We start from the raw sequence: 138,383 nt of genomic DNA, 5'->3' as shown, positions 1-138,383 counted from the left end.
TTAAATGAGTAGTTTTTTAAATCTATTATTAATCTTGATATATTTCCTTAATTTAAATTGTATATATGAGACTAATTTTTTATTTTATTTTTGATTCATGTAAAATCAGATATTGCATTTTAATTAGTCTAGTAGATATTAAAAGTAGGTTTGTTATAATAATGGTACCATGAAGTCATGAACTATTGTACTTGGTTGTATATAAATTTTATCTTGACGTTTCAAAACAATATATTCGTAATTTTTTTTTTTGTACAATTTAATATTCATAAATCGCATTTCAAAAATAGTTTTGTACACATTTGAGTTCAGTATTCATAAGCTAATGTCCAATTTTTACCTATCTTGATAGAAAGCATTTTTATGATATTATGTTTAACAAAATTCTAAACTCTTTAGATTTTCCTAATTTAATAGAGACATATTTGAAATGATAAAAATCAAAACCGTGAAATTTGTCCAACCTAACAAATTTAAACAAAAATTACCTATCTATTATATAATTTCTACATCAATTTAATTAATTTTAGTTAATTTAGAAATAGCTAAATTTTTTACTCCACTTGACAAAAATACTTCAAGTGGAAAAAGAAATGAAAAGAAAGCATAAATTTACTTTAACCGTACCATCTTTGCTTTACAGTTTACACAATTACACTTTAAGATTTGACACGAAAATTATCCAAATTAGATTAATTTACTTAATGTTCAAGGGAAATTTACTATTATTAATTTATAATTTCTAAATAAACTCTTGTCTTGACTTAAATGGCAAGTTGCTCTTATGCATCATATAGCTTTTGAGGTAACTTTATGCTTTATTCATGTAACTAATGTCGTTAGGTAGCTGTTGATGAAACCTTTTTAAGGGGGAACCTAATTTATTAGGACCATGAATCAATCCTCATTGATCTGAAAATCTGAAATGCATATGATACTTGTACATATGGTCCCAATAGGTCACAAGTTGTAATCCACAATAGAATCATGGAAATTAAGCTATCAACATCAACCTTTGTGATCATCATGTGTTTATATTAATGTTAGATCTCCATCATCCAACTACGATAAAGATTACAATATTTCTTCCGTCAACTTAACTTTTATAATGTCTACACTCGATATAGTCATGTGTCATCTTTTCAAATTTGTTTTAAAGTTTACTTTCATAATAATACATATAAGCCTTTGTTGATGGTTACAGAAATAGAGTAGGGTAGAAGTGGTAAAGTAAAAGAGGTTTTGATAAAAAAAAAAAAGAATAGAGTAAAAGTGAGTCAAACTTGTCGAAACGATTTAGAATAAAAAGCAAGTTGAAGAACTATCGGAATTAGAGGGAGTATATAGCTAGATATGAGGTAAATTTTCTACAATTAAAATGATATAGCTAATTTTCTCTCTTTTATTCTATCCTTAAGTATACAAAGGAAAAGAATACTTGTACAAGAAAAGCCACTCTTACTAAAACTTGTAAGACAAGCTTCGAACCAAAGAAAGGGAGGAAAGCACTAGGAAAGCCACAAAAATAATTTATTGTAAGGTGAATCGCGAATGAGATAAAAAAAAATTATCATAGCAATTGGTCCAACCCAATATCATGCAAAGTAATCCACATTGATGCCTTCATGCCTTAATATAAGCTGTTAAAACTTCTGTCGTTTCTTAATGGTCGTAATAGTTAATTTTATACTATTTATATTCTAACTTTAACTACTTCGTATATCATACAAATATTATGTATATACTTTACTACTTCATAATATATGTAAATTAATATTACTACCTTCAATTTTTTTTAGTTGCATTATACGAAGTAGTGAAGTACTTGTCAAACTTGTGCATTTACGACTACTTCTAATTTAAAAGTTTATATGAAGTACTCAGCAGTATTTTTGTAATGCAACATTCACTTTTTTTTTTTTTTTTTTTTTTTTTTTGTTTTTTTGTTTAAGGAAAAAGGTGCCCAAAAGTGGACCAATAATGATGCACTAGAAGTTGTGTCCGTGGAGCATTTCCCAACTGAAAGTTCCCCTGATTACACCAATGATGAAAGTGGTGGAACATCTCCGACAAGGGATGATCGCACCCATGCTATAGCTGTTGCAGCAGCCACAGCAGCAGCAGCCGAGGCAGCCGTTGCAGCAGCTCAAGCAGCTGCTAAGGTTGTCCATTTAGCAGGCTATGGCCGTCAATCTAAAGAAGAAACGGCTGCCACTTTAATTCAATCACATTATCGAGGATACTTGGTAAACAACACGTCTCATTGCAAAATTCATCATTTTATTTTATATGATCTATATTGTTTTTATTATGGAGGTAATTATTCTGTCACGAACACAAATTCTTTTCCCTCCTTATAATAACTTTACATAGTACGGAGTAGTATATTACTCTGTATTTAATTTACAAACTACGAGTACTATATAATTAATTTTAATGTGTACCTACTCTAAATTTCACGTGACATATATATGAACAATACATTATTTTATTGGTATGACATTATTTTATAGATTAGATGTTTGATTTGATTGTGTGAAAGAAATTATAGTAATCATTTGATCGTTAATTTGTTTTTGAAGGCTCGAAGGGCTTTGCGTGCATTAAAAGGGTTGGTGAGATTACAAGCATTAGTAAGGGGACATAATGTACGGAAGCAGGCTCAAATGACGATGAGGTGCATGCAAGCTCTAGTACGAGTCCAGGCTCGAGTTCGAGCCCGGAGGCTTCACTTCACCCAAAACCATCATCGCGCTAATCATGGTGCTAATCATGGTGCTAATGATAATTACGGTAAAAGAGACAATTATAACAGGACGAACACGTTGCAAGATCAACTAATCACGTCAATTAAGAGTCCAACTAAGATTAATTATGGTAGTAATGCTGATGAATGGGATGGAAGACAACATAGTTTTGAGCGTATCAAGGAGAGTTCTCTAAGGAAACAAGATGCTGCTTTAAGGAGAGAGCGCGCTCTTGCTTATGCTTATGATTATCAGGTTGGTTGATTCAATCCTCACTTTATTTTTTGAAAAACATTTGTGTAAGGTTGCCTTATCATCGTAAGACCACTTTTATGAGTCACTTATAAATTTTATATTTATACGTTGTGATAAGTCATAAAGAACATTGGCGTAGATATGTTTATATTCCTAGTCTTGGATAACGTACGAGTAGTCGTGTAACATTTACAAAGAATGTGTATTTTAAATGCATGATTGGAATGGCAGCAACAACACCATCCAAGTTATCTAAGGCAATCAGATAATCCTCCAATGAATGAAACAATGTTCTCAACTTATGCCAATTCAATGGACAAACCGCCGTGGGGATGGAATTGGCTAGAGCGATGGATGGCCACCCAACAACAACAACAACAACAACAACCAATTCAAGTCTCAAATAAAATGAAATCGGCACCAAATGAGAGTACATACGTAACAGCGGTCACCACTAGCACCGATGATGTCTCCGAGAGAACAGTAGAGATGGACATGGTTGATCCACCTTATCAAAGGTGCGTAACTCTTTTATCACATTTTAATAAAACATAAAACTCTCGAACTCAACTCAGTCAAAACTCAACTCGAACATTACAGGTCAGGTAGGGAGTCTAGGCAGTCCAGTTTTGATGGAGTTCCAAGCTACATGGCCCCAACCCAATCAGCCAAAGCCAAGGTTCGAGGCCTAGGCCCATCTAAACAACGGGCCCAATCTCCTTCTCCTTGGAACCATCCTTCTCCATCAGCCAAAAGGTCACCACTTGGGCCCAATTGTGCGGACTCCTCTAGTTCTGGTGGTGGGTCGGTCCACTATCAATATGCTCACACTCCAAGCCCAAGCCCAAATAGTATTGGGGCTCGAGCCCAAGCTCGAAAGATTGCAGGGTACAGCCCAGATTCTACTGGTAGTAGTGATCGAATGTTCAGTAATGGTTGGAGATCGAATGTGATGTGACCTGTGGACTTTTTGTTATACTAATAAGCAATAAACAGAAATAACTTATCTCTTGATGCGTGAACCAAACTGACAATAGCCGCGTCGTGGAGAACCACTGACCTAAAAGACGATTCCGCGCTACCTCCCGGTGCAGTAGACAATTGCGGTCGCCCTCCAGGATAAGCACGGCGCCGGAGTTTATGTGCACTCACAAACCCGACTGGAACTCAGAATACTTGCCCAGAAAACAGAACAGGAAGAACATGTGTTTAAATAATTTTAGAGAAGAGAGAAGACTGATTGTGTGTTTTTTTTTTGGCTGAGAAAACCACTGAATATTTATAGGGTGAAGAGGAAAAACGGGAAGCATAAAAGGTGGGAAGAACCTGGCCAAGAAGATGACCAGATTAATCTAGTCAGTCAACAAACGAGGCAAGAAACAAGGGAGTGAATTAATCAGCTAAAATCAAGGGATTAATGGCTGATTAATTCCCACAACAGTCAGAAAATCCCAACAGTCAAAAACGGATACTTGGAATATTCTGTTAACAAGAAAAAGGAAATAAAATTTCTCCAAAAAGATAACAAGGACCCACGCCCGCGCATCGCATTCCCCAAGACCCCAAGTCCCGAGGCCCGAGCCCGACCCGACCCGACCCGACCCGGCTCGGCTCGGCGCGCGCGCGCGCGTGTGTGTGTGTGGAGTAACACACACCTCCAACTTACTCAACTAAGTAGTGCTAAAGCACTACATTATAAAAACAAGGAAAAACCTTCCTCCCCAATCAATGTGGGACTTTTCCCCTTCCATTGTTTTTCTCTCTCTCTCTCTCTTATTTTTTCCTAACACTCTAGCATTATATCAAGAACTTCCAACAATCCCCCACAGGTTCGAAGATATGAAAAGAATGAAAGAAAAAAAAATGAATTCTGGGCAAAACAAAACAATTGCATAAGTGTCAATGTCTCGCGACTTGAATTAACACATAGTGGACATCAAGCTATGATCCCTCACCTACCAAGTGACCTTCGTCTTGAACTCAATAGGGAGTTAGGGACCCGTCACTTTGAGCCACACAATTGAACATGTATAATATTCTGAAATTCCGCGAATAAAGGTGACGCATTATACTGGCCATACGTCCAGCCTGGATGCTCATAGGTGCTCTAGAGTATAAGCCCACGAAATACTCATAGGAAGCGGCCACACTTCCACACCTAAGTAGGTGAACTCCATCAAGTGTGAGCTACAACACACCTCCAAAAATATGGATATGGGTTCATTAAGAGCCGTATGCTCATCCTCTTTCTCATATGTAGCTAAGCACAAAACAAACATCTAGAGATGGACAAATAATATAAGAATGTGCTTCCGAATTATTACATAACGTTCCCCTTTGAACTCATAGTGAGTAGGAGTTCATTATTTCACAATTCATACAACGGGCTTTAGCCCCATCTCTTCCGATGTTTCCAAAACTAGTTTTTTACATAGGCCTTTAGTTAACGGATCCGCAATGTTCTTTTCGGACTTTACATAGTCCAGTGATATCACCCCTTCAGACAACAAATTTCTGACGGCTTTATGCCTCAGACGGATGTGTCTCTTCTTCCCATTATAGGCATGGTTGTGTGCAACAGCAATAGCAGCTTGCGAATCACAATGAAGTGCAACTGAAGGAGCTGGCTTCCCCCACAGTGGAATATCTGCAAGCATGTTCCTCAACCATTCTGCCTCATGACCTGCCAATTCAAGAGCAATAAACTCAGATTCCATAGTAGACATAGCAGTACAAGATTGCTTACAAGATTTCCAGGATACGGCTCCACCCCCAAGGGTGAAGACATAGCCACTAGTGGAGTTAACTTCATCATTATCGGATACCCAGTTGGCATCACAAAAACCCTCCAAAACTCCAGGAAATTTGGAGTAGTGCAAACCCCAATCCATAGTACCCTTAAGGTACCTAAGCAACCTCCTTAGAGCAATCCAATGATCACTGCTTGGATTATGAGTGTACCTGCTCAACCTACTAACAGAATAAGCAATGTCAGGTCTAGTGTAGTTCATAAGAAACATAACACTACCAATAATTCTAGCATATTCAGACTGATTAACTGGATTACCATTATTTTTCTTTAAGTGGAAACTTGGGTCATAGGGAGTCTTAACTGGATCGACATTAAATGAGTCAAACTTTTTAAGAATTTTTTCAACATAGTGTGACTGATTAAGACAGATGCCATTTGGAGTCCTTTTGATTTTTACTCCCAAAATCACATCTGCCTCACCCATGTCTTTCATTTCAAAGTTCGAACTCAAAAACTGTTTTGTCTCATTTACACGATCCAAGTCAGTCCCAAAAATCAACATATCATCCACATAAAGACAAATAATTACACAACCATGACTATCATGCTTAAAATAAACACAAGAGTCACCTTCATTAACATGAAAACCATTACCAGTCATAGTCTTATCGAATTTGTCATGCCATTGCTTTGGAGCTTGTTTAAGCCCATACAATGCCTTGACTAACTTACAAACCTTCTCCTCTTGTCCTGGAACAACGAACCCTTCAGGTTGGACCATGTAAATCTCCTCATCCAAGTCACCATTCAAAAAAGCAGTTTTGACATCCATTTGATGAACAACAAGACCAAAAATGCAAGCAAGAGCAATTAAAGTCCTAATGGTTGCAATTTTAGTAACAGGGGAGTAAGTATCAAAATAATCAATGCCAAACTTTTGAGTAAAACCCCTTACCACTATCCTTGCCTTATACTTGTCTATGGATCCATCGGCCTTTAATTTTTTCCGAAAGATCCATTTACAAGTAATGGGCTTACAACCTCTAGGAAGTTCAACCAATTCCCAAGTGTTATTATTGAGAATTGATTGTAATTCACTATCAATTGCTTCTTTCCAAAAAACAGCATCAACTGACCTCATTGCCTCATCATAGGTTCTTGGATCATCTTCCAAAACAAAAATATGCACAAAATCATCATCAATTAAGGAAGATTCAGATAAATAAGAAGTAATAAAATCAGGACCAAAACTATTTTCCTTTCTTGCCCTTTTGCTTCTCCTTGGCTCCAAAACAGAATCATCGTTAGTAATAGGAGCATTAGCAATAGGTAAACTAACAGAACTACTAGCATGCAATTCACTATCATTAGAAGGAGACATTTTCAAAGGAAAAATGTTCTCAAAGAACTCAGCATCTCTTGCTTCAATGATATGACCACCTGCATAAGAGTTGTTAGCACCTTTAACAAAGAAACGATAAGCTGCACTTTGATAAGCATAGCCAATAAAAATAGCATCAACAGTTTTGGGACCAATTTTATCCCTCTTGAAACTAGGTATGCCTACTTTTGCTAGGCACCCCCACACTTTCAAGTATTTCAGGTTTGGCGCTCGACCTTTCCATATTTCGTATGGAGTCTTGTCAAGCTTCTTGTGAGGAACCCTGTTCAAAACATGACAAGCAGAAAGAATAGCCTCCCCCCACATGTTATTAGGAAGCCCAGAACTAATAAGCATAGAATTCATCATATTCTTTAAAGTTCTATTTTTCCTTTCAGCTATACCGTTTTGTTCGGGTGAATAGGGAGCCGTCGTCTCATGAACAATGCCAAGTTGCTCACAAAATGCCTTAAGAGTGTCAGGGCTGTACTCACCACCCCTGTCACTCCTAACTCTCTTGATCTTTTTGTCTAACTGGTTTTCTACCTCAGCTTTATATTTGAGGAACATTTCCTCAGCTTCGTCCTTAGACCTGAGAAGATAAACCATGCAAAAGCGTGAACAATCATCAACAAAAGTAATATAATACTTTTTACCCCCTCTACTTTCGTGATTATTAAAATCACCTAAGTCACTATGAACAAGTTCCAGTACTTCAGTCTGTCTATCTACTGATTTAAATGGCTTTTTAGTAAATTTGGCTTCAACACAAACTTGACATTTCGAAAAATCAGTTTTAGAAAAACTTGGAATCAAATTTAAGTGTTTAAGCCTTTTAACAGAATCAAAATTAACGTGGCCTAATCTAGCATGCCATAAATCAATAGACTCAGCAATATAAGCAGAAGAAGTACTAGCATTCTTATTCATAGTGTCAATTTTAACATCAAGAGTAAAAAGCCCCCCATTACAAAAGCCCTTCCCCACAAATTCCCCATTGCGAGTAAGAACTAATCTATCAGAATCAAAGGAGAGCTTCAGTCCAGCTTTCATGAGCAAACTGCCAGAAATTAAATTCCTGCGCATTTCTGGAACATGCAAAACATTAGTGAGAGTAAGCAATTTTCCAGAAGTGAGAGTGAGAACGATCTTCCCTTTGCCTTGGATAGATGCAGAGGCTGAGTTGCCCATGAAGACATTTTCACCTTCAACCTTGTCATAGGTAGTGAACATGTCCTTGTTGGCGCAGATGTGTCTGGTAGCTCCAGTGTCAACAATCCACTCAGCAGCATTCCCTGTAAAGTTAGCTTCTAAAACAACAGCAACAATAACGTCAGAATCTTCAATAAGGTTTGCTTGACTTTGCCCATTCTTCTTCTTGACCCTGCAATCTCTAGCCCTGTGACCAGTCATACCACACTCATAACAGATCCCCTTAAACTTGTACTTCTGAATTTTCCCATTAGGCTTAAGGTTACTGTTTTTGGCTTTGGACTGGTTGTTTGATTTGGGTTCAACAAGGTTGGCTTTGGCAGAAGAAGAGGAAGGGAAAACAGAAGGGGCTTTGTCTTTGATACGGTTTTCCTCCTCAATTTTGAGGTGGGCAGCAAGTTCCTCTAAGGTTAGGTCTTTCTTTTTGTGCATGAGTTGGTTACGAAAATCCTTCCAAGAGGGAGGGAGTTTCTCAATCAGAACAATAGCAAGGGTAGTATCACAAATAGACAGACCTTCAGCAGCCATATTAATACAAACAATCTCATAGGCATGAATCTGATCAATAATAGGCTTATCATCAACAACTTGAAAACTTAACCACTTACTAACACAATAACGTTTAGTACCAGCATCATCAGTTCCATATTTTTTCTCTAAAGCATCCCAAATATCCTTAGCATGATGAAAACCCATATAAATATCCAACAGACTATTCGACATATAATGCAACAACATGCCCTTACAAGTTCTATCATCCTTAAAAAACTTAATCTCATATTCAGACAAATCATCTTTATCAACAGGTTCAACAATATCATCAAGAACATATGCAACATCAATCTGCTCCAAATAAAAACACATCCTAACAGCCCAACGTTTATAATTCTTTCCATCAAGAGGTTCTAGTTTAGACATATCAGGAACAAGGAATTTGGAAGCCATGATCGTCTTTTAGATTGTTATACTAATAAGCAATAAACAGAAATAACTTATCTCTTGATGCGTGAACCAAACTGACAATAGCCGCGTCGTGGAGAACCACTGACCTAAAAGACGATTCCGCGCTACCTCCCGGTGCAGTAGACAATTGCGGTCGCCCTCCAGGATAAGCACGGCGCCGGAGTTTATGTGCACTCACAAACCCGACTGGAACTCAGAATACTTGCCCAGAAAACAGAACAGGAAGAACATGTGTTTAAATAATTTTAGAGAAGAGAGAAGACTGATTGTGTGTTTTTTTTTTGGCTGAGAAAACCACTGAATATTTATAGGGTGAAGAGGAAAAACGGGAAGCATAAAAGGTGGGAAGAACCTGGCCAAGAAGATGACCAGATTAATCTAGTCAGTCAACAAACGAGGCAAGAAACAAGGGAGTGAATTAATCAGCTAAAATCAAGGGATTAATGGCTGATTAATTCCCACAACAGTCAGAAAATCCCAACAGTCAAAAACGGATACTTGGAATATTCTGTTAACAAGAAAAAGGAAATAAAATTTCTCCAAAAAGATAACAAGGACCCACGCCCGCGCATCGCATTCCCCAAGACCCCAAGTCCCGAGGCCCGAGCCCGACCCGACCCGACCCGACCCGACCCGGCTCGGCTCGGCGCGCGCGCGCGCGTGTGTGTGTGTGGAGTAACACACACCTCCAACTTACTCAACTAAGTAGTGCTAAAGCACTACATTATAAAAACAAGGAAAAACCTTCCTCCCCAATCAATGTGGGACTTTTCCCCTTCCATTGTTTTTCTCTCTCTCTCTCTCTTATTTTTTCCTAACACTCTAGCATTATATCAAGAACTTCCAACACTTTTCTTGAACTTGATTGCTATTGTTGTTACATAATAATGTGAAAATTAATTTTGTACTTATTTATCATAATTATAACACAAATATCTATCTATTGTTTTGGGATATTGTGATTATCAGCTTGTGATGTAGATTTGTAAATTTTTTAAAAGTGAGTATATGTTTTGTACTGCATAATGGTAATTATATACAACTGGACAAATGTGTTTTCTTTAATGGTATAAACTTGGTAGTTATGACAAATTCATGTATCTATGTTATTGATGGTTAACAATATTTAATCTTTTTCATTTATTTTTCCTAATCTTTCCTTTTGAGTCTTTTATTTTTGTAACTCTAGTCACATAAGGGTGTGTATAGTTTATACCATATCAGGTGGTGACGATGTAATGTTTTTTTGTTTTTGTTTTTTTTTTTTTTTTATTTATTATTTTATACAAATCTTAGTCCCATGAATTATGATGGCGTACAATAACTTATTATATCTCCGTTTTTTTTTAGTTGTAACTTTGACATATTATTTGAGAGTTATAAAATATTTTAAAGTTGCAACTAAAAAAAACGGAGGTAGTATAATATTGGCGATTTGTTTCAATATTAGTGTTACAAATAATCTACATAATACAATATTGCTGATTTGAATATTGTCTATCTTAAAGCAAACCATATAAGATGAATGTATAGTTGATCAATCCAATAAGTTTAATTTAGATAGTTCAGATGAAGAGAATCAGCTAAACAAAGTATTCCTAACAAAAACATATACGTAGTATAAGTAATTAAGAGACGGAGGGAGTACGAGGGTACATGAGAAATGACGAAAATGATGTGATAAATTTAGAAAGCAGTGCCATTCACCATCCCAAGTCGGCAAGTGTACTGTACCAGTGGGCAGTGACACATACGGTCATGGTTTATTGTCAATTTTTAATTTTTACTCAATTTTTAATTTTTGGTTCACAATAATTTATACCTCACATACGGTCATTATGCTTTCACAAGATCCGTCCTTGAATATCTGACCTTTTTTCACAAAACCAACAAAAATACTCTAGAAATAGAATCAAATATTCATCATCAACACATAGTTTTATTCTTTTTCTCTTTTTTCTTTTGATCATTTGATATTTTCATGCCATTTTCCATTTTTCCAAATCACCCATCTTTCTCTTCTTATAATGGAGTCTCTTTCACTCCAATCTTTTCACATAAATGGCTTAAATTATCGCTCTAAATTGAATTTTCCAAGCAACCCATCAGAATTTAGAGCAATTAATCAACTGGGTTTTGATTATTTTTGGAGACAAAGGTGTAAAAGATTGTCTTTTTCAGTTAAATGTCAATCATATTCTGGGAAAAATGAAGGCGGGGTTTCAAGTTCTAAAGATGGTTCTTATTCTGCAATTGAAGAACAACAAGAAGGAGATGAAGGGCATTTAGGTCATTTGATTGGTCCTGTGAAAGATGCTTCTGGTGCCATTGTTAGTTTTAACTTGTATTCTCAATCTGGTTTGTACACTCCTCTTCTTGTTTCTATAATTTATATTGCATGTTGATTTTTAGTGAGTGAAAATATTGATTGAATTTTATAAAATTATATGAATGGATATTGTGAAAATGTCTGTTTTTTTAGATCTTAATGAATTGTTGGGAATGCTATATGATTTGTGTGGTATAATGTCATTGCAAATTTCAAATATTTGAAATTTGCTATAATTGGCAATATTGTGTTCATGTCACAAGTGACAGATAAATGATGTAACTTGAAGTCAGTAGCTAGTAGGTTTGATAAACAATTTTAGTTGATTAGTTATGTTAATTAGCTGTTTGTTGATAATATGTAGTGGACTAGTGGTTGGAGTGTTGACTGTGGAGAAGGAATGTTGCCAACTTGATGGCTGATTAATAATTGAAATTGAAATGGTATATATTTCAAGAATAAGAAATTTGACAATTACTTAGAGTGTAGGATCAGTATGAGGCTATTATGATGTGATAGGATCATGTGTCTCGGCTACAATAATCTGCATTGAATTTTTATTTTCGAGTTATTTACGCTCAAGTGATCGCGAGTGATAATGTTTATCATGTGTACTTGCTTTATAAATTATGGTTGTGGGCTAATGCAGGTCTTGTTATCTTGATTGATAATTTATTTTGGGGGTAATGAATGTAAAGTCAGTTGACTATGTAGTTGCTTAATTTAACTTTGATAGCAATTTCCAACTAGGATGAGGGTTTAGTACTTAAGTGTATAGTTCTTATTTTTAAAGTCTTGTTTCTTCCGGGTGTTGTTGATAAATTGTATTAATGACCACATTATGAAATTTAAAGTTTGCTTTTCATAATTGAACAGCGAACACGGACACTAGTAACTCAAACGTTAATGCAGTCCTGGACCTGGATAAACAGGATGAAGAGCAGGGAGATTACGGTATTAAAGAAGATTTGTGGAAAGTTAGGGAAGCAACTGACAGTGAAGGAGAGGAGAAAATTTCTTCTGGATTACCATCTAGCTTTGTTTTTGAACAAGGAGTAAGAAAGGAAATTTTGGCTGAAGACTTACTGGAAGAAACTGTTGTTGAGGGAGAGGAGAAAACTTCAGTCAAAGTAAAGTTAAGTATTGTCTTTGTTACTGCAGAAGCCGCACCATATTCCAAGACAGGGGGTTTAGGTGATGTTTGTGGTTCTTTGCCTATAGCTCTAGCTGAGCGTGGGCATCGTGTAATGGTAATTGCTCCCCGTTACATACATGGTACTGCTGCAGATAAGGTTTATGCTGGCGCATTTGATGCTGACTGCCGCATCAAGGTCAATTGTTTTGGAGGGGAACAAGAAGTCGCCTTTTTCCACCAGTATAGGGATGGTGTTGATTGGGTAAGAAAAATGCATACTGCTATTACTAAAGTAAAGTTCTGGTGGCTTGCCTTTTTTCTGTTTCTTTTCTATTCTCTTTCTTTTTTTTTTTTTTTTTTTTTTTTTTACTTTTTTTTTTTTTTACCTCCAGTTTTTACATTCTATTGATATAGTGCCTTGTGTGGATCTTGTATGAGATTTTAGAATATATAATATATTTATGTCTCAATATATAGTGACCTTTTCGTTCCATGTTATAGGTCTTTGTCGATCATCCTTCATATCATCGACCTGGAAACCCATACGGTGACAGCTTTGGTGCTTTTGGTGATAATCAGGTATGTGCCATTTCATGGATATAGAATCTCTTTCTCCTCCCATGTGAGTAGGAGCAATTGTGGAAGTATGTTACAATTGAGTCAGTTTGACTTGTTTTAGTTGACAAGATACAAGAGTAACAATTTTAATCTCTGGTTGGACAGTTTCGGTTCACCTTACTTTGTCATGCAGCATGTGAAGCTCCTCTTGTCCTTCCACTAGGAGGGTACACCTATGGGGAAAAATGCTTGTTCCTTGTTAATGATTGGCATGCAGGTCTTGTACCAGTGTACGTGCTCTCTTATTTTTGACTCTCTAATGATTATGTATTTTTTCAAGTTATTGAGTGATGAGTGCCAAGTTATATTGTCAGTAGCAATTGGGATCATATTTTAGACTCATTGATTTGCTTTGATTTACTTTTCTCAATCTCATTGCTGGAGGGGGTTGAACCATTAAGGAACACTTAGAATTAAAGTTTTAAGCAGCAATGGATGAGTAGACTAGTATAGTTCAAAAATGGACCATTACAAGCCATGTAATTATTATAATGTGGAGCTCTTCAAATAAACTAGTGACAGTTCCATGTCTGACCACTTTAAGCCAACTTCTAGAAAATATCTTTGATGTACTGTAATTTATTGTAATAATGCCACTTGCAACTAAGCTTGTGTAGTACAAGTAATTGTTAACTAATGAGGTAAGGGTGCTCTTTCTTATGATGAAAAGAATAATTTTTGTTAAGATCTGAAGTTGTTTATCCTGTATAATTTTATTGTTGTCCAGTAGCTGTTTGATGAAGTACTCTATCGTTAAAAGAAACCTTATTCTTGATAGAATGTTAATAAATCTTAATGCTATGACACAATGGTGTTTATTGAATGAATAGTTTTAGTCCATCATCTAATTATTATCTATCATGGGCATTTCATATTTTATTGTTTGTGAATTTCTGATAACTTATCTATGATGAACAGCAAACAGATTTGTAATGTCGGTTGTTTTTGTAGACTTCTCGCAGCTAAATACCGTCCTTATGGAGTTTACAAGGATGCACGGAGCATACTTGTTATACACAACCTTTCTCATCAAGTACGTGTCTCTTGTATGGTTGATTTTGGTCATGTTCTTTGAGTATATGTGATTATGTGAGTGACCACATAATATTATAAGGTAGCCACTTGGCAAATATGATACCTTGGAAGATAATAAAGTAATTCAAAATCTCAACTTCATGCAATGCCCACATGTAATGAAGATGCAAAAGTACATTTCTAACAAACGGCTAATTATACTCATTTTGGAGATCTGTCCATTTTCTGAGCTCCCTCTTTTTTCTATCCTATGCTTAAAACTATAAATTTAGGACATTACATACCCTTCATGCAAGTGATGCAACACAGTCTGTATCCTGACTGTAGATTTTTTTCTTTCTAAATTTTTTCTGTAACTACATATTGGCTGCTTTTTATTGATTGAACACATGTCAAATTAGAATGAACGCTATCCTATTGGAGAACCACTGATAATCTATATTTATATCCTGATTTTGCTAGGGTGTGGAGCCTGCAGTAACATACGATAATTTAGGAATTCCTCCACAGTGGTATGGAGCACTAGAATGGGTGTTCCCCGAGTGGGCAAGAGCACATGAACTTGACAAAGGTGAAGCAGTCAATATTTTAAAGGGAGCCATTGTGACAGCTGATAGAATACTTACTGTTAGCCAGGTAATATTCCCTCAATTATGTATCTAGAATGTTAATTTGTTTCGTTCAGTATGCAGTATTTATTTTGGCATGCAAGTAGAATGAGGGAATAGTTTAGATACCAAACTAGTGTTTGGCCCGGGCGATGCACTGGGTGTTTTTTTAATCTTAAAGAGCTTGAAAGACTTATTTTGTTGTTTTTTATTTGTCAGTAAATCATAATACCATAACAATAAATTATTTTGGATTATTTTCACTTTTATGATACAATCTAATATGCATGTATTTATTCATTTCTGTAGATTTATGGAACATGAATTATTTGTAGCTAAGATGGTAATAATTTTATCAATTTGTCATGCTCTATGAATGGTTTCAGGGATATTCGTGGGAAATAACAACTGTGGAGGGTGGCTATGGTTTGCATGAATTACTTACCAGCAGGAAATTCGTATTAAATGGTACTTGTATATCTTTAATTTCTTATTCAATGCTCAACTTTTCTGTTCATTGATGCATTAGGTATTTCGTGCTCTGTACTTTTGTGTTGATTTTTCTTATTTTTTTTTTAAATTTTATATAGGGATTATAAACGGGATCAATACTTCTGAGTGGGACCCATCTAATGATGCACATATTGCAGCACCCTACTCAATTGATGATCTCTCTGGAAAGGTATTAGGAATTTAGGATATTCATTTATTTGAAAAAACAAACCTTGAAGCAAAGATTCTAAATATATTACAGTGTATATCTCATCATCCTTATCGTTTACTTGGTGTGAATTTCAGGCTCAATGCAAGGCTGCCTTACAGAAGGAGCTTGGTCTTCCTCTCAAACCTGATTGCCCATTGGTGCGACAAAGAATCCACTTCTACATCAGACTATTTAATTTACTCCTTTCTTAACTAAAACTAACTTGGGTTTTTATAGATTGGTTTTATTGGAAGGCTAGACTACCAGAAAGGTATCGATATAATTCAGGCAGCAATTCCAGAGCTTATGGGAGATGACGTGCAATTTGTAAGTAGAGTTATATGACTATATCCTTAATTTCAAAATGTGGAAAAGGGGGGTTCCTGCCCAAGTTGAATCTAAAGAGGGGGTAAATGCGAACTAAGTTTTCCCGGCAGAAGCCCAGAGCCTGTTTTGTTGATCTTAATTAATCATGTACTCCCTGTCTGTGATTAGCTGCCACATTATTACAACCTCTCACAACATGACTACGCCAAATTACCCTTTAAATAGCTGTCTCCTTTCCATTCTTGCTCCGTCACTCTTCTTATAATTTAAGCTTGGAGAGTTAATCGTATAATCAATTCCAATTTTAGGATAGATCACAACCTTTTCCAGACATTCCAAATACTATGCGTGAATGAAATTGTTATTTCCTAATGGAGAGACTAAATAAATTTGATTTACTTAAATTGGCTGCTGTAATTGAAGTTCTTATAGAGGAATTTAGAAGCAACTCTCCACCCTCCATGCAGGGTTCTTTGTCTTCTTGGCTTTTAATCTGTATAAAATTTTAGTGATGTGCTGGTTACGCTACTGTGAATCGATGATGGATGCTATAACTATACTATCTGCACCAGGTTATGTTAGGGACAGGTAATTCCAAGTACGAAACTTGGATGAGAGCAACAGAGGTGACTTACAAAGATAAGTTTCGTGGCTGGGTTGGATTCAGTGTCCCAATTTCTCATCGAATAACTGCAGGGTAAAGTATATAAATTCTCAGACTTACGAGACGTAAAAAATACTATGTATTACTTTCGCTAACAAGAGTTCTGTGAAACAGTTGTGACATCCTTTTGATGCCATCAAGATTTGAACCATGTGGACTAAATCAGCTTTATGCAATGAGATATGGAACTATACCAGTAGTTCACTCCACGGGAGGGCTTCGAGTGAGTTTTGCTCAAGCTTTTTAAGGTTTATGCTCTTTAGAATGCGATTACTTATGATGTGTTTTGCATGTAATGCAGGATACTGTTGAAACTTACAATCCTTTCGCTGTTGGGACCGATGATAGTGGTACTGGTACCGGGTATGTTTTTCTCGAGAAATGTCTTCTGTATAGTTTTCCTTTTGATTTTCTCTTATTTGTGCTTTCTTTTTTGTTATAAAAATAACCTTTCTTTGCATTCTGTTTTGCTACATGTAATTGACAGGTGGGGATTTGCTCCATTGGAAAAGGATAGTATGTTGTTGGTGAGTTCTATTCTTTTGATCTCAATCTTTTTTTCTTTTGAGATTGAATTCTGACCATTCTTTTGATGTATAGATATCTGTATTTCCTAGGATCTAGTTCATGTTCCTGTATCAGTCAGAATATAAAGAATGGAAAATAAAATTTGCTCTTGGACTAATACAGGTCTTTTTAATTGATAATGAGATTATTCTTGACAACGCTAATTTTCTTGTCCCACTTAAAGTATGCACCTGGCTTTGTGAAGTATAAGCCTTAAAATTTGATCTTGGGGATCAATTAAGTAGTTCAATTCTATTTTTGTTGTGGTACGTTGATGCATGTTGTACAATTTAGAGATGGGATAGTAAATTCTATTCCTTCCTCGCCTTTCCTCCCCCCATTTTTAACTCTTAACTTTGTTTTGGGCTGTGTGCACTGGCAGGCCCTGAGGAACGCTCTGAAAACATACAGGGAATACAAGGGTTCATGGTTAGGGTTGATGAAGAGAGGCATGCAACAGGACTTCACATGGGAAAGTGCTGCTGCCCATTACGAGCAGGTGTTTGAATGGGCACTCACTGATCCTCCATACTGTTGAGATAAGAGAGAAAGCCGAGCATATAAAATAGTTTAAGCAAGAATGGAGCATGGAAGCTTGCTGCCAATGGTACCAATAAACAAACTTAAGAATCTCTAGTTGGTTTGCTGATGAATTGAAGCAATCCCATCTACTACCAATCGAGTCTGCAGCACAGAATCGGCTTTCTTTCTTCTTTTCAACTCCGTATCATTTTTGTAGGTTGGTTATAAGCAAGTCCCCTCATCTTCCGATCTTGTAATTAGTAAGCAGCCACACTCTATGCTCTTTGTACGTAGCGAGAATTTCTCTTGTAAAGTAGTACTAATAGATTAATTAATTTTCCAAGATAAAGAGAATAATAATGAAGTGGAGAAAATCTATAATTAAATTAAAAAGAACTTATACAGTTTCCATTAATTGGTCCCAAATTAAAAAGAAATGAAAGTGATGTTCAGTACTTTAATAGATAAAAAGTTTTCGTGTTTTGAATATACTCTATTCCATTTATTCTATTATACTCCGTATTGATGCAAAATATAACTTTCTTTAGCTTACTTTAACGTCACATTATGACTAACATATTCTACAACTGTCATTTGTATATGAATTACTTTCATAATAATGTTACTTCTTTAATCTTATTACGACGTAGCAATCTATTTTATGTAGAATTTATATAGCTAGAGACCTTAGAGCTCAACCTTAGAAAAGAGAAAATGACAATTATTTAGAAACCGAGGGAGTATAAACCATCTAGAGTTAAAATTCCGAATACTTTATAGCGTACGTACTACGGAGTATTACATTAACCTTGATTCCTCATGGGTCACTAGAGATGATGAGTCATGAACCTCAAGTACAGCTAGCCTAATGTTTATGTTTATGTTAATGTATGTTTTAGATGAATAATACTATTGTATAGAAATAGTGACAAGCTGGTAACACCTAAAATGGTGACAACCTAGTTATACCTTTGCTGACATGTGTCAGATCTTAAATAGATGTATCATTTTTTAAGCTTATTAATAATCTAGTTTTTTAATGTTCGGTTGATTGTATACATAAATTTCTCTTTCTAAAGTGATTAGGCATACTACTTGTTGAAGTACATCGACAAAAACGAATCCTTGATATAAAAAATTTCTTGTAAGGGATTGATTTTCTTAAACAACAAATTCAAAAGATTCAAAGTTTATGTACTATGTATTTGTTTTGTGATTTGGTGTAAACTTCTTCAATTCTCTTTTAATTGTAAAAAACTTTATTATTTTTTAGAAGTATCTTTAGAAACTATAAATAATTCATGTTGCAATTAGAAGAAAACAATAAAAATTTATATTGATTAGATAGTGCAAGTACTTAAGTCTAACTTTTTGCTTGACATTAATCACTAAAATGTTCAACAATTAACTTAAATTATTTTTTATCTTACTATATAATTAATATTCCCATCATTTTTTTAAAAAAAATTTGTACCATTTGAAAAGTTGCGAAGCTTTAATCATAATTAATCATTGACACAATTAACTAAAGAAAAACAAGACAAACATTAAGTGACAGAGGGAGTAAAATATCATTATTACTTTCAAAAAATAGTTTGAAGACAACAAACTTTGACCGAACAAACACTTTAACATGCTAATACGAAATACATTCAGTCATGTCCTCAAAAAAAAAAAAAAAAAAAGTACATTAAGTCATTCAACGTTATCTTAGGGATAATATCGTTCATCAAAAGACATGATTTAACATGTAGATGTAGAAGCAAACTGATAGTGAAAGGCTTTGAAAAGAAAAGGCCAACCAACTCTTGAAGAATTCTGACCAACCAAGTTACCTTTGCTTGATTCATGGCTCTAACTCAATCTCAGTATATGATTTGGCACTAATAGAGTGATACTAGAGAACAAATTAGTAGTCCATATTAATATGATTGCCCTTCTAAAATAGAACATGAAGCTCGATCAAAATCGAAGAAACACACGGATGAGGGCAACTAAAATGCTAGTGCATCTAAAGCTAAGGTGCTATGTACATTGGCTCAAAGTTTACACCTTAAATTTAAGTTAGAACAATCAACTTGATTTTTGTGAGTTATTGCTTCTGTTCGGATTAGTTATCGCCTACTTGGATTAAACTTTGTGTACATTATAACATTATTATTTTCGGATAATAGGAGCATTGATCAAGGGCATCATCTATTTCATAAAGCTGTAAGACCATAACATTATTATTGTTCAAATGAGGAAAAATGTTCTAATTTTTAATAAGGTATAGATAGACGGATCTCTCTTACATAAAAACTAGATTATTAGCCTTTAGACACATATATCGAATTATTCACCTTAGATATCACTATGTGACACTGTGTGTAATAATATAAGGTACTACCACATGACCACATCATCATAATTATCTAAAATCAGATTATATCATATCATTGAACGCTAGACATAGTATTAACAAAGGATACGTACAATTATCAAATCAAAAATCGAACTCCTCTTTTCAATCAGAAATCAATAATCTCGTTGATGATGTACTCAAAATTCAAATCAGTAACATGATAGATCGATAGCTAAATCCGAACTTGAGCAAAATAACTCACAAGATTCAAACTTAAGAGTAAATTTGGAATCTTCCAAGATGAATAGGGAAGCTTTTAGGACCCCATATATGACATGTCCCATGTTTCATTAATGATTATGAATGAATGTATTTGTAATCTCCCGCTATTAAGGCCAAAATTGTCAAAATAGCAAAATTATCCATCCCACTTCCACCTCCACCTCCACCTCCCTCCACCTTTGATGGATCCTCCTCTGCTTTCGCTGTAAAAATTAATAATTCAATTTCTTTTCTTTGATTCCAAACCCTAGATTTCTGTCTCCTTCCTAACACCCCCTTTGTCTTAACTTTCTCTCTCCTCTCTTCTTCATCCCCAATCTCAAATTCATCACTCTCAAAAACAAGAAAAAAAAAAAAGGAGGTAATTACAGCAAAACTTATTCAAATCAATCCCAAATGTTACCAAATATTCATCAATTTATCACCTTGATTGATTTCCCATCCAATTTTTTGATTTAATTTTGTGGGTTTTTTTATAATTTTATCGATTTCCCACGTAAATTAAGCCAATTTTTTTGTTGGGTTTTGATTTGATTTGATTAATTGATTGATTACCCACTAAAATTCCCCTGATTTTCTTGGTGGGTTTTCAATTTTTTGTTCAATTAATCACAAATTTGATCTGGGGTTTTTGATTTTTGAGGAAAATTCCAATGATTTCAGACCCAGATCTCGTACGCTACGCTTGCGTAGCTCATCATCGTTCTTTAGATTCATCAACGATTTTGGGTGAATTTAACTCAGCTGACTCGGCGCTTCAACAACTCGCTCATCAATGTCTTCACTCTGTTCCACCACATCACAGCATTTTTTCTCACTCATATCGAAATCAAGCTTACACCTTTTTGCTCAATGATGGGTTTGTTTATTTTGGGATATTTGATTCAAAATTGAGAAAATCTGATCAAATTCAATTCTTGGGTTGTTTGAAGGACACTTTTCATCATATAATCAATGGAAAATCAGATATCAAGTTTTCAAATTTTTGTCTTCAAGGTGAGCTTCACCCAATTTTTCATAAATTGTTGTCAAAAAGTTGTGATTTTGATGCATTGCAATTAATCCCTAATGGTGTTCATAACAACAATAACTCGAAACCGGTTTCGAGTAAGAACAAGAAGATTTTGTCTGTGTCATTGTTGTCTGCCTCCAAGATATGTAAAGGAGTGAAGAAGAATAAGTTGTTTGATGAAAGAACAAATAGTGGTGAACCTTTGGTTGATGATAAAGTTGATTTGTTAAATGAGGGTAGTTTTGATGTTGGTGAGGTTAAAAATAGGGAAATTAATACCCCAAATGGTAATTTTTTAATGGGTGGTGGTGTTGGTGTTGGAAGGAATAAAGCTAAGAAAATATGGAGAAGACATGTTTGGGTTGTGTTAGTATTGGATTTGGCTGTTTGTTTGATTTTATTTGGGATTTGGTTGTTTGTTTGCCAAGGGTTTCAATGCATTGAAGGGTAGTAAAATCTATCAGAATTTTCGGTATTCGATTTCAACAAGCTTGTTCATCATCTTGGATGTGTTCTTTTTTTTGAAATTCAAGGTCATTTGGTTGATCTTGGATTTTGTGGATTTAGTGTTGAAGACTATCATCATGAAGTGCTTTACATTTGATCTTGTTGTACCATCAAGTTAATTCAGTTCTATGTCCAAAGAGTAAGAATTACTTTGGTGTGCGATTCAAAAAGTGGGGGATGATTTCATGTTTTTGAGCTTATTTGGTCTAGCTAATATGGTAATTTGGGGTTAATATTTTTTAGTAACCCCTTAATAGTTTGTATTAGTTGAGGATCAATTAGCTTTTGTTATACATCCCCTTGATAAATCTGTTTTTATGTAATTCTTCGAAACTGTGTATAGGAGGAAACCATCAGTATGTTACTTGTGCAGGCTGTTTCAAATTTTAATGGATATGATTATAACCTTTCATTTTTGTTTCAAGTATGTTCTTCTACTTCTGATTCATTGAATCATGGCTAATTTTTTGGTTTGTGTTTGATGTATCCTTTGGTTGAGCAATCATTTTCTTTCCATGGTCCCTAGTCTTTCACCAACTTGTTTTTAAACATTTGTATGCCCTTTCTCTAATCGTAATCTTAAAAAATTATATCATTTGAGATTTTCATTGTTGCTATGTTAGGTAGCACGAACATTTCTAAAAGAGATGATGATAGATTCTTGATATGTGATACGGAGTACTTGTTAACTTGTACCAAAAGTCACATTTCATGCTGGTTCGGATCCGTTTTTGCAATATTGCAATATTTCGGCCTTTTGATATACTCCGTAGTAAATTTTTGCCACTCATGCTGTATATTAAGCTGTTGCAATACATTGAAGCTCAAAGCATCAATATTACTCAAAAATATGGTGGGGATAATTCATATCTCATTACTTTTGTTTTCCACTAAACAAAACAACATTATCATTAGGATACCAATGAACAATGATTCATTGTTGCTTACTTTAAAAATTCTAAAGCAACAGCTACTAATTCCTTAACATGTGTTTTTTCTATGCTAAATGCTTTTTGGAAAGATGACAAAGCTAAGGGAAATTCAACCTTAATCATGATTAAGAACACGTTAAATTAATCATTTAACTTGCTAATCTAGGTAATTAGTTACAGATTAATCCTGCTGGAAACCTCGTAATTGTAGCTCATAATAGTAATAAATAAAGAAAGCAAACATTATCTTGTGTCTCATATAATGCCCATAACATTGATCAACCACCAGAATAAGAGGGTAATACTTAAACAAATCTACATAGCATGTTCTCTACAGATCCAATCTGAATTTTTAAAGGCGCAATTTTCAAGAAAAAATCAAAGTACAGCTATCAAAGATAGCCTCCCCGTCTAAAAATCCTTGCAAGTTTACACAGTTAGCATTAAACATTTGTATATTTATGCGACAAAATTCTGAAAATCAGATTAGTAACTCAAATGCTCGGGTATGTAACACATACAAACGTGTACAAAAGTTAAATATTGTGATCTACAAATACAGCCACACAATTATACTACATCAGGTGTTGTTAACAACAAACAACCTCATTTTGTGAAAAAAAAAAAAAAAAGAAAAAAAATTTGACCTGCGACCTCCTAACATTGTGTATTTGGGTTCTCAGTAAATAGCAAGTGATATGTTTAACCACAGGGAGTGAGCTTGCTGTTTCCTGCACCGCGAGGATTATCATCTTTCCAGTCGTCAAATGCTCTCGCTCTCTCCACTGCGGCATCATCATCTTCATCTTCCTCGGGTGGGCCTGGTTTAATAGGATCATTGTACCATGAGGAATTCGCTTCCTCTATGTACTCCTTGGTTCTCTCCTGCCATTTATTCATGATGTCCATTTCCGTCTCACCAGCTTCTTCTATACTCATGGTTGGTAACCTAAGAAGCAAAAGATTAATGCATGTAAAATCTTCATTGCAACAAGCTATGGTGTAATGAGCTGAGCTAACATGATAAGCTGAGGGCTTGTTTGGCATCATTTTTGATTTTCAGTTTCCTGTTTTTTTGAAAACCAAAAACCAAAAACAGGAAACAAGAAAAAGGTGTTTTCACTTTTCTGTTGTCAGTTTTCAAAATTATCACGATTTTAATAAGTTTATATAATTTTTGATTCATGATGGGACATATATCATATACTTTTAAAAAACAAAAAACCAAAAAACAGAAAACCACAACAATGCCAAACGAACCCTGAGGAGCTTGTTTCCTTTTTAAATTGTCAAAAACATATTCTAGATTCTAAGCGCAGTGATGTGAACTGATGTCAATAACCGTGCATCCAAGTTTTATGTTCAAATCAGCTATGCCTATAATAATAAAGAAGAATCCCTAAAATTGAATTGATCAATCATCCCCCCACCCAACCAAAACCCCCTCAATCTGGAAGACAAAGCCGAGCTGAACTCCAAGCCAGGGTTTAATAGCAGCCTGAGGTCAGACTCAAGGACTGGTGAATCTTAAAGCTCAATAAAAGACTGAAATCAAGCTCAGCAGCCTAACCCTGGCAAGTCCAGGCTCAACTTTTGAACATACCTCACCAAATAGACAGTTCCTCAATTCTCACTGAGACACTGATTACTCTCCCTTCCAAGATGTAGGAAGTGACGAGTAAATTTGCATGAATTAATTGCTTCTCTATAGTGCCTATCCAGCTATCCTTCTAGATTTGACACTACTGTTTTAGATTTTCTTTAGGCATTACATTCTTAAAAATCATGACATTCATTACTGAACAGGAGCCTGCCTCTCCTCTCATAATGATACACATTACACAGTCCCCACACCAAGCCCAGTTAGAAGAGAAAATAATACCCAGAAAAAGCAACAGACCCAACAGTATCAGAACAACCAAAAATTTTCTGCAAATTGAAATGCTTTTCATATTCAAGGAGTCTTGATGTACCTGTGGCCAGGTTGGAAAACCTGTGCTGCTATTCTTTCTCTCTCGGTTGTAAGATTTCTGCCGGTGAGACTAGCTGGTCCAAATATGACGGGTTGATGTTTGTGTTCATGTGTCTGTGAAACACTTGCTCTCCCTTCGAGAACATCTTGTGCAAAGGTAGCACATGTTAGCGGTGGTGCTGGTTTTGTGTACTGAGCTCGGGTGGCAGAATCACGATGCCACCCCTCTACCTTACTTTTCCGTTCATCTAATAGAGACTCAGTGAATTCCTTACCCAAGTCCTGCAAAGATAAGCAGGAGCTCAACAATAGATGCATATATATCCCCACAACTACAGAGGCTGGTGTCACCGCAAAGGTATCAAAATATCAAATAAAAACCTGCATCTGTCTCTCCACAGCAGAAAGCATCTCTTCCTCTTTCTTCAGCATCTCTAGCAAATCCAAAGCCTACATAGAAGTAAAGCAACAAGTGACCAAGGCCACAAATAAAAGAGAAAACAATAAATGTGATTTTGCAATTATGGTATTTCAAATTTTGCTAAGATACCTTGCAAATTGCCAAAGAGATAGTGGTAAGCCAAGCCTGCAATGACAAACACATACATTAAAAAAGGATATCATAGATAAAGGATCTTTTGGGATGTGAAACTTGCAATACTCTATATTTTCCTTAAACGTTAACCTAAATTTGCAAATAAGACATCCAGATTAAATTATGATACATCTACATTGTTACAAATACGGAGTACAAATGGGTCTCTGGTGATCATGGTGGTGATGGGTCTGCTGGTGTTGCAGAGAACAAAATAAAGAAGTAAATTGTGTATAAGAAGCTTAAAAAGAAAAACTAACCTCCCTCTCTTCCTCCCCATCATCATCCAACACATCTTCCTCTCCTGCTTCAACAGGTGTAGATAAAGCTGAAGCTCTTGTTGAACGTCCACGTCGTTCCCTACGCTCTTTAATCTCTAGTAGCTTAGACTCAGCAGCCTTTTGTCGTTTAAAACGAGCAATCTAGATTGATTCCATACAGGAAAACATCAATGCCAAAGTTTAAAAGAAATCTATATTGATAATCAGCATAAATCAACATGTCAAGGTAAACTAAAAATAATGATCAAAGAAAATATTCTATATGGTATCACTTTGACCAACCTTTTTGGCCCTTTTATCAGCAAAAGTATTAGAACTGCCTTGCTTGGAAGATTCCAACTCTTCTTCAGGTAAGAGCTCCATGGCTTCACAAAATGTAACAAATTCCTAAAAAGAGAACAATCATATTAAGACACTCCAAACTATAAGATTATGGTGAATGAACCACAACTTTGAACAGATGACTATAATAAAATGAACCAACTCTATTCATGTACTAATTACGACAGCAAAACATTTTCTAGAGTATTAAACTTAACAATTTTCTAGAGTATAAAATTAATCAACTGTATTAAATTGTGACTTGATACCTTTTTGGTTAGTTATAAACTTAAAGTATTTACAGGAAACATAAAAACAAAATATAGGCACATTTTTGATAGACAACCTTATTCAAAAGGAAACCAATTTGAATGCAGTATCTAATTCAATTTGAATAACGTAATTTTATTCTGTACCATTGCTAATTTGCTAGTACAATTACTAAATAGTTGTCTTCTTAGTATTATATAATAATTTAAGCTCACTACTTCTTGGATTTAGATAAAGTACCTTCAGCTTTGCTTGTGAAGCCTTAAGAATTTGTACCCTATCTTCCCGTGAAACTTTTTCTGTCAGCTCACCTGAGTAGAATGGAACCTGTAAAGTCAAATGAATAAGAAATGCCAATCACTCTAGTGTCAACTGATCATCATTACAAGAGCAAGCATTACTTAAGATATTTATCTAGCCGAAAACAAATGCCTCCAAGCAATTCAGTGGACCAGTAGCAACATCATCTAATGAAAAATGAACAAGAAAAACAACCAGTAAAGCTGAACACAAATTTCAATTGTTTAAAAAAATACATCCAGATCTGCTGTCATTCATCAATTTAATTAATATTGATAATTTGTTGTCTTCTACTGTCTGCTTATTGTTGCACAAAGTTCATACTATTACAGAGTAACATATTTGACCCAAACGAACTTACTAGGCCCAAAACTCGACAGTAACCAAACATACCGGGCCTAATATGATATTCATTGACACATCATAATAAGCTAGTTGGAGATAGACCAGAAGATAACTCAGGCCAACCTTATCATCACTTAAATCAATCCAAGTCCAAATGAACAAAATTTACTTCTAAGGCTCTAGCTACAAGATCTTTCTTTCTACCAGATACAGGTGACACATATACATAAATCATACTTGAAACATGCTACAGAGAAATATGTAGACAGACTAGATTCAATGGAATGAACACACGGGAATTGACTATAGGACCTTTAGAGTAACAATTTACCCCCTCTACCTTCTGATGACCACTTTAATGGAAAATTCTGCCTACAAACAGATACACACATAGTAGCACTCTCTCAACTCCACATCGTCTGCCACCAACTCAAAATCACAAGAACTCAATGAACATACCACGATCGAAGAATGGCATGGGATAGTGTAGAGTAAATGTACAGACTTATTATACTAAAACGTGGCAGCAAATGTAAATTAGCTGAAAACAACAACCGGTGAAATCTACATGAAGCCGGAGATGGAATATGACCGCTAAAAAAATTTCTTCCAAAAATCTAAGTCAATAGGAGTGTTTCACTGCTACTAGCCTACTACATAAAGATTTAAGAAAGGACCAAAAAAAAAATGTCACTTTAACTAACTAGCATCTACAAGCTTTTCAACTCCTACAATTAAAAGATAACCGACCAATGCCCCATAAGTCTATAAAATCTTGTAGTGATGCAATTTGATAATACTTGATTGACTTACCTAGTGAGCCACATCTTACAAGGAAGTTAATGGATCATAGGTCAGATGCACAAAATTACCACCTTTACGGTTTACTCATTTGACGTTCGTTACTGATTTTTCTACCACCACAATTTCCTTGTGGTTTCATTTCATGCCATTTTGGTTTTTAAATTACATCACATGAATCTCTTTTTTTGTTTTTTTTTTTTTCCAAAATTTGCTATTTGGGCCAATCCCCATTTTAAGTGTGAGGATTCACTCTATACTTTTTTGTAACACTGTCTTTAAAATATACTGATTATGATAATAAAAACGAGTATTACACAAATGAGCTAGCTAAATCTCCAAAATCAATCAGATGAACACCAAACTAATTAATTAAATAAAAAAGAATTACCAGAATATACTTGAGATTAGCAGTGCTAATATCATCTTTAGTTTCATTAGTCGAAAACAATCCCAATCTACTAATCATATCCTCGCATTTCTCCAACATTTCACATCCCTTTCGTATACTCTCCTGAAAATCAACCCTAACATCAATTAAATTCCACATTAACAACAAAAAAAAAAGTAAACAAATTAGGGTTAATCAAAAACAAAATAGCAGAAAACATTAAATCAAACAAAAAAAAATTACCTGATCAACGGTTGAATCAGAAGCCAACTGATGAATCTTACGAGCTTGATCGAATAGAGACGGTAACGTCATCTCAGAAATATTGAATTCCCCCATTTCTGAATTGAGGAGAGAGAAAGCGCGCGAAAATCAGGTCGAGATTTAAGAAATTAGGGTTTTTTCCAGGTGAATTAGGGAGGTAATTGGGGAAGAAGTTCTGGAGAGTAAAAGAAGTGGAATTATTTTGGAGGAAAGAGAAAATTGGTGGAAAGGGCTAGAATCCTGTGCATCACGTCGTATGATAGAAGTAACTGCTCTCGGATTATGGGCCTCATGATCGGGTTTTGCTTAATGGACTATGTTTGGGCCTCATATTTTGTGTTAGTGTGGATAGAACCCACCACGAGAGTAATGAGATAAGGTTTGTTCTCTTCGGCTTATTTTCAATTCAGCTCAAAAGGTTTTACAGTATTTTATTGTACCACGAGTGATTATATATTTCTCATTTTTTTTTCTTATGTGGTCAAAAAATAATTATACGAATAGTGTAAAATTCTTTTTATGATACTCGTATATATAGTTAAAAAAAATGAAGGAAGTATACAACATATAGTAGTATGTAGGGGTGTCCATAATTCGGATAAAAACCGAAATCCAATCCAATTCAAACCGAATTATCAATTCATATTGGATCCGAACTTTAAATCGGATTGGATCGGATTGAGATTTTTTAGAAATTCGGATTTTCGGATTGGATCGGATTTACCCTAATTGGATCCAATCCAAACCGAAAACCGAATTGTAAAATTAAGCTTGTATAAATATGGATTTCTTTATTTTTTGAAGTTTAGCTCAAATACTTATTACTACAAAAAATAAATTAGGGAGACTTTGTATTAATTAATTAATGACTTGACGTTGAATTATTTATTTTACTCATTATTTTAAAGACTTTTATTTTTATTAAAGCTTTATTTTTATAATTTTATTAGGAGCTAAAAATTAATGTATTATACTTCGGATTTTCGGATCGGATCCAAATAACCGAATTTTAATTCGGATTGAATCAAGAGAGAAATTCGGATCGGATCGGATTGAAAAATTGAAAACCGAATTATATTTCGGATTGGATCGGATTTGGATTAAATCCAAACCGAAAACCGAACGGACACCCCTAGTAGTATGTTTTACTTGTTGATAACATTAGACACACTTCCATCTGAAACCTTAAAGTAGTGCCAATTATATTGTCAGACAATTAAAAAAAAAAAAAAGAAGAGGTTGATGAAACATTAAATTGTATTTATACATATGTAATCCATAACCATTATTATTATATAAAAATGCAAAAGTTGCTACTATTCCTTATGAATAGTATTTTTTGGTGTTATTACATAGTTGCCCTTAATTTTAAAGAACTGCCAAAATTGCCCTTTCTTACCCAATTGCATTATGTATCACAGCTGTAATTGCCCTTGCTTCTCACCGACTTCCCTCTCTGTTTTCATCTCAGAAGGAAAGGTCGGAGCATTTCTTAGGTGAAACAAGGAGAGAGAAACCTAGAGAGAGAAAATGCAACTCAAGACCACCGATGATGGTGCTTCGAACTCTTCGAGTTTGAGGTTCTGGAAGACACTTTTCAGATCGTCATATTCATCAGGTTCGATCTCGTTTCTCTTTCTCGATTTAGTTTCAAATTTTTGGGCTTTATTGTTCGATTGTCGTGGTTTTTTTGCATGTCTGTTCCTATTGATTTCGATATGTTTTCGAATTTTTTGGGTTGAATCTTTGTGGGTGTATTTGAGCGAAATCGTTTCGTTTTTAATGGGGTTGAATCCTTTTTGTGCTATGTTTTTTTTTTGGTAATTCTTCTTAATTCATAATCTGAATTTCGATTGAAATGTTTTTTTTGGGTGATTCTTCTTAATTAATAATCTGAATTTCGATTGAAAAATCAAAGGTAATTCTTCTTAATTAATTTTCTGAATTTCAATTGAAAAATCGAACTATTCTCGATGAAGGAGTGGTGATTTCGCCCTTTTGATTTTGACCTGAGAAAGAAAAAAAGAGGAGAAAACTGCTGCTGAAGATACTTTGAATGCTTACAAAGCTGCTCAGGTTTGAGTGTTTTCTTTAATTTTTGTTTTTGTTTTTTTTTTTTTGGTTTTTGTTTTTGTGTTTTTGTTTTTTCTTTTGGGGGTTTAGATGTTCTATTTTGCGGAGATCGGTCTAAATTAAAGATTTCATTCAATTTGTATTTGTTATTTTGAATTTATTCTCTGATTTTTGTTGCTCTATATACTGAGATATGGAAGAATAACAGAGATTCGAGCTAACAATCGCTAAACAAGTGCTTAATGATGTTTGTTAAGTTACTGAACATAATATATTGGTCGAATGACTAAGATTTGATACTTGAATATGCATATATTTGATGTATTTTGTATAATTAAGAAAATTCCTGGAGTTTTATAGGAGTAGTTTTATGTACACTAAGATTCTGGCTTTTTAATAGGGGTAATAGCTTAGTCACATTTGTGGTTTATTGACCCCTTCCTGATTTTCTGATGTTGCTTACGTTCCCCCCTCCCTCTCGAGGGACGAGGGGTGATAAGACAAACTTTATAATCAACTCCCTCTTGTCAAGATACTAATTAAATGTTTCTACCTTAATTATTACTCCGTACTTTGTATTTGCTTTGATGGTTTCCTGTTTAATTTGATTACTATGACAACTGGTCTATTGTTTTATTTGACCCCTGAAATTCTATGCATTTTCAAACTTCACTACAACCGCGAATATGCCTTGGTCCTTTTATGTCCTTAGCTTACCAGGCTTGCTCCAATCTTACTGTTGGTACCTGTTTACAGCCTGATGCTTAGGATCAATACTCAATACAATCAGCTATAATTCATCAATGTAGCTCTAAAAGTCTAACATAAGTGCTTGCTAACACTCATTTCGGATAATTCGTATAACGAAGGAATTCCAGCTTGCATTTTACACAAAAGGTGTCATGAAAAGTTTCTGTTTAGCATAAATACATACCATTTGATTTACTTTAGGTCAAGGGATTTCCTTGGATGTCATCAATTTCGAACGCTTTCTTGTTTAAATTATATACCATCTTTTGGCATCTTCACAGGTTCTCTACTCATCATAAATATACTCTTTCATGATTTGCAGCTGTAAATTCCTCTTTTGAGTTGTTTATGGGCCTTATGGCTAAGAATGTGCAAAGCAATTTTTTTTTTATTTTTTTTAGAATGATTCATTTTATTGAAAGGAAAGCTAAAAAAGTAATGGTTATGGATTTCTGCAGTTTTAATAGGAATATTTGGATTTATTGTACGTAGGTCTTGGTGATGCACACATCACGGCTCAATATGTAGGTCTTTTAGCATACTATCTCTATTTTTAATTTTTCAAAATCTTTTTTTGAGAAAACTTTTTTAGCATACAACTATCCAAATATAATGAAAGTCATATCATCCGTCTTTTGTCACCTGCAAGTTGTTGTATGCTCACTGATAACATCTAGACCTCTTTGCTGCCTATGAATTTACTTTGGGACCTTGGTACAACCAACTGATCAGTTTGTCTCTTTGATACTAATGTGTTGTTGATGCTAAATCGTTTTGCTTCAACCTTAAGCCCCTTATAATTTGTGTTTCTCTTGTTCATTGTAATTGCAGGCCATAAATAGAGCTGGTGGAAAAGCGGGTAATAAAGGTGCCGAGTCAGCACTAACAGCTGTAAGTTTTTCACCTTAGCCTACATAATTGCTGACCATTAATTTTGACATTATTTTTACATTTTCTAATCTGATGTAGAATTTGGAACATGGTCTTTATTTTCTCTAGAATAAGGGGGGAGGGGAAACCATATGAGAGTAGCCTATAATAATATATCCAGTATCAGAGGGTTTGGAAGTTTGGTTCAATGGGATTCTATGTCTAGGTGTAAGGAGTGCATATGTTGTATATATGGATCCGCAAAATATAAGCTCTTATCAATGACCATTTGACTTATTTTGGCAGATTGAAATGGCTTCGCTCTTCGAACATCATCTGAAGGCCTAAATTCAATATGGTTGATGTAAAAGGTATTTCCCCTGTTCATTGAGCCACTTCAAGGTTACCTAATTTCCTGAGCTGCTATAAACAAATGAGCACGGGGAAGGAGGGGATTCAGAAACTGAGAGTCTTACAGTACATTGGACATTAGATGAAACTTATCACCCCTCCTGAGCAAAGATAAAATCTTGGGCCTTTTCTTTGTTTTTTCATTTTTTTTAGTCATTTATTTGGGGTTTTGATAGTTTTTGTTGGAATGAATTCTTGTTATGGACAAGGAGTGTTGTTGCCTGAGAATAGTTCAAACTTATGTCTCTTAAATTTCATCTTGCAACTGATTTGCTTGTCATTTGTCAATGTCAACCAAGACATCGTTCCAAATGTAACCTTTGTTTTCTTTTTCGAGTCGTTTGTATTGACATTTTTGAAAGTAAGATATCAATGAACAGACGAACAAATGTTATCCTTCTTTTATACCCTTTAAAAATTCTTATATGGGTAATTCTGTGTAGTTTCTGTGGCTACTTATGCAATACAATCTCCAAGATTTTGGATAGTATGCTCAATATGTAGGTCTTGGTGCGGTTGCTCTGGATGAACTTGGGCAGCTGCTGTGGGCTGTTGTTTGAACGGTGGTTGCGTAATCAGAGGTGGAGGCAGCTGAAGCGGTGCGTTTTGAAATGAAAATTGCACATAGGTTGGGCATCTTGAACATCTGGATTGCTAAGGTATTTCAATAGATTGATAACAACTTCATAGGCTACTCTCCAATTTGCCTAATTTATGATGATAGTAGGAGTATGTCAAGTATGTTTGATGTTATTATTTCGTCACATGTGAGAAGGGTAGGCAACTCGGTAGCCCATCTTGTAGCTCGGTGGGATACTCTTAATGTTTCGGAACTTGTTTGTATGATTCTGTTTCCCCAAAGCATTATCTCTTTGGCGGAATTTGATTTATAATAATATATGCCTAACCTTTCAAGTCAAGCTTATAAAAGAGAAACACATGTAGCTAAAGCTTCATTATCTTTTAATAATAGCAATTAACAAACTGTAATTTTTCATTTATATTCTACACTTTTTATCTTCATTTTCCTCTTATTCTTACTTCTTTTACTACAATGTCTTCGAATTTCCTCAATTTTCTTGCAGAACAAACTTGTTCTTCATCATATTCTTCTGGGTTTTAGCTTTTTCCGAAGAATTTCTCACTGGAAAGGTATAATTCAATTTTATATTCAATTTTGATCTTTGCCTGCTTCATTATAATGGTAATTTGTTGGTTGTGTGGATAATCCAGAACCTGTGAATGAAAATAGAGGGATGAGGATGGTGATAGGAGTCACAGGATAATAATAAGATGATTTTAAGTTTGGGTTTAGGATTGACTCCTCTAGATTGCTTTGATGTGTCATTTATAATCAAAGAGAGAATGACAGAGGTACATCAAAGATTTACCTAAACACAATTGGAGTTGAGAGGCAACAATCATCAAAGAGCCAAAGATGAGCCCCATTCAAAGGTCACAACCATGCTACTCAGCTCTGAATCACATGTACGAGTTCAAGTTTTCATCACTTTCTGCTCACAAACTTAGAACTCTCTGTTTCATTGTTTTACTGGTAATTTTTTTTGTCATTTTGATTTCTTTGGGTTTTCATCTCCTAGGTACTCTTATTTTTTTTTTATTTTTTTTTTTAAAATTTTTTTTTCACACAATTTTGTTCATTACGTTACTTGTATCATTGTATGTACAAATATCAATATATCATGAGATTTTTAGTTTCCAACAATTTGTCTATACTTGGCGCATATATGTACTCTTGCATTATTAGAATACATGTCCAACATTTTGATAGTTATTATTTTGCATATTGTTAAATGAATTAGGTGTTATTACAATTTCTATTGTTAATTAAACCGTGGTTGCTGTAAGATCAACAATATTTACATACAGAGGTTAAAAGAATATTAAAAGGGGAGATTCTAGACAAAGACGAAGGAAACCATCCTTATAACAGGAAGTTATACAAGAAATCATCTTTAATGTAAAGGTGGAATATATAAAGAAAACTTTCTAAATTTTGAAAGGTCTAATATTGTACAATTATTCTACATATGGAGAAGAGGATTTGACATTAAAAAGCTGGTGTTGACTAAAATTTGTAAAACCACCAAAGTATTTTGCAAGGATAATTTTTTTTAAACGTAGATATTCTCAAATTTGCAAAACTTAAATTAAAATTTGTAGTATTTCCGAGAGAGAGAGAGAGAGAGAGAGAGAGAGAGCTTATAGCAATGAATCCACTAAAAAAGAGCAAGGAGAAGGAGAGTTTTGGGAAATAAAGAAAAGGGCTAGGAGTGAGATAGAGAAGGGATCGGAGGGAGAACAAGATATAGATAGAGAAGGCAATGTCGAGAGGAAATGTTAGCTAATTTGTAGCACTTTCAGATTACAATGTATATAGAAAGACAAGTAGAAAAATGTTAACTAATTTGTAGGACATTTAGAATAAAATGTTCAACCTTAACCATAGTATAGAATAAAATAATATATAAAACATTAGTATAATTTTTTAAAAAAAAAATAAAAAAAAATAATAATAAATTTTAGATAAATTCACTTATAACAATTGTTTTTCCATAGATTTATCCCCATAGAAACTTTATCACTACTCCTAGCTTGTTAATACTTACAAATTCATGTGCATCATTGCTATTAAAAAACTCGAACACAAGCACGAATATCACAATAACCGAAAACAATCACAAATATCACAATAACCGAACACAACCACGAAGTTCACTTATCTTGCCGTCGGGAGAGCACGCGCATCACGCGTGCTCCAACGACTAGTAAAACTTAAGTATGGATTTAATTGATTGAAAAAGATAACAAATATTAGACGACAGTCCGATAATGATATAATCGACAATGAACGAACGGTCTAACGAATCCTAACAAGAGCAAAGCCAAGCTGATCCCTTTGATTATTGTGATTAACATACCTAAAAGACCACAATTGATACATTTGACCAACCTCAATATTATTCCTCGTCACCACACTTCTCCAATCCTTAGTGAGAACATAAAACGTTTTCCAATATTTGAATTTCATATTGTTAACAGTATGCTTATTCTCTCCCGTGTCACCACATCTCACTAGTGTCGGCTCAATCAACACCACATCCATATCCCATCTTATAGGTTGATTCGACTTATTGTAACCCCTGATTTTCTTCAAGTAATCATCCTCATATTTGTGGAGAAAATCCTCGGATTCAATTGAATTGAATGGAATACTTAGCCTTAACTGACTTGGTTTTGTATCACTAACATATATATTTTTTTTAGCTAACACTAGCTTCAACTCTGATCCTCCTAGTTTACTTATTTCTCTCATGAACGACAACGGTGGTAACTTATTGTCACGTTGCAATTGCAAATTTAAACTTGACAACGACAACGACGATGAAGCCAATGATGAGGATGATCCAATTTCTTCACAAACCTTTGATTTGTCATCATTATCGTTATTATGTTGCAACTTTCCCTCAAAAGAAAGCTTTGCCAATTGATGGAATATGGTATCTTGCAACATTGAGTGTTTTTTTGTACCTAATGAATTATTGTTGGTATGATTAGATCCCAATAATAACTTGTTTTTAGAACTTTGCTTAATTTTCTTCTTCTTGAAGATGTCTTCTTTGATGATAGCTAAGAGCTCAGCTCGTGATTTCTTTTTCGAGAGCTTTTTTAATTTATCGGCATATAAATCCCATTCATGCATTACATTTAGGGCCGAATCTCTTGTTGCAAGTGTTAGATAATCTGCTTTATGATCTACAAAAAAGGAATTAAAAAAAAATACAAATAAATTATAAGACTTAGGTTAAACAAATTTTATTATTAAAAAAATAAAATAAAATAAGCATTGCATCAAATCAAGGTCGACAACTAGTAACACTCAAAAGTCTCATACCCTTGCCAAAAACTGAAAAATTGGGCGATATCTATTCATGTTATTTTTTCAGATTTTACTTTTACACTTTACTCCACAATATTGAATTTCAGAAACAAAAAAAAAAAAAAAAAAAAAAAAAAAAAAAAAAAAAAAAAAAAAAAAAGAAAATATCAGCAAATCAGTTTTCTAATGTCGAGAAGATTAAAAATCATAAAATTACCAATTTTTTTTTATTTATTTAAATTTTATCATCAGATACTTTGGAAACCTATCTCTAAATAAACGTTACTCCGTAAATTATTCTACTATTCAAATGATAAAAAAAAAATAAAAAAAATAAAAAAAAATAAAAACACTTTAAATTTTGGAATTAAAATCTTCAAAAACTCATTTGGTCTTATAAATTGTAACAAAACCTTTTGCATGCACCCGGTTTACAATAATTTTATTGTACATCGAACATTTTGCAAAAAGTGACCTTTTTTCTTATAAAAGTTACCCTTTTTTTTTTTTACAAAAGTGACCCATATTTTTATAAAAGTGACCCTTTTTTTTCACAAAAGTGACCCTTTTTTTCACAAAAGTGACCCTTTTTTTTTTTACAAAGGTGACCTATATTTTCACAAAAGTTACCTTTTTTTTTCCACAAAAGTGACCTTTTTTTCAAGATAAAAGGCAACGAAGAAACAAGATAAACAACTAATTTTAAAACAGTAGCAAAACAGAATAGTGCTAAAAACCTTGAAGAAAGTGAATGACTCGATTAGAGAGCTAGAGAATGATCATCATCTTCTGTTCTATGGCAGTCACATGCATCTTTTATACAATCATCTTCCTCAGATTCATCATCTTCAATCTCATAATCATCCTCATCGTCAATCAACTCACATTCATCTCCACTAAATCAAATTCAAACTTTTCATTCTTCCAAATTTTCAGCAAAAATCAATCAAATTCAATAAATTTCACAAATATCTTCAAATTCAGCAAATAATTTATCATTTAAAAAAAACAAATGAAAATTGCTATACCTAGAAGATGGAGCAGAATCGGAATCGTCGCCATTATCGTCGTAAGAAGATGAAGAAAGATTAATCAAGACGTTCTTTCCTTTGTTGGTTGACATTGCAAATATTATAGCATTATAGAGAGAGAAAGGGAGGAGAATTGAGCGGCACGCGGAGTCCAAACAAGCCGATTTACAATATCATTATTGTAAACCGGATGTTAATAAATTTTTGTGAAATTGTAAATGACTACAAATTATAAATCTTTTAACAAATTCTTGATTAAGACAAGACTAATATTAATGTATTGTAAAACAAATTAAAGTTACTCTAAAAGTATTTTAAGTTGTTTCGAAAAAATAAATAAATTGTATTTTAGGTTACTACTACTATGTTATATTCTATGAAAGTTGAAGTAAGTTTACCTTCATCTATTGTAGATTCCTCCATAGTATTAGTACTCGGAATCCTTTTGGTTTCGGCAATCATACTTGTATTGATTGCCATGTCTATTTTCCTCTCTTTTTGTTTAATTGTTAAAACAACCATTGTTTCTTCAATTGTGTATATTGAATGATTGAGCAAATATTTATAAACGAGATGAGTGATGTCGATAAAGAAATTCCCTAAAATATGATAATTGTTTTCCTAAAATATGATTAGATATCAGGAATATTGTCTAAGCTAAGACTCCAAGAGTTCTTCTTAGACTCAAACTATGTTTCCTTATATTGATCTTTGTTGAAAAAATAAGATGATATTTTTTGGACACTTTATTTTTGTTAAATACAGTTGTTTACTTGGAGACTTGACTTGACTTTCCTTGTAAAGTACAAAGTACTAATCTGAATATTAGTAGAATTTTGTCATACGTATTTTTGCAAGATATAATTAGAGAGAAAAAAAAAAAAAGAATTTGAGAATTTAAATTTTCTTCTGGTGTACATAAAAAATAGTCTTTTCAAAAAATCAGAGGATAGCAAATCAAAATTTGACTAAACATACACGTGGCACTTATCCATTATAAGAACACGTGGATTTTCATCAGAAAGTTCCAAATTAGGGTACACCGTCCCACACCTAATAAAAACAACCCTTTCCTTTTCCTACGTGGAGTTGTGTTTATAAATATATCATCTATTTCCAGCTTTTTCTTCGCCAATTTATTTCTGGAAAACAAAATTTCATCTTTATTTTATTTTTGAAAGAAATTTCATCTTTATTTAATCCACAAAAAAATTAAAAAAAAAAAAAAAAAAATCCTCACACAAAAAAGAATTTTATCTACAACACCAAAACGATGCCGTATTGCAATGTTTCTGGTGAACAACCCGCCGGTAAAAATGGGGCCCGAATATTTTATCGAACTTACGGGAGTGGACCTGTAAAAGTTCTTCTTATAATTGGTAATTTAATTTGATAATAATAAAAAAAAAATTTTGATGAATTTGAGATGGGTATTTGTTTAATTTTTATGGGTATTTGTTGAATTTTGATGATTTTGGATGATCAGGTTTAGCTGGGACACATGATTCATGGGGTCCTCAAATCAAAGCGTTGGCAGGGACTGATGTACCCAATGATGAGAAATCAACGGTGGATGATGAGGGTGTAGGAAATGGGAGTATGGAGGTTTGCGCATTTGATAATCGGGGAATGGGTCGGAGCTTTGCTCCTATCAAAAGATCCGAGTATACGTAAGTTTTATACTACGAGTAGTATTCATATTCATAATTTATTCATATGCATTGTTTTAATTTTCGTGAAATTTGTGTAATTTGAATAATGTTTCTATTTTTATTTGAATTGTGTTAATTTATGAGATGATCACAAATCGTGAAATTGTGCTTTATTTTGACTTTTCTTTGTCGGATTCTCTTAATTAAAAGAGCATGAATCATGTGAACTTTTATTCTTTACTTGTTTGTACATTTTTTTTTTTTTTTTTGGGAGGGTTTACTTGTTTGTACTTAATGGATGTTAATGAATTGTTTGTTATTATTGGTGATTTGCTTATTTAATTTAACTAAACTAGGAGGCGCGAAGTGTGATTAATGTAGACGGGATTCAATCTTAGGATAATATAAACACTTCACTCAGCTCTCAAGATAGTCAAGAAGTAAGTTGTGTAAAACTTGTTGAACAATTGAACTATTGATAGCACTCCAGCGTTAATGGTTGATTGGTATGCATCAATTAGGCAAATTTGCATGTGATTACAAATGTGTGGCATTGAAAAATTCAAATAAAAAAATTATTTTTTTTGTCTCTCTTATTAATTCTTCTTGGATGTTTTGGTATGTTTGAAAGTATGAAAATATCTACCCGATTCCCGCTTTCCTTTTTGGTATGGAGTATTTATATAGCATGTGATTTTTGAATTGGTAAATTTTGTGTTGACCTTTACTTGCAACATGGGAGTTGAAACTCATACTTTTGACATCGGTGTGTGTTGAACTAGTCAGGAAGGAATGCTATGTTGATGAATTAAGCTTATGCAAGTTGTCAAAACTTGAATGAGTTTGTTGATTGTATCTACCCTGATAAGTTGATTGTTGGGGTTTTGAAGTTTTTAATATCTTTTCATGAACTTTTCTGTGTTGTTGATGTTTGACATGATTTATTCTTTGACAAAATATTGTTCTTTATGAACTTTTTGGTCTTATTGATGTTGGACATTGTATTATTTTTATTTGGAACAGAACAACGATTATGGCAAAGGATGCAATAGCTGTAATGGATCATTTGGGTTGGAAGAAAGCACATGTTTTTGGGCATTCAATGGGTGAGTTCATGACTTCCCGAGGAATGTTTGTTGCCATTGAATCATAATTTTGCGCCGCTTTGACACCTTTGTTTTGCTACAGGTGGTATGATAGCTTGCAAGTTGTCAGCTTTAGTACCCAATAGAGTTTCATCCTTGGCTTTACTTAATGTTACTGGAGGAGGATTTCAATGTTTGCCAAAGGTATGGGCTGGCGCAGTTTTCACCTTGCAAATATTTGGTTGTCTTTATCCTCGTGATATGCAATGCTTATTTAATTGTTATTCTGAACATAGTTATCTCTAACAGATCATTATTCTGTAGTATGATTTGTGTTTATAGCTTTCAGTCCTGCACAATTTTTGAATGATTTCCTTCAAATTGTTTGGTACATTTAATCAGTGTGATGTAAACTGGTGTCAATTAGTTGAGTATTATGGTCAACTTTATACGATTACATTATTTGTAAAAGTGAAAAATGATACGGAGTAGCTTCTAGGAAGTTATGAAGTATGGCTCTCCTAGTCGGCTAGTCCATGATTTCACATTGATAGCTACCTTTTGAAAGGATGAGTCTAAATATATAAAGTCCAGTGGGCCTCCTGTTTATTACAATTCTTCCAAGAAAACCGTTGTTTGTTTGCTTTATTCAAGGTTAGCATTTTAGAATCGCAACATTTGTTCCCTAATTTGCTTGGCCCTGAACTATGAACAGGCTTTTCTAAGGATGGACGATACTTCTTGGAAGGTTTATCAGCTGTGTTTAATGCGTATATTGTGTACTTCTGTTTAACTTTTATGTGTGGAAAGGCTTGAAGTTGTCTAAATTAACTATTGTAGAAAACACGTGTCTGATGTATGGTGCTTGATGATGGAGCCAGTGTATCTGAGCTTTATTTTAGAACATCTTTTCTGAAATATATTTATTCTCTGGAATGCGGCTAGAACCAGAGACGACTGCATAATATAATAGACCTCCTTGTTAACCTCTGAACTGAGTGGACTCTGATACTGGGGGTAATGTGCGGAAGATTCTATAATTCTGCAAGACAACCTTGTTTCTCATCTTGTACTGTGAACAGACAACAACAATAAGATGTTTTACAATTTTTGTAATTCTTATAAGTGATACATAGGGACTAGATGGACTGGTACAAGAAGTCATTAATGTTTCTATAGAAATCTAAACAATATATGAAATTTGTATACGTATTCTAATGACCCTGTTGCTTCTCAATTTCAGCTTGACCGGTTAACTGTATCAGTTGCAGTGCGGTTCTTGATGGCCAAGACACCAGAAGAAAGGGCTGCTGTGGACTTGGACACACATTACAGCCAGGTAAAAATATACTCCGTATCTCTTGTTTTATTATGCTGCAAATTTAGATCAATGTTGTCAGCAAGACACCAAGTAAATGCTTCAGCTTCCTATTCCTGTTGCATACCTGCCAATCCACCAATTGTCCATAATTATGTGTAAAAGTGATGACAAATTCTCATTAGCTAATGAATTATGGATTACAGGACTATCTCAAAGAGTGTGTTGGAGAGAGTACAAGACGAGCAATTTTATACAAGGTTAGCATTTCATAAACTATTACATCTTACTGTATGTATGTATTGATGGACTTGTTTGAATGTAATGTTGTGGAAGTGCTTCAGAGATTATTCACTAAAGTTTCTGTTATCATGCTTTTATGTTTAGAATCGGATGTTTACGATATAAGTTGTTGTTTGCTTTTCACTGAATGCAGGAATATGTCAAAGGTATATCAAAAACTGGAATGCAGGCCAATCATGGTTTTGAAGGTCAGATCAATGCTTGTTGGACACATAAGTTGACCAGAGCAGAAATTGAACAAATTCGTTCTGCTGGTTTCCTCATCTCTGTCATTCACGGAAGACATGACATCATAGCTCAAATTAGTCACGCAAAACGACTTGCGGAGAAGTTTCATCCTTTTGCCAGAATGGTGGATCTACACGGAGGGCATCTAGTGAGCCATGAGAGGACAAACGAGGTAGGGATGTTTTTTACGACATTTTAAAGCGTGGGTTTTGTTTATGTCGATGACTTATAACAAATGGATATGGATGCCAAATGCACATCCAATTTTTTTTTTGCAAGTTTTCTGACATACTTATTTCTGTCTTAGGTTAACGAAGCACTTCTTGATTTAATTAGAGCATCAGAATGCAAGACAAGCCCACATGATTGGACAAATTTGCCTGATAAGACACGCTCAGGTATGCTCTCACCAACACTTCAAGCTCCCGATATCGGTTTTGCTCCCTTCTCTTGTATCTTGAGGTGCTACAAGCTTTAACATTATACTTTGTGCCCCTCTATAGGAAAGGAGCTGCTATATTCATGTTTTTCCTTCCTTTTCAGATTGGATACCATTGATGATGCTGAGCACTACAAAATCAGCCACAAGGAGCAGCCTATCATCCATGTATAGAGAATTGGAAAGATTGAACGGCTACTTGATATATCTCTTCGGTGTCTTTGTGCTTTTATACGAGTATGTACGAAGAGCAGTGGGAAGATTCAAGCCTGTAAGGATCGGGGCTACTCTCACATGACCCAATTCATAAGATCGTTGCTTGTCTCTGTAGAGTCATCGGGATTGAGCCTTTAAGAATACCAACAAACGGGTGCACGATTTTGATTCTGTGCAACGAAATTTTACTAGCAACGATTGCAAATGTATAGTATATTAAAAAAAAAAAAGACGGATGAGAGGAAGTGTTTTTGTCCCCTTTCCTTGCTATTGTGAGGCCTTGTATTACCAGCAGCCCTAGCATAAAATGAGGGGAGATCCCAGTTGATAATTGTAACATATATAATTTGATCATAATTGTGCATTGAATAATTATATTGAACTATACTTTTATTCTTCTATTTATCTAGATGGCTATGGTATTAATCAAAAACTCGAATTTAGTAACGAGTGATTGCTACTAAGCCTAACGAGACCAAAGAACAGAGGAGGGGCTAGTTATGCTTGCGAAAGAGCCGAAAGGCTCATCATCCCACATTTGTGATACGGGGATTCCTTACTTTCACTCTTTCCTCTTCCTTTTCTATCATGAATGCCTTTCCTACAAAGTAAGGAATTAATACAGGGGACTCTTCATAACTGCAATTTATGTCTTACACAACTGCAGTTTATGTCTTACACTCCGGTGTACGGTGTACCTACAAATAGCTCGTGTACATGCCATGTTACCTATATGGCTATGTGCCTATGTGTACGGTTACTTGAGATTTTAATGGACTCATTGTCAGCTATTACATACTACAGTACATATTTTGGGAACTGCCAAGCTTGTCTTGGTAATTCAAATTGTACTTGGATTTGTACCAGACTTTGAAATCCATATTAGTTATAAGTAAATTAAATTACTCCGTACTAGTTAATTCTACAATAGACATCTTTTAGGAAAATGAATCAAATACGTGCAACATACTCTTTAACATCTTTTACTAGTGTGAAGTACTTGTATTAAATTAATTTAAAAATGACTGATTTGAGGTTAATTTCTAGATCAACAATTAGCAATATAATACTTAGCATTATCCAAGTCAGTAAGTTATCTCTACATTTCATCAATATAATAAATTAATAATCCTTCCATTATCTAATTTTCTACCCTTCATGACTGTAACTTTCCAGACAAAAAAAAAAAAAAAAAAATCAAAAATAGTAAGCTAATACATTAGACTGTCATCAAACAAAAATTTATTGTTATAAAATATATTCAAAATATAAACCATTATAATCAATACTTGTATAAGCCTTTATAAATAAAAAAGATATGAATGAAGTACACTATACGTCTATACTAACAATTTCAGGTAAAATAGTTATATAATTTCGTCGCAAAAGCCAAAAAAAAAACAACTCAAGAAGATGTACGAGTATCAGAGTATATGCATATTCATAAAAATGAATCAAAATATGCAGAGGATGATTATATAATAAGCAACATATATAATAAATCATGCATGTCAAAAAAAAAAAAAAAAAGTTACCTCAAATTTGTTTATACGTTGATTCTGAGGAAGAACTAAGTACAACCTACCAATAGAGTTATTATTATGAAAGTTATTGAAGATGAGAAATAGAGAAAAATTTCATGCTTTAGTGATTAGAATGAAGGGGAGATAGAAAGAGAGAAAACAAAACAGGGGATTTGAAGGTGTCAAGTCTGTTAACATAATTTTAGGCCAAGGTATCATGGTTATTATTTTAGATGCTATGAGAATATACGGATATGCTATTTTATATGCCTTCTTTTTATTCTCAAGAAATTTCAAGTATTTTTATGGTGCTACGTTTGTGTTGCTCTTATATATGAGGGGACCTTAAGTTTATCTTCTCGTCAAAAAAAAAAAAAAGTTTATCTTGTATGTAAACGATTCCTATATATAATTATAGGTCATAAGAATTTAGAACATATGCTAATCTTTAAAAAATGAAAATTAAACTTTTGAACCATTTTTCTTGGAATTATATTAGATTTACGATGATTGTTTAGTGTTAGCGAGATAGGTGATATTCTGGACTAATTATTGTTCTATTGATAATGTAGTCACTATTAATTTTATTAAGAAGAAACACACAATAGATGCTTAGTGTGAATTGGTCATGATGATGAAAATATGACTTATGTATTCTAAGTTTCTAACGCAACTCTCTAACACCATCATACCAACTTCTAAATAAGACATTTGTTCTTTTTTTTTTTTTTAATTTTTTTGTTTTTAACATAATCTTTCTAATGAAGTCAGACTAGACTCATTAGTCAACACTACTCCTAACAATCACTCTTATAATAAACATTACCACCAACTCACCAAGCATCAAATTCAAGTATACCTCTAACACCTTTGCCAGTTTACCACCATGTCATCACCACAGACCCTTATAAACGAACCCACCCATCATTCAACTCGCTATGAGATACACAAGTGATTGATTGTAAGCACACCAAAACTAACTAGTCACGAACACCTAGTTTATACACACATACAGTTCTAGAACCATATAGTCCTATTCCTAGTGCTTTGGTCATGGTCCCTGGAATAGTGAGGGAGCATGGACTGTAAGGTCCATTATGTCAGTCCGATCAGCAGTCATGAAACCTTAACAAAGAGACGGCTCCTCGGATTGACATAACTTAAGGGGTATGGCCCCGTATGGGGGATCTTCTGATTGTTTGCTAAAACTATGCGCCTATTAACATGTTTTGGACAAGAAATTATACATTTTATCAGTATGAAACCTTCATCTCTAGGGTCTAAGTGGTATGAGTATGCAGACTTGCCTCAAATCAGCATAAACAGGTAGACAGACTGCTCCAATACTTGTACATGACAATGCTTCCACAATATAGACACTGGTCACATACTTGTAAAGAAAGAGAGTTTTCTGTAATCAAATACTTTTACATGATAATGCTTCCACAATATAGACACTGGTCAAAGGAGCTTCGTTCTCTAGATCAGAATGAATATAGCATGATACAGCAAAGTGCAAAACCTTGGATTAACTTAGCATGATTCTATATTATCCAAAGCATCAACCACAACAGAACTACATAGTATATGAATCAACTACAAGTACAGAAAGTTAGATACCCCATTCCTACTTTGCAGGTGAAAAATAAACAGAACAAAAGGCCAAAAGCTCATACGACGAAGACTGTTTGCAAGTGATGGCATAAACTGGTGATCTAGAATCCTTAACATCTCAAACAATAAATACTATTTAAGCATTCGAAGAGAGCCAAGTTATACGATGTTGAACTACTTTATGATCTTATCCACAATAATAGTTAAGAAAAGACACATGATATTCATTGCAGCTCAAGATAGCAGAAAATCAGATATACTGTATATGTACAAATTTGTTAAAATGCTCACAAAACAAAGAAAAGAAAGCAAATATATGAAAGAATAAAACAAGATAGCCAGGGGTAGACTAACTTGTCACGAAAAGCTGTTCACACTGTCTTAGCTTATAATTATGATAGACTGCAGGAAGCTAATTCTCATCTCTGAAGAGAGTTTCAAGCAGGATTAACAACAGAAATATACGTGCATTTATAGCAACTAGTCTCCACAAGGTACACATCCATCTTTGTACAATCATCTATTCTCTTGGATTTGCGAATAAGGCAATAGGTGATTCAAGGCTTTGAACATAATTTGCTGCCTGAAATTTATCAACAAGATCAAGCTTCACATATTTTGGTGGATCACAGCTGAAGTCAGCAAACACTAGGCCATCCATATTGGTGAAAATCAAAAGCTTTCCAGACTCCGTTAGTCCAAACAAATCGCGAGTGCACAAATCCAAATCCTGATCCAGATTAAATCGGAACAAATAGGTCCACGAGTCCCTCACTCCATATTCTTTCAACATCCACAGTTCAACACTAGCATCATCATATCTTCCCCAAGCACACAAGCAATCATTCATATTGCACAAGCTAATCCTTGAACCAATCTTTTCACCATCCCCCAACTCGGGATATGGCAATGGCATCATTTTAAACTCGTCTTTAACTAAATCGAATGCAGCAATACATTTCCTGTCTCGGCCTACTGGCCCTACTGTAATACCCCAATGCAAAGTATCATTCACCATTGCTCCAATTAACCTCCACCAGACTTGTAGAAAACGCAATGGGAGCCTATGTTGCTTAAACTTTCGCGGTGTTCTCCATTGATTATCCCTTAACGAGTAAACACACACAACAATGTTTGGACGTCTAGGGTTACTTGGCAAACCAATGGCAACAATGCGATAATCATCAAAAGAATTCACATAAGCAAACCCAAAACTAAAGTTGTATTTGACAAAATCATTATCAATAACAAAATGATTACGAAATTGATCCTTGATTTTAATAAAAGCAACAAGACCAAGACATGGGTTATAAATGATGTAGTAAAAGTTGTAAGGAATATCTTCAACATCATTTACCCCGTCAATATCATCAGCAAAAATCAAGAAAACTAAGCCATTAGAAGAACCAATCAAGTGACTGTAATCGGAAAAAGCATACCCAAATCCATCAAAGATATTATTAGATTGAATACCCATTTTATCAAGAACTCCATAATCAACAGACTCCAAACGAGGTTCTGCAAAATCAATGGTAATAACAGACCTTGAAGAACGATAAGAAGGGCGCTGAAAGTGGGTTTTTGTGAAGTGGGTAGTTGAGATGAAGGCGTTCCAACGTCGAGAGACGCATTTGAATCGGAGAAGGGTTTTGGCGGGAAGCCATGGGAGGATTTCGTTGAGGATGATGTCTTCTGGGATTTCTGCCATCTGGGTTTTTCTGGGTTTAAGGTGGTTTTTCTGGGTTTGAGGTGGTTTTTCTGGAGGAAGACGGTAAAGATGGCGGCAATTGGATGAGTTGGGTGGCAAGAAGCAGAGGGAAATTGGGGGAATGGAAGAAGAGAGTGTTATGATTTTAAATGATCGGGTTAAGGCTAGTTCACAATGCTGCTGAGTGCTGATCATTATCGGGTTCTTTTAAAATCTACCCATCCGTGAAAAATTAATGAGGGAAATTTCTAATGCGTCAAATACATGAGTAGGGGAATAATTGGATCAATTTGTCAGATGATTATTAATAAACCTTTTATTGAATTGATATCTATGGGATTGTCGCTTTTAATATGTATGTTATTTTTTTCTTGCCTCGATAAACCATGACAAGAATATCTTTATATCTTGATTAATTGCAAAAAGGTTAAAAATATGCATGATTTGACAATTGTTGATGTCTTGAATGAAGATTCATGTTGTTATTGAATTGGAGGATGATATTCAAGTTGGGTTGAAAGTGTGCATGCTTTAAAAAGGTAATATACTCGTGTTTAACATACTTTACGTGTCATTAACTAATCTTGCATTTCGGTAATTTTGTATTGCAATTGAAACTCGTGTACTTGTAAAACATTTGTGCCGAAATGAAACTTAATTATCAAAGTAGACTCGGGTAATGGGGTTAGGTTATTCAATTCGAAGTACAAACTACAAAGTATGTTTGTAGCTCAAAATCACTACCTAAAAATTTTCTTTGTCGTACCTCATTCATTTTTCCTCCTATTTCACATTTATCACGCAAGTATCTGAGTATTCTACTACCTCCGTTTTTTTATTATTTGCAACGATTTGACATAAAGTAGAGAGAAAAGATATCTAATCGTTGCAATTAATATGAAACGGAGGTAGTATATACATATTCGGTATTCATTTCATACCCGCTCTTGTGCAACATACTCCGTATCTTTTACATGTAATTGACTAAAATAAATTACTACTGTAATTTTCATTCTTTAATCTGAGCCCTTCATTGACCAGCCTCCACACTTCCAATTTCACACTGCTTTTCTCCCTTCAAAATCCCCCACCCATCTTTACATCTTCTTTCTTCAATCTTTAATTTCAATTTAATTGATTTCTTCCTTTCATACTCAATTAGCTGCTTCAATTAATTCTCAAACGACCCTTCACTCAACTTTTAATTTACAGTTTGATCTTGGGTTTTGCGTGCTCGTCTTCAACCCCAACAAATTTATCAATGGAAGCACAAACCCTTTCTTCTCCATGGCAGTTCACCTGGTCAGTCTTCCTTCCTTTCTTTCTTTATTAAATTGATTTTATTTTTTCTTGCTATCATGAGTAAAATCGTGATATTCAATTTATTTAACTATTATATCTTGTAATTTTTGATAGTGTGTGTAACAATTTATTGTGTTTTTTTAAATTTGTGAAATTTGTGGGAAGAATTTGAGCTATTATGAAAGTTGCGCCCCAAATTACATGAAGTTGAAATGGGGTTTTGTAATTACGTTTCTAGATTGCATAAAGATTGAAGCTTTGAATAATTAAAAGGGGGAAAATAGAATAAGGAAATGCTGTCGTTTTAAAATGGGGGTTAATTGTGCTTCTTGTATGAGATGGGTTTGAGGAACACCAATTTTGTAAGTGTTCAATAGAAACTGGAGCTAGGTCTAGGTTATTGGAGCAGGATGCTCCCTAAACTGCTTTGTAGCTAGGGTGTTGAGTGATTGTAGCCTAATAAGATCGAAATTAAGGAGCTACATTTGTAGATTGAACTTCAAAGATATAACAATTATGTTTAAATTCGTGTTATTGGACGACTGTAGCATGTTTTGAGCTGGGGCTCGTAGGAGTACGAATTCTCCATCCCCTGACTATGCCTGCTATAAGTATATGTTTATGCATTGTATACTAGTATAGTAATTTGACTCTTTGTAAGAGTAGGAGTCTTTGTATATAGGTGCACCGATTTAGTAGTTTATGAAAGATTTGTACAGTAAAGTCCATGATTTTGGCTTGATTTTTCTCTAAAGTGCATTTTGGATGTAAGTTGCTTTTGAAATAAGAATGAACCTGGTCTAGCCATCTTTGGCCACTAAATGATCTTAGTGGGCATGTGGAAGTATGCGTAATTGAATCCTAGAAGAAAAATCAAATTGTTAATAGCATTAATTTGATGAATGTATGCGCTGGTGTATCAAGGCTGTTAAACCATAAAGCATTTGTGTTTGTGGTGTAGTCTACAAAATCAGTGCTGGAAAGCCTTTATGGCGTTGTTTAGGAAAATGATTTAGGCATCATTAAAAAGATTCTTATGAAAAGTAATGAAAATTTTGTGACAGCTTGACAAATTCTTGCTATTAGTTGCTGTTGAAATACTTGTGCAACAAGGTCTGTGCTTTAGGCAATGGCTTGAGTAATCAGTCCAATCTGAACTTTGAAGGGGTTTTAATGAGGCTTATATAGCTTCTGTGTTTTCAAATGTTACTGAAGTTGTTTTGTGTTGTTTAAGTCATTGCTTCAGGTTTCCTCTTCGGTATGCTGAAATTCATGAAATGCCATCTTCCTCTTAGTTTTATAACAAGACATCAATTTGTCGACCTTTTGTGCAGTGACTTAGAAGTAAATTTTGAATCAGACGAGAAGGCTTGCATTGTGTGTGCAGCTCTAAATGTTGATAAAGAGGTGAGTCTTTTTGGTGCTTAAACCATCATAAAAATAATTCTCAAATGTTTCCTTAAATTTTTATGTTAATTCGGGCATATCTTTCAGTTGCAACCAGATAAAGTAAAGAGGGTGATGTCAGTTTCCAATGGAAAGCTTGTAGCGTGAGTTTCTTTTCCGAGTAAAAAAATGTGTTTTCCCTTCATCTTTTGTGTTGCTTTGAGAAACCTAAAAAAGGGATATTTTCTTCTGGTTTTGATTTGATGATTGGTGATTTAAACATATTTTACCCTATGTTGCTTGTTTAATTGTGAATCTCAGTCTTTCATCACTCTTACCAGCATAACATTATCAATCATTGACTGAGGTCACTGAAGAGCATGTGCAACTTAATTTTCAATTCTTTTTTCTTTTCGTCTTTGTTCTAATGACTTGTCTGCACTTTCTCATCATTTCTTTTTCCTATCATTTTACAGGCATTTCGAAGCAGTAGAAGCTAGACTTCTTCGTGCATCATTCAGTGCTTTTGTGGATGTTCTGACTCTTGCAATGAGAACTATCGAGGAATTCAGTCCAGAAAAGGGATTTTGAGACCTAAACTTTAGGTTAGAAAATATGATCTTATTTATCCAGACTCATATTGCTCGAAATTGTTTTCAATCATTGATGGAATGCCCTTATACAATGAGTTGCTTTACCAGAAGTGGGCTGTCTTGAGAAGATGCTGTACTCAGCTACTTAGTGTAATTGATTCTGTATACAAGCATGCTCTCATGATATAGCTTGTAGTTCATTCTATTTTTTTTTTTTTTTAAATAAACAGTTTGTAATTCTTCAGAGCCCCTTAGCTAGTACTAAATCTAATTTGAAGAAAAAAAAACAGGGTGTTAACTTGAAGGTTATTTTATCTCCTGTATGCATGTACTCGATTTTTTCTTCATCAACCTCGCTGTTGCTGTGTTAATTATTGTTTTATTGAAGATGAGATTCATTTTGTTCATGGTTATGAAAATTATGATCTTGCAGGTGAGATATGAAATGATCATTTTGATTAGTCTTGAATATTCTCCGTAATATATTACAGCTGCTGAAAGATTTTTCTTGGTTTTTTTTTTTTTTTTTTTTTTTTTTTTTTTTTTTTTTTTTTTTTTTGACGAAGAGATCTATAAATGAAATATTGCTTTCATTTATAGATTTTTCTTTACTTAGTTTAGGTTGTAATGTTGCTTTTCATTTATAGATTTTTCTTGGTTAGGAGTACTACTCAAGACATATGTAAAATGTAATCAGTGATTGAAGAACCTTCAAAACAACTTCTTGAAAGTCTACGTTGAATTGGAATGTTGAACAACAAGAATCGTATTACTGCTTCAATTTCATCATAGTTATCTACACTTTGTGGCTTTATGCTAGCAACTGACTCCTTTTTAGTAAGCATTTTTCTGATATATTGTCTAACGTCTGGCAACTTAGTAGTCGAGAACTCATGAATAATTAGTTTGTGAACGTTCAGAGCAAATGAATATCACCATGGCAGTTTCATCATATGTTCATCGAAGACTGGTGGATTAGCTTAATTGAATGAACAAAAATATACTTCGTATGAGCCAGGAAAGAATATACAGTATGCTGTAGAAAGATGTCTTTATTGTAGATGTGAATGTACATGACTACATAGTTTTGCCTGTTAGGGAATCCTTAACTCCAAAGAATTTAATTTGACAAGCGGTAATTATCTCTTTTTCTTGATTTGATTATATCGTAAATTACATTAGTTATTGAATTGAGACTTTAACAAAGGGTGAAGGACCTTGTATTAGTACCAATAAAATTCATTAATACGAAGTACTGTAATACATATGATACATAGCAGCTGAATGATGGCTTTAGCACATCTCACATCTTATGTGGAACAAATTACAATTACTTTCCGATGTAAATATTAGAATAAATAATAACTGCAAAATACTGCCCATGAACCGTATTCCGGGGCTTCTTTGTGGGCAAATCTCATAGTTTATCAGTATTCATCCAAATAAGTAAATAATGTTTCATCTTTCTTTGACTTCCGTCTGCTGAGCAATGCCTTGAGCAGACGCTTACTTTTGCTGGGGTGTCGCTCAATTTCCTTTGGCTTCTCCTTCTCATCATGAACTCGCATAGAGACTGATTTCCATGACTCTGAAAGATACTGTTCATACCATACAAAGTTCCACAGATTCAGATAACAAGCATGGTTGAAGTTAAAATGGATTTAAGATGCTGGAATTTCCACAATACCATACACATTTTGAATGCTTACCCGATGTCTTTCAACAGCAGAATTTGGAGTTGTGGGCCTACTGGATTTTGGTGTTGTTGGTCTTGAAGCAAGAGACCCAGAACGCAAAAGAGGAAACCGATGTGGTGAAACTGATCTTTTGTCTGATTATTGACAAAATTACCGTAATGAGTAGAAAACAATATGAAAAACTGAAAACCCATGTTACGAGTATAAAAAAAAAAAAAAAAAGGACGAAAAAGTAACAAAATATCTAAAGTAAAGACCTTGTTCTTTTTTGGGTGTGGAGCTGGTAAAAGAGAATGATCCAGGTAACCGGGATGGTCTAGGAGCAGGCGAAGTAGAGCGCCCTCTTCTGCTTAACATGGTACTCAAAAATTTAGTCAAATGATTAAAAAAAATATATTAAAAAAATAGAAAAAAAAAAATGAAGAAAAAGCAGTACTAAGACAAGTCCAATGAACAAAAAAAAAAATCTTGGAAGAAAGATTTACCTGATAAAGGAGGATGTGTCTCTGATAGAGGATGGTGTCTCTCTAATAGAGGATGGTGTCTCTCTTAATGAGGATGGCGTCTCTCTTAACGAGGATGGAGTCTCTCTAATTGTGGATGGTGACTCTTTTATTGTGGCTCTAATAGCTGGAATGAACAATTAAAGAGCAATAGGATGATTAACATTAGTAATAAAAAGGCAGCAACAGTTTGAACAAGAGTGAAACCTACCACTCCGGAATTGAAACCAGTCATCTTCATCTATGCCGCAACTTCTGTATTTCAAATTTGCAAGATTGCTGCTGTTCATGGTCTGACCAGCTGTTATAAATATAGCAAAGCAATATTAACATTAGAAAAACTATGTCATTGTAAGTATTGCACGAGGCAAATGTAAGGGAAGTTATTCTGAAGTTCACAATCACAGACAAAGAGGATCGTATTCTTGCCTGGTAATACATATCTTTTATGGTATTTTGGCGTATCTGTAGTTGATGATTGCTGGGCCATGCCCTCCCGATCAATATACTCTTGGCATGTGCGTAATCTCTAAGACAAAGGACCATAAAAATGGAAGGGTTAGAGGCATGTTAAACTACCCCAACTACAGCAGAGAGGTTGTTCTGGTGAAAAACAGAAAAGACATTCAAATCGCAAGAGTTTTTATTGCCTTCACCATATCCGAAGCCACAAAGATAAGTATTATTATTTATGGGCCTTCTGCAAGTGTTCATTGACACAAAACAGGCGAACTGCTCCAAGTTTTAGATGGTCACTTATCTCTTTTAATCATCAATTAATTCAACATGTTTCAGGAAGTAAACAAATACAATACTATGCAAACATTAGGGTTATATAATTTTATACAAGTATATGATTTCCTGCTCATCACAAGCTTTACAGTGATAAAATTAAGGAGCCAGCAACATACATGTGTATGATGGGAAAACAAAATTTTACCTGTTCAATGCATGACACATGAAATTCTGTCTCGGAGGCTTCTTCAACTTTTTCTTCCAAAAGATCATTTACCTTATAAGTTACTGAACCTAAATGGTCTACCGTGTTCACCAAAGCTTTAATGGCATAATCCTTTAATGTCTCAATAACTCTGCATGATAGGGCACAAAATAGCAAAAATTAGTGAAAAACTGTCAAAAATTAGACAAAGGTTTCCTCCAAATAATCAAACTGCTAGCGCCTTACAATTGCTTTTGATCGTCATTTGTGTAAGATAGTTCAAAGTACTCAGCCGCTGAATACAGCTGAGTTCGCAAATTCTTCAAATCCTAATTACCAATAAAAAGAAAACACTAAAATGATTACAGTTATCCTACTGAACCTGGCAACGTATCTTTGAAAAAACAAAATACTTAAATCTGCAATTTCAATCTATAGTCCATAATTTCAAACCAACTAGAGAAATAAATAAAAACCACGAAATAGCATTGATAAGCACAAGTGTCTGGTAGCACACAAAGCAAGTTCCATTGCACAAAAGTAAGCAAGTACGAGGATTGAGGAGAATACCTTAAGACTGTCAGCAAAGAGTAGACTTTGATGCATAGACGTCTCATCGTAGTTGGAAGTCCGATGATGTATAGGCAGAGTAGCGGCAGAACTTAGAGTCTCCATGGAGGAGAGCAATGAACTTCAGAATTCTTTATCCTACAACAACCACCACCAATTGTTCAATCAATTGCCCAAACTAGATTACTAGTGAAGTTGAAGAATGAGAAGGAAATTCCAAATATATAGCTCCCTTAACTCCTGTGGTCCTCCCTCCACCCCCATGATATAGGAAAAAGAAAAAGAGAACATAAAATCGCTCTTGAAAACACCTTTCGCATTTTATCCTATAGTTTATGTTCATTCAACTTCTGCAAAAGGGAAAAAAACTACGAGTAGAGAAAAGTCGAAAACCCATTTGTGACCTAAAATTGACAGTTGTGCAAAACATTCCGTTTGAATATCCAGTAGATGCAACAGCAAGAAGCCAAGAACAAAATAAAGAATTAAAGGAATAAGGAGATGGACATTAGGAAATGACTTTTTTATAGGGTACGCCCACCCGGTAATCTACAATCTACTAAACTCTGACTAATCCGAATTCCATCCTGACCATGTCCCAAATGAGGGAATCACTTTGTGTACAGAATAACTTCAGAGTATCATAACAGGAGTGTTTAGAGTAAAATGATATCTAATCACTGATTTTCAGCAGGACATGTTGAAAAAGTAGTATTATACTAATAATTATCCATATTTCTGTACTACCCACAAAGCAAAATCATAACTAAACTGCCATTTTACAGATTAAAAATAAATTAAACAGCACAATTTGTCTCTTCACTTTGTCTGAATCTTCAGCAATACTCACTTGTTAAAAGAGAAACAAAATGCCAAAAGTGTTTCCCTAAATCCTTAAAAACACCAAAAATTAAGATTTTTCAGACATTAAAGAAGAAGAGTAGGAAAGAATATCCAACCTTCACCAAAAAAAAATTAGAGGTACAAAATAATAATAAGCATTAAAATCAGAAAGACCCCACCTTTAAAAACTTTGCAATTAGCAATAACATTTCATAAAATCAATTTGTCACAGTCCATTTATGCAGTTCTCAGACTTCAACTGTCATCTTCTTGATCTTATTACACAATAAAAACAATTTATTTCCTTTATTTAATAATAAAGTTTTCAACAGCAAAAACCATCAAATTAAATCATAATCCAGCATACCCAACTCAATAAATTCAAATTCTAAACACTAATTCATCAAATTAAACCACAACTAAACACATTCAACTCAATCAAACCACATTCCACCATACCCAGCTCAAGAAATTTCATACAATTAATTCCACAATTTAAACAATCACAGTAAATAAATAAAAAACTTCAAAATTTTAACAGTAAGAACAAGTCATTATAGAGAGGAGATCAAACCTTGATTATAGGATCCTGCGACCAAACTACACCCAAAGTTTCAACCTTTTTTGCACCAAAATTTGGCAGCTGACTTGAAAATAGAAGCAAAGAAAACTCCCAAAAATCTAGGAAAAACCAAGTGAAAAATCAAATAAAGGGTATATAATCAACAGAAAAAGACAGGTGAAATTAAAAGCAAGGTCTTTGTTTGGGTTTGGTATGGAAAAAATTAGGAAAACCCACTAAAGAAAATGACAAATTGAGAATGAAAAAATTGAAGAAGTGGAGTTGGAGTAGGAGGGTATTAGAGGGGAGCACGTCGGAAGCAGAAGAGCAGGAATTGGGTTGCTTTCTAGCATGGAATGCGGAGTGACTGGGGTTTTGAAATTGTACTAATTCTTTAATTTTGATTTTAATTTTATGAAATTAAAATTATAAACTAGAGATTTGGGGGAGTTTAAGTGAGTATGAAAGTATCAATCATGATTATGGTTAAGGTGGGTCACTTTATTGTTTTTTTTTTTATTATTTTGATTGTTGTTCAACGATTCTTTTTCTTGTAAGTAGGTCAGCTCTAATTCTGTTCATGGGTTGGTGTGGAAATTAGAATAATGGGGTTGTTTCTTGTTTGGCTATGTGAGAATGTTGCAATTATCCCATCAAACAAATAAAATACTTCATCTTGTTTACGTTGCCAGTTTCTAGAGAGTAGATCGGATAAAATTGGCTCGTGGATAATGATTCAAATTAAATTTAGATTGTACCTATAAAAAAAATTTATTTACGTTGTTTTGCAATATGACCCCAAACCAAAATCGATTCGAACAACTTGAGATAAAGTAAATATCTTATATGATATCATGAATTTGAGTAATATAGTCCACAATAAATCAGGTTACTCGATTTACGTTAGGTATATGTCGGGTTGAAATCATGTTGGTCTGGTAATAGGTCGGCTCCAAACATATTAGATTAAATTGTCGACGTCGGGTCAAATTGGTATTAGGTTGCGATTAGGTCACAAATTCATATTTGGGTTAGTTTCTTGCTTCTAGTCGGTTATGTGTTTTTGGTTCTTGGAATTTGCGAGTCAAATCAGGCATTATAATCTAATACGGTGGAATAAGTAGGGGCTTTTTTTTTTTTTTTTTTTTTTTTGAATAAATCATTTTTTAACACCCTACCCCAAACAAATATTCAAAAGATCAATAGCATTGAATTATTTAGATTTCATAAGTTCCACTCCATCATATTTTTTTTTTACAAGTTCACTCTATCATATTAATCACCCCTTTTTACTTTCAAACGCTCCAAAAGTAGACATTCTTACACAAAAGAAAGGATAAACAATATCATAAGGCCACTTTATTTTTAGGCACAACTTTAATAATTGTACAAAAGCCAACCTCACAAAACTTAACCCTTTTAAAGTATAGTATGATTAAAACACTTTTCCTAGTTGAATCTTTTTAACCCTATTGTATAAAACACCTCGCCTCATGTGAAACTATATATGGTCTTTGACTCTTTGTAAATAATTGTAATTGTAGAAAGGGTAAAACTTTTGAGTATAGATTATAGAACTAGAGGGTGGCAAGCAAATCTAATTTTAAGTCATAAATCACTTTTGGTTGGTTTAGTGCTTATGTACAAAACAAGTAGGGACAAAAATCATGACTTGAACACTAGGTTTAGGCGCTGTTTAGTTCGTCTTATATTTACTTATCTGGTCTGGTCTGGTCTAATCTGGTCTGGTCTGGTCTGATCTGATATGATCTGATCTGAATGTCAGATTTGACCAAACTTTGACCTTACATATATGATAATCTATACGGAAAAAATATATCAAGTGAGCTCTTGTTAGATTCGTAATAATGCATATTTTATTAATATGTGATTTTCAGAATTTTTTTCATTACGAAATTAAAGATATTTAGCGATAAAAACTGCACATAAAGCGATGATCAATAAGTAAAAATAAGGTGAACTAAACAAAGCCTTATTTTAGTACTATCTCAAAATTCATTATTTACATTTGACTTCTTTTTTGAATTTTGATTCTTCCATCTTTCTCATGTGTTAATTTGCACGTGTTAATTTGCACTCTATATAAATTGTGTGGACAAACATCTATGCCCCATAGATAACCTCTGGTCTGCGAAAATTGCGGAGATGAGCATACTTGTACAAATTTATTCTTCCATATAAGTTCCATACTTTAGTTTTCGGATGACAATTGACTTAATTGATTGGATTCATCACTATCACTTTATAGGATACGAGTATTGTTTAGGTGTACGAGTACTAATAATAAGGCCCTCTTTCAAAAATAAGGCCATCTTTGAGCAAGTATTTTATTTGGGTGATGTTAGTATATAAAAAAAGTTTAGAAAAATTTAAGCTCGCTGATTGGGCAATGATTTTAGCATAACACTTCGTAAAATTGAATTGAAATCTTGTCTTTAAAACCAATCTATTTTTAAAATTGTCTTGTTTGTATTCAAAAATAAATAAATTAAACGATTGGGCTAAGTTGAACCATTTCATATCAACTATAGATTAGAACAAATTATTCGCTTGTCATGGACCTTTGAACTTTTTTAACCACACCATTAAGGGCCTATTCTGATTTACTAAAATGAGCTGAACTGAACTGATTGGAGTTGAGGTGAACTGAACTGAATTGTTTATGAGAGAAGGAAATCGGGAACTGAACTGAACTGATTGGAGCTGAACTAAACTAAACTGAACTGAAATTAAGCTGAAGAGAACATGCCTTAAACTGATTGGAGCTGAACTGAATTGAAATTAAGCTGAAAAGAAAAGGCCCTAAGGTTCATCTAAAATGGCAAATGGGACATACATTTGGGGAAGGGTGGAGTATGTTGTCATTTATATAAACATTAAATACATTTCTTAAAATAGGAGTATGAACGTAGATTAATGTAATTAACGTTTATAGCTATTTTTATTATATATACTCCGTAGTACTCCGTATTTTCTAATTTTAAGATTCTTATATGCAACCCTTGCTGTTTTTGGCTTTCTTGATGCAAGGCTATGTTTATAACTCTAAAGGTTAGTATATACAGAGTATTATCTAATATCACTAATTCACCACGGAGTATCCTTTTTTTTAAAAAAAAAAAATACAATACCTCATAATATATGTAGTAAATTTTTTTTAAAGGATTACTTTATGAGGATTGGTATATGTAGCCCTCAATGTTAAAAATAAGCATGTTATATCTTTTTTAATATAGTATTCGTATTAATTTATAAATACTCGTATTTAATGTTATATACTCATATTTTTATTTGTATTTTTTTTTTCATTTTTAACTTTTATGTGTAGTTTTAAGCTAGGATTATGTATTACATTTTCCTTTCTTAATTTATTTATTTTTTTAAAAAAAAAAATTAGAAAAAATGAAAAGATTCAAAGAATTCCTATAGAAAACATGATAAAAATTAAAGAGCCGCCAACAAAAACCTAGAAAAAAGTAAGATAGGCATCGTGTACAGTACAAGGAAGGATAAAATAAGGATGATGATTAGATTTTATCAACAGCAGTAAACTTATTACACTGGCTGCTCATGCGCAGTGCCTACTTTAACCATTCATGATTACAATTTATTTAAGCGTTAACCTCTTTATTTTTACTGTTTTTTAACCCCTAATATATCATATCCAATTAAATTCACATAACTTACTCTTTAAACATGCAATTAATTAGTAACCTGTCGCAACATACACCCGTGTAACTGAAATCTCCCCACTAACTAATAGGAGTACTTAAATTATTCGAGTTATTCCCTCCCCCCCCAAAAAAAAAAAAAAAAAAAAAAACGAGTTATTCCTTATTATAATTATTTGCATTAACAATTACTCCGTATTATTATTTTTATTAAATGAGTACGAAGTTAGAATATACTTCGTACTAGTTTATCCACAATTTTTAATAAAGCTTATGTCTAAACGTAAGAGATTAAAATGGTTACCCTTAATTTATTTGATCTTACACGTCTCGTATGTACTAGTGGCCATATTACTCCCCATCTCATATGTTGATTTTGAAAATGAAATTTTAGGATTTGAAAGTTACTCATCGATTCAACAAATTAAAACGCATATTAACTAACACTATGAAAATTTTGATTACTCCGCATATTTTTATACTACATAATCCAAACTATTTTTATGAAAAAAAAAAAACAATGATAATTGATAAATATTGATCATAAAAACAAAATTGAATATGAAATGTGAGGAATTTAATCAATTATCCAATTATGCTCCGTCCATTTCCCATAAGCATAAATTTACCACAAAATTACTAAATTAAAATACTTACATAAGTGTACAAATTAGCAAATTTAGGCCAAATCCATTTCTATATAAGTAAGTGAAAATATATTTACACAATAAAAATAATAATGTACATGCATGCATGTATCATATGTATGAGTTTATGAATAAATAAATAAAACTCCAAAAGGTACGATTATCTGAAAATGAAAAGTGAAAAACAATTTAATTACTCGCATCAAAAAACATATTAATGCATCCCCCCTTTTTTAGCTATTGGTAAATTGTCTTCCCAATAAATTAGTTATTTATATAGTAACAATTTACAATAAACAGTATCACAAGAATATAAATTAGTATCACAATAAACTCTCAATTTAATCATCAAATATTACCCTTCCTACTTCTATTTATCTTTGCAAAAAATATACATTTTCCTACTTCTCTCATCACTCTCTTTATACTCGATCATTTTCTCCAATCAACATGGAAATTGCTACTAATAATTTTCCTAATACGGAGATTCAATGCTACGATGACCTTCAAGACTGGCTCTTTTCGGAAGATAGTTTTGTACAGCAAAGGTACGTAACATAACATAACATAGCATAAAATGAGTATCCTACATACTATGTACTCTGTACCATTTTTAGTCTATTGTACGTGTTACTAGCTATATATTGTTGTAAGAATATAATATATTCGTAAGACCTTAATATAATTTTGTTACTAACCTAAATGAACTAATTTAATTTAATTTAATTTGTAGGTCATTGCTTGAAGAATCTTTACTTCTACCACTTGATTCAGATTTTCATAATTATCTTGTTGATTATCCTTCAACCAACCAATCCATAAACAAGTTAGGTGATGATTTTGAATTATGGGATATATGCCCTCCCTTATGTGAAGAAGATGCATGGACGAAGGCTCTTAGACAACTTCCACCTCCATTACCTTCATCTCTTCCTTCCTACGATGATCAATTTTCACTTTCCGATAATATATTGAACGATCAATCCTTAGACACGGTCGTGGCAGAAGGTCTTACTATGCAAAAACAAGGTAACAAAATAGTGAAAGTTTGTGATGATGAAAATGAGGAAATAATTAAGGCGACGACAAAGATCAAATCGATTAGCTATGAAGAAATAAGGAAGTATTTCGAATTGCCGATTAGTAAGGCAGCTAAAGAGTTGAATGTAGGGCTAACAGTATTGAAGAAGAGGTGTAGAGAGTTAAACATTAAAAGGTGGCCTCATAGGAAAATCAAAAGCTTGGAAGCTCTCATCAATAGTGTCAAGGTACGTCGTATTCGTATAATTCTTGTTATACATGATACACTTAAGTATAATTCAATATTATTTACTTTTAGGCTCGATAAAAAACTTGATTATGATTTATGAATGAAAAAAGAAATTATAAGAACACCTTCTTTAATTTGTGATTGTTAATATTATGCCAATTAGTATGAATGCATGAGTCATTGATGATTCATTCAAATTTAATTTGCATAAACACAAAAATTGCATCTAAATACTGTAAATCCCAAAAAGAAAAAAAAAGAAAAAAAAACAGGTTAAAAATTAATAATGTATTTTACAATAATCTACTGGTGTACATTATATATTAATGAAAAATGTTAAATATAGATTGATTTACATACAATTACACTTTAAAGTATACGTAACGTTATTGGTTGTCACTTGTCCCTATAATTTAATGCTTCATGAACATGAAAACTTAGATGTAGATTTTTTTTTTTCTTTGCTGCGTGTGATTGAGTATAGGTGTATAGCTGTGCTTTTGGGGAAGTGTATTTATATTTTTGCCTAGCATCAATATCTACTATAGTAGATTTGATCAATCATTATTTCGTTATTTATATTTAATAAATTGCAGAAATTATATATAGTTGATAGCTAGATTCTAATTTTACCATAAAAAAATTGAATTTGCTAAGTTTGTGAATTGTTAGTTTGTTTATAAAGTATAAAGCTATAGTCTATATAGATCAATAATATGGAATATCGACTAAGGTAATTGGTATAATTTCAATGTACTGTATTCAAAACTAGAAATTTACTAGTCTCCATCGATATGTTTTTTTTGTGGCTATATGTGCTTGATATTTATCCCTTTTCCGATCTTAAAAACAGCGTGGTCTTATTTTGAATCTAATAATGATATTATATATGATGTATACGTGTAGGAGCAAGGCATGGTGAAGATGGTAGAGCGTTTAAAGGAGGACAAGAGGAAACTTCATTTTATGGCCGAATTTGAATTAACGGAGGAAACAAAGAGGCTAAGGCAACAATGTTTCAAGGCCAATTACAAGAAAAGGAGGGCCTTAGCTTTAAACTATGTTTGACACATATGATTAACTCCAGTGACATGATATTTTGATGTGATTTAATTAACTGACGTAATCTAGTGTGTAGACTAGATTAGGAGGAAGTATATTTTGGTGTTAGAATTAGATTTAGTATTAGTATTAGATTTAGAATTTTGGCAGTATGTAACCTTGTAGCTTGTAACATAGTAGTAATTCTAACAGTTTACTATCTTTGGTAAACTACTTAGCTTAAACATTTGGATTTCCTTTTTACCTTCTCTTCTTATGATATTATGATGTAAAGAATTCTAAATTATAAGTTAAAAGACCTATCTAGTATTAACAATTCGATCTCATCTCATAAAAAAATACTCCAAATGAGCCCAATTAGAAGTTAAACATCATAGTTTTGTATTGGACTAGAGTTTAAAGTTAAAATACTTAACAGTTAACTCAAAATATCGGACTTAAAAAACAATGAAAGTTGAGGTTTGGTTAGCTTTAAGTATTACACTAGTATAATCTTTGACCTTTGTTTTCCTACGCGTAGGTATGTTCTTAACATAACATACTAATGATATAATAGATGCAATAAATCTACAATTATATTTTATATATCATTTTATACGACTTAACACAAAGAATACATTATAAGAAAGCTATGCATAATCTAAAATTTATGATGCTTCAGATCTTTGCTTCTCCTCTTTGCGCCGACGTACCACTATTTGCTTAAGGTATTCAAGGATGTTTTCCTACAATTTTTTAAAAACAGAATCATACTCCATATTAGACTATTAGATGCAATTAATACGTATGTAAAATATTAACACTTGTATATAATAAGAAGGAATTGAAATGTTTAGCGGTAAGGTAAGAATTTGAACTTACAAATACACGAGAGCTTGTATTTGATAATTTGTGTAGACTTCTTTTTGATCGCCTTCTAAATCTTGTTACTTTCACCTCGATATCCATCTCATTCATAAAATCACTCCCACCAATACTGTCATTCCAAGGTGAAATGCCAGTATTGCCCTTGGTAAACTTTTGATTCCACTTTGTAACATTACCACTGGCCCACCTCCTCCAAGGCCCAATTAGTCTTTTCACATCATTCTTCTTACTCTTCCCTTGATCCATTACCATATTTTCTTTTATATTTAAGCCCAATACAGGACCAGCATTTGGAATTGGGCCCTCAAAGCAGAACCTTTGAGACAGGGATCGGCCCAAACTAGGCCCATCTAAAACAGTAGTTGGGGAGGAAGGCATATGGGCCACTTTAGCCTCAAGGCCCTCAGCCAACATCCTAGGAGGAAGTTCTAAGCATCTAACACTCTTGGGCTTCTTACATGGGCTTGAACTGTTGGTGAATCTGGGCTTTCCGGGTGCTTCCTCCCACTTGAAGGGAATGGATGCCATGGGGTGCAACGGTGGTGTCAAAGTCCATGGTGACTCCGGCGCGATTCCCTTCAAACTTGGGAGGTTTGTGAGAGATAGCTTTGGTGGTGTGGAAGCTAGTTGATCACCTAATTTAGGCCCCATACTTCATAGAAAGATCCAAAAGGACGAGTATACAATTCATGCACAACAATGAATGTAATTATGTGCAAGGCAGACTCGTTCCATTCAATCCTTATTTAAAATAAATGAGAATTGAACTTGTTACCTTACATTACGTACCAATAATACATGATGTTCAAGATTGTTTGGTAAAAGCCGGGTTTTGATTAAAAAAAAAAAGGAGGGCGAGGGTAGTAACGGAGAAAGATGTATGAGAAGTATGGTAGTTAAAGGTTTTAAGTTAGGTATATATAGAAATGCATGATAATACATTCATAGATGAGAGGAATGTGAAAAGGGAAAGAGTTAGGAATTAGAAAACGCTCCTAGCGCTATATAACTCACGAGGAATATGAAGTATTAGCAAATTTTATGCAATAAATAAGGCATTTGGACCATATAGTACGGCTAATATTTAATAACGTTTAAATATTTATATTTAATGTTTTATATGGTCATAAAAGGGGTGTTTCAAATTTTAGAGGGAATGCTATCAACGGTCACATTTTAGGCGTTGAAGTTGTTAGTGAATTCTAAATTGTTATTGGTGGATTGTATGGATAATTAGATGAAAATGGAGTTAGTTGTTCCTTTTTTCTCTTACTTTAACATCATGATTAGAAACATTATGCTTCATTTAGAAACCTGATTGTAAGGAAAAGGCTTGAAAAAATAGGTAAAATATTTTAAGGTTCACAAGTTTAAACTTGTCATATCACATGAAATGACAAATCCACTGCATTACTACTATTTACAAAATAAACACGTTAATGTAGTTTTAACATATAATGTGAAAACCATATTCAAAGGGAAAAGAACTAAAGAAGATGTATCAGAAATGTGATAAAAGTAGTACTTAATAGAGTCGTGTATGGGAAATTGATTATGACACTCCTCTTTATGAATAGAGCATAAAAATGTGTTCTTATAACAATAGTGTCAGAATCAATTTTTAGAGTGTCAAAATTATTTTTTAAATCTGGGTTTGACCTAGGCTTATTTCCACAAATATAACACACTAAAAATAACTCGACTTTTAGAGAATCATTTTACTTGTCAAATTAAAATTAAATTAGATTTACTAAATTTATGAGTTTCAGTTCATATCTTTGAAGGGCCGACCATGTGAAAATATTTTAATAAAGAAAAATCAGAAAATTCAAGGTTTTGTACGAATAAACCTCTTTATATGAAGATACTCAAGATAGGTCCAGATGTTTTTTTTGAAGCTGTAACTTCAATGTCATATCAACGGTCATAAAAGATATTGCCTGAAAAATTTAAACAAATCTACCAACATTTTTTAGAGAAATCAATTCAGCTACAAAAGCTGGTTGTGCAATAGCAGAGAAACATATCCTCTAAATTTTCTTACTTCTAATGACATTTTATCTATGCTTTATAATTGTTGATTACAAATTATTATAATCTTAGCATTTTTTGTCAATTGGGTCGTGTTTTACAGCATTGATTTACGACTACTACAAATATCAGTGTGTTTTTTTTTTTTTTTGTTGCAATTAGCACGTTGATATTTTAAGTGACGGATATATGAAATGAAAAAAGTTAGTTAAGTGAACTTATTTTAGAATAGCGACGATGCCTTTTTCTAAAATGACATTAACTCGTTAAAGAATGATACGAGTGACATTAGGATCTCAGGAAAACCAGATGGTCCTTTCAACTGAAATTACTTTCACACATCTTGATAATTTTAATCCACTAAAACAGGATCATACTTGCATATTGGTGTTCTGTTTCCGACCACGAATTGATATCATAATGAGATGTAGACACCTGAGTTATCATCTGCACTACACTATGACTGATACAGCTGACAAATCCAAAATAAGTTCTGCAAAGAATGTTCTGAAAACTACCAAAATACAGCTAAATAACTAGATTCTCCAAATATCTGATCTGCAGCAGTATAAAACAAACACAGAAGTATATTTTTATTGAGTATACTGTATTATTTTGGATAGCTGTTTATGTACAAAGTCACATAAGAACATAAGGCTTCTTTTCTTGTTGCATCAATTGACTGAAAGAATATACATTCAATGTTTTTCATACTACCTCCGTTACATATTATTTGCAACGATTGGACGTTTTTCCTCTCTACTTTATGTCAAATCGTTGCAAATAATATGTAACGGAGGTAGTATTAAGCTAACAACCCTGAGTTTTTCTGTCAGATTCTGAAGTCATTACTTCAGAAAATGAATTCCCTCATAAGCTAATGTGCCTTCAAGATCACCAATAAGCCGAGACATCCTGACCTCAAGACCCCTTTGAGCATCCTTAAAGAGACACTGCATTGTATCACCAAATCGCTTCATATCAAAATTATCAGGCCCGTCAAGCTCACTCGTGATCCCAGAAACAAATCCAGCAGCAATTTTGGACTGTACTTCCATCAGTTTTTGCCCTGTCGCGACTATAAATCTCTGTAACTGAAATGTTTCCTCGAGGAAGTGCTCAAGCTTCTTTGTTTCCTCCTTTGTTCTTTTGGAACTTGATACTCTTTGTTTTAAGTTTAAATCCTTATCTTCCTGAAAATAACAATAGGAATATGGTTTAGCAAATACAGTATAGTACTTGAAATGCTGACAGTCTGCATTATGCGCGAGATATGTATGAAGCTTACCATTCGCTTGCTAAGGTCATCGGTCTTCTCTTGAAGGGATTGATATCTACTCACTTGTTTTTTAAGCAAAGAAAGCAGCGTATTAAAACTCTTAAATTCATTGCTTTCTTGATTTCCTGTTAATCTTTCAAGCATAAGCAGCTGCTGGTTTAGCCGCTTGATCTTGTAAGTAACTCCCAAGGCATGAAGATCTACTTTCCAAGGAGATGCATTAACCTTGTTCAAGCACACTTTTGCTTCTAGAATGTGTTTCTCTTCAATGTCTTCAGTGGAGGAGAAAGAGGTTGAAGAGGTATGTTTCGATGAAGAGTCTCGTTCCACTGGTTTCTTAGTCTCTTCTTCCACCACACTCTTCTTTGGTTCTTGGTCCTTCTCATCTGGTTTTTTCTTTGTGAATTTAAACTTAGACCAGCCATTATCATCATCTATCGAAAGATTCCTCCTAGATGAATGTTTTCTTGCCTTTTGAACACTCAATTTGCTCAATTGCACTGAAACCTGATCCTTCAAAGTTTTAAGCTCTACTTCTCGGTCTGCCAACAAGGACTCCAATCTCAAGTTATCATCTCGGAGTTGGGACAATTCTTGATTGTAGTCTTCTGTTTTCGACTGCAACCTCTTTGACTCTACTTCTGCACTCAGTAGCTTCCATCGGCAGGCTTCTAGTTTATCTTCCTTCATCCGTATTTGCTCTTCCAAAGCATCTAACTCTAGCTGATGCCTCTGCTCAACTGCATTATGATACTTTTCTGCCTCAGCATGAACCCATTCATCCAACCGCGTTGCTTCATCTGACAGTCCAACAGCAACAACATAACTCAAGATCAATAACAAACATGAAAATTTACAAACTTTGTACTCTACAGCTCAAAAAATTGAGGAAAATTAGTTCAGATGGATAAGCAAATTACAGATGAAAAGAAAGATGTTAAACTGTCATCATGAGAAGATTAGAGTGTAAAACTTACGAAACTCAGTATGTTCTTCAGGAAATCGTTTTTCACTCTGTGCAGAATAAGTATCCTCAATTTCTTTTCTAACTTCAGCATCCAATTCATCAAAAACAGCCTTGCGTAGCTCTGATTTGGTGCTCCCTTCTCTATTCCCATCAGTCGGAAAAGCCTCTAACAGTTTTGAACTGACTTGCCTTGACAGCAAATTTCTCAATGTGTGTCTTTCACTTCTTGAACCAGGAAAACTTCCCAACCTTTCTGTTTTTCTTTCACCAATTTTCCTTTTGGGTTTGAATAGCTTGACCTCTTTCAGAATCTCAGGTGAGTCCACCTTTATTCTCCTCATCAGTGCTGATAAAATCTTATCTTTTTGCTCTGATTCTTTGCGCGTTTTCTGAAGCTCCACTGCTAACTCTTCTACCATCAACACCGCCTCTTCCTTTTCATCGAACAGACATTCAAGTTGCTGCTTAGCACCTTCCACTTGCCTAAGCGTCCTACTCAACTCAGCTTCTAGCTGCCTTTGGTTAGACACAAGCTCAATGAAAGCCGTCTTATGCTTCAACAGCTCAGACGAATGATCTTGAGCTTTATTCTTATTAGTCTCTCTCAATTCCTCCATAACAGCCTCAGTAGACTTCAATTTCTCTTCCAACTCGTTCCTCTTCTTCTCGTCTTCCTCCAACACCTTCTCCTTAGACTTAACCAAAACTTCCATTTCCCCAAGCTTCCTATCCAAATCAGGAATAGCTTCATTCTTTCGTTTATCAAGAATTCGTAAATCATTCAAAAGACTCTCAACCTGATGCCTAAGCCGCCTCCTTTCAGCAAACCAGCCTTGCTCTTGTGCAGCATATATACTAGCAACTTTATCATTAGCTTTAGCATCCTCACTTCTTGCTCTTTTCAACTCCATGATCTCCCTCTCAGCAGCCTCTAGCTTACGACGAAGCTCATGTTTTTCGATCCTCTTCAATTCCTCACCCTCCTGCACTCTCCTCCACACCAACAATCCCAACAGATTAACACTCCCTTGCAGCATCTTTTCCCTTGTTTCCAAACACATTTCATCATTCATTTTTTCACTTGATAACTTCTTAAGAGCATAAAAGGCACAAGATATACCAAAGTACATTGCACATAAACTATCATCTCTAACTTCGGACACAAAATCACATGATTTTGACACACCCTTCTCTTCCATTACCAAGGATTTGCTTCACTGCCTTAGAAATTCTACAAAACAACATCAATATTTTTCTTAAGATCATAAATTTGACAACAAATTAACAACCTAAAAATTGAAAAAACGCATTAGAAATGTAAAAAGAAAACTTACAAGGAACCAAGGAATAATTGCTTCAACTGTGATGCAGGGTATCTCAGTACTTAAACAGTATCATCTGACATTAAATTACCAAAAATTAGTTACAGAAAACTTAAACAGAAATGACAGATTATGAGTGGAAAAGAACATGATAGTTTTTGTCCTGGAATTCAGTGAAAGTTTAAGACTTTTTAAACCCAATTTGCTGCTTTATTTTTCCTTACATTTTGAGTACCTTTTAATTCTTTGATCCCCACATTAATTTTCATTCTCTTACAGCTCTAAAAACCTGGGCTTTTCAGGAGTTAAAAGGCACTAGATTCCTGGGTTTTTGTCACCATTATTTGTTATAGAAGAAAATTGAGTGTGAAAGGAGAGAGAAAAAAAGAGAAAAAATAAAAAGGGTACACACTAGCAAATTGTTGTACAATTTCCAGAGTGTCATGAGTCTTTAATTAAATAGACAATACATGGCCACAAAATCAAGGGATCTTTTTGTTTATTAATATCTTATCTCTACTTATTATAAGACTTGTAACAACCTACATTTGGACTTCTTTATAGTAATTGTATTTCTTAGCTTAATTGAATTAGGATCATCTCCATTTATTTTAGTTCAGTGTTATATGAGACCACCTTAGCTAGGATTAACGGTAAATAAGATGATATATTTCTCCATCATGCATATCCGACCGTCTTATTAAAAACTACGACTAGAGCGGATATGGCTCCAGGTTGCCTCCACCTATATCATGTCTGCGCTTGATTTTACACAAAGTAATTAACCTGACACTATATTAATATAACTCCAAACCAATTAAGGCATAATCACAAGAATTTGCCATCTTTGGTAGCTCATTTCCCTTCTTTTTTCTTCCCAAAATATCCTCTTTTTTCCTAGACATTTTGAACTGCCATTATATCCAACTTTAAAGTAAGAAACACCTTTAAAGTTGGGGGTGATATGTGTAAAAATTTCCAATACTAAGTAAAAAAAGTTGATTATAACATTCACCCACCATTCACCAACATCTAAAACCCCAAACATCCAACTTCAATGCACTACTTGTAATCCAATTGAAACCACACAAATTTGCTAAAAACTAGTCAAAATAGATGGACCACAAAGTTCAGTAAAAATTCACCAAAACCCTTTAAACTCCATAATCACATTAAAAAAATACACATAAATAAACACTCCTTACCTAAAATGTTGCAACGTAGCATTAAAATCCCATTAAAAAACACAAATTAGTCAAATAAGTAAAGCCATTAGCAACAAGATTAGAATATAAACACTAATTAAAATAAATTATCTAATGCTATTACATGGTATTTGTACATGTATATGGTCCAAGAAAGCAACAACAGTCAATGAAGAGCATATTATGTAGGAAATAAGATCAAGCAACGAAATTGAAAACCCATCATTTTCAATTTATAATTATCAATAATATGATGAATCCACCTAAGAAACTCAAGGATTCATGGGTCCTACACACAAAGGTAAAAATAAAAAATAAAAATTGGAAAAAAGGCTTCAACTTTGGTAACGAGACCTGTAAAGCAGGAACTTGTTAGGCAAAAGTAACACAAATCCTAATAATTAAAGGAATTATTTAATCCCATAATTCCAAAATAATGAGTTTAAATAGTAATTGAAATTCTTCTAATTATTCAAGATCTCCCCTTGGGAGTATAGACAATAGTACTACACTTGTATATGTCATCATTCATTTTTTTTTTTTTTTTAATTCTTATTAAAATAAAATAAAAAACTAAAGTATACATAGTAACATAGAATATAGAAATGGAGAGAATGAAGTACGAGTACCTTATACGATAGGAACTGACTTTAGGGTTTAAACTCAATCCAAATATACAGTCTGAATTGATCTTTGAAAAGTCGGAGATTTTCCATGTTTTTGTGAATTGTTTGAATCCAATTATACGGCTTAAAAAGTTAAAAGTTTGTGAAAATGTGATGATAACATTTTTTTTTTTTTTTTTTTTTTGGAATTCAACCTATGAGTAATAAGCTTAATTTTGACAATTTTGTTTTTGACAAAATGTATTTTATTAGGGTAAAAATCGGAAAAAGGGTTAAAAGGGGGGAAATGAAAAAAATAGGATAACTTTAGGAAAGATAGTGGGTGGTAATTGATACTTTGAGAGCTCTCAAAGATCTTTTGGGGCGAGAAAATACAAGTTTATCACCTAAATAAATTAATGGCAAAACTATAAATATATCAACAGTAGTAAATATAGGTTACAAAATCAAACAGTTGTTGATATAATTACAAAAATGTCATGTTGATTAGACAATTTCATTAATTTATTTACAATTTTACCACTTGATAAACGAATTTAGATCAACGTGATAACTTGGGACTCCCTCATTTTTAGGGTTTATGGCTTATTATGAATTGGGATTTGGGAATAAGGCAAAGTGATTGTTGGAAGGAAGGGTTGTTTGTGAATAGGGGATAATTAAGTGTGATGATTTTCTATCAATGATGATAATTCTTGATAATCATAATATAAATTATATTTCCATGAATAAGACCCCATTTATTCTTTTACAAAAAATAAAATAAAACCCTTTTAATGAATAATTTCATAAATGGTTTACTATGAGTATGAACAACAAAATCAACAATTTGTAATGTTGTGTGTAATCTCTTTTTTTTTTTCTTTTTCTTTGATTTAGAGAGCCACAAGAGCAAAGGGAAGAATCGATCCCATGATTTCTTAGAATTGAGAGAGAAACTATAACTACTTCAGCTATCTCTCGCTCTTTTTTTTTAGGGTCTTACTAAAACTCTAAAAGTAGATAACTTCAATTAGGATAAAACTTGGACCCTCCTCCCATAACATCATTGTGGGTCCAAATTCAAATTGATTGGGATTGACATTCTTTGTAGAGATCCACATTTTGGTGCACCCTATAAAATGTAATATGGGGGGTATGTATGTATGGTCGTATGGAGCAAGAAAGGGGGAAGTTCTTTTCTTGTATTTTATTTTTTCTCCTTTAATTTGTTGGGTTTAGTGAATATAGAAATCGAAATACTCAATTATTATGGAACATGGAAAAAAAATATTCTTTTGTACTTGTAAATTAAAACAATCATTTTCATAACATCATTTTGCTTACTACGAGCAATACACAATTTGAAAAGGCGAGTTGGTAGTTCCTTGGACATGGAAATGAACAAGAAGAGGGGTTACTACTAGCTCCATCATTAACTCCATGCCCACGTATATCATGATTAAGTATTAACCAAACAAAACTATAACGAAATGAGTGATCATTTATATAGGAACGGTGGGAGTAAACAAAATATCATTTATCAAAATAAGACCTATATAATTATGTACGCGTAACAAAGCCGCAAATCTTCTAAGACTTGTAACATAGAATCAATTGAAACCTGACAAATTAGAGAGAAATAGAATATAATGGCTTTGTATTGCTTGTTTATTATTCATCAATAGGTTGAGTATTTATACAAAACCTAAGAACATAAGATAGGAAACAATCTTCCTAAAAGATATACTTAAATAATATCTTAACATATAATAAACCTAAATATATTATTCTCCTAATAAGATCAATACGGAAAATATATCACACATATATTTTCCGATATTATCTCTAACACCCTCCCGCAATCGTAACGGCAGTAACACGAACGTTGCGATTGGAAATTCTTCAAATTGTTGAAGCCGAGATGCACACTTCTTGTGATGTCGCCTTCAATTTTTTTTTCTTTTTCATCGATGAGAACGTTTATCTTTTCGAACTCATCAATCATCAATCAAGCAGGAACGTCATTCTTTTCGAACCCGCAAATATAACAATTTTGGTTTTTCTAGAGCAAAACCGAGCTCAATCAAATATTGGTTTTTTCAGAGTAAACCACACTCAAATCTTTTATTGGTCTTTTAGAGTAAACCACACTCAAATCTCTTGGTCTTTTAAGAGTAAACCACACTCAAATCTTTTACTGGTCTTTCAGAGTAAACCACGCTCAAATCTCTTGGTCTGTCAGAGTAAACCAAGCTCATATCAAAAGGAGCAATGTTAATGCTCGAATCAAGTCACAAACCTCGTCTCACGGCACAAGGAGAACCAAATATATCTTGTCTCACGACACAAGAGAGCCGAAAACCTTTTTGCGTTAAGCATAACGCTATTTAATTTCTTCATCTCCAAAGATGTGTTATAGTGGAGGAAGTCCACTCACATACTCCCAAAAAAAAAAGAAATTCACATACACATATATGATGATTAATCACGTGTACCAACCAAAAAAAAATAAAAAAAAAATAAAGAGTATTAATATTGCATAGCGGAAGCAAAATTTTGAATCCCACTGGTGGGTTAAACTTTCTAACCCACCGGCAGGGGGAAAGTTTATGTGAGCGGTCCCAAGACTTAATCTGCTCTTGATACCATGACAAATTAGAGAGAAATAGAATATAATGGCTTTGTATTGCTTGTTTATTATTCATCAATAGGTTGAGTATTTATACAAAACCTAAGAACATAAGATAGGAAACAATCTTCCTAAAAGATATACTTAAATAATATCTTAACATATAATAAACCTAAATATATTATTCTCCTAATAAGATCAATACGGAAAATATATCACACATATATTTTCCGATATTATCTCTAACAAAACCTCTCTGTTACACAAGTAGAGCACAATGTATAATTCTGAAATGAATTAACCATTTTTTTCTTCATAATTCCAAAAACAATCTTCAAAGATGACATCAAACTTTAATTCCAAAATGAATCAACCAATTTTTTTTTTTTTTTTTTTCTTGCAATGCTTAATCTCAAATCAATAACAATACATAATTTTTATATATAGTATACATGTAACCAAACAATATCACAAAATCAATATTGTTCCTTTGATAGCTGTGTATGAGGTCGTCCCATTGCAACACCCTGCTTATAATTAGCAGAGCTAGAGTAATTATTGTTGGTGTTATTAGCAGCGCCATACGCCCAGAAAGCGTAAGAGATTAGTCCTAAAACAATGGTAATTACACACCAAAGTGCAGCACCAAGGAACACATCTTCTTTACCAACTTTGCAAATGTGATTATTGTCTTGAGATTGAATTTTTGCTAGATAACTTATGTTGTTGTGGATCGCTGTGTATAGTAATCCCATGAATGCTATCACAAATGTTACCCTGCATCAATACAACAAAGCTAAGGATTATATTTAAGTAGTAGGCCACATTTGTAAAAAAAAAAAAAAAATTAAAATCCTAAAATCCTTTTAAACGTCAACACAGGCTAAGGGTTAATATTGTCCAGTGGCACAATCGTCGTATAAATTGACTTTTGGACCACATTTTTTAGTTACAGAATTTCTTATAACAACCCAATTTTTATATAGTATTACTTTTTTTTTTTTTTTTGAAGGGTTATATAGTATTACTTTATTCAGACTTAATTATCACTTGTCGCATTAGCAAATCAAAGCATATAACAAATATAACGACGTGACTATTAATGCTAGATGGAGTGAATATAAGTACATACTGAAGTATTATCGAAGTATAACGAGGTAGAAATGGAGAGGTTGTGAAACATACCAGGAAATGACAAAGAGAATAAGAGAAGTAATAGCTGAACAAGTAGAAGAAATGCGTAAACCACAACAGCAAAAGCAGTTGATAGCAGCACTAATTAGAGTTTGTTCAGCCAAAAGAAATGCAGCAGCAGTTATACCAAGTGCACATGCTCCTGTGTTTGGATATACGCATTCCCCATTTACTTTCGGACCTACATCGTCTGCCTGCAGCCCACCCAAACAAAGACTAGTTAACAACGGGCGTACAAATCGCAATAAATTATAATTTTACTCATCTGTTACGTATAATTAATCATGAATTGATGATAATATTGCGTGTTATAGACAATTATGAGAAAATCACACGGTTGAATTACATGTGTACGTTCATGGTTCATCTGTTCTACATGTACATTTTGAAAACCTGATTTTAGCTATAAATTTAAACAAAGTATTATTTCATTAAACAATAATTAGTACAAAAAGTGGTTCAAAACTTCCAATTATATTAGTTATGTATTAATTAATTTTGACCCGAGAATTATCATATGGAGTATTATATTATGATTGTTAATTTGTAATTTGTTGCCTACAAAACTTAAAAAATTACTCACAATGATACAAACGTCCTAAAACAGTAAAACCTCATATAGTCAAATCATGGGCCAATCGCATCTAGGGCTCTAAACTAAGCTCAGTGCCACATTCAATTATGAAGTTGTCGTGAGAATTTAATTTATAGGGGTTGGTCATCAATTATTGGGCTTCAACCTTAATTGGTTTGGTTGGTTGGCCGGTTGGGCAGTTGAACATCCTTTCATACCTTCCTTGACCCATACGCGACAAATTCTTATCTTCCTCGATAACTTAGTTAATTCAGTTTATTTCAGATCAATTCAGTTCTAAAGAATAAAGTTTTAGTAGACAATAAGATTAGCTATCGAACACATTTTTATTTTCAATGAATGAATTTGATATAGATAGATGTGTGCGTAATATGAAAGTTCCAAAAATATAGATGAGTGGATATTTTAAATCACATTGTTCTAGTACTATGAATACATCATAATCATACTCAACTTAACTATTTGATCTATAATTTGTGATCCGAGGAATTATAAATGAAAAATATGTACTTCACAAATTGCATACATAACTACGTGGAATATCTGTAAGAAAGACCTAAAAATTACTAAATAAAGTATGCAATAATGTATAAATTATGCATCAATATTAAAAATTTATAAAAAAAATGATAAACAAAAATAAATCACAGTAACAAGAATTACTATACACATGTATATATACTCACCTTAATTCTTTTGGCATAAGCAAGAAAGCTGAAAACAACAGCTAGTATACCAAGAACAAATGCAAAAATAGGCACCAAAACTGCCCGAATTCTCTGGGCCATTTTCGTTTTTAGGACTTTTTTTCTCTTTCTACAATATCTAAAATAAATTGGTTGGATGGTATAAATATGGGAGTGTGATACTTATATATACGTAGCAGCTACCACTAATTTTACAGAACAGCTGGAAGAGCCAACACAGTATGAAACAATTAATTAATGTATACATCAGCTTGGTTAGAATATAACGGCTATACTTATGATATGTCACATAATCTCCCTAGGGTTGTTGACTTGTTGGTTATTGTTTAATGGACGGGTCCGTTATATCATCAAGCGAGTGTGTAACGTGTCATAATTATATCCTGTATTTCAATCATCAACTTAACTTTTTGGTTAGATTGATCATTTGACACGTATGAATTTATAGCAGTTTAGATTAAGTTGTTAAATGATAATGCATGCATAATGTTATTCATCATAAACGCATGTTGCACATCCCAAATGTCCATATATACTACCATCTTTGTCCGAAATAATAGTCACGTATAGTGTACGATGTATTTTGTAAGATGTTTGGGGAAAAGTAACATCATTCTCTAAACTGAACTAGTATTAGGGGTTTTTTTTTTCTTCTATTTGCTAATTGCTATTGTATTTGTATAAGTAATTTATAATTGCTCCCTTTAATTTAAGGTTCATATATTCTCCATAACAATACCAATTGATTGTAGAATTAATTGCTCTGGCGAGTGTGGTAGTGACGGCGGCGATAATTGCATCATGATGATGATGATGGTGGTCAGCAGTTGTGACTTGTGAAGTGTAGATGACCTAGGGGCAATATGGTAATATGCTATATATTGTGAACTGTTGGACTAGTGAGTTGCTGGTTTTGGGATTAGAACATGGTTTAACAATAAGAATAATCTTAAACTTTATTTATACTCTTATAATGCGTGTAATCATAAAGTGGAACACCTAATTACTTGCTATTAGCCTACTACGTAATTTAATCATTTGGCTACGTTACACCCATTATATAATTTATACGTACTGACATAAATATAATGTACTTCCTCTGTTCTTTTTTACTTGATCTGTTTCTTTTATCACGCTTGCTAATGCAAAACTTTAACGATCAATAACTTTAATTCTCCATAAGTAAAAATTACAAAAGTTATATATAATGATAGTATTTATTGAGACGAATTCAAAAAAATCTCACATGAATATATTTTTCCTTACATACTATTCACAAAAGACGGTCAAACAAGGGGTGGTGAATAGTGTAAAAGTCAAAGCGGGTCAAGTAAAAAAGAACGGAGGAAGTATACAACTATGATCATTGATATATACAACTCAACATAATACCTCATTCGTTTCAATAAACGTCTTGAACTCAAATAAAAATCAATACACATGTGCATGTAATTAAACAAAATAAAATAAAAGAATTTTCAAAATTACATAAAATCTCTAAAAAAAAATAAAATGATAATAAATAAATAAAAAAAAAACCTTCTTATCAGAGGAATTGCACACTTTATTTTTTTTCTTGCAATTCCATCAATTTTGGTTTATACAACTAACAACATAACAACCAAATAATTTTTCTAACATTGATATAATCAACATTGTTCTTTTGGTAATTGTGTATGAGGTTGTCCCATTGCAACACCACTTTGTGCATAATTAGCTTGTTCACTAGTTGTGTTTTTTGTATGAGTACTACACGCCCAAAAACCGTAAGTGATTAGGCCTAAAACTGTGGTAATTATGCACCAAATTGCAGCCCCTAAGAACAAATTCTCTTGGCCAATGAAGCAACTGCCTCCGTTGTTTTGAGAGTGATGTTTTACTAGAAATTTGTGGCTGTTGACTACTGCGGTGTATATCAATCCGATGAATGATATAACAAATGCGCACCTGCATTCATAACATCGATAAAAGTTTAAAATTTGAAAATTTACAAGACTAATCTAATAACCACATTAATATATGCATAAATTCGCTAATATAATTCCATCTAAATTTAGTTGTCACAATATTAAACATATTTAAACTACCTATACAATGAGCGACGTGATTATTATATATTAAAGCATAAATGAAACGTAACATACCAGGAAAGAATGAAGAATATCATTGCCAAAATAGCAGCAAATTTTCTGTTGAAATGAACTCCACGACGTCGACAGCAAAAGCATTTGATGCCGAAAGTAATAGTAAGTTGCTCAAACAGAAGAACAAGTGCAGCAACTACACCATAATACAAAGCTGAACTGCTTGGATACGCGCAGTACCCATTAAAGCTGGTCACTTCATAACTCTGCTTACAAAAACAACGAAACCAGTTAATTTAAGTGCTCGTTTGATTGACATATACTGTATACACAAATACAAAGTAAAACTATCATTGAATTGAAACTAAAATTTAGAAAACATATTGTTTGGTTGACAAAAACACGAGATTGAAAATTACCTTGACTCGTTTGGTGTAAGCAGTAAAACTGAAAACAATAGCGAGAATACCATGAAGAAGGGCTTTTAATGGTACCCAATAAGTATATTCTTGTGACATTTTTGAACTATTTTCAATTTTAATTTCTCTCTTTAGAATTTGATTTTGTGAAATGTTTGTGATAAGATAGTTTGCAATTGAATTGAATTGAGAAATGAGGTAAAAGGATATTTATATTATGAGTAGCTAGCTTAGATAGCAATAATCTACTTTAGGAAGACTTCTTAGACCAGCCGACACGTTATTATTAGACGACTAAATAGAATTCAAGACTCAACATTATTAATTTATTATTATTAATTAAGTAATACTCTGTATTTAATCAATGCATGTGTCAACTTGGCTAGGAAAAAAGTTTATAAAAAAAATACTCCCTCCGTCCCTAAATTACATTCCTCTTTGGAAATTTACACGGGAATTAAGGAGGGAAGAATAAGACAAATAACAATAATTGGATAATGCAATGGGAAGTACAAAGATAGAGTAGTAATTACTCATGACATGTCATCAATCCTTTGCAAAAAAAAAGGATCAATCACATGCTCCTAATTGAAAATTTTTAACCAATCATATTCATTGTAATTTGGCACAAGGATTATGAGTGAGATTAGGTAAGGATGAGTGAGAAAGCATTAAATATAAAACAGAAAAAGAGAGTTGATTTACTAAAAAAAACTTACCAAAAATAGAAAGGAGGAATGTAATTTAGGGACGGAGGGAGTAAATTTATAAATAGGAAATGTAACGTTGGAGTATTGGACCTTATCCAATGCATAAAATTATTTGTTTTTATAGGCTTTGCGTGTTGTGCTGCTTATACGTGTGTTGTGTGTACACTTTGAAGCACTCTCTATTGAATAGTACTGACTACTGAGTAGGGTTTATGGCTTATCTAAATACGTTTGCTATACCATAATACCAATAGAATTGGCTCAAGTGGTAAGGTCTCGAGTTCGAGCCTCACCGAATGCAGAAAACTCTTGTTGGGAGACTCATCCACCATAATCCAAGGTGTGCAAGCCCAGTCGAATCCGGATGTAGTTGGAGGTTTTGAGCTAAGCTCCGATAAACTGGGTGGGCAAACTCAAAAAAAAGAAAAATAAAATAAAATAAAAAATGTTTGCTATAATCGATGGAGGAGGCATGAGGGAGAAAAGTCGTCCACTAACACAGCGTATGTATAAAGTAAGGTTTCAATATAAAATTAATACTCCTATCTATCGAGTCAACTGCTTAAGGGTATTAAAACAATATTAAGTTTGAAATGCTTGACAAAACACACATCATTTGTTTAATTAATGTTAATTTAACTTCATACTTATTCTTTTATCTCTTTAATCTAACGTCCGAGGGTGCTCGTTAGTTTTTGTCTTATTATGGAGTACTTTAATATTCAATGTTTATAATTTTTGCTGAACTGTGATTGAAGATCGATCATTATAAATTGGAGAAAGTACTTGTTATTTTGGAAATAAGTATTAAAAAGAAGGCCTAACTTGAATTCAAAAAAATTAAGGAGTCATCACTAATTTATAAACTTGGATCATTGCTTTTAACACACCATCTTACTCTTAAATCAATCAATTACTTGTGGTCATCATGAATTTTTAACTAACACACCACCTCAAGTAATAGTTTTTATGATTCATTTGAGACCCATTTTACCCTAGACCCACTATACCCTGCCCACTGAATGATCTAGTTAAGTGTTTGAATATTTCAAATCAAACTCAATGGACATGGCCTCGATAAAATTTGATTTCAAGTCACACAAATATAATTAGGATTTAGGTTAGATTGGATTCGATCCATGTCTATCTTTACTTTCAAAACATAGTTTTACTTTATAGGGTAAGGAAACATTAAAGATATAGTAAAAAAGGAGGTCATGGACTGGCTATGTGATGAGCGAGTCATATGGCCATTATTGGGTGAGGATGGATGGCAATACTTGTGGTGGCGGCTAGAGAAGTGTAGAGAGATTATGAAAAAGAAATCGGAAGGTGTTGGAGGGAGACACGGATAACATATTTTGGTTGAATTTCAAAAGCATCATTAATTCGTATAGATTTATCGAAAAAGTTTGTTAATAGGATTTAAACAGGTTTTTATAGGCACGGCTCATTATAAATTTTAAAAAACTTGTACTAGTATTTATATTGGTGCTCATTCCGGAATTTAACAAAATTTAATTGCAATTTTCAATTGCAACTTTAACTTAGGGAAAATGAATATTGTATCGACTTTCATTATATGAGCATTGCTACATGTAGTAGAAAGTTGCGAATTTCTGGCATATCACAATCAAACATAGTAGGACTTTATTACATCAACGAAGACCAATTCTTGTAATCAAATGAATACATTTATACAACTATTATACAATAACAAATAATCAAACAATTAGATAAACTAATTACAATCTTTAAGATCACAACAAACTTCCAACGACAATTTAGATTAAAATTCTAAAACGATGATTTGCACACAATTTTACCATACAACAATCTTGCATTGTCCTTAATTAATTAGCAGAATTACTATATCCAGCTTGATAATTCTTGTTATTATCGCGGTCTTTACCACATGCCCAAAAAGCATAAGAGATTAGACCAAAAACAGTTGTAATGAGGCACCAAGATGCAGCACCTAGGTTCATTTGCTTCATACCAATGAAGCAACTTCCACCATTAGCGCGTAAAGAATGATGTTTTACAAGAAATTTGTGGTTGTTGACGGCTGCTGTGTGCATTAGTCCTATGAATGCTATAGAAAATGCTAACCTGCATGCATTTACCACAAAAAAAATAAGTTTAGTAATTTCATAATTAATACACAAAATTATTAATTGATGATATTATTGTTACTTATATATATATATATATATATATATATATATATATATATATATATATATATATATATATATATATATATATATATATATATATATACCAGGAAAAAACGAGGAAAAATATTGAGATAATAGCAGTGCATTTTGATGAACAACGTGCTCCACGACAGCAAAAGCATCCCATGCCAACACTTATAGTAATTTGTTCAGCCAGAAGAGCTATTGCAGCTATCAAAGCTAGATACCACGCTGAACTGCTTGAATACTCGCAAACTCCGTTAAACTCAGTAACCTCCTCACTCTGCTCAAAAGAACAAGCGAGTGAGTTTAAGTGGTCGTTTGATTGACAGTACAGTATAAATAAACATGTACGAGTACACATGAAACCCATTGTATATATATTATTTAAAGAGTTACACTTGTACCATAACTTGCCATTCCAATGTTTGGTTGACAAAAACCCGTGAAATTAGAATTTCTCAGAAATTTTAATCTTCCATAAAAATAGGAAAGTTGCTTAAGTAGTTAATTTGACTTTTATACTCTTGTATTATACGAGTAGTTAGTAGAATTAGGCCCCATTCTTTAGAGCTGCTCTGCTCTGCTGTGCTTTGCTGTGCTTTACTCTGCTCTGCTGAAATTTGCTCTGCTCTGCTCTGCTTCAATCTGCTCTGCCCTGCTCTGCTCTGCTCTGCTTGAAATTAATACTTAATATTGAATTATTATTATAATAATAATGTATATTTAATAAAAATAATAATAAATAATTAATACTTTATGATAATAATAATTAATATTTAATAATAATAATAAATAATATTTATTAATAATAATTAATATTTATTAATAATAATACTTCCTCCGTTTTCTTTTACTTGCAACACAGCCTTGTGGCACGTGTTTTGAGCTCTGGTTTATGTAATGTAAATGGACAAATTTTTCATTATAATTTTTACAAATGATACTTAACTCTATTCTAATTTTCGTGTAAAAATTATATTGATAAAATCGCTCGTTTACCCTCACTAATCATCTCCTAAAACTGCGTGCTTAAAAGGTGTGTTGCAAGTAAAAGAAAACGGAGGAAGTATATAATTAATATTTAATAATAATAATATAATTAATATTTAATAATAATAATAATTAATATTTAATAATAATATAATTAATATTTATAATAATAATATTAATAATAATATAATTAATATTTAATAATAATAATAATAATATTAATAATAATAATAATATAATTAATATTTAATAATAATATATTAATAATAATATAATTAATATTTAATAATATTAATATTATTAATAATAATTAATTTTTAATAATAAAATTTAATGATTATAATAATAGTAATAATAGTAGTAGTAGTAGTAGTTGTAGTAGTAGTAATAATAATAATAATAATAATAATAATCATAATAATAATATTTAATATTTAATATTTAATAACAATAATAAAGCATTACAATTATTATTATAGTATTAGTAGTAGTAGTAATAATAATAATAATAATAATACTAATAATAGTAATAATAACAATATTAGTAATAATAATAATAATGATAATAATAAAAATAATAATAATAATAATAATAATAATAATAATAATAATGAAATCTGCTCTGCTCTGCTTCAATCTGCTCTGTTCTGCTCTGCTCTGCTTTGCTGAAATCTGCTCTGCTTTGCTCTGCTCTGCCCAGAAGCTCAAAAGAACAGGGCCTTAAGAAGCTAGAAATTCTCTGGAAAGAAACAATAATAAATTATAGTCATTGTCTCATTTTATCTACCCAGCATTACAATATAAAGCATGTATTATTTACAATTACTCAGTTTGAACATATTTATTTTTTTTGTTAATATCTGAAAAAATATTTTAGTATGTAAGATGTATTATGGGTTACCTAATTACCTTATGTCCGGATGTCCCTAATAAATAATTTGAAGCTCACTATGTTAATTTTTTAATACACGTAACCAAATTGTGATGTGATAAGCGTGTTCAGTTCAAGTAATTAATGTAAATATATAAGAACAGATATTGTATCAAAAGTTTTACATAAAATTACTAAAATAAAAATTTATTACCTTTATCCTTTACGAATAGGCAGCAAAACTGAGAGCAACTGCTAAAATACCATGAATAAGGGCTTTTAAAGGCACCCAATAACTAAATTGACCTGCCATTTTAATCACTATTTGGTTTAAGACTCTCTGGTGTCTTTCTAGAATGATCTAATTAAAAATGTAGTTGATTATTTGCGAGTAATTACACAAATTAGTTTGAGTTAATTGCTATTTATAGAACTCCAGTGGCGGGTAAAGTAAATTATATCATGCTAATCAATGCTTGTGCCAATTTGGGCTATTTGGCTATAAAAAAATAATTAACTTTTATAAAATCATCTAATAGTTTATGCAATGTTGGACCTCAATGTTTACCTAATTCGATTCTCCATTAACTTTGCGTATATATGCTGCTCATAATTGAGTAGCTAAAGTTAAATTCAACTAATCTTACTTCAACCAAAAAGGATCTATATATACATTTAGCCTTTAAATTAGATAACAAAAAAATATAGCATGTGACACACATGGTAAACACGACACGACACGACACAACACATTACTATACGTACACTTGTCAATTTTTTTTTAAAACATGATAAGGCCTAAGACATACGAGCAAATGAGCAATCACAATAAAGTAAGTGAAATTTAACTTAGTCAAGCAAACATAGAACAAAGTGGCGCCACGTAGGATTGGGCTGGCTACAATTTTTAATCTTCCCAACCATACAGTACAAAGCACTTGTGTGTAGTGGGAGAAGGAAGCAGACTTGTATTACGCGGTTTGTTTGTTCAAACTCTAATCAACTTGTTTTAAAATGGGCCCGTTTGCATTTATGAAATGATCCACTACTAGTATTTATTTTGGGCCTTAAAGCATTTTTTTTCGTTGAAATTAAAGCAAATTCTATAACACGGTTTACTTTTTATGATGGCCAACTACGCATCATTACAAGAGTTATTATTTTAATTTAAAGTTTTAAGTTATACTTGTAAAGAGTGAAGGATAGTTCAAGTGGTTAGAACTTAAAACTTTCCTAATTATATAAGAGTAGTTAACACGGACAAAAAAGAAGAAAATGTGATCAATCAAATTTAGATGGCTAGTAAAGTTAAAGTTGGTCAAAAATGTAAAAAGATAAGTTTTAAACATGATTTAATAGATGTTTCTCATATATAAAAAATACTCCGTAAAAGGTATACTTAGTGGAAGGGTAAACCTTGTTGCAATTGGAATTTGGAGAAAAAAAAATTTATTCGATGAAGAATTCATGATTTATTCATATACACAAACTTATTCGTCAATAAGCAGTCAGTTACCAGTTAGCTGTTTGACAATTCTTAGGATTCGAGTTGTTAGCAGTTAATTAGCTGTTCAACAATTCTTAGAATTCGAGATATGTAGGAAAAAAATGTTGTATGTCATTTGATAAGTAAATACTGTAAGAGATTTGTTCAACATTCTATTTGATATAACATTTGCTAAACTACAAATAGGATAAAAGATGAAACGATCTTTACAGCTTACAACAATTTTACTACCCTTGGATTGATCTTGAGCTATACAGGAAACCGACCACTCAGCCAGCATCACATTAATTATCTAGATTATTCCTTCGGTTGCTGCATCTGAGGTTCTCCCATAGCAACACCATGCTCATGATCAAAAGCGCGGCCTTGGTTATTATTGTTTGTTTTAGCAGCACCACACGCCCAGAAAGCATATGATACCAGACCTACAACGGTGCTAATTATGCACCAATATGCAGCCCCAAGGAACAGATTCTCATTGCCCACTCCACAACTGTCATTGTTTCCTCTGGTATAGGTTTTTGCTATGAAGTTGGTGTTGTTAAGGATCGCTGTATATATCAATCCAATGAACGTTACCAGAAAAGTGAACCTGCAATACATACCAAAATAAAAGAGTAAAATTCTTGTGCACAACGGACCAATATAAAGTTAAGATTACAATCCCTTCATCCAGAATTAGTTGTCACGACACAATCCCTCATAACTATGTATTGACAAATAAACCGGCCTTGTAATGAGCTTATAACATACCAGGAGCCGATGAAGAAGAGTAATGAGCTTATAACAGTGCAACGAGCAGAACAACGTAGTCCACAGCAGCAAAAGCAGTAAGTAGCAGCACTAATAACGATTTGCTCAGCTAGTATAAATAATGCAGCAACTATGCCAAGAGCGGATGATGGACTGCTTGGATATACACATAAGCTATCTTTTTTGGTAACATCTTTAGCCTGCGCAATGTAACTATACACGTAAATTCAACAGCCTAATCATAACTCGCTATCAAGTTTAAAAGGTTGTAGTACATTGTTGATCATCGAAAGTCTAACAGAGACATTAATCAACTAGATTATTTGTAATTAGCTACTGATTCTTTGCGATTAAGAATTGCATTACCCTAGGGTCTGAGATTTGTCAATAGCAAATTAACAATATACTCCGTATTAGACTAGTACTGATAGATCAAAACTGAGTAGTCAAGTGAAATCTCGTTAAATTTGTTACAATGGATACTTTAAGAATATCAAATTTTTAATTGGAGATATTTATGTTTTAAAAGATACTGTATTAAATACTATAAGAAGTCGAAAATGGCAAACAAATGGGGACAAAGGGAATACATACCAATTATGAAATTTATTTTGAATTTCTATTTAAGCAAGTTATTAAGGTGGAAATGTGGATGTTCCTCTTAGTTATGAGTAATTAGTCACTAATTAGGCATTTAGGCACTTAGACAAGGGCCCCACTATATCATCTACGGAGTACTTCGTAATAATGTCTTCTTTGATTATGATGAAATCAACCCACAAAGGAAATCCACTAAACGACATCGTTTCGACGTCATCGACAAAGATGTCTTCCCCTTAAACAAGGGAAGCTCACATTAATTATATTTTAGTCCATACAAGTTTTCTAACTATCTTTTCCTTATCAAATCAATTATTTACAAAAATTACGAACACATGAATCTTGTTTAAATTTACTTATGTATTACTCCCTACGTCTCAATTTATCGGCTTAACAAATTTTGTAGACTATCTTAAACAATAAACTAAACATAATAGTAATCATTAATCATTAATCAACAATAGTTGAAAATATATTGAATATCATGACCAAATCATACTACAGTAAGTATTAATTAAAGAATGTTTGATTAATTCACAAAATAGGTAAAATACAACATGAAAAACCAAAATAAATTACAAGTATAAAAATTTAAGTGTAAATAAAAGTAAGTTGAAATGTAAAAATACCTTAATCCTTTTGGCAAAAGCAATGAGACTGAAAGTCATAGCAAGAGCACCAAGAAGAAGGGCAATAAAAGGCACCAAAAAATTATGTCTTGGCATCATTATTTTAGTCTTAAAATTTCAATCAATCAATTTTTCTGGGTTTAGAAGAATAAGATTGAAGTGAGTAAGAAAAATAGTTGCAAGTGTAAGTTGTAATAATTGGCAATTTGTAGTATGATTGGGTGTTGAGGAGAGAGGAAAAGAGCAAGAAACTTCAAAGTAGGAGTGAATTAGTGAGGGAGAGAGAAATGAGGAACCAAAACTGCCTTTGGAGAATTTTTGGAAGATGCGTGGAGATGAGATAAAAGGGGGTCTGGTAGTTTTTTTTTTTTTTTTTTATTTTATTTTTTTCCAAAATGGGTAAGGTCAACGTGTGATGAGAGATTGTGGAATGTTTTAGAAATGGTTTTGATTTTTAAGATCTGAAATTGAGTATCGTCTATTACGATATATTGTTATAATAGGCCTATCTAAAATATAAAAATTAAAAAATAAAAAAAATATTAAAAATTTCAATTAAATTGTATTATACCAATTTTGCCTAAAATGGTATAAGCCCCTTGAAGCCTTTTCATTTCTCCATTGAAGTTCTTTCATTTTCGGTTGAATTTCTTCAATTCTCCATTGAAGCATCGTGTTAGAGCTTGAAAATACAGATTTGTTTTTCAAAATTATAAAATTAACCCAAATTATGCACTAGAAATGACGAATCTGCCCCTTTGAGGTACATATCATGATATCAAGTATCTCATGTTGAGATACTTGTATTTTCTCAGTCGTGCTTTATATACTTCGTATAAAGTATTTTTACTTTCTTCATTCTCTTTTAAGTGTAATGTTGGAAAATTTATTATCCTACTAATTACTTGTATTATTTTGCATTTTAAGATTGGTAACTAAAACCTTAAACTGTTAAATAGTTACATTTGGTGCAAATATATCCTTTTTGAAAAAAAAAATCCTAGGGTTAATGTAATTATGTTATTACTTATTAATGAACCAATCATATGAAATTATTTCAATTGATCAATTACATTGTTACAAATAAAGTACAAAAAATGAAGCAATCTTTAAGCTCGTTACAAGACAGTGATTAGTTTACCGATTGAAGATTACCAATAACACACACGCACATCTACTTGCACCCCCTTCGACATCAGGTCGATTTTGGTATATACTACATCAAATCCAGCTTCAATTCACATCAATAACTTTGTTCATTTGTTTGATGCATTTAAGGATCTCCCTTTGCAACACCTTGCTGGATCACGACTATTAGCACTTTCTTGTGAGTTTTCCATCGTTGATCATCAAGAACTTCCTTGGGAATTATCGCTTGTTTTAGCAGTACCTTTCACCCAGAAAGCGTAAGAGGTAAGACCTAAAACAGTGCTAATTATGCACCAAAGTGCATCACCAATGTAATATTTCTCATTCCCAACGTTACAATCGTCGCCATTTGTTCCAGGATAGGTCTTTGCCAAATAATGGCTGTTGTTGAGCATTGCTGTATATATCAATCCAATGAACGCAACCACAAAGGTTAACCTACATTCACAAAGTAGAAGTTTAGGGTTAACTTGTGGCCGTATTTACATCGTCACATTGAATCACACATGACCAAAAATGAAACAAATAAAAATGAGAAAAGGGGATAAATTTATTAAAAAAATGACATACCAAGAACAAATATAGAAGAATAGCGAGGTTATATAAGAACAACGTTTATAAAAGCGTTGTCCACAGCAGCAGAAGCATTTAGTTGCAAGACGTAATACAATTTGCTGAGCTAGTATAAATAGTGCTGCTATTACACCAAGAGCATCTGCTGGACTGCTTGGATATCTACATACCCCTTTTGATTTGGTAACATGTTTATCCTGCGTAAATTGACCGAATTAAGTCTTTTTGCGAAGAAAAAAAAGAAACATCTTTGAGGTTTGGGGTAACATTTTTACCTGAATCCTTGTGGCATAAGCAATAAAACTGAAAACTACTGCAAAAACTCCCAGAAGAAGGACAGCCATAGGCAGCAAAACTCTGTTTCTCCGAATCATATTCATCGATGTTCTTCGTTCTGCACCTTTTAATACGTGATTGTAGTATTGAATCGATTAAGAATTGAGTATGAGTTTAATGCATACATATACTGGTACTAGTTAGGACTTAGGACTGGTAATGACAATATGGAAAGGTATAGAAATAATAATGTTCATCTTACCTTGAAAAACAATTCAAGCATCTTGGACAACTAGGCTAGATATTTTTATTTTTTTTAAATTTTTTTATTGGGAAGGGGGGAAAGTTGGTTGATAAAGCCATTATTCCTTAATCAAAATGTATGGTGGGCATCAATATTAATTTGAAAAATTTAGTGCAACTTACAGGAAGCTCTATGCAGATTCCTTGTTCAAAGAAAGTTCTAACAACTGACTCGGGACGATCCTGCTTTCTCTGCCCTGAATCCAGTTCATGGAATAAGTTCGATTTACTATCGGGAACATTCTTTCCCATAATCTAAACAGATGATCTACTCTCCTATAAACATGATCTACACATGATACAATTGCACAAATATATTTTCACAGAGAAAAGTACAGCTAATATTGAACTCTGTGCTTGTACTTGTCTCTTAAAACAGATAATCTTCTCTGGACAGGGAACTTTTCTTGCTTTTTCCCTAATTTATCCAGGTAGAATAAAACTTTCTTCAAGGTTATCATTACTTCTTCACTCTCATAACCAAACTCTTTCTCTTGAATTCTGAGCACCCTCTTCAGCAGCTCCAGTAACTCGTCATCACCCTCTCCTAATCTGGTCTGTACTGACACTAGGCAGTCAAGAGCTTCCCCTACAGTACCAGAAATTTAAAGAGATTAATATTAATCGGCCAATGGACAGAAAAACAAACTAATTATAAACTGACACGTTGGAGATTCCGTGAGCAGAAAATAACAGACAATTCAAGTATCAGCTCTATTTTGAGGGAAATTCAAGTATTAGCTCTATATGGCAAACAAAATTATAAATTGCAGGAAGTATTACAGATAAATGGTTTCTCAGACCTATAACTTCAGAACTTCAGAAGTGAATCAATTTTCAAGTGAAAAGCCAATAATGAACTAAGTTGAAAAAAAAAAAACTTACCAACTGGAAGGGACTCTTTTCCAAAAGCTGTCTCACGAATGCGCAAAACTTCAATGGCAAGCCTTTCAGCTTCTTTATCACGTCTTAAGTTGAAGAGGGTAACTGCAAGATGTAGCATAGGAAAGGTGATGGACGGATCATCAGGGCCAACAGACTTCATCATGAGCCGCAAAGACATCCTGAGCAAGCGTTCTGCTTCGACATAGTTCTTTGAGAAAGAATAAGAAGTTGCAAGATTTATGAAGTGGGTGGCCAAGCTAGGATGATCTTTTCCTTTAAACTTCTCAGTAATCACCAAGCACTCTTCCAACAGTTCTCGGCCTTCATCACCTCTGAAAATCGCACAAAAATAATTCAACAAATGCAGCTTGAAATCAAAGCCTCATAGGCGATAAAGATATCGGGAAAGAGTCCCTATTTATAAGCTTATTAATTTTTACTAGTGCGGAGTATCATTTTTGAATGAATAGGTATTCGTTGCAAGTTTGTAACTTTCAAAAAAGCAAAGACAATGCTAAAAATAGTCTAATTTTGGTGATTCTTCCTAATCACTTCAAAAAAAATTGACTTAAACCCTTCCATTATTTAATGAGGGTGATCCTGACATCATATACTCAAACAAGATGGAAGTTCTAAACCATTTATACAATTATACTATGTACTAGAAGTTTAATTTTCCATTTCATCTAAAAAATAGGGAAGCCAATTTATACTTTATCCTAGCAACTATGGTAGATAGCTTCTTGATTTGTAAATCAAACTATACCTTCCGACTATATGAAGTAATTCAGCTAAATCTAATCTCATCTTCTCCATAATGTTGTCATCTAATGCTAAATATCTTGAATCCCGAATGACCTGAAGAGCTTTTCTGTATAGGTGAATGGCTTCCTCAGCATCCCCTGTCAGACACAACGCACTGCATTCAGCAAATCTCCCATCATACAGCAGATTTTATGTGGCATCAGGAGGAGCAGTGACATGCAGGGTCACATGGTAATATGATACATATTTGAAATTTGGAAGAGTCTACATTAACTTTCATTACAAATGACAATGTTGTAAATGATAGGTTGGGTTTTCCTTTTTTTTTTTCCTTTTTTTTTTTTTTTTTTTTTTTTTTTTGGTTGCATTTTCTAGTACAGGATAAATAATAAGCCATAAAATAGTCCAGTGTACTAACCCTGAGCAAATTTTACATGGGCAAGGGAGCAAAGAGCCATGCCAGTCCTTCCATCAGTTTCTCCATGTAGCCTTGAATACAGATTCAAAATCCTGCAAATTTTTAGTAACATTGAAGCCAAATATAAGTGAGTTAATTATCTGAATCAAAACCTTCAAACACCTCTACAAACATAATGCAAGATATAATAAAACCTGGTAAACGGAATTTCTGCATCATTAGGCTTCCCTTGACTTAGGAGGAGATTGCCAAAGCCAGATAAAGGTAACACAAGGTCAAGGCTATCAGCACCATGACTTGACTCCACAATGGTAATTACACGTTCGTAGATTTCTACAGCTTCTGCAGCTCTTCCAACTGAACCAAGATGTTTAACCAATCCCAAAAGTGGCGTGACAAGAAATATACTGTGCTTGCCTATCAAAGACATTCAAACATAACATTAGCTGTTTCTTTTTGTCAGCATATCAGGTTGATCTCTTAAAAAGTCTTAACTGTTATTATGCACCTGATGCACACAAGATCACTTGAAAGATGAGCTGGTTATAACATGACTTTAAAAAAGTAAACTAGATTACTAGAATCAATGACTGGCCTTAAGCATCAAGTAAGAGTTAAGTATCAGACCCACCATGTAAGTTCTCCAATATTTTTAGAGCCCTTTGATACATAAGCATTGATTTCTCTGATTTCTCCAATGATGAATACATACTTCCCATGTGTATAAGTACTGAATCCAATAACATTTCATCATCTTTCAAACAATCGACAATCTTGTTCATCTGCCCAATCAAGTAATTAAACATATTAGAAACACGATGTAAAACATATGTCTCCAACACAGATTACACCTTAAGATATAAAGTACTTCAAGGATTTATGTAACATAAGAGCACTATAAGCTCTATCAGTAAGTTGGCGCTTGGAGGCTGAAATACTGAAGCTCTATGGGTTAAAATAAATCATAGCTGAATGACCTGAAAATCTCCTATAACTCCTATTGTTATACAAGAAATGTAAAAGATTAGTGGTGACTTTTCAAAAGAGGTTACAAGATTGGCTATGAAGGATAGTCTTTAATGTTGATAGACCTAGACAGCATGGTTCACACACGATCAACTCCAGCCCCAGCCCCCACAAACCATAGTCCATGCAAATGTATAACAAAAAGTAGTAGAGCAAACCAAAATTTAACTATTCAAATACAAAGAATGGTTGACTGTACAATTTTGTTGCAAGCATCATTGTCTTCAAACATAAGATCTATTTACCAAGAAAAATATTGTTATGAAAATATCCTAGTCAAAAAAGAACACTAAAAGCTTCATCTCAAACATTACAAAAGATGGAAACCAAGAGATTACCATGTCTAATAGTGATTCAACCATCTTTGAGTTGCCAAGAGCTATATATCCCAAAGCAATAATATCAAGAATAGCAACTTCTTCAATCCCTAAATATCCTGCATCCAACTGTTCTTCTACTGCTTGATAATTTGCTTGAAGTAAATCTACGGCATCACTTCTCTTCCCTGTTGAAATCAAAGTTTTGACTTCGTCAAATAACTCTTGGAGATGCTTCTCAAAATCATTTGCAGTGTTCAAGGGGTGACTTGAGCTATCAAGCAAAGTGTCAGACCTGTCAAAAATACATATTTAAAAAGTGACTATGCCAACTGTAAATGCCATTCCTTCATCTTCATGTTATATGACCTAGCGCCACTAATTAGCAAAGGATTTTGTGACACTTCTTTGGAAATAACAAAGTTAGACTAACAGAAGACATCCAAAGAAGAGGCAGAGGGACCAAAGAGGGTGGATTCTCGCCGTTCTGCGACCATTTATTAGTGTCATCTCTCATGTGAAAGGTCCACCTATCAAAATGGCTAATGTGTAAACCACCTGCTCTCATCAGCTGTCGTCTACCTGTTTGATGAAAAATAGTAGGATTCTACCATGGGTTGCAACTTACAAACCAAAAAATTGGAGATGGTGGGGCATTGAAAGGCTGAGGTTTCATACAGAAGCAATGATGTTTATACGTCATTCTGTATCTTCCTGCCTTTTAGGGTTCAGAAAGTGGTGTCCATGGGTTTACTACACATATATCCCCGAAATGACTGACATAAAATACTTAAGCCAAAGCAACACTTGTAAACACTCTACCATGTAATCGTTGAGATTACAGCTAACACATCATATAGTGACATTCAATATATGGAGTCTCTCTAGCCACAAGTATGATATCAGGACACTTAAGCCAAAGCAACACTCCTTTCATAAACACTTTACTATAGAATTATTGAGGTTACAACTTACACATCATATAGTCATATCCATTGGAGTCCCATGAGCAACAAGTGTGACATCAAAACAATAAATTCGGACTATTTAATTATGGAATACCCCCATAAAACACAGCCATACACTTAATTCAAAAACATGATGGAGTATACACATTACACAATCCATAACCATATTACACTACATTTCACTCAATATAATGAGGAAATTCAAACTTCTACAAGAAAGAAACTATCACAATTAACCAAGAACAAAACTATATTAAGGCCCTTACCTTTGGAAGTGTGGAACAATAGAACCACACCCGTTTTTCAGTTCAGCTCCATTGTACATTATTGGTGATACAATCTTAGAACACACACACACCCTCGAAGACTGTGGACGTGCAATGCTTAGACGAGGGACCACATAAAGCTTAACATCACATTTCGGATGCTCAAAATGAATAGGGAAGCATGCCATAGAGTTCAAATTGGGATGAAAGCAAGCATAATTCATCCTGCAAAAATAACATAGCATTAATTTCAACAAATAGGACACACAGCAAGTACTGATAAGCAAATTCTCACTATAACCAGCAACAGGAAATGAAAACACATAATTGTAAACAAATTAATTATGTCATTCCTTAATCATCCTCTAATATTACAATTACAAAAATTTAGTTTCTATATCCATCTAACTCAGTTTTTTTAATGTTTCTATAAAATTGAACATGGATTAATGAAATTGATTAAACATAAAATAGAAATCATTCTGAAGAAATTCAATTTTACTTCAAATTAATTACATAATTTGTTCTTTCTATGTGAGGTTTTGAAAACAGAACAAGAGAGAACCCATTAAGTTAACAAATTTTAAACTTGACCCATTAACATTGGCAACTAATAAAATACAATCAGAACAATATTCATACTTTCAACTCAACAAATTCGAAAAAGCTTCTACCTTTGAAACTCACAAATTGAAGAAGAAAAAACCCCAAGAATGAAAGAGAGAGATACCTGTCAGTAAAAGAGGGAGAGGGAAGAAGCGCAGTTGCCATTGGAGCAGTGAAGCACAGCAACTCAGGATGAGAGATAAAGAGAGAGAGAGAGAGTGATGGTTAAATGAACGGCTATTTCACCAAATGCCACTAAGTAATTTAAAAATTTACCAAATATCATCGGACTTTTCAGAATTCATCAAATGCCACCCAATTTTTAAAAAATTCACCGAGTGTCATTAATGACCAACGGCCGTTAACTGCGTTAGTCATTAGGGGTTAATCATGACACATGTCATGATATAATTGGTCAATTTATCTTAATTCATAAAAATTAAAAAAAAAACAAAAAATTAAAAAAAAAACAAAAAAAAAAAACCCCAACAACAGCAGCCCAACACCACGCAAACCACCTACCACAATCCCCTGCTCCCACCAGCACTACACCACCAAAACCCAAACCAGCCATTAATAAGCCCACACTGTTGCTTCACCCCATCAACAACACCAACAGCAGCGACAACAACCATCAACAACAGCAGTTGCAACCACCAGCTCCACCTACAACCTTCACGCAACCACCACCAGCCACAACAACAATAACGATAACAGCAACATCAACAACAACTTCCATCAGCCAACGCCAACAACACAAACTCCCACGCACTCCACCCCTGCTTTCCTTGCAACCACCCCGCAGCAACCAAACCAATCAACACCTCCCAACTCCAATCTCTCATCTTCTCACGCATCCACCAACACCAACAGCCACCTAGCAGCCAACAATTGCAACCCACATTCATAACCCCTAACAAAATTCGAGCCACCCTAACCCCTATCCATTGTTATTAAAATCCCGATTTAAATCTTAGAATCTTACGATTTTACGATTTATGTAGGTCATACGATTCGATTTACGATTCTACCCGATTCTACATATTTCTCTTAACTAGCGAAACATTATAAGTTTAAAACATGCCTACAACGTTATTTATAAGTATATATTGTCAATTATTGGTTGTTTAGTGGATAAACAACTATTTTCTATTAATAATTAGGCTTTAAACTTAAAATTTAAAAATTTTCAATTAAATTTGGATATGACGTCTTGATTATACATGGCTGTAGAATCTTACGATTCTACGATTCGATTTTACGATTCGATTCTGAGAGCCCCTTCCGATTCAAAGTAGAATCCCGATTTTAATAACCTTGCCCCTATCCCATGAAAACCGACCACCCCAACCCCCTCTCCCATGAAAAACCGACCACCCTAATCCCCAAATCGACCACCCTAATTTTGGGTGTTACGGGTTTCAACAAAAGGGGATAGGATGGGTTACGGTTTTCAAGCGGAATGGGGGATGCGATTTCAGGTGGTGGTCGAGGTGGAGAAAGAGTCGGGACAGGGAGGGGTTGGGGCCAGTTTAGGGTCGCCGGCGATTGGGATTTGGCGGTGGGTAGCGTTGCGCGCAGGGGAAGGGGATTGGCATTGGGATTTAACCACCACCTTGTGTGGGTGGTTTTGGGGGTCGGCGGTGGGTCAGGTGGGGCGCTTAAGTATCGGCCGGCCGATTTTTGATGGTTAAGGTGGTGGTCGGCCGTTTTCCGGCGAGATAAGGGTGGGGCTAGGGTTTGGTGGGGCTAGGGTTTGGTGGTGGTGAGGGTGGCTGGGAAAATTTTGGGGTTTTGTTTTTTTTTTTTTAATTTTTTGTTTTTTTTTAAAATTTTTATGAATTAAGATAAATTGACCAATTATATCATGACATGTGTCATGATTAACCCCTAATGACTAACGGAGTTAACGGCCGTTGGTCATTAATGGCACTCGGTGAATTTTTTAAAAACTGGGTGGCATTTGGTGAATTCTAAAAAGTCCGATGGCATTTGGTGAATTTTTAAATTACTCAGTGGCATTTGGTGAAATAGCCGTTAAATGAATAGTGATATAAACACAATTTTCTTTCCGAGTATTTGCAAATGTTTCAAAAATGAATTTGATGGGCCCTAAATTTATTCTCTAGAATTTTTGGTCATGTGTCGTTTTTTATCGTTAAATACCTTTAATTTAGTAATGAAAAAAATTATGAAAATCACTTATTAATAAAATATACATTATTATAAATTTAATTAGACCCCACTTGATATATTTTTTTCGTATAGATTATTGCATATTAGATCAAAGTTTGGTCAAATCTGACATTCAGATCAGAGTATATAAACAAAAATTAGGTAAACCAAGCATGACCTTATTTTGACTTATTTTAAGCAGAAACTCGTTGGCTCATGAACTATTGAGCCAATTATACGAGTTGAGTGTCACTATATGACTCTAGAAGTTTGAGAGTATGCTTTAAATTTATTTTTCTTAAACTATTCTATAACTTATTTGAACAACTAATCGGACTAAGAATTTAAGAAAGGAAAAGCCACAATATCATTTTAAACTAGTGTTTAGCTCAGGCGATCTGTATTATAATAATCTTAAATACTTTTATTATAGAATTAGTTGAAGAAAATAATTTGTATAAAAAAAATATCAAGGTGATATGACTTCTTATTTATTTTCTAATGGATCTGAGTTCAAATCTTGACATAAATATACGCGTTTGACAATAGGTTATACTCATCAATATATTAATAATTTTATTACTCTAGCTATTAAGCTTATCACAAAAGAGATTAATAAAGTGAAATAAACAACTAATTACAAGCTAAACATTCATAAATCGTAAAAGACATCATAGAGTTAATCTACTTGTTCTTCCGTTTAATCCTTAATTCTTTCTTTTTCTCCATTGCTTGTTGTTTCTTTTTATCGTCGTTGTAAGATCTAGCCGACCAATATCCAGTGGTTTGACCAGCATATTTTGGCGTTGACCAACACTCAGGCTTTTTAACCCTAAATTTTTTCTTGTTATTCTTTTCTTCTCCCTTCTCTTCTACTGGTACCAATTGTTTTGGTATAGTATGCTTCAAGTCATAAGGGTACCACTCAGCAACTTTGTCACCTATTAGCTTCTTCCTTAGTACCTTATGAGCGGATCTTTTGGCCGTAGGGTTAAGTACTTAAGTACGTGCCCAAATATTTGTGCCCTTGCTTCCGTTACTCCTCGCACCACCGCCGCTGCCACCACATTCTTCAGCTTGCCTGTTGCACTCATCACTTACAAAATTTTTTTACCTAAGTTATAAATTTAATATCAGAATTGATCAATTATATTCACAAAATTAGGGCAATTGCTCAATGAAAAAAAATCATATATTTATACATGAGCCTAGAAGGCCTTGCAAAGCAAGCCAAAGATCCTAGTGGATACGAAAATAAGATTAGGATAACTAACATATATCCTTTTTTTTTTTTTTTTTTTTTTTTAAGAAAGAAAATTAACATATATCCTAAAATAAGATAAAATAAAATAAATAATATTACTCATGAAGTTTAGGCCTCAAAAGGTTAATTCACTTAATTAATTGAATTGTATTTGTCAAATTAATATTTGTATTTATTTTGAATCCCAAACTTTTAATAATCATGCATCACACTCCATGGTAGTATATGAATAATATCGGTGCTTGTAGCATGTTTGGTATTGGTTGATAAGATGACATACACGATACACCTAATAGGTCACGAGTTAGCCAATCAAGATCCATTCGAACAAAGTTCCTACTTGAAATCTTGAATAGATTAGTCAAATAATTAACGCTCAACTCGACTTTAGAAACTTCAAAACAAGTCAATTTTTTTAGGATGTAAACACATATGTGGTTTATGCCAAAAAAACACTTGGTTAATTGCTTTAATTTCTTTATAAGTATGTACCAAGTACCATGTATGCACCTTTGACTAAAGGTACCATACTCATTAACTATTTCTTCTCTTTATTATTGTTGCGGAAAAAAAAAAAGGTAGCATATACGAATTAAAATACTTAATTTTGTCATCCATAAAAGAGCATTGTAAAATTTATTAAGAAAACAGAGTAATTTCATACATAAAAAAAGTGCAAACTACCCATTTAATGAAGGTTCTAAAGCCATAATTTCCTTAGACTGATTTTTATGCTTAAGATATTGATCCAAAATAGCAAGTCTAGCAGTTTCAAATGCAAAATAACCAATAGCAGAAAAACAAGCACTATGAACAACTCTTGCACCCATTCCTCTTGTTAAACCAACCCAACCTTCTTCCATTAAAATTTGCTTAACAATTCCACTTACACCATCAGTAACAACCACCCCTTGAAATTGAGTCATCATCCTAGTCTTAACAACATCTAATGGTGTTGTCAATGAGGCTGAAATCGCCCCGGCCAATGCCCCACAACAAACACTCTCCAATGGTGTCAACTTCTCCTTGTTTCCCTTCTTTAGTACCGCGATTTTCAGCCACTCAAAAGATGAATAACTCAGAACCCCTGCAGGTAAATTTCTTAGTAATGTGGCAGAGTAACCAGTGTACAACCCTAATACTCCGCCTTTTCTCAAAATTTGGGCTAATATTTCCCATGATTTTCCCTTTGCACCAGCTTGCATTCTTTGTGTTATTAACTCTTTAGGTACCATTATTGCAGAAGACACAATACTGCCCATTAAACTAGCTGTAGGAGGGACTAACAAAGAAGGGAATTCATTGAATTTCGACAAGAATGATTTGCTAAACTCACAAGTTCCAAATAATAAAGCAGATGAGAATGTTGAACCAACTATTACAGCAGATATGCCACTGTAAAACCCTGATATCCCTTTAGTTTGGAAGGTCTTAATGATCGCGTCAAGGGTATTTTTGTAAATTTGGCTAGCCCCTTTAGTCTGAAGCTTTGTTTTGATGGTGTCTAGAGGGTGTAGGCAGAAGTAAGTGAATGCACCTGCAGATGCTCCTGCTAACGTGCCAATGAAAGCACGTTCGAAAACTGATAGGTTATTCATGGAGGATTTTAGTGATATATGAGAAGTGGGAGGTGGTTTTTTTGGTGTTGGTGGTTGGAGTTTTAGTTGCATGGACATGGAGGTACAGAGGAAATGAGGGAGAGGGACATTATTGGTGGATTTTCGGGTTTTCGAGGAGATGAGGATGGTGTTAAGGTTAGAGAACAGGGTGTTGAAATGAAGATCAGAGGTTGAGTTGCAAGGTAATGATAGAAGAGAGATTGATGAAGAAGAGTTTGGAGTTTCCATGTTTAAGTATCTTGTTTTTGGGTTTGAAGATGTTGAGTTTTTGTAGACAACATATTTGGAGTAATTGGAAAGAACATAATGATTCATGCCTTGTCAACATAATATTATAGTAAAAAAATAAAATAAAAGGACTTCTTCTTGCCTTCTTTTTTAGGAGATGAATTGTGTGGTGAGATTATGTTGAAGATTACATAGAACAACAAAGTATCATCAATTATTGAAAATAAAGTATAGAAAGTGCTTTATCAAAAAAAAAAAAAAAAAAAAAGGTATGGAAAGTGGGTACAAGACATTAAATTTGTGTAGAATAAGCCTTTCACAAATTTTCAACTAATTTTTTTTTCTTTTCTTTTTTTTTTTTTCTTGAATATATAAACCATATGTTTATTGAATTATTACAGTTACCTGATCTGTTTTTTAAGTTAGTTTAGTTATATATAATTGGATAGTTTTATCTTCACACTCCATATATAACAATATTTGGAATTTCATTCTCCTTTTATTAATACCATATGCTTCTATATGACATGTATACACTCGGGTATGTCTAGATTCTTTTTTATTGGTGATACAACGGAGCCACACCCCAAAAGAATCATCACTTGACACACCCGAAATCCACCAAGGCCACAGAGCAAGTCTATAGGAAGTATAACTTTCTTTTGCCCACCTGAATTACAACAAAATGTAACTGCCTTAAGAATTAGATGTACTACTAGTATATACATACTAGCTCTAGTAAAAAAAATACAAGGGCTAAGATACTCCCAAAATCACACCAGCAGCTAAGACAAAAGTAACTTGAGTTGAAATGTAACTCAAGCAATTCAAATACACTAACATTCTCTGCTTCTGCCTGCTATTGTACTCCAAATTACTACAAAATTGTGGAGTACATGAATCTTCATCCAAATCCAAGTGAAGTAACAGTATGTTTCGAGGACATATTGCATCATCAGGCATCCTTTTTCAGGGGGAAATGATAAAACATCATCCATGAAAACAAAATGATACATTCAACTAGACTAGAGAGGTACCGAGTCTACTGCCTACTAACAGTACTAATACATTGACAAATTCGACTTAGTACAACATCTAGGAAATCCAAAGGTACGCCTGAGAGCATTCGGGTACATATTTACAAACAAAAAAGACCCTCTGATTTCCTTGCTTCCGAAAACTTAAAACACCTAATTAGTCTTTATGTGGAAGCTCCAAGGATATGAGAAAAGATGATCAGAGGCCTAACCAAAAAGATGCTGAAAACAACAACAGATGGGAAGTTGAAAGAGCTCCTCATTTCGCTGGATTGCTTATCAACTTCACCTACCTCATGGGGCGTCTTCTTGAACTGCAAGGATATACAAACAAATTAGCCCCATAAAAAACCTTAATCCGGAATACTTATCATATGGTACAAGACCACCGAACTATACATGGTCTCCATTTATTATCTTAAATCACGAAACCACTTCAAACAAGATTAATGCTTTGCGCATAGAGTAGATTTTACAGATGATAAGGTGTGGTTATCTTAAATCATGAAATCATTTCTCATTTCCTGCCCATAAAATAGAAGAGAATACCAGTTAAACGTAAGTGCATTGACAAGGTCAAGGGAGCGAGGACTCACTGCTCAAGAAAAAACCCTGGAGCAAGCTCTGGGCTCGCTCAGCCTGCTCTGGAGTTCCCCTTATCCTGATGACTTTTTCAGTCAGCTCAGGTTCATCATTTATCAGAGAAACATTGGCACCAGATAACTGCACAAGCATACATAGGGAGTTTAATTGTCTCGTTAAAAAAAAAGGATATAAGGGAGCAAAGTAATTGCTAGATGTAATATCACCTCACTAATTTGAGCCAGTTTGTTTTTGGATTTCCCTAGAAGCCTTGTAACTGCATATTCTGGTATGACAACTTCCAGAGTGCTCCTAGTGACCATAGGTAGCTGGATCCTGCCACTGAAAAATAACATGATGCACATGTGCATAGCAATTAAACATGCATGAATAATTCATATAATAGAATAAAATATTTTATAACTTAAGGATTACTTGAAAGCCCTTTATCCCTTGAATAAATTAATAAAATCCTTATAAGAATTACTTGAAAGCCCTTTTTCCCTTGAGTTTTTAAATTCATATAAGCAATCTGAGATCTGAACCTGTTCAAGCTAGTAGGTGTATCTTCACGGCGACTGCTGGCACTATCTTCACGACGGTCACCTTCATTATGTCTTGATGTTTCGCTGCTTGACAATCCAGCATCCTTCAAGAAGATCCAAAATTCATATAATGAAACAGTCAGAAGTTGAATTTTCTAAAAACAAGCTACAAACAGTAATAAGGCCCCTCTCTGACAACTAATCTGCTGCTCAAACCGTTTTCATATTTCTATGCACTCTCAAATCAGACACATGAGAATTGATACTGTTGTGATAACAGAAGCTAGAAGATGAAGGTAAAGCATTTAAGCTGAAAAATAAGAGTAAACAATCTGTTTTACATGAGAATCGATACTGTTCTGAAGTTATGATAGAGGAAGCTTGAAGATCATTTCTAGATAAAGGTTAAGTGTTTAAGCTGAAAAATCAGAGCAAGCAATCTGTTTTACAAGAATTCTTGGTAGAGAGTATCTAACTCTAAAAGCTTGTAGTTTTAGGATTTAAAACTTGGCAAGTAAGACAATAGGAATTTTTAATTTCTATCAGAGACAACAGAGTATTTCCTCAACTAGCACTAAAATTTATAGATTGCATAAAAAGAAAAATAAATTTCCATACAAAGAAACAAGTTGACCCACAGATACCTGGGTTGATCAAGGAGCCATAATTGATAGTTCCATACACATGGAATTGACATATATTGCAAACAATTTCATATATCAACAGCATCAGCAGCTATATATAGTCTCTCTCAAGAACAACAACAGCAACAACAAAGCCTTAGTCCCAATATGTTATTACACTGGCCAAAAAATTGATGATTACGTGTATATCACTGGGCTTTCGATAAATTAAATCAGTCAGAATCAATGCATGCTATCCCTTGGATAAAGCATAATTTTCATAAGACTATAAAACTAAGGGCATACTACTATTGAAAGACATACAATACACACATTTCACCGCTACAAGATTAGCTTTTTAATTCATTCCAAAGGGTAGTGCCTTTTTTAGACATTATATGTGCTAATAAACCAAACATCTACAATCAAATTTCTTGTTCCCTCAGCCTCCCTCTTCAGGAAAAGGGGGGAAGAGGGGGGGGGGGGGGGGGGGGGATTGTTCTTAGTTTATTGCTTTATTCATTTGGAGAGTGCTGGACCAAAGGGGAGAATCTCACATACCTTATTTGGTTGTCCACCGGCAGTAGTTTGCACATTTTGAGAAATTACAGCTTCATTACCCAATGATTCATAAGCTGGAGCAGAATTGTTTGCTGATTCTGGCCCAGAAGGCCCATTTCCGAAAGAGCCTGGAGCTGGATCAGGTGGTGGAAGCATATCCCTCTGGAAAAATTCTTTATATAGATAGCTCCTCAGTCTAGCAGTCACCTCAACAAGAGCTTCACGAGCTGCTTTAATCTCCCCAACAATCTGCAAATGACACAAGCTACTGAGAAAAGATTGTACATACAGATCTCAGAGTTGATCCTGAGCATATATGCCTGGGTGATATTCCAAAGAAAAGAATCTTTAGCTGGAAGTCTGAACAGTTATAGGAAACAGAAAACTAAACTTAGCATGACATTATCATACCTCGACATGAAAAGCACTAGCAATGAGCCAATTACAAAAGAATAATTTAAAAAACCAATGGCCAAGATCACATTCCAGCATATCAGCATACAGGGCAAACTGTAACCTATTGCTTGTGAGCAAATTTATTATCTTTCAAGTGCGTTATTTTCCCAAGATGTAACATTGTGGTAGTTCATTATAGAAATTTTCCCAAGTGTTGAGGGCTCTAGTATGATCAATATCAGGATAGATCACATATTATCTGTAATGGACTCAAGGTGCCATTAGAGCAAAAGTGATGGAGTGTGCATGCAACAAGCGCCTCTCATAATACATTGTAAAGCATAAAGAACAGCAAAACTCACACACAAAAATCAACAATTTTGAGACATCTACTGTTACACTTATAATATATACCTGGACAAGCTCATCCGAGCCTGATATGTATGCTGGAACTTTCTCCCTTGGAAGGACTTCTACATCTGCACCAGTTAATTTTTTCAGCTCAGATAAAGATCCATCTCCTTCTTCTAAGCATCCGATATCATTACATGCGATAAGCAGCCTTGTAGTGACAATATTATCCTTGTCTGGAACTAAATCCACAATTCGGGTCTGTATATGTAGCAACGCTTCCTGAGCTGGAAACAGTTCATCATCAGGCCCCTAGGCAAGTCACAAAGAGGAGAAAACCATCAGTAACTTACTATGGGAATATGTTAGCCCGTCTATCAAAACAGAAGCTTCGAGACAGCTGAATAGAAAGACAAAGAGAGACTACAACTATCAGTATAAATACCTCATCAGATGATATAATAATAATGCGCTCATCTGAATCATCCGACAGTTCAGAAACCTTAACTTCCACACCAATTTCATTTTGAAGAATATCCATGATCCCACTGGAATCCCCTACTACACTATCAACCCTGTCATTTGGGCAAAGTATTCGAAACACAAGGTCTTCAAAAGAGGGCTGAAAGTTCTCAGTACGGTTACCACCTTCAGACTCATACATATAACCACCCGATCGGGATGAGTAGTTATTACCCCTGTTATTAGAAGAATTTAATCGAGAACTATAAGGGGCACCATCCATAGAAGATCTGCGATTCATGTGTGGATTGAAGTCTTCTTCAACAAAGCGTTCCTCTGAGTTGTTATGTCGCCCCTGGTATTGAGTGCGATCACGGTGCTGGCTCTCTCTTAAACGTGATGAAATTATAGATATGGCACTCTTTACAGCATTTGTATCACCAACAACCTACGGTATCACAGTAGTGAGTGATTTTGCATACGTTGAACATGACATAGTTACGTAAAAATTAATATATAAACAACACAGCGAAATGAAACACATTTTGTTTCTAGAATTTGGCCATAGGAGGTCCTTCAACAGGAGTTTGAACTGGAAAGCAATATAATATGAAGATTTCTCTAAGCACTGATCTGAAAACGATATCTAATCACAAAAGCAAAGACTTCATGGAATCATGGCTCAAATATGTGAGAAGCAAACACTTTGTCAATTTACATGATGGCATCATTAGGTTAAATTGTTATGAAAAACGGAGTATGTAATATCTGGTCCTACAAAGAACAAACTAACAGAGACAACTAAAAAAAATTTCCATCACTTCGTCGATTCATTGTGTAGAATTACCCTAAAAGAAACAATACAAAAGAGCACTTTGGTCCGTTCAAAATCCAAATCCAAAGAGAAATTCAAGAGTAGACATGTAATAAAATGTTATTTCCAATAACAAAAAGAACAGCAACTGTCCAGAGTTCATAAAGCAGAGAAACAGAGAGCAAAAGTTGGAGAGCTCAAAGATGCAAGAAGCCCAACAACTAGCACATAAAGTGGCTATATTCAGTGACACTATGACATTTATCAACAAATCCTATGAAACATCATCAGATTCCATGAAGTTGCAATCAATTCTAATTGCTTCAACAATTCCCAGTCAATGCACATGTTCAAGAAAAAGGCATACCAATCAAATACTGATGAGGCTAAAATGCATTGAGCAAATCATGGTTGGTTCAGGAACTATATACATTGCTATTAAGCAAGGTTTTCGCTACTGAAAGAAAATTGTTCTGCTTGTCCCATGCTATGTCAAGGGCCAAAAATATCAAGATAATATCCAAGTTAAATGTCCAAAAGCTATTCATCTGATAGGTTAAGAATTGAGGAATGCCAGTCAAAACCACACTCAAATCCAGGCAGTCCAAAATGCACTTAAAACAACATGAGTGATATGATTAGGAATACAAAGATTAAACCTGAACAATCTCCTCTCCCATCGAAACACAACGAGGCAAGGTATGATCGCGAGGGAGTATCCTAATCTGGGTCTTTGTCTCAACCCTCATTTGCTCAATAATCTTCCCTCCTTTCCCCAACAAACTTCCCACATGCAGCCTTGATACCACCAACCTTGTTACCACCCTCCCATTGTTACTCCCAGCACCAACAGCCATTCCACCTCTCCCAGGACCACCATAATCACCCTCCCCATCCACAAACCCTTCACTCTCTAGAATCCTCTCATGAATCAAAAACAATGCCTCTTGAGCCGGCGAAAATGCCGGCATTCTCCCATCAGGGTCTCTCCTCCTAGTATCAGATATCTCAATAATCCTCTCCTCATCACCAGGCATTAGCTCATGAACATTGATCCATGCCCCAGTATGCTGCCTAATTGCCTTAATTATACTTCCTGATTTCCCAATCACTCCTCCTGCCTTCATATCCTGGCATAGTATCCTATAACTAGTGGTCACCATTGATGAATCCGAACCGCCTTTTCCTCCCATTCTCCCACCTCCTCCACCAGCAGCCCCACCTCCTCCACCACCCCCACCAAACCCACCCCCTACTCCGCCGCCTCGATGGCGACTACTGGGGTAATGGTGTTGGCTGGGAGCAGAGTTGTTGCTGTTGTTGTTGTACCTTGGTCTTGTCCTAGAAAATGGTTCTGGGTCATAGTCTTGGTGGTCATAGTAGTAGCTCCTCTTAGATCTTGATCTGTCCATCCTCAAATTTTGTGGGTAAGTTCCTTAATTCTTTGGTCCAGAAAAACAAAGATATCAACTAACTGTCAAGTAAATAAACTGAGTTTCTTGGCAAAATGTTGAGGTTTTTCTCAATCCTCAGTTCTCTAGTAAACAACAAACAAATCAGATCCCAGAAATTTGCTAATTTCCCAAATTTGCTTCAGGCATTTGTGTCAATAAAAATCACTCAAATTTGATTAATCAAAATCAAATGAAATCTCAATAAACCCTTTTGCTTCCTTAGCTGTTACTTTTCTGAGTTTTTGCTGCTGCTGCTTCTTCTTCAGCTAGATTTGCATAAAGTTTGAATCTTCGATGAACAACAACAAAATAAACAAAAACCCTTTTTCTCTCTTTCTAAGAATAATCTGAATCTGAGAGGAAAATGGGGGTTTTGGTGGAATGTTGATTTTGAAGAGTGGAAACCCTAGAGTTAGAGAGAGAAAGTAGAAGAGAGAGAAAGTAGTGAGTACCCTTTAAAATCTACTACTAGTACCAAGATTAGAGAGAGTGTAGTACATGGCTTTAGTGGGGGTGCTTGTGTGTCACGATTTGCAGTCAAGGGGCTCGTGCAAATGTTTCTTTTTTAACTGTAATTTTGGTGAGTGTACATAAAAATTATAAATTTTTACCAAAAAAAATCATTTGGGAGAATAAAACGGTGCCGATCTTGGTATTGGAAGGATAATTTGGTCATTATTATTGTTGTAATGTTTTAAATTTGGGGCTCTCTTAATCTCTTATTCTTAGGGAGTTAACAATAGGATTTGAAGAAATCATTGTTTGGGAGGATTTGCATTAATTGGAGTAACAAATCATTGATATTTTTGCTGATTTTATTTTGATTTTGGAGGATTTATTACGAAATAGGTAAAATAGAAGAAATCATTGTTATCTTTGGTAATTTTAATTTTATTTTGGAGGATTTATCATGGAATTTGAAAGATGGAAGAAATCATTGTTATCTTTGCTGATTTTAATCAAGTTTTGGAGGATTTAATAGGAGAGCTATGAATTATGATTTATTTCTCATATATTTTAATATTAATTGATATTTTCTCGCCGCCTCTTCTCTCTCTCCGCTCATTCATTTTAGGGTTTATAATTACGAGTAATAGAGTTTTCTTGATTAAATGTAGCAAAATTTATGAAAAAATTAAATACTATTCAAATTATTCTTGTGTTTGTTGTTGATTTTGCTGGTTTTGTGTGTTTAACTAGTTATTGGCCCGGGCGACGCCCCGATTCATTATAAATTTATTACTTTTAATCGCCCTTTATATATTTTGGCTTGTTTGTCACTGAGAGCTTAAGTGTTTTTTTTCTTTTTTTTTTATTAAAGATGATAGCTTAAGTAGCTTGTTGTTTGTATGAGCTGGTTTGACTATAAGAATAATTTTTTGCATTAATAAATATAGGGTAAATGATAAATCAATCTGTTGGGTTTGAAAAAAAAATTGATAAATTAAATCTGTATAAATTTGATGTCAATATATATATATATTATTCCATAATGCACAAAAAATATAGTACTCTATAATTACAATTGTAATATATATTTGCATTAAAAAAAAACAATTGTAATACTATATATTGATTAATCAAATCTTAATTACAATTTTATTAATTAATGCACACAAAAAAAATGGAGTAATATTAATTTCTTACAAATTTTTATTATTGTGCAATTATTAAGGAGTTACATTCTAAGAGAAATTTAAATAGAATGTTATACATATGAAGAGTTTTCCAACGAAAACTAAACATTCATACATAGAGATTAATGGATGGAGTTTTTCAATATTAATGGACTAATATGATATGGCGTCATATCATATGCCAAATGGCAAATCTGATGACACATGGCAAAAATAGCATGTCTTGCCATGAGTTTTAATAATATATATATTGAATTGATATTGATTTATATAATTGCAAGCCATAGAATGTACATAATCATTTAATACACAACTATAACAAGATATAATTATATATGACAAATAAATGACATAATTATGCGTAAAACCGATGTAATCAATGTTTTATTTAGCTTTGTTTTTCCAATTTTAGCTTACTATTTTTCTACAAGATATCGTCTCATGAATCCTCAACCAATTACTCCAAGCAGTATTTTGTTATAATGTAAAAACATGCTAGAGTAACACAAGGAATAATTTTATTGAGTGCAACAAACCAACAAAAATAAATCCGACCGACTTGATCCTAGCTGATCCAAAACTTATTCGATTTAGATTTCGACTTGTATTAACATATTCCGTAATAATTTAGCTTGACTTGACTTTAAAATAGACCTATCCGACCTCACGAACCCGACACCTCTGGGTGACAGCCGTGCAAGTGTGCAACTGCGGACTGCGCAAAGCTAATCGCCCAAATACCGCTAATCGTGTAGATAGGAGACGTTAGAAAGGAAGAACTGCACCATAGCCATGTCTTTATCTTTCTCATCTCTCCCTTTCAATTCATTACTCCCATTATCTTCTTCCCCAGTAAGGTCTTCTCTCTCCTCAATTTTGCTTAACTTTCTGTCTTATTTCACCATTTTTTTGCTTAATTTTCTGAATTTTTTTTTTCACCATTTTTGTTCATTCAACAAATACTGTATTATGCTAGCAAGAAATTGAAAATAATGATGAACCCAACTTTCTTAATATTCTAATTATGCTTATTTGTGTAGAAAATTGATGTTGGACCAGTAAAGTCGTGGTCTTTAAGGTCTTCTATCAGTTGTCAAGTAAGTAAAAATCTTCCTCTCTCGTCAAAAAAAAAAAAAAAAAAAAAAAGGATTTTGATGAACTGGGTTTTCTTATTTTTTTGTCTAATTTAATTGGGTTTTTAACCTAATTGTAGGCCCAATCGAAACCCCGAAGTCGTAAACAAAGTGGCAGGCAAGTTTGGCGCCGTAGAAAATTGGTATGTTGTATAATTTTTACGATTTTAATTTCATGAAATTTATGCTTAATTTGTGGGCACCTGAAACTGAAGAAAACAATTGTGATTTGGAATATTTGGGTTTTTTTAATAATATTTTAATTAGTATATAGAAGTGTGACATTTAATTATGTTAATCATTTGGCTGCTTGAGATATTGCTAGATCATCATTGTTTGCACCGTTGTTCAAGCTTGTAATAGTGATCACATTCAATACAATTTGAACTACTTGGTCCGGATTTAGTTGTCACATTCTTCATACAGATAGGATTATACTATCGATGTGACTATTAAATCCGATAGGAAGAAGCAATTGAGCGTTGTCAATGCTTACTGCTTTACTTAGTCATATCTGTTTGTATGGTTTAGCTTTCATGGTTAATTTTCTTATTTTGTGACCTCATAATTCTGCTGAAATCACCTAGTTGATTTTGATTAATCTAGGATCGTTCTTTCGTATAATATATACGAAGTACATAATTCACTATTACTCGTATTAGGGTTAATTTCTTATTTCTTGTTCTTAAGTGTTTGAAGTCTGTGTATGGTTTGGGGGAAAGCCTAATTATTTTTTTGATTCCGAAAATTCAAGGGTGGAAAGGTTTCCTTAGCTGATGTAAGACTGCCAAACATTTCATCATGCTCCTTATCTTCCTCTTCAACAGAAAATGATGTTAGCTGTTGAAATGGGTTTTTAATGGCATGTTTGTGATCTTTATAAAGCCTTTTCTTTTAAGAAGATTCTGTTTATCATTTATTTGAGAATGAAGTAAAAGAAGGGGTAGAAAATAAGTCTTCCATTGGAGACTACACATTTGGAAATATTAATGGAAAAATTTGGTCTGGATAAGGTTGAAGTGAATGGTATGGAAATTACATAATTATCTGTCATTTAGCATTGTGGAATATGCTTGTTTTGTCTGTGTTAGTGATGATTGGGGTTATGTTTATGTAGTTATTCCAAAATCCTGAGAATAGTCAAAGATGTAGTCGTAGTTAGGATTACCCGACCCAGATTTTTATACCTTAAAGTTAAATTGTATATCCTTATTTACAGGGCATTGATCTTATAGTTATCACCTGCCAGACTAGATTACAGCTGCTATAAGCCTATAACTGGATGAATAATGCATGTTTCTGCGTGCTCAGGAAATGATGTGAGTTTGATGAGCATACTGCAATCGGGCAGTTAATGTCAAACTCCTGTATGATTTTTCTTTACTGTAATTGCAGTTATAGGACTAGTAAGTCTAAGCATGGTAGTAGTATACTTGTATTTACTATGTACAAGCTAGGTTTTACAGTTCCGGGTGCTAGTTTTAGATATAAACATAGCTCATTCTGAAAGTGGTGGTCTGCATGTTGATGACATTGTTGTTGGTTCCTTTTTTAAAGACAAAGAAAGATGAGTTTATGGAAGCCAAACTGGAGAGGGTCCCTTTCCTTGAGGAGCAAATAAGAAAGGTCAATGAAGGTGGAGGGGTCTTGGCAGGGGATATAGATCGGCTACTGAAGTCAGAGGACAACCGCTTTGCATTTGTGAACGAAATTGCAGCTGAGGCCACAGCATATGTAGAAAACAACCGAGATGAGTATGGGGACAAAAAGGCCATCCTTCATGTGCTGAGTAACCGTATGAATGACGCTGGATTTGTTCGTCCTGAAGCTTACTTGGAGACCGACCCATTCAGCCCCGGTCCTACTTACCTTAAGGAAAACTTTTATTAAAAGGCAGTATTTTGGTTTGTCAGCTTTTATTAAGGATTAGTTCATAGTACTCTTAAAAGATTAGATTGTATCGTTTTAGCTGTCTGAATTTAATTATATGAATAAATGTATTAGATGGAACAAGCCGAACAACCTCGATTAATGCTGAGTTATATAGATTGCATTAGCTGTTAGAATTGATTATTGTTTGGCCTAATGGCAAAAACTTGACGCCTTTGGTAGGTGAGGTCTGAAATTCAACTCACTATGCTTCATCTGAGCTTCTTATCCAAGATGCTATCAAACATTCTGAGTTTCTGATTGACAGGAAAATGTTAATGGGCGATTATGCCAACTATAGTTTGGCCAAAAAAGTGTAATTACAATAAATGAAATTAAGTAAAATGTAATCCATAATATCAACCTTGATAGAAACGGAGTATCTTACATGTGCTCCTATTAGTGGTTGGGATTGTTTGGGATGGTGACAGACTGATAATAGCTAATGTGTAACCTAATGCTTGCAAAACAGGGTAATTAAAACACTTATGACAAAGGCGTGTTCGACAATAGCTTTTAGTGCTTTCACTTAAAACCTACTCATTCTAAATAGTGTTGAAAGTTGGGAAAAATATAGCTAATCATGTTGGACCATTTCAGTATGCTATTGAACACAAATATATTATTACGGAATAATTAGTAACCCTAAGCGTCAACCAAACAATTTTGAAATGTTTTAGCACCAAGATACTTTATCAACAATATTCACTATGTTTATAGAGACTTAGAGATATTTTGGTCTCTAATCTAAACTATAGTTTCAATGAGAAAGTACACTCAACCAGAACCACAAAAGAAAGAAAGAAACAAAATCCTGACCAACCAACTGTACAGTATTCATATGAAGCCAATAGATTATTTTCTGACATAAAATCTTAGCCGTTAAATCAGTTAAAAGTTCTTTGCTTCAAACTCTTATCCTCACTATAAAACTAGCCACTCAAAATTCTGCCTGAATCTTTACAAAAAATCTGCTATTAATGGCTTTACTTAACCAACAGTTGCAGAAATTTCTGCTAACCAGATTAAACAATTCTAATTCTGCTTTTAAGACTAATAAGAAAAACCCCATAATTCTAAGACAAACAAAGAGATCATCATTCAAATGTTCTGCTATTGCTATTGAGGCACCTTCTTCCTTAGCTGGTGTTGCAGGAATCAGATGGGGTTTAACCAAATTACAAGGCGCTCGAGATGAAATGGAAGATGATGCTGTTATTGTTCAGCCTGATACACTTCAAGGTTTTTCTTTTGCTGCTGTTTTTGATGGACATGGTGGTTCTTCTTCTGTTACATTTCTAAGGTATGTCTTACAGTACATCAGAACTTGATGCTGTTATATTTTGGGAGATTTAGCATAGATAATCCGGACTTTTGATCGCCTTTTATTAATTATTAAGCCCACTATTGAATCAACTCAAAATAATCCCAATTTTAGAGTCATGCTCTCATAGTATTATTATTAAAGTTTGAATCTTTGAATGCTTAAATTAGTCCCTGAAAGTACCTAAAACTGTAAGTCTCGGATCACTTGAAATTATTAAGAGAATACAAACCCCAAAGTTGTGTTTGTATTGATCAAGTTAATTTAAAGATGGGATTAATGTAAGAAGATGACCAAAGTTCAGATTCTTCTTTTTGGTTTTTTTAAAGCTGACATTCCTAGATGTTTTTTTATCTGTTATCTTAAGTAGTGAAAAAGTTTTCTCTAATCAACTATATTGAGTAACTAGGGCAAAAAATGAACAATATCCTTGAATTGTATATGTTTGATAAATTTGTCTCAGTTGATTTCCAGGACTAATGCATTGATACATTGAATAATTTTGGTAGTTTTAATAGTTTTTTTGCCTTTATTTCACTTCTTAGCAGTCATGTTCTCAGCTGAGTATATATGCAGACTATGACATGGTTTTCATGTAAAGCAGGGAGGAGCTATATAAAGAGTGTGCTCAGGCTCTTAAAGGTGAGTTGCTGTTGAGTGGTAAAGATTTTGATACAATAAAGAGCGCGATAACTGAGGCTTTTGAGAATGTGGACTTGAGATTATTGAAATGGTAAGGAAGTACATCTCACCTGACATATATCCTTAATTGAATTTGTTATGATCATACATTTAATCTCTTATAAGAAAACATTAAGTTTTCTGATTTCAACCAATATAGGCTGGAGAATAAAGAGGAGGAGGATGAGTCTGGGGCAACGGCTACAGTCATGTTGGTTGGGAATGATAGGTTATACATTGCACATCTTGGTGACTCCTCTGCGGTATGGTTCAAGCCAGCCCTTCTTAAATTGCTCTACCTTCTTGTGGAATTGGCAATTTAGCAGTGATTAGTAGCAGAATAATAAATTTAGGGAAATATGTCTAGATGGTCTTGTACTACTTTGCAGAAAAAGTTACAATACATACTTGATTGAGCCTTGGATTGTAAGAAAACCACAACAAACCTACATCTAATAAGCTAGGAAACATGCTAAACAAGATAGGGAGCAAATAACTAGTTTCCTTAATACAAAAAATTTGAATTACTGATAGAATTAGCAGTGCAGCAGTAGATTTAAGTTAGATTGTAAGAGTTGAAGCAAACCGCATGAACTACCATTTCTGTCTAAGGGTTATGAAGACATATCACCGATTTGACTGATATATAGCATTAGCAGATGCTCAATAACAGATTGCATCGGTAGAATTGACAAACAAATAGCATATTCATGAATTTATATGCTGCATAAAGTCAAGGAAATTATATAGTTGGTGAATGCTTTTTGCAAGTTGCTACTTCTAAATATCTTGACTTCCTAAGTAATTCAGGTAATCTCACGCTCCGGGAAAGCAGAAGTCTTGACTGATCCTCATAGACCCTATGGAAGCAACAAGGCATCACTTCAGGAAATTAGAAGAATCAATGAAGCAGGTGGATGGGTGTGTCTTCCTGTTCTTAAAATTTAATTCTGATTTATTCCTATTTTCACCGTGTTGATTTTGCAACCCGACATTGTTATGTGTAGAGCAGTAGGGGTGACTTTTCATAATACCATCTTGCTGATCTGCAGATTAACAATGGGAGGATATGTGGAGATATTGCTATATCTCGTGCTTTTGGTGACATTCGTTTTAAGACCAAGAAGAATGAGTATGTTTGGTCCCTCTACTTAACCTGGACAAATGAGTGTCATTCCTAATGATCTAATTTCAAACTGCTTCAATTCTTGAGCTTCTTTTCTGTATGTACATATCTTGACAAGTGCTTGTCATATGTTTGGAAAAGGATGGTGGAAGGAGGAGTCAAGGAAGGGAGATGGTCACAGAAGTTTGCTTCTAGGTAAAAGCCTCTATCCTTGAATTATTACTCCTATCATAATAATTTTTAACATCTCTGAACTTATTTTGGTTAAAAAAAACAAAGTTGGTCCCCAAAATGTTTGCCTTCAAATATGTGACTCGCGATAGTTATCAGTTTGAAATTAGGCTGCATAGCTTAGCTACAAATTAGAGTAACTGGCATATAAACATAAGAAAAATAGGTAACTAGCTTGACTAGTTGAGTTTAATACATGAATTCTAGCATGAATACGAGTTAAATAAACATAATTTTGGTTTTCAGGGTGAAATTTAATGGGGACTTAGTTGTTGCTCGTCCTGATATAATCCAAGTAGTACTTGGTTCAGATGCAGAATTGGTTGTTTTAGCCTCTGATGGCTTATGGGATTATATTAACAGGTTTGTGCCATGTATTGACTATTCTTCCTTGTAAAATAACGATATAAAATCTTAAAATTCATCGAATTTCTGTACTAATTACAGCTCAGAGGCAGTGTCTTTTGTCAGAGATGAGCTGCGGCAGCATGGAAATGTTCAGGTAAAGCCAACAGCCTACTTTAGTTATACATTTCAAAAATGAGATTTAATTGAAAGATTATATCTTTGTGTCTTAAGCTTACGGTTTTGTTTTCATGTTTTTGTTTTAGCAAGCTTGTGAATCATTGGCAAATGCAGCTTTGGTAATGATCTCCCCCAAAATTAAGTTCCCGTGCTTCACACAGTCTGAGTTACTTTGAGCTCTAATAATATGATTTCATCCTTCTTGTTGCAGGATCGGCGATCACAGGATAATATTAGCATAATTATTGCAGATTTAGGGTATGCTAGCTCTTTTTATCTTTTATATTTGTGAAGTTCTTTTCTTAATTGAGATATTCTGCCTGAACATAGCCAACATCATTACTATTTAATTGTGAGCTCTTGTAAGTCTATTTCGTTACGCTTTTGTTTAAAACATATTTGTACCATTTCTTTATAGCATTCTTCTATTAGTATATAGAGTCAGGTGAAGCATCCTATAGAAACCATCCTTTAGTTCATGCATAACCCTTTCTTGCTGTTCTCTTGCAGGAAAACGGATTGGCAGAATTTGCCTGCAGATAAAGAGAACGTTCTGTATGAGTTCGGCCAAGCCTTTGTCACACTTGGTGTTGTTTCTCTTGGAATGTGGTTGTCTTCACATCTGTTTTTGTAAATTGGTAGCTTAAGTGCAATGTATATAAATTCAATACTCAGTCTATAGGAATCATACTATATACTATAATATCTGTACACATTTTTTGCTTTCAAATCTCTGACTACACATGAAATCAAATCCATAATGAGATTGATACAACTTTGCCTCTCATGAGTCATGACTTATTGACTTATCAAACATGAGTACATGACCTAATATCTGTCTTCTTTTTGAATAATTCAACTTATAAGTTTCAGAAATTATGCCATTGTGTAATTTGCAACGTAACTTTCGTGAAGCATTTTGCTCAACTCTAACCTTGATAACTGTTGCCAAAAAACAACCCCCCAACCTTGATAGCAGTCTGACCTAGTGATGTACTGCTGCTGACTGAAGTAATGCGCGCAATATTGGAATGTCTTATGCACACAAAATGTGTTATGTACTCCCTAAAGTCCCTCCCTTGAGTCCCTTCCAAAATTCACTGTCGTGCAGATTATGTACTTCAAACTAATGATGTGTCTGCTAATGTTTTAATGGTACGAATGTCCCAAACTATTAACACAAATCCTCCCTCTGTTTTTTTCCCTCGTTAAACTAGTAAGATGGTTCATAACCTCTCTATTAATTCTCCGTATCACTCACAATCCTGATTTGTATTAGGGGTGATCCGCAGTTCAGATCAATGGATCCATTTCGAAGTCCATTAACATGAACCGCTAACTCTGGTTTAGTCCTTTGCTGCATCTGCTAGGCAATAGGACACTTCAAGTTGGATCAGGAAACAGAATCAAGGAACTCTCAGAAACAGCAGATACTTGGCATTGTCTTGACTTATGACAGTTTAATTAATCTGTTTCTTTTTTCTAGTAATCATATTAAATTTGTTGCTCTCCTTAAGTAGCCTCTCAACGAGAGCTTAAGTCACATGCAAGTAACCCTCTTCAAAAATACAAGTAAGCCAGGTTTAACATCTGATTCGCGACATACAGGGACTGTGCGTGTAAATTCCTGAAGCTCAGGGATACAATGTACAATAATACCAAAACACAATGTCGAAAATGTAAAAACATTAGTACTCCGTAATTAACAATAATAATATCCCATTTTATTTACATATACTTTGGTCAAAAATAAGATCTCTTACATTATTCTTAGGGATGTAGTGAATATGAAATTAATATGAATGCTAAACAAATGGGATAACAGCATCAATTAATTTCCTCTTAATATATAGTACAAGTACTATATTCTAGATCAAAATTCTTTCTCCATGAGATTAAAGAGAAAGAGAAATATAATTATTGCTATTTATATTATATTAGTAATTAAATAACTAATTAAAGATATATAATTAAGATTAAGCAAGCATTTAAGGATTCCTGCCACCACCTCTTCCCCTCCTAGGTTCATGCCTAGGATTTGGTCCTGCATAGTCATAATCCAGCTGCACTAAATCATCACCACCTTCTAGTAACTTCCTTGATTTCCTTGACACCCCATCCTACAACAATATAAATTATAATAATAATGTCAAAAAGGCGAGGTCAAAACAAGTCAACTAGAAAATTAATGTAAGCACAGTAACCTTTACTAAAAACAAAAACATGTTACATGGTAGATAAATACTAACCTGATGGAGAAAATGTAGCCAGTCCACGGATTCAAAGACAGAGAATGGAGTCGCGGTTGAGAGAGGCTCATCGAGTGCACCATCACACGACGATGAAGAGAAGACGACGAGGAAGAGAAGGAATGAGAGGGATAGTAATAACTTGGGATGAGCCATGGTAATGTTGTATGTAAATGAAATGGGGGAAGGTCCATATATATAGTAGTATGTAGTACTCTAATAGTACAAATGATAAATAGATAGATAGGGTAGGCAAAAGAAAAAGAAAGAAAGACACACATAAAATTCAGAAAGGTAATTGAGTAATGGGTGCATAGGATGGTGTCATGTAACACCCACTAAAAGGAGAAATAAAATTATGATGAAATGCAATAAAATGCCACTAATTAAATAAATAAAAACAAAATATCATGAAAACAATAAGTCAACTAAAGAGCACTTTGTGTAGAAATTAGAAAACATGATCAATTCTTTGCATATGGACAGAATATCATGGTTGTAGTACTAGTATTAAGTACTCTTTTTCGCTGCATGGCTCTAATTTTTTGCTATTTTTAGATGTGACATGCTTAATTAACCTTTTTTTTTTCTTTTTAGGCATAAATCACTTTGATTTTCAGTAGACTTCCACCAAAATCAATTTATTTATAAAAATACACTGCATCCATTTTATTATTTGCAACAAAGTCATTTTAATGATGCATTGAAATTATAGTACATACTTCATAGCATATTATCTTGTACAATATTATTGAATTTGTCTCAGTAACATATTTTTTCCTTTATCGCTACATAAGCACCTTTTATGAATTATGAGACCAACCTTTGAAATTTTATAGTATGTATATCTCCGTTATTATTAATATTAGGAAAAATAAATTCAATTCAAATCAATAAGTTTTCAAGATCAATTCACAACTTAATAAATAAGCTCTTAAAAAATAACTTAATATCATAGTTTATCAGACCTATACTACAATTATGGTAAGTGATAAAGTGCCACCAGCAAAAACTAACAGCAGCAAAACTAATCAACAATTTCTTCATTCTTTTGGTTTACTTTTTGTAGCACATTGTTTTGAATTTGATTCAGGTTTTAATTTATTCTTTTTTTTTTTTTTTAACTTATTTCAAAAGATTTAAGTTCCAATAAGTTAAGTTCTAAATTAATTAGTACGGATGAGTTAAATTCAAGACTAGATGTAAATAATAAATCTTAATTAATTAGTGATTCGTATTAGCAAACAAGAAGGTAGGCAGTACAACATTTATAAGACAGTCCATTACTGTACATATAACATGAATTGAATATATTAATTAGGGTATAAAGTTCATGGGTAATCATGATTTAAAAAGTATGCTGTCTCTAATGATGGTGTTTAAAGGGTGATCATCAAGGTGATAATAAAAAGTCAAATTGTAACCAAAAACTTGGTCTAACATTTGTTTAATATGAAAATGACCTTCTATAGTATATTTTATTATTTTATGATGAGATTTCAACTAGTCTATAGTGCGTGCCCTATATATTATGTTAGTGTTCCACAGTTGAAATTTCATTTTTCCTGTGAGAACTCCACAGTTTTACAAACTTTATTTATAGCACAATCTTGAGCTAGTGCATGAAGTGTTACCTAGTGCTGAAATTTAATATTTTGTCTCAAGTCATGCAGTTATCCTTGGGATGGGATGGTTTGAGAGTTGAGATAATGTGACTATTAATTCCGCAAGAAAAGAATGCAATCTTTATCACACTCTCCTTTTACCTTTTCTTGTTTATGATTATATGGATAGTTAATTATTAATTGGGAAACAAATAATATAATCTACAAACACTTCACATGAAATAAATTAACTTTAACTTCAAAGACCACACTTCACACCCATATAGTAAGATAAGTAATAGCTTCTATACATAAAACATCAGTATCAATTATAACATTGCACCACAAAGGTAGTGGGGAAAAAGAGTTGCATGAATGTAAAATTAAATGTAAATACAAAGTAAAAAATGAAACTCATAATAACAAAAGTGAGATTTGTAACAATTCCTAACAAATCTCTCACACCAATTAATTTCATCTCATTTAAATAAGGAAAGAAAAAAAAAAGTAATTCTTCGTATGAAAACATGTATATTTTCATGTTTTATCTGATTACAAGCGTCCTAATATATTTTTTTCAAGATATTACTTTTTAAATAATTATTTATTGATATCTAAATACTACGTATATACTTAATGGTTGATGAAGTTATGTATCTTGTAGACGTGGAGTTAAAAGAGGTACAATTGTTCAATAAGAACAACTTGATGTGGTGACTTTGAGGACCAGCCAGATGTCAAGTAATCCGAAGAGCAACTTTAAACTATATATCGGGATATGATACTCAAAACATGAGATTAAATAATGTAATACCCATTGTCTATATATAATCTTTACACAAAACACAAAAACAACATGATGTGGTGACTTTGTGGAAGGGTTGAGGAGAACTGGTGCAAGATCATCACTAAAAGAAGTGCAGCAAATCTGCAATAGAGGAGCACTATTTTTGTTGAGGTGGTGTGAACTGTGCAGAATACTGACTTTATAACATGTGAATTGTGACAGTGATTTTACAATATGTTCAAGGCACCTTTCAAATTTCATCATTCTTTCTTAATTACAAGTCAATCTCTTCTTCCCTTCACATTGTGTGGCTCTTGAACAGCCAAATCTCATCGTACTAGTCTATTGCCTTGAGCAAATCACTAACCTTTTCTTTTCAATTTAAGCACCAAATCTTATCTAAGAGTTTAGCTAGGTTACCGGTCTTCACCATAATGTTTAGACGTACGATTGTACTACGTACCATAGGGTTAAGCGGTTAAGCCTAAGCCGCTCTAATGTATAATAATAGAATGGGTAGTATAGATACAAATCCGTTGATATGATATTTTTTTTAAAAAAAATGTTGAAATATTAGTATTATGGATTGAAAATAGATAATCGACTTAACATTTTACTGATTCAATCAAGAGATCGCTTTCTTATTGTCAAATATAGATACCCAACACATAAGTTGGCTTTCCACTATACATGGCACGATAAAAACTAAAGTTAAAGACCGTAAGCTAGTCTCAATTGCTTGGTCTTAAGGGTATCAACAAGAGCTAACTATAGATTAACTATGCCATCATTCCCACTTACTTTAGCATGGTAAGTTACATTTTGTTACAAAATTGTAACATATTCCAATTCATATCATAATTCCAATTGATACCCGTGTTGTAATGTTGTAATATTTCAAATGTCTTATCCTTTCAAAAAAAGAGAAAGAAAGATATATCTCAACTTGTCACTTACGAGTATAAAAAATACAATTTTTTTTCTTAATTATACATGAATAATAATATAAAGAAGTTTTCCTTCCTAAGCTAGTCTATATATACATCAGACGTATAGAATTATTATTGTTTTTTCTAGAATCTGCTTGTGCAAAAATGGCACCACAAATTTTTTGACCTTGTAATAGAGCATAATCAATGTATGACTCACAGAAGGAATGTCATATTTGAAGGGTTTCCTAAAATTGACAATTTCTTTTCTTGCATTTTGTGAAAACTATATGGATGTTAAATTAGTGTTCGTGAATCATAAAGCATACAACATAGTCGTGTGTTTCTTCACCATAAGTTGAACCAAAGCTCCAATAGCTCATGTAGAATTTCATGATTTTAACGGCCAATATAACATTTTCGTTCTTATAAGAATTACAAATATTCTGTCTATTCTATTTTTACGTTCTGTAATGTAATTGATATAACTATTTTTTTTTGTTCTCATATTAATCCATTTTACTTCGTATAAAAGCAATGCAACATGAATGATGTATTACGGAGTCTTAAATTTTTATCATGGAATAAGCAACTAGTTAATATAATTATTTAATACTAATACAGCACATAATATCTTAACCTTTTTGGTTATTCCCTAAGGAAAAAGAAACCTTTTTGTTAACTATAGAAGATAAATTGATGAAGTAACCTAAAACAAGGCAAACCTTTTTCTCACCCATCCACCTTGTACGCCTTTTTTATTTCTACGTAGTATTTCTTACTTTATTTACTTTTTCTTTAAATCCACTCAACACTTTGAGAAATTGTTATATACACTCAGGTGCATGGTACATCCATAAGCATTTTGTTCTCATTTTGATGATTATTTTTCATTTGACCATCATCAAATGAAAAACAAAACTTAACTTTGGGTTAGTTGGATGTATGATACACCCAGGTGTAAATAAAATATTTCCCAACACTTTAACACTCTGTACTTGTAGTCACTATTTCCAATTGCTTTAATTTATATCAAGAAACTAATGATAATTGATTAATTTCGTGTGCATTTTGCATTACAAAAGTATTAATTCAAATTATATTAAATTTTCTAGTTAAAATCCTCACTATAAAGAGTCTAAACTACCCTTTTATGAAGCAATATAAAAATGATTGACCCACTTATATAAACCATCTACTTTTTTCGTGTCCAATTCATGTAAGTAGTCCGTAACTAAAGTTTTAAGGAGTGATAACGAAAACATGATATAGTGATATCGAATGTTGCCTATCACTTTAGCATGAAATGGACAGACTATTGACTCCAATAAAAAGAACTCTTGGAATTTGGAAGTCAGGTAAGGCAAAGATGTAAACCTGAAAATACCAACTTTTCAAAGAGTGAAAGGGTCAAGTGATATAGCAACTTCACATAATCATCATTTCTTAGAACTTTTTGAGAATATACACGAAATAAAGATATTATCCAAGCCATAACTACTCTAGTTCTCACCTTTATATCTATTTTTTACGTCATCACTTTTATTTCTTTAGCTTTGATGCAAGAAAAAATAATCAATAATATAAGCCATGCATCAATAGTGTCTTCATTAATTTACTAATTTCGTTGATAATACATTAATTAAAAAACTTAAAATGTTGGCGTTATGATAATGCATATCAAGACAAGGCAAAATATTAATACTATGCTAATATATATTAGTTGAAACAACATGAACTATTAATTTTGGACAGAAAAATAAGTCACACTATGCAAAAATAGATAAACTTATACTCCCTCAATTTAAATTTACATGATAAAGGCTGGATAGCATAAATTAAATAAAAAAAATTCCAGACTTCTTTGTTCAATCTCACAAGTATTTAACATCATACAACTTGGAGAGAAAAATTCAGGGTACTTAAAAGACCCAGTTTCCATAATATGCTTATAACATGATAACTATAGGAAGCCCACAAGTTACACGTTTCGCCTTTAAAGACGACAAAATCTGGAAATAATTTACGCAACTAAAATTTCCTGTACTCCACTGCAAAATCCAAGTAACAGACATGCTTGATCATGAATGAGAACAATCGATCAAAACGAGTTTGATCAAGCAGCAGTGCTTAAACCCAAAATATCATTGAAATAATGCATAATAATAATAATGTGATGCTTTCATCGTATGTGGGTGATCAAAAAGACCACATGAAGAGTATACAAAAAAAAAAGAAAGGCAAAATGATGAGACGCAAATGCAACACAACTGTTGGCTGAACTGATGGACTACAAACAATGCAGGACTCAAAAAGGGGGGGAAACCAAAAATTAAAAGACCAAACATGAAGAAAATGAAAAATGGGGGGGGAGGAAAAAATTATAATAAAAAAATACTTGGTGAAGGGGGGAGGAAATTCTATGTTAAACCACTGGTGGTCATTTGAACCTGCATTGACCCTCTGCTGTAATCATCATCGACATCCAGATTAACATTGTACCATTTGGAGACGATAGGAACCACCAGGGCAAACAAGGGAATATCCCTTTTCAAAATTAGTAGAGGGGACCATGGACCGGAAATCAGGCAACCACCCTTTCGGCATGATTTTTGATCAATTTTGACATTTCAGACTCGAAAGACATACCTGTCTCTCCCACATTCATCCTTCGGCACTTAGCTTGATTGGTTAAAACTTTCAAACGGAGGCCCCTGAAATGTTTCCGACTATCCACCACCTCCTTAATGACCAGAGCAAAAGGACTGACCGACCCATGATGCTGATGCAAGAGTTAGCGACAACATGAAGGCTGACAGCTTCAGTTGTCTGACTGGTGACGACCCGACACTTGTGTATGCAACCCCGAACCCCCGGACCCAACTCGACACACCCAATGCATGCAGGGACTTCTAAAAGTAAAAGAATATACCAAACAGGAGACCAAGCCTCAAATGGATATCACTCGACTAACAGCCAACTTGGCCCATTCAGCAGATTGCTTAATTGAATGATCATCAGACGACAAACATTCATTAAGCAAGTCCCTGCATGATGGAAACTGCTGGATTAAGGGGCCTGCACTAGTTGCAAGTGTGTCTGCAAGGTCACCAAGCACTCCAATGGCAGTCTTCATAACAGCATCATCCCTACAAATATAAAGTTTTGAAATTAGCTATCAAACAAGTATAAAGTGTGTAAACCAACACACCAAAATATACGAATAACTTACATATCTTTCTCCTGGTATATGCTATCTATGAAGGAAAGAATATGACGTGCATGAGGTAGCAGAAGTTGGGTTCTCGAAGTGTTTTTAAATCCTTGAAGGATTCCAGAATAAGCTTCCAAAATTCCATTCCGCAAAAGATTAGTGTACTCGAGCATCTCATCATCAGCACCAGCTGTGTGAGCAGACAAGTCCGCTGCACTCTGAAGCATTGGCATGGCATACATCAAATATTTCTCAAAATTCTCTCCTATTGCAAGAGCTATGTCCCCAAAGCATGAGAAAATAGGAGGCTTCACTGAACGATGAAGTTGATTGCTTGACAAGTCCTTAAGGAGTTGTGTCATAATCCCATCACAATAAGGCAGAATTTTATCTTCCATCGCCCTGCATAAATCTCCCACCACACCAACAGTGACAGCACAAACTTGGTATTCTTCAAAGTTTTGAAGACCCATTTCCAAGTACTTGTAGAACTGATGCATGTATTTGGCAAATTCAGGACCTGTGGCATAGGCAAGAGCACCAATTCCTAGCATGGCCTCTTCATGTACTGTGGCACTTCTACAAGCAAACACTCCTAAGAATAGTTGCATGATTTGATCAGCGTATGGCAAAAGCATAGCTCTTGGTTGTTCTGCTGCCCCAAGCTTCTGAATAATAACCTGAAGACAACCGCACAAAAGACCTTGCAGTTCTCCCTGTTTCCCATCAGGTGAAAGGTTGTGTGATTCAAGTGTTTTATGAAGCTCCATCATAATTACAGGAACTAGTTGCGAAACCAAGGGAGCAGTTTCGTCAGTTGAGCACCTGACTACTTCGTTTAGAGTTTCATAAGCAGCAGTCCGCAATCGTGCTTCCCCTGCATCTTCTCTGTGGGTAACAGTAAGAAGGGACTGAACAATCTCCTGGAAGTAAGGAGTCAAGGGTGAAGACGAACCAATATCCTCATAACCTTGGGCCAAGAAATAGAGAGCACCACAGGCTTTTTCAGCGACATTAGGAGTGTCCTTCATGGCTTGCAATAAAACCGTAAGAATCTGCTGGCAATTTGCATGCGTGATAATTGGAGTTTCCACCGCTGATCCATGAAGAAATTCAAAAATTCGACCAAGAGTCCACGCTGTGGTGTCCTTAACATGGCTGTTAGGATCTTTTGTCAATGCGGTGAGCATGAAGTTCAAAGCAACATTGACAATTGCAGTCAACTTGTCAGGGGATGGACCCTCCAAAATTGATCCAAAGGCATAGGTGGCAGCCTCTCGTTGCCTCCAATCAGGCTTCGTGATGTTCTCCTCAATAAACGGCATCACAAGAGGCACGATATCATCTCCAACAGTTCTTGCAACAAGCCCAAGGCAAGTTCCCCCAGCCATAGCAATATTCCAAGCTCCCTCATCTTGATCTTGCTCATCTTCTTGCTTGAGAAGTGTCTCCAGCAACATGGGGACCAAAGCAGGGAGAGCCTGCTTGATAAAATAAAAGCAAGGAATTTCAGAGTCACCCGTGAAATCACCTCCATATTCTTCAAGAATATCAATTTCCTCATCACATATAGAACTCCAAAACTCAACAGCTTGAAGAGCAACTGGCTCTTCATCTTCCCTCACTGCCTTTGCTGTAATATTAAATATGTCCTGAATGTAAGGAGCCAACTTCTCATAATATGTGGAAGAAATAGCAACCAAACATTCAAAAGCTGCCTGTCGAATCTTCACATCAGGTGACAATGTCGCCTCACAGACAACTCTCATGATATAATCTCTCTCCATATCATTGTTAAAATTAGCCTGAGCAAAGCCCAAAGCATTATATAATGCATGCGTAGCAGCAAGCCTAACTTCATTGTTTGTTTCATTTGCATTCATACCTTGAACGACAGCAGTGAGGATTTTATTCACATGATCCTGCTCTACCACATCAGGAGAGACCTCCTCACACAAATACCCAAGGGTCTCCAAAGTTGCTTGTTTGACATGAGGTGGAAGTTGGTGAATGTTTCCTAACAGTGATCCTATCAGCTCTGGCCATTGTTTTTGGGGCAACTCAATACCAGCAACCTTAGCAACTACCTGAGATGCAGTTGAGCGGGCATCATGAACAGGAGAAGACAAGGACTGTAACAAGAATGCCTTAATTTGGTTCTTCAATCCCACATCTAAAGACACCCATTTCTGTACAAGCTCAAACTTTCTAGGTTGTTCCTTAGCGTCTAATTCATTTTTAAGAATAAGACCAGCTAATTTTCGCGAGTCAGCTGGCTTCTCTTCATTGGCTAGCTCTCCAGCAAGCGAAAGCAGGAAACTTGGGAGGTTCTGATCCTGAAATTGTTTAAGGTTATCTTCAGCAAGCTTCCGGACTTGCCCGTCGACTGATTGAGCATTCAAAAGTAATTGGGTGATTTCCATCACCATAATATATCTGCATAAAAGCACACGTCAAAACTAAATCAAGTAGGAATCATAATCTTTACCAAAAAAGGCACTGGAACTTTATTTTTGTAAATTTCTAACAACGCTACCAGTATGTACTACATCCCAAAAAAGATCAACTGAAAGTTAAAAACACAATGCATGCATATTCAATCGATTGACAGGTCCAGATAGACTGTACATCCAACTAGAGGCAGCAAGAAAGAAGAGAGAACCAATTTGCTGAAACGAGCAGTGAATAACTATTAACAAAAATTTGAATATAATGGCCTATAAATCAATGACTGATAATCTCAAATAGCAATGATTTTTTTAGATTCAACAACTCATAGAAGAATGAGTCTGTAATTTATTAAGGGAAAACAAAAAATCATGCTTTAGAGAGGAAAACCTAGGGAAGAGGTCAACAACCTTCCTTGAATATTATATACATGCTCGCATCGTTCTAGAAAAAATGTAACTTCAAAGGTTAAACAAAATCCCTATCTCTATTCCGAAAATTCCTAAGTGTCTGATAAACAAAACTGATAGTCAAAAAAATCATCACCCTAAACAGTCAAAATTACTTGTAAAGTACTCTGTAGTTGTTACTGCAGAAAGCAATCAATCTTTTCAAAATCTAGGAACGGCTTCCCGGTGCATAATACTCAGTCACTCAATTGATTAAAAGCACAGCAATTGCCATACAACGCAAAGAAATTTAGGAACAAATAAAATGGAAAAGCGAATTAGGTCAATTCAACTGCAAATATTCAATTGCAGCTAGATCTAACAATATAAACAGCTAATTATCAAATTAAACACCAAATTTCACATACAGTACAAATTAATCACATAATAAGCATATAAAACAATCGCATTTGAACCGAAATCAACCTAACAATTACACTACTTCAACTAATTCTGAAAAAAAAAAACTGAATCACTCACAACATTTAAATCTAACTAATGACAATCATCAATCCCCTAATTAACAAAAATTGTAAAATAAAAACAAAATTCATAGATCGCAGCATTAAACAAAAAATCGATCGATCGAAGTAAACAACAATCCAATCCGATCAATTAAACAAGCAAAAATGAAATTCAAAAACGAAACCGATCAATCAAAAAATGGACCAAAATGCAGAAAATCAAAGTAAAAATTACGAAATGAAATTAAGTGTGCCAATTACCTGAGATTGCAAGAGGATTGAGGAGAGAGAAAGTGACAGAGAGTAATCAGTCACCGATCGAAAGACAGAGGAAACCCCCAAAAACGGCGGCTTCGAAACCCTAGGAGAGAGAAACAAAACTAGAGAGAGAAAACAAAAAGAAGAGAGAGAAAGAAGAGAGACGCGGTTGTGAAAAAAAGATGGAGACTAAAAGAATAATTTTTACATAAAACACGCAAATAATAATCCAACAAATTATTGATTAACGTTAATTAATCAAGTTTAATAAATTTACAATTTTTAGGGGAATTTGAAATTATATTTGTAAGTCCAATATTGGGTAGTACAAGTACGGTATAACTAGTAGATCTGATTGAGAAGATCTGGACCGTTGGTTTGTGGCAAACGGTCCCACCAATATTTTTTTTAATTTTGAAGGTTTTTTATAAGTGTAATAATAATAATAATAATAATAATAATAATACAAGTAATACATTTATAAAAAGAAAAAGGTGTAATAATGGTGATAATGCTAATAATAAAAATAGTAATGTGGAAAATTACAAAAAGTAAAGGTGTTTAATAATTGGAGACAGATAAGCAATATCTTGTAATATGCTTTGGTTGGTTGAATTGAGGTTGTGCTTTTGCTATCAAATTCAATAATTTTTTTTTTCCTGCCATACTATATAATGTAAGTTTTGTATTTAAATTGAATTTTATACTTTTGCACATTATTCTAATTGTAATGGCTGTCTGAATTGAATACTTGAAAAAAAAAATTATAAATTATGTGAGAAGGTTGTAATTTGATTCATTGTGTTTATATAAAATGGGAAAATGGGATATTGATTTTAAAATATTTTAATTTAAGGTTGATAAATTTTTATTTTATTTACCTTTTAAAAATTAATTGATTTTACACAATTAAAGTTATTTGGTCAACTTTTGGAACAATAATTTCATGAAAAACTTGTGTTGTCTAATGACATAGAAGAATCATATACAAGTACTTTGTAAGTTCGTATTAGTATGTCCTTATATTCCATCTACTATCGGTTGTATCTTATCATGCTTCAAACACAATTTTTGATTATTTTTCATAAACTTGCTTTTGTATGAAGTTTGTCTACTTCAAAAATGTTCTCCTCTGAATAATTTTAAGGAATTAAAAATATCACTTTAGTATGTAACTTTTGCATAAACCTAATTGAATGTGAGAACATATATTAGGAACTATTGGGCATACATATTCAATTCATTTATAGCCAAATTATTTGATCTAATCTTTATATTAACTTATTTTGAGCAAAACTCAGGATTTGACGGCTTTGTAATCTACTTGTCTAAATTGAAGCCCATTATTGATACTACATATTAATAGTTTGTACGATCTTTTACCATTTGACGATCTTTAATTTGATAGTAAAACTAAGACCAGTGTGCAGTGGGCCAGTGGCAGTGTGACCGTATTATATTGTAACAATAATCAAAGAAGTGTACTCCGTACTCCGTATAAAATACATTCATACATATTGTACTTTATCCGTCAGTACTGATGTCACAATTACATAATCTCTTTTGTTTCTTGCACAATACTTGCTCCATTTCTTTAATAATTACGAGTAATTAATTTTTTAAAATAAAATTGAGGTTCAACACAACTCATCGAATGTTCCCTCTCTCCTTTTATTTTCTTTATTTTTTAGAATTGTGTTATTTGCAAATTTGCTCATGAAGCGTATTAAGCATTCAAGTGAAACTTAGCATTTGGCATTTTTTGTGAATGTGAAACTTTGAATATATATACCTCTAATATTGTATTTATAGAATACAAAGAAAAGTTCATGTATTGAAATAATGATCAAAGTGGAGTTTGTGAATAGTGTGATTATTGTCATAACGAAAAATGCTGCTATTCCATAAAAACAATATTATAATATGTAATTATGAATTAATTATTATAACTACAATAACAAAATATAATGATTGCACCATACACCTACTATTATAACGGTTGAGATGGCTTTACTTTTGAATTGAATTTGAGTCAAATTAGGCTAGAAATTCCACAATTTATGGTCATTAAAAATACTTAATAACTTGCGGCTTTAAATTAGTCTGTTGTTATTAACAAAAAATGCATAACAATACCTAAGTCATTAGTCCGAACGTTAGTGGTGCATTACACCTACAAACAAAAACCTAACCTAGGAGTCTAAGACAATTAAGATTTAGACTTCTCTCTAATATTTAGTGCAAGTAAATTAAATTTTATTTTGAAATTAAAATGTAAACATTACTCTTCTTGTAATCCCAAACAGCCTGAAATTAATTTATACTTAAAGATTTTATTCCGTAATATTTTTGTTCAATAATGTAAAGTATAGAGTACGAAGTATTATTCACAAGAGAAGATTATGCATAGAACAGACTCACGTGAATCCGATTTATAATGCACCCAATGCCACTGCCCAGTCCCCTGTCGGCGACCGGCAACCCTATCCTTCCTATCCCGGTGCCTGCAATTTGTTTTGTTTCTTCAATTAGCATCGAAGTTGTAGCAATGGCGTTGGAATTGAGCTCAAAACTGAATTTGGATTTGATTCTACCAATTTCAAGCTCAATCGTCCCTGAAATCATGGCGGAAAACTTGTGCTGATTGCTTCTACTACCGATTCCACCGTTTTGACTCAGTCCAATTTTGGGCAAAGTCAACGAAACGACTTTCATCTGCATTGTCGTATGTCTCTAATGGAGGCTTCCTTGCATTTCCATGGCGTCAAAGCTGCTGTCAATCCCAAATTCGTCCCTTCTACACCTTCGTTGAAGAACTTAGGTTTCAATTGTTGTCCCCAACAACATCAATTCAAGGTCTGTAAATCAATGGCAATTGCGAAGAACACGAAGACGAATCATTCATTGACAGTTAAATGTTTGAAGGTGGAGGAAGAGAGACATACTAGCAAATTCTGGTCGACTTTTTATAATATTATCTAATGTCTCACGAATATTATCTAATACCTGACCAATATTATCAAATTTCTGATACTTATTATCTAATACTTAACCAATATTATCTAATTTCTGATACTTATTATCTAATATCTGACCATTATTATCTAATTTCTGTCACTTATAATCTAATATATGATATTTATAATCTAATATCTAACCATTATTCTCTAATTTTTGACAATTTTTTTTTTCCCATTTGTATGATTGGACTCACGTGAGTCCGTTCTACACAATACTTTTCCTATTCACAAAACTCCTCGATTGAAAAGTCCAACTCCTCATGTAATGTTCAAAAGAGTTCATGCAATAATAACATATAGAAGTGAAAAAGTTGCTGCATCTTCCACAACTTCAAGGAGCATGTGATCTTATTGAAGCTCAGCTCGAACTCTAGACGAATCAAAAATCATTTACATTAATAGCACTACATAATTAGTAACGTGACAAAATGCATGTCCATACAAATATTTACCAATTGTACTGTTATCCTTTAAAACTCATCATGATCACAATCATCATCATCTTCTTCCCCCACATAAACATTTTTGTAAAATTTATCTTCATGTTTTAAGATTTCATCAATGGTTAACTTGTTGTCATGGTTATCATCAACCTACAAGTGGGGAAAAAAAGTTACGTATTATTATTCTAAAGCTACGTACTTAATTTGTCTCTAATTTTAATCACATACAAAGTATTATATTAAATTTTACCTCCTTCATCAAATACGTTGTATAATATGAGGCATGATCTAGTACTCCTGGAAAAATGTATTGTTTAATTGGTTTCAACTCTTGAATCGTCAATAACCATTTAGAACAATAATGCATAAATTATGTTTTAAAGAAAATTTTAAGAATCTTTTATGTTCAGCATACTCTTTTAAATTGAATAAAAATTGTCAAATATTTTACTAAAATGATTTAAATTTAAATATATAGAGTTGTAGGCAATATTTACAGACATGAAAAGCCGAAAATGAGAAAAAAAAAAAAAAATACAAAAAAAAGGTATAAAAGATTAAAAGAGGTAAAAGAAAGAAATTATTATATTGTACGTACCTGTCTTTGTCTAAATCAAGGTTAGAAAATTGTAATTCGGGTGATGAAACATAACCATTGGTAAAAAAAGTGATAATAGTTCTTGAAGGTATCATAAGCATTGTCACAAAATTCTTGGAAGTTGAGATTGCCATCCTTGTCCCAATCCAATCTCCTATTATATAATAAGTATACACCAAAATATTCAAAGGGATTTGTCAATTAATTTGGACGATTTAAAACAATAAATAAAATCTAGAATTGAATAAAATTATAATAAATCAAATATTTTTATAGGAAGATTCATTTGCCTTATTTTCTCACGCATATTCCATTCTTGAACTTTTGTATTTGTTAGATTTCGGGAAAACTCCTCAATCTGGAGTGTGTACCATTGATCCAAATATATAGAGTTTACAATGCTGCTAGGCCTAATTACATTAGGAATCCTAGTTACGATAAACATACAAAATATACATTTAATTATCCTAATCTGCGACAAATATTATCCTAAGTATAATATCTATCACACCCCCGCAGTCGTAGCGGGAGGAGGTCGTACGCTAAGACTGGACCTAAATTCCAGAAATAAATCTCGTGGTAGGCCTTTTGTGAAAATGTCCGCAAACTGATATCTAGTAGGAACATGCAGAACCCGTACTTCCCCCAAAGCAACCTTTTCTCGAACAAAATGAATATCCATCTCCACATGTTTGGTGCGTTGGTGTTGTACCGGATTGTCGGAAAGGTAGATAGCACTGACATTATCACAATAAACTATAGTAGCCTGCCGTAGAGGACAATGTAACTCAAATAATAAATTACGAAGCCAACATGCCTCAGAGACAACATTTGCGACGCCTCGATATTCTGCTTCTGCACTCGACTTAGACAAAGTATGTTGACGCTTAGATGACCAAGACACGAGGTTGTCCCCAAGGAAACAACAATAGCCCGAGGTAGAACGCCGGGTATCAGGACAACCTCCCCAGTCAGCGTCAGTATAAGTAATCAATCGATGTGAAACAGTAGGATATAAATGTAAACCGTGATCAATGGTACCCTGAACATAACGCAGAATGCGTTTCAAAGCCTCATAATGAGGTTCCCGGGGATCATGCATAAATAGACACACCTGTTGTACCGCATAAGAAATATCTGGCCTGGTGAATGTGAGATACTGAAGAGCACCTGCTAAACTGCGATACAATGTGGGATCCCGAAAAGGCGGTCCTGCATCTGCACTAAGTTTGGACTTAGTGTCAACTGGAGTAGCTGCAGGCTTACAAGAGGCCATACCTGCACGCTCTAAAATCTCCTGTGTATACGTTTCCTGTGAAAGTAGCATATAAGAGGGTTTGCGAGTCACCGCAATCCCCAAAAAATAACTCAAAGGACCCAAGTCAGTCATAGGAAACTCAGTTTGCAACTGAGAAATAATTCCTGTACGCAACCTGTCAGATGAGGTAGCTAAAATAATATCATCAACATATAAGAGCAAATATGCCATATCATTACCCTGCCGAAAAGTAAATAGAGAGTTGTCACTCTTAGAGATGACAAAACCCAATTTGACAAGAAAATTCGCAAAGCGTTGGTACCAAGCTCTAGGAGCTTGTTTCAAACCACAGAGAGCCCTGCGGAGCCGGCAAACATGAGTAGGAGCCCTCCGATCAACAAAACCCGGAGGTTGATGCATATAAACAGTTTCCTGCAAGTCACCATGTAAAAAGGCATTTTTGACATCTAGTTGATGTATTGACCACTTTTTAGACAAAGCTAAACTAAGAACAGTACGAATAGTGGCCGGTTTAACTACCGGACTGAAAGTCTCATCACAATCTACACCAACTTCCTGCGACCTGCCATCACATACAAGACGAGCTTTGTGCCTTTCAAGGTCACCATTAGACTTGTATTTATGTTTGAATAGCCACATACAATTAACAATATTCACCCCCGTAGGCCTAGGTACCAGTTCCCATGTCCCTGTTTTAATTAAAGCACTGTACTCATCATTCATCGCCGCATTCCAATTTTGGTCATTTAAAGCTTGTTTATATGATTTTGGAAGAGGAGATTTAAAGTGAGATGGACCCGAGTTTTGAACGGTGAGGTTACAATATTTCGGGTTAGGCTTAAAAATGCCCCGTTGACTACGGGTAACTCGGGGAGAGGGAGGTGGTGGCCGAGTGGGCTGTAGAGGGGTGATGCCACGCATAGGGGGCGGTGAATAAATGCCCACGGCTGGGCTAGGTGGCGAGGGAGGCAAGGGAGGGTGCGGGCTTCCTGCAGTTGGGCTGGAGATGCCACAGGTGGGCCGCGACCTGGTCTGGCAGGTTTGGGGTGAGTGTGTCGCTGGCCCAGTTTGCATGGTGGGGATAGTTGGGGTTGTCTGGGCCGCTGGTAAACCAGCAAGTGCTGGCCCAGTTTGAGGTGTGACAGGTGGGCTTGGAAAATGGGCTTGTTGTGTTTGATGTGTTGGGGCAGACTTAGTAAGGTGATTTCGTAGGAGGGGATGAATTAGCAAAGGGGATTGATCATCAAATCCTAAGAAGTCATAGTCCGCAAGTTTATATTTAGTCAAATTTTTATAGGGAAAAGTTGACTCATCAAACACCACATGCCGAGAAAGAATGACTTTGTTTGTAGTAAGGTCAAGGCATTTATATCCACGATGATTAGAGGGGTACCCTAAGAACACACAAGGAGAGGATTTAGGAGATAATTTATGAGGCATAGTAGCCGACAAATTTGGGAAACAAAGACACCCAAAAACCCGAAGGTGATCATAAGAGGGGTAGTGCGAAAGAGAGCTTGAGCCGGGGTTAAGTTCTTTAAGGACTTGGTCGGCAAAATATTTAATAAATAAGTAGCGGTCTCTAAAGCATGTGCCCAAAAATTGGGTGGTAAGGAGGCATGGAATAGTAAAGTGCGCTTGACATTGTTTATAGTCCGAATCATACGTTCGGCTTTACCGTTTTGGGAAGAAGTGTGAGGGCATGAGAATCTAAAAACCATACCGTTGTCTAGGCAAAATTGTTTAAATGGGTCATTGTCGAATTCACGACCATGATCACTTTGAAAGGATTTTATAGGTCTTTCAAATTGAGTTAAAACATATTGTCGAAAAGAAAGAAAAGATTGGTAGGCTTGAGATTTGGATGCTAAAGGAATTGCCCAAACATAATGAGTAAAGTCATCTAAAAGAACCAAATAATATTTGTGACCATTGCTACTACGAATAGGAGATGTCCACAAATCGGCATGAACAATATCAAAAGCACAATAAGTATTACTATTCGAAAGATAAAAAGGAAGTCTAGCATGTTTCCCTAATTGACAAGAATTGCAAAAATTGGAGTCAAGCTCCTTATTACAATTAATAAAATTATTATTCCTAAGAAAGCTTATAGAGGGTGCTCCCGGGTGTCCTAGACGGTTATGCCAAGTGGAAGGAGCGACTGTGGTGAGAGATGTGGCAAGACAAGTGCTTGGGTCATTGGTGGTGATGGGATAGAGATCTCCGGAACTATTGCATCTGGTGACTACCCTCCCCGTTCGAAGATCCTTCACAGAAAAACCATTAGGGTCAAATTCAATAGAAACCGAATTATCAGATGTAAATTTACGGACTGAAATTAGATTTTTAATAATTTGAGGGGCTAGAAGGACATCTCTAAGGGCAAGTTTGTTTGGGAGATTAGTATGACCATAACCAGTAATCGGAATGCGATGACCATTACCAACTAAAATATGATTATTTGTGCTTAAATTAAACAGGGGTAGAAGATTACCGGAATTGTGAGTCATGTGGGTGGTAGCTCCCGAATCCATATACCATCCATTATCCGGTGTAGATAGCCCTGGTGAAGAATAAGCACTAGCAAACTCCGTTGGCGTCATGGGTGGACCGTACATAGGAGACCCCATATAGTAAGCTTGCTGCGGGTGTTGAGCATTGGGCCGCTGCTGAAATTGGCCCATTGTAGGAAAGGGGGCTGGTGGGATAGCCCAATATGGCCAAGGTGTTTGTTGCTGTTGGGCCCAAGGCTGCCCAATAGGCCCAGTAGCTTGTTGAGAAGAATTGGAAGCAGCAGCTTGTTGTTGTTGCTGTTGCGGTGTGCCACGGCCTTGGCCACCACGAGCTTGTCCTTGGCCTTTGCCCCGACCACCCTTGCCCTTGCCTCTGCCGCGACCTGAACCGCCGCGTCCACCACCAGCAGCCGGTGGCTGTTGTTGCTGCGTTGAATCTGCAGCGCTGTGTTGCTGTTGTGCGACAAAAGAGGAAGGTGGAGTGGTGGTCTCGTTGTTCCGACGAGACTCCTCCAATAGTAGCCGTGAACGTGCGTTATTGAAAGAGGGCAAGGGGTCAGTCTGTGCGATCATGGTTGCTACCGTATCATAATCGGTTTTGTTGAGTCCGGCCACCATACGAAGCACCAATTTTTGATCGGAGATTGGTTGATCAACGTTTGCAAGTTGATCGGCAATGCTTTTTAACTGCTGGCAGTAGGCGGTTGCATTCGGGAAAGAATCCAGGTGGATTGCATTGAGTTGAGTCTCAAGAAACACCGCCCTCGTGCTCTTGTTGTCTTGGAATATGTCCTTGAGACGATCCCATGTTTGTTGAGCCGTAGACTTGCGAACTAGAATTGTTTCAAGAAGATCAGTGGAGATGGTGCCGTAAATCCACTGTTTCACGATTGCGTCCAAGCGATCCCACAAAGAGTCAGAGACATTGGAAGGACGAGGCACTGTTGGATCAATGTGATGTAAAACATTGTATGCAACCATGTGATTTTCAAACAATTCGACCCAATTAGAATATTGGACTTTCTCAAAGTCTAGAGTTAGGGGAATAGCGTTCTTGATGTTTGTGACAGTGAGTGCCGGATGGAACTCATTGGACGGTGGAGGAGGTGGCGGAGGAGGGGACTCATCATCCTTCGCCATAGCTGACTGAAAGTAGCTGGGAACAAGAACAATAAAATAGAACTTGTTTTGACGAAATCTGGAAAGAAAACAGAGAGCAGAAACAGGAGAAAAATTGCGGAAAAACGTGAAGCAGGTCAAGGTCCCAATTAAAACCAAAAAAACCAAAAAATTAATTTGGGAAAAAAATAAAAAAATTTGAGATCTAAAACCTTGGCTGTGATACCATGTTAGATTTCGGGAAAACTCCTCAATCTGGAGTGTGTACCATTGATCCAAATATATAGAGTTTACAATGCTGCTAGGCCTAATTACATTAGGAATCCTAGTTACGATAAACATACAAAATATACATTTAATTATCCTAATCTGCGACAAATATTATCCTAAGTATAATAATATTATCCTAAGTATAATATCTATCAGTATTGTTACCGCACTCTTCCGGATGCAAGAAGCTACAAATATTATACTATCTCGTTTCTTATTATGTGCAACAAAGGAATATTTTATGTCTCACAAATAATACCCCTTTATTGCACATAATAAGAAACGAAACGGAGGTAGTACAAATAAAATTTATTTAATATAATTGTAAATAAAATTAAGTAAACATTAAAAAAGTAGTAGAAATTTTGAAAAAATATAAAAGAAGTATACCCTTTTAGCTCTTCTAAGCTTAATTTTCCATCATGATCAGCGTCAGCATTGGTGAATTGTTCCATCCACCAACCAGTTTCCCCACGCCCCATCTTGTTTTTCTCTGTAACAAGTATTTGAAATGATTGCAATTTAGATTATGCGAATATATGCAATATTATTATTGGACTGAATATCGCACAACAAAATTATGTGCTACAAAGCATCAAAAGACTCTTAACATATACGAAGTACTGAATTTTGGGAAATTTTCAGTATAAAGATGATATTTTTCTAATTCATACAAATCTTGGTTGTGTGCTCATATATATTCAACTATCATTGTATATATTGACAAGGGAAAAAAAGGCGTTCGTTCATTAATTCTATCCTAATAGTTTTGTCATATACTCGTACTCATATGTTAAATATGTAATCATTATATGTATTTCACAAAAGTTTGTGAGATTGTCTATTATACACCCGAATGTATCCACCTTTAGGTGTAATTTTAAAAGTAAGAAGGGTTTATTACTCAATACTAAATAAATCGTTTTACAAATTATTTATTTGACTTCTCTATTAATGACTACTTCGGGAATAATTGAATATATATACTCAAAATCTATTCTATCTCCCTTTTTTCAGATTTTGTATAATTTCCTCTCTTTTTTCATACAAGAACAATCTAAATCATATGCGAAAATGTTAGTAACAACACTTACCTATGTCATCATCTGAAAATTTAGGGAAAATTTCCTTGAAAGAAATAAAACCATCCTTATTTTTATCATTAACCTCAACTTCTTTCCTTGTAGAATATTCCAACCCATGTTTAGCTTGCATGATATTCCAAGCCTCAAGCTCTCTAAATTCAACATAACCATCCTTTGGCATAATGTCTATAAGAGGAAACAATGTCGTTAAGTTCAACTTCCCATCCTTCCCAAAATACACCTTATCTATAGCCTCGACCTCGACCTCTACCTCCATGACCTTAAAGACGTAATCTAAAGATGCATGATTATGATCATTTGAATGAAAATCAAGATTTCTGTCTTCGGCCTTATGCTCAATTTTCGTGACAAGTGGGTCGAAATGTGTGAATTCAAATAAATGAATGTGGCGGTTACCAATATGGGATATACTAGAGGGAGGGAGGAGGATGAGGATGACGAAGGTGGCAGTCATGATGGTGTAAACAACCTCCCCCTTCGCCATGTCCGTAGAAGAGAGAGTTTCACCCTTTCAGGCAGGATGAGGCGAAGCGAGGGGAGATATTGAGGGGAATTGGAGGGAAATTGTTGTTTTTTCTCTGTTACA

General features: G+C 34.0%; 20 protein-coding genes, 2 long non-coding RNA genes and 1 pseudogene across 31 annotated transcripts in view; 8 read left to right on the top strand and 15 right to left on the bottom strand.

The window, feature by feature from the left end:
• Positions 1-4,613, top strand: part of LOC145562698 (protein IQ-DOMAIN 21-like) — a 4,990-nt gene extending 377 nt beyond the window's left edge. Inside the window, exons 3-6 of the mRNA XM_081623062.1 lie at positions 1,953-2,246; positions 2,583-3,002; positions 3,234-3,520; positions 3,603-4,613. Coding sequence (XP_081479188.1) covers positions 1,953-2,246; positions 2,583-3,002; positions 3,234-3,520; positions 3,603-3,960 — 1,359 coding nt within the window. The 3' untranslated portion in view covers positions 3,961-4,613. The remainder of the gene's footprint in view (positions 1-1,952; positions 2,247-2,582; positions 3,003-3,233; positions 3,521-3,602) is intronic.
• A 6,525-nt stretch (positions 4,614-11,138) lies between these two features.
• Positions 11,139-18,214, top strand: LOC145562697 (starch synthase 1, chloroplastic/amyloplastic-like). The gene is made up of 15 exons (XM_081623061.1): positions 11,139-11,668; positions 12,516-13,036; positions 13,276-13,353; positions 13,498-13,622; positions 14,344-14,425; positions 14,890-15,063; positions 15,422-15,503; positions 15,626-15,717; positions 15,834-15,896; positions 15,976-16,065; positions 16,638-16,762; positions 16,844-16,952; positions 17,031-17,092; positions 17,217-17,256; positions 17,679-18,214. Exons 1-15 carry the CDS (start codon positions 11,338-11,340, stop codon positions 17,832-17,834), a joined length of 2,130 nt encoding a protein of 709 aa, XP_081479187.1. The 5' UTR covers positions 11,139-11,337; the 3' UTR covers positions 17,835-18,214.
• A 2,362-nt stretch (positions 18,215-20,576) lies between these two features.
• Positions 20,577-22,387, top strand: LOC145564313 (phytolongin Phyl2.2-like). Its single transcript, XM_081624630.1, has one exon. It carries the CDS (start codon positions 21,098-21,100, stop codon positions 21,905-21,907), a length of 810 nt encoding a protein of 269 aa, XP_081480756.1. The 5' UTR covers positions 20,577-21,097; the 3' UTR covers positions 21,908-22,387.
• A 936-nt stretch (positions 22,388-23,323) lies between these two features.
• LOC145564311 (PP2A regulatory subunit TAP46-like) lies at positions 23,324-28,652 on the bottom strand. 2 transcript variants are annotated; one of them, XM_081624629.1, is made up of 9 exons: positions 28,415-28,652; positions 28,172-28,307; positions 26,575-26,661; positions 26,026-26,130; positions 25,723-25,884; positions 25,418-25,453; positions 25,249-25,317; positions 24,869-25,149; positions 23,324-23,844 (listed from the first exon to the last, which is right to left on the bottom strand). In XM_081624629.1, exons 2-9 carry the CDS (start codon positions 28,268-28,270, stop codon positions 23,598-23,600), a joined length of 1,086 nt encoding a protein of 361 aa, XP_081480755.1. In that variant the 5' UTR covers positions 28,271-28,307; positions 28,415-28,652; the 3' UTR covers positions 23,324-23,597. The 2 variants fall into 2 exon arrangements, with proteins under 2 accessions (XP_081480755.1, XP_081480754.1); XM_081624628.1 differs by having other exon boundaries at positions 23,325-23,844; positions 28,172-28,294.
• A 1,222-nt stretch (positions 28,653-29,874) lies between these two features.
• LOC145562695 (uncharacterized) lies at positions 29,875-33,766 on the top strand. 3 transcript variants are annotated; one of them, XR_014094433.1, is made up of 6 exons: positions 29,875-30,053; positions 30,415-30,511; positions 32,090-32,149; positions 32,435-32,499; positions 33,017-33,198; positions 33,625-33,766. It is a non-coding gene; the product is annotated as an uncharacterized LOC145562695 (long non-coding RNA). The 3 variants fall into 3 exon arrangements; XR_014094432.1 differs by having other exon boundaries at positions 29,877-30,053; positions 33,044-33,198; XR_014094434.1 differs by lacking the exon at positions 30,415-30,511 and having other exon boundaries at positions 29,879-30,053; positions 33,044-33,198.
• A 4,829-nt stretch (positions 33,767-38,595) lies between these two features.
• LOC145562694 (uncharacterized) lies at positions 38,596-43,117 on the top strand. Its single transcript, XM_081623060.1, has 9 exons — positions 38,596-38,850; positions 38,958-39,141; positions 40,147-40,229; positions 40,312-40,412; positions 41,452-41,547; positions 41,733-41,786; positions 41,963-42,229; positions 42,365-42,455; positions 42,601-43,117. Exons 1-9 carry the CDS (start codon positions 38,745-38,747, stop codon positions 42,792-42,794), a joined length of 1,176 nt encoding a protein of 391 aa, XP_081479186.1. The 5' UTR covers positions 38,596-38,744; the 3' UTR covers positions 42,795-43,117.
• A 3,252-nt stretch (positions 43,118-46,369) lies between these two features.
• LOC145565551 (F-box protein CPR1-like) lies at positions 46,370-47,752 on the bottom strand. The gene has a single exon (XM_081625516.1). It carries the CDS (start codon positions 47,750-47,752, stop codon positions 46,370-46,372), a length of 1,383 nt encoding a protein of 460 aa, XP_081481642.1.
• A 762-nt stretch (positions 47,753-48,514) lies between these two features.
• Positions 48,515-51,245, top strand: LOC145564310 (uncharacterized). The gene is made up of 4 exons (XM_081624627.1): positions 48,515-48,859; positions 50,194-50,266; positions 50,354-50,409; positions 50,722-51,245. The coding sequence occupies exons 1-4, from the start codon at positions 48,819-48,821 to the stop codon at positions 50,834-50,836; spliced, it is 285 nt and encodes a 94-aa protein (XP_081480753.1). The 5' UTR covers positions 48,515-48,818; the 3' UTR covers positions 50,837-51,245.
• An 822-nt stretch (positions 51,246-52,067) lies between these two features.
• On the bottom strand, positions 52,068-56,332 carry LOC145564309 (protein ABIL2-like). The gene is made up of 10 exons (XM_081624626.1): positions 55,966-56,332; positions 54,549-54,686; positions 54,225-54,307; positions 53,979-54,129; positions 53,468-53,567; positions 53,250-53,339; positions 53,021-53,165; positions 52,793-52,881; positions 52,548-52,669; positions 52,068-52,436 (listed from the first exon to the last, which is right to left on the bottom strand). The coding sequence occupies exons 2-10, from the start codon at positions 54,651-54,653 to the stop codon at positions 52,266-52,268; spliced, it is 1,056 nt and encodes a 351-aa protein (XP_081480752.1). The 5' UTR covers positions 54,654-54,686; positions 55,966-56,332; the 3' UTR covers positions 52,068-52,265.
• Positions 56,333-63,224: 6,892 nt separating this feature from the next.
• Positions 63,225-64,299, bottom strand: LOC145564308 (uncharacterized). Its single transcript, XM_081624625.1, has 2 exons — positions 63,486-64,299; positions 63,225-63,349 (listed from the first exon to the last, which is right to left on the bottom strand). The coding sequence occupies exons 1-2, from the start codon at positions 64,140-64,142 to the stop codon at positions 63,272-63,274; spliced, it is 735 nt and encodes a 244-aa protein (XP_081480751.1). The 5' UTR covers positions 64,143-64,299; the 3' UTR covers positions 63,225-63,271.
• Positions 64,300-66,110: 1,811 nt separating this feature from the next.
• Positions 66,111-69,492, bottom strand: LOC145564307 (uncharacterized). 4 transcript variants are annotated; one of them, XM_081624623.1, is made up of 5 exons: positions 69,103-69,492; positions 67,779-68,999; positions 66,811-67,601; positions 66,341-66,715; positions 66,111-66,239 (listed from the first exon to the last, which is right to left on the bottom strand). In XM_081624623.1, the coding sequence occupies exons 2-4, from the start codon at positions 68,965-68,967 to the stop codon at positions 66,371-66,373; spliced, it is 2,325 nt and encodes a 774-aa protein (XP_081480749.1). In that variant the 5' UTR covers positions 68,968-68,999; positions 69,103-69,492; the 3' UTR covers positions 66,111-66,239; positions 66,341-66,370. The 4 variants fall into 4 exon arrangements, with proteins under 4 accessions (XP_081480749.1, XP_081480750.1, XP_081480748.1 ...); XM_081624624.1 differs by lacking the exon at positions 66,111-66,239 and having other exon boundaries at positions 66,249-66,715; positions 69,103-69,166; positions 69,315-69,492; XM_081624622.1 differs by lacking the exon at positions 66,111-66,239 and having other exon boundaries at positions 66,249-66,715; positions 69,103-69,166; positions 69,326-69,492.
• Positions 69,493-72,428: 2,936 nt separating this feature from the next.
• LOC145564305 (uncharacterized) lies at positions 72,429-76,167 on the bottom strand. The gene is made up of 4 exons (XM_081624620.1): positions 76,008-76,167; positions 74,718-74,920; positions 73,785-74,309; positions 72,429-72,524 (listed from the first exon to the last, which is right to left on the bottom strand). Exons 1-3 carry the CDS (start codon positions 76,107-76,109, stop codon positions 74,009-74,011), a joined length of 606 nt encoding a protein of 201 aa, XP_081480746.1. The 5' UTR covers positions 76,110-76,167; the 3' UTR covers positions 72,429-72,524; positions 73,785-74,008.
• Positions 76,168-77,436: 1,269 nt separating this feature from the next.
• LOC145564304 (uncharacterized) lies at positions 77,437-78,753 on the bottom strand. Its single transcript, XM_081624619.1, has 3 exons — positions 78,532-78,753; positions 78,173-78,378; positions 77,437-77,975 (listed from the first exon to the last, which is right to left on the bottom strand). Exons 1-3 carry the CDS (start codon positions 78,628-78,630, stop codon positions 77,678-77,680), a joined length of 603 nt encoding a protein of 200 aa, XP_081480745.1. The 5' UTR covers positions 78,631-78,753; the 3' UTR covers positions 77,437-77,677.
• Positions 78,754-81,094: 2,341 nt separating this feature from the next.
• On the bottom strand, positions 81,095-81,862 carry LOC145565550 (uncharacterized). Its single transcript, XM_081625515.1, has 3 exons — positions 81,842-81,862; positions 81,526-81,725; positions 81,095-81,353 (listed from the first exon to the last, which is right to left on the bottom strand). Exons 1-3 carry the CDS (start codon positions 81,860-81,862, stop codon positions 81,095-81,097), a joined length of 480 nt encoding a protein of 159 aa, XP_081481641.1.
• Positions 81,863-84,902: 3,040 nt separating this feature from the next.
• On the bottom strand, positions 84,903-87,241 carry LOC145564303 (uncharacterized). Its single transcript, XM_081624618.1, has 3 exons — positions 86,796-87,241; positions 85,567-85,766; positions 84,903-85,405 (listed from the first exon to the last, which is right to left on the bottom strand). The coding sequence occupies exons 1-3, from the start codon at positions 86,892-86,894 to the stop codon at positions 85,111-85,113; spliced, it is 594 nt and encodes a 197-aa protein (XP_081480744.1). The 5' UTR covers positions 86,895-87,241; the 3' UTR covers positions 84,903-85,110.
• Positions 87,242-87,859: 618 nt separating this feature from the next.
• LOC145564302 (uncharacterized) lies at positions 87,860-94,563 on the bottom strand. Of its 2 annotated transcripts, XR_014094794.1 has the most exons (12): positions 94,472-94,563; positions 93,742-93,966; positions 92,529-92,802; positions 91,796-91,946; positions 91,359-91,581; positions 91,165-91,256; positions 90,748-90,883; positions 89,982-90,313; positions 89,220-89,685; positions 88,793-88,917; positions 88,515-88,714; positions 87,860-88,382 (listed from the first exon to the last, which is right to left on the bottom strand). XR_014094794.1 is itself a non-coding variant. In XM_081624617.1 (9 exons), the coding sequence occupies exons 1-9, from the start codon at positions 94,510-94,512 to the stop codon at positions 89,435-89,437; spliced, it is 1,725 nt and encodes a 574-aa protein (XP_081480743.1). In that variant the 5' UTR covers positions 94,513-94,563; the 3' UTR covers positions 89,149-89,434. The 2 variants fall into 2 exon arrangements, 1 of the variants encoding a protein (XP_081480743.1); XM_081624617.1 differs by lacking the exons at positions 87,860-88,382; positions 88,515-88,714; positions 88,793-88,917 and having other exon boundaries at positions 89,149-89,685.
• Positions 88,145-89,348, bottom strand: LOC145565549 (uncharacterized). Its single transcript, XM_081625514.1, has 3 exons — positions 89,220-89,348; positions 88,515-88,714; positions 88,145-88,382 (listed from the first exon to the last, which is right to left on the bottom strand). The coding sequence occupies exons 1-3, from the start codon at positions 89,346-89,348 to the stop codon at positions 88,145-88,147; spliced, it is 567 nt and encodes a 188-aa protein (XP_081481640.1).
• Positions 94,564-98,466: 3,903 nt separating the features above from the next.
• Positions 98,467-99,799, bottom strand: LOC145565548 (protein MITOFERRINLIKE 1, chloroplastic pseudogene; annotated as a pseudogene).
• A 660-nt stretch (positions 99,800-100,459) lies between these two features.
• Positions 100,460-106,933, bottom strand: LOC145562693 (RNA-binding KH domain-containing protein RCF3-like). The gene is made up of 8 exons (XM_081623059.1): positions 105,664-106,933; positions 104,174-104,638; positions 103,792-104,040; positions 102,982-103,230; positions 101,798-101,901; positions 101,480-101,594; positions 101,267-101,393; positions 100,460-100,984 (listed from the first exon to the last, which is right to left on the bottom strand). The coding sequence occupies exons 1-8, from the start codon at positions 106,414-106,416 to the stop codon at positions 100,965-100,967; spliced, it is 2,082 nt and encodes a 693-aa protein (XP_081479185.1). The 5' UTR covers positions 106,417-106,933; the 3' UTR covers positions 100,460-100,964.
• A 1,857-nt stretch (positions 106,934-108,790) lies between these two features.
• Positions 108,791-111,296, top strand: LOC145564301 (protein PLASTID TRANSCRIPTIONALLY ACTIVE 7-like). The gene is made up of 4 exons (XM_081624616.1): positions 108,791-108,947; positions 109,136-109,192; positions 109,309-109,371; positions 110,786-111,296. The coding sequence occupies exons 1-4, from the start codon at positions 108,888-108,890 to the stop codon at positions 111,116-111,118; spliced, it is 513 nt and encodes a 170-aa protein (XP_081480742.1). The 5' UTR covers positions 108,791-108,887; the 3' UTR covers positions 111,119-111,296.
• Positions 111,297-112,059: 763 nt separating this feature from the next.
• LOC145564299 (protein phosphatase 2C 57-like) lies at positions 112,060-115,829 on the top strand. Of its 3 annotated transcripts, none has more exons than XM_081624613.1 (11): positions 112,060-112,460; positions 113,086-113,214; positions 113,323-113,425; positions 113,973-114,083; positions 114,215-114,294; positions 114,430-114,483; positions 114,766-114,882; positions 114,967-115,021; positions 115,131-115,163; positions 115,256-115,302; positions 115,555-115,829. In XM_081624613.1, exons 1-11 carry the CDS (start codon positions 112,138-112,140, stop codon positions 115,676-115,678), a joined length of 1,176 nt encoding a protein of 391 aa, XP_081480739.1. In that variant the 5' UTR covers positions 112,060-112,137; the 3' UTR covers positions 115,679-115,829. The 3 variants fall into 3 exon arrangements, with proteins under 3 accessions (XP_081480739.1, XP_081480740.1, XP_081480741.1); XM_081624615.1 differs by having other exon boundaries at positions 112,061-112,460; positions 115,135-115,163; positions 115,555-115,774; XM_081624614.1 differs by lacking the exon at positions 114,766-114,882.
• A 917-nt stretch (positions 115,830-116,746) lies between these two features.
• On the bottom strand, positions 116,747-117,533 carry LOC145564298 (uncharacterized). Its single transcript, XR_014094792.1, has 2 exons — positions 117,294-117,533; positions 116,747-117,164 (listed from the first exon to the last, which is right to left on the bottom strand). It is a non-coding gene; the product is annotated as an uncharacterized LOC145564298 (long non-coding RNA).
• A 4,883-nt stretch (positions 117,534-122,416) lies between these two features.
• Positions 122,417-127,690, bottom strand: LOC145562692 (importin subunit beta-1-like). Its single transcript, XM_081623058.1, has 3 exons — positions 127,450-127,690; positions 123,846-126,263; positions 122,417-123,762 (listed from the first exon to the last, which is right to left on the bottom strand). The coding sequence occupies exons 2-3, from the start codon at positions 126,254-126,256 to the stop codon at positions 123,564-123,566; spliced, it is 2,610 nt and encodes an 869-aa protein (XP_081479184.1). The 5' UTR covers positions 126,257-126,263; positions 127,450-127,690; the 3' UTR covers positions 122,417-123,563.
• Between the last annotated feature and the right edge of the window lie 10,693 nt (positions 127,691-138,383).

The sequence above is a fragment of the Chenopodium album genome, chromosome 10 (genome assembly GCF_948465745.1).
Source record: "Chenopodium album chromosome 10, dcCheAlbu1.1, whole genome shotgun sequence".
Taxonomy (NCBI): domain Eukaryota; kingdom Viridiplantae; phylum Streptophyta; class Magnoliopsida; order Caryophyllales; family Amaranthaceae; genus Chenopodium; species Chenopodium album.
The sequence above is the reverse complement of the archived record's forward strand: the minus strand, read 5'-3'. Positions and strand labels throughout refer to the sequence as shown.

Bases quoted from the DNA above. Each gene is read 5' to 3' on its own strand.
- LOC145565549 (XM_081625514.1), bottom strand. From the start codon at position 89,348: ATGGGAAAGAATGTTCCCGATAGTAAATCGAACTTATTCCATGAACTG. The intron at 88,715-89,219 runs GTAAGTTGCACT...CAATTTACGCAG, and splicing joins GAATCTGCATAGAGCTTCCT to GATAAACATGTTACCAAATC. The intron at 88,383-88,514 runs GTATGTCATTTT...TTGTGAATGTAG, and splicing joins TTCTTCTATATTTGTTCTTG to GTTAACCTTTGTGGTTGCGT.
- LOC145564310 (XM_081624627.1), top strand. From the start codon at position 48,819: ATGGAAGCACAAACCCTTTCTTCTCCATGGCAGTTCACCTG. The intron at 50,267-50,353 runs GTGAGTCTTTTT...CATATCTTTCAG, and splicing joins CTCTAAATGTTGATAAAGAG to TTGCAACCAGATAAAGTAAA. The intron at 50,410-50,721 runs GTGAGTTTCTTT...ATCATTTTACAG, and splicing joins TCCAATGGAAAGCTTGTAGC to GCATTTCGAAGCAGTAGAAG.
- LOC145564302 (XM_081624617.1), bottom strand. From the start codon at position 94,512: ATGGCAACTGCGCTTCTTCCCTCTCCCTCTTTTACTGACAG. The intron at 91,582-91,795 runs GTGGGTCTGATA...TGTCTTTGATAG, and splicing joins AATATTGGAGAACTTACATG to GCAAGCACAGTATATTTCTT. The intron at 90,884-91,164 runs GTTAGTACACTG...TGTGTCTGACAG, and splicing joins CCATGTAAAATTTGCTCAGG to GGGATGCTGAGGAAGCCATT.
- LOC145564304 (XM_081624619.1), bottom strand. From the start codon at position 78,630: ATGTCACAAGAATATACTTATTGGGTACCATTAAAAGCCCTTCTTCAT. The intron at 78,379-78,531 runs GTAATTTTCAAT...TTTTGTAAGCAG, and splicing joins CTTACACCAAACGAGTCAAG to AGTTATGAAGTGACCAGCTT. The intron at 77,976-78,172 runs GTATGTTACGTT...TTATGAATGCAG, and splicing joins ATATTCTTCATTCTTTCCTG to GTGCGCATTTGTTATATCAT.
- LOC145564311 (XM_081624628.1), bottom strand. From the start codon at position 28,510: ATGGGGGAATTCAATATTTCTGAGATGACGTTACCGTCTCTATTCGAT. The intron at 26,662-28,171 runs GTAATTCTTTTT...TTGACTTTACAG, and splicing joins CTAATCTCAAGTATATTCTG to GTTCCATTCTACTCAGGTGA. The intron at 25,150-25,248 runs GTTTTTATTTGA...TTATCTTTGCAG, and splicing joins CTGTGGAGAGACAGATGCAG to GACTTGGGTAAGGAATTCAC.
- LOC145562697 (XM_081623061.1), top strand. From the start codon at position 11,338: ATGGAGTCTCTTTCACTCCAATCTTTTCACATAAATGGCTTAAATTAT. The intron at 13,037-13,275 runs GTAAGAAAAATG...TCCATGTTATAG, and splicing joins ATAGGGATGGTGTTGATTGG to GTCTTTGTCGATCATCCTTC. The intron at 16,953-17,030 runs GTGAGTTTTGCT...CATGTAATGCAG, and splicing joins ACTCCACGGGAGGGCTTCGA to GATACTGTTGAAACTTACAA.
- LOC145564305 (XM_081624620.1), bottom strand. From the start codon at position 76,109: ATGGCCCAGAGAATTCGGGCAGTTTTGGTGCCTATTTTTGCATTTGTT. The intron at 74,921-76,007 runs GTGAGTATATAT...GGTGGGCTGCAG, and splicing joins CTTATGCCAAAAGAATTAAG to GCAGACGATGTAGGTCCGAA. The intron at 74,310-74,717 runs GTATGTTTCACA...GTATTGATGCAG, and splicing joins ATTCTCTTTGTCATTTCCTG to GGTAACATTTGTGATAGCAT.
- LOC145565551 (XM_081625516.1), bottom strand. From the start codon at position 47,752: ATGATCAGCACTCAGCAGCATTGTGAACTAGCCTTAACCCGATCATTT.
- LOC145564303 (XM_081624618.1), bottom strand. From the start codon at position 86,894: ATGATGCCAAGACATAATTTTTTGGTGCCTTTTATTGCCCTTCTTCTT. The intron at 85,767-86,795 runs GTATTTTTACAT...TACATTGCGCAG, and splicing joins CTTTTGCCAAAAGGATTAAG to GCTAAAGATGTTACCAAAAA. The intron at 85,406-85,566 runs GTATGTTATAAG...TATGTATTGCAG, and splicing joins CTCTTCTTCATCGGCTCCTG to GTTCACTTTTCTGGTAACGT.
- LOC145562693 (XM_081623059.1), bottom strand. From the start codon at position 106,416: ATGGACAGATCAAGATCTAAGAGGAGCTACTACTATGACCACCAAGAC. The intron at 104,639-105,663 runs GTTTAATCTTTG...GTGATACCGTAG, and splicing joins TGGGAGAGGAGATTGTTCAG to GTTGTTGGTGATACAAATGC. The intron at 100,985-101,266 runs GTGAGTCCTCGC...ATATCCTTGCAG, and splicing joins CCAGGGTTTTTTCTTGAGCA to TTCAAGAAGACGCCCCATGA.
- LOC145562692 (XM_081623058.1), bottom strand. From the start codon at position 126,256: ATGGTGATGGAAATCACCCAATTACTTTTGAATGCTCAATCAGTCGAC. The intron at 123,763-123,845 runs GTAAGTTATTCG...TTATATTTGTAG, and splicing joins ATATACCAGGAGAAAGATAT to GGATGATGCTGTTATGAAGA.
- LOC145562694 (XM_081623060.1), top strand. From the start codon at position 38,745: ATGCCGTATTGCAATGTTTCTGGTGAACAACCCGCCGGTAAAAATGGG. The intron at 40,413-41,451 runs GTATGGGCTGGC...TCTCAATTTCAG, and splicing joins GATTTCAATGTTTGCCAAAG to CTTGACCGGTTAACTGTATC. The intron at 42,456-42,600 runs GTATGCTCTCAC...CTTCCTTTTCAG, and splicing joins GCCTGATAAGACACGCTCAG to ATTGGATACCATTGATGATG.
- LOC145564301 (XM_081624616.1), top strand. From the start codon at position 108,888: ATGTCTTTATCTTTCTCATCTCTCCCTTTCAATTCATTACTCCCATTA. The intron at 108,948-109,135 runs GTAAGGTCTTCT...TTATTTGTGTAG, and splicing joins TCCCATTATCTTCTTCCCCA to AAAATTGATGTTGGACCAGT. The intron at 109,372-110,785 runs GTATGTTGTATA...CCTTTTTTAAAG, and splicing joins TTTGGCGCCGTAGAAAATTG to ACAAAGAAAGATGAGTTTAT.
- LOC145564307 (XM_081624623.1), bottom strand. From the start codon at position 68,967: ATGGAAGAGAAGGGTGTGTCAAAATCATGTGATTTTGTGTCCGAAGTT. The intron at 67,602-67,778 runs GTAAGTTTTACA...TTGGACTGTCAG, and splicing joins TGAAGAACATACTGAGTTTC to ATGAAGCAACGCGGTTGGAT. The intron at 66,716-66,810 runs GTAAGCTTCATA...TGTTATTTTCAG, and splicing joins ATGACCTTAGCAAGCGAATG to GAAGATAAGGATTTAAACTT.
- LOC145564309 (XM_081624626.1), bottom strand. From the start codon at position 54,653: ATGGAGACTCTAAGTTCTGCCGCTACTCTGCCTATACATCATCGGACT. The intron at 53,340-53,467 runs GCAAGAATACGA...TATTTATAACAG, and splicing joins TAAAAGATATGTATTACCAG to CTGGTCAGACCATGAACAGC. The intron at 52,882-53,020 runs GTAAATCTTTCT...CATGTTAAGCAG, and splicing joins GACACATCCTCCTTTATCAG to AAGAGGGCGCTCTACTTCGC.
- LOC145564308 (XM_081624625.1), bottom strand. From the start codon at position 64,142: ATGGGGCCTAAATTAGGTGATCAACTAGCTTCCACACCACCAAAGCTA. The intron at 63,350-63,485 runs GTAAGTTCAAAT...AAAAAATTGTAG, and splicing joins ATACAAGCTCTCGTGTATTT to GAAAACATCCTTGAATACCT.
- LOC145565550 (XM_081625515.1), bottom strand. From the start codon at position 81,862: ATGGCAAGTTATGGTACAAGT. The intron at 81,726-81,841 runs GTAACTCTTTAA...TCTTTTGAGCAG, and splicing joins TGGCAAGTTATGGTACAAGT to AGTGAGGAGGTTACTGAGTT. The intron at 81,354-81,525 runs GTATATATATAT...AAATGCATGCAG, and splicing joins TTTTTCCTCGTTTTTTCCTG to GTTAGCATTTTCTATAGCAT.
- LOC145564299 (XM_081624613.1), top strand. From the start codon at position 112,138: ATGGCTTTACTTAACCAACAGTTGCAGAAATTTCTGCTAACCAGATTA. The intron at 114,084-114,214 runs GTGTGTCTTCCT...GCTGATCTGCAG, and splicing joins TCAATGAAGCAGGTGGATGG to ATTAACAATGGGAGGATATG. The intron at 115,164-115,255 runs GTAATGATCTCC...TTCTTGTTGCAG, and splicing joins CATTGGCAAATGCAGCTTTG to GATCGGCGATCACAGGATAA.
- LOC145564313 (XM_081624630.1), top strand. From the start codon at position 21,098: ATGATTTCAGACCCAGATCTCGTACGCTACGCTTGCGTAGCTCATCAT.